Below are 121,896 nucleotides of genomic sequence, written 5' to 3'. Positions count from 1 at the left end.
GGTGCATTCATTCCCTAGGGCTGCTGTAATAAATTACCACACGCTGGGTGGTTAGAACAGTAGAAATTTGCTCTCACGCAGTTCTGAAGGCTGGACGTCCACAATCCAGGTGTTGGTAGGGCTGGCTCCTTCTGGAGACTCTGAGGGAAGATCTGCTCCAGGCCTCTCTACCGGCTCCTGGTGGCGGCTGACAACCCTTGGCTTGTGGACGAATCGCTCCAATCTCTGCCTCTGTCGTCACACATTGTTCGTCCTGTGTGTGTCTGTGTGTCTGGGTCCAAATTTCCCTTTTCGTATAAGGACACCAGTCATTGGATTTAGGGCCCATGCTAATCCAAAATGACCTCATCTTAATTGCATCTGCAAAGACCCTATTTCCAAGTAAGGTCGCATTCACAGGTTCCAGGGGTCAGGACTTCAACGTGTCTTCTGGGGGACGTAATCCAACCTCTCAAATCCCCAGATATCCCATCAAGTAACTCTTCATGAAGACGCATCGAGAACTTGATATTTGTGTCGCCTCTTCCCAAAGTCTTGAGGAAATGAAGGAATGCATTGTGGGTTTGGAAGGAGATGAGCTCAAAACACCTGGGATGACTTAGAGCGGCGATCAACATGTGCGTGTGACATCATAGAAATAAGCTGTGACCGTGTCTTTACAAATCGGCTTTGATGTGTTTGTAGCTAACACCTGCTGAGTAATACTGGTATTTTTTTGGCTGCGCTGTGTGGCATGAAGGATCTTAGTTCCCCGACCAGGGATCAAACCCATGCCCCCTGCATTGGAAGCGCAGAGTCTTAACCGCTGGACTGCCAGAGAAGTCCCACTTTTTTTTTTTTTTTAACTTCTGTTCTTTTAGAATCAGCCTGTAATTCACCTGAAGGGAACAGAATTACTCTGTTTATTTCCTCAGGCCTCAAAGATTCCCTCCTCACCCACAGTGAGCAAAGACGCGGTTCCAGCCACTGTCCCACTCTAAGGTTCAGTGTTAACCAGAGCAAGCCCTGGACCTCATTGAATCACATTCTAGGTGGGGACTCAGACCCTAAGCAAGAAGCACAAATATGTGTCATGCAGGGAAACATGCTCTGGAGGAAAATGAAGCAATAAACAAAGGGGTAAGCAGTGGTGGTGTTATTTTGAAGGCCCCTCTGAAGGGTCACGCTTGAGCAGGGGTCTGGCGCAGAGAAGGAGCAAGCTCCTTAGGACCCTGGAGGGAGAGCATTCTTTTTATTTATTTATTTATTTTTTTAATTTTTATTGGACTTCCCCGGTGGCGCACTGGTTGGGAGTCTGCCTGCCGATGCAGGGGACACAGGTTCGTGCCCCGGTCCGGGAAGATCCCACGTGCCGCGGAGCGGCTGGGCCCGTGAGCCATGGCCGCTGAGCCTGCGCGTCCGGAGCCTGTGCTCCCAACAGGAGAGGCCACAGCGGTGAGAGGCCCGCGTACCGCAAAAAAAAAAAAAAAAAAAAAAAAAAAATTATTGAAATATAGCTGATTTACAGTGTTGTGTTAGTTTCAGGTGTACAGCAAAGTGATTCATATATTTTTTTTCAGATTCTTCTCCATTATAGGTTATTACAAGATATTGAATATAGTTTCTCGTGTTATACAGTAAGACCTTGTTGTTTATCTATTTTATATAAAGTAACGTGTATCGGTTAATCCCAAACTCCTATCTTATCCCTCCCCCCACCCCCCTTTCCCTACTGGTAACCGTAAGTTTGTTTTCTATGTCTGTGAGTCTTTCTGTTAGGAAGAGCATTTTAGAAAGAGGGGAAGACCCTTAGGCTGGGACTGGCAGTGCAGGTGGAGAAGAGATGCCCGATTTGGGAGGCGTCCGGGGAGAGCGGCAGGGTTTGCTGCTGGACCAGACGGAGATGTGAGGGGCTGGGAGTTTTTTCAGAGACACCAAGGAACACCCTGAGCACCTGGCTGAGGCAGGCAGTGTTTCCTGAGATGGGGAGCTCTGGGGGTGTCGGGGAGGGGAATCAAGGGTTCACTTCTGGGCAAAGAACAGGTGGGACAAATAGAAAACAAATAGCAAGATGGTGACTTCACCCAGCCATATCTCTAACCCCACACCACCCCGCAAATAAAGGGCAGAGATTGTCAGATAGGATTTTTTTTAAAGCAAGAGCCAACTATAAGAAACCCACTTTAAATATTGGGTTGGCCAAAAAGTGCCTTCGGTTTTTAAGTAAAAATAGAAGACACGTCTTTCATTTTCACCAAGAACTTTATTGAACAAAGTAGTCACACTTTTGTTCCACTGCCTTCTGCCATTTTTCAGGCAACTTCATAATTCCATCTTCCCCAAACTTTTTATCTTCTTGATAAAAGGTACTGTTCCGAGTACCTTTTACAGTCTTCCAGGGAATTGAAATTTTTTTCCATTAAGAGAATTTTGTAAAGACCGAAATAAATGGAAATCTGAAGGTGCAATGTCCGGTGAATACAGCGGATGAATCAGAACTTCTCAGCCAAGCTGTAACAGTTTTTGCCTGGTCATCAAAGAAACATGCGGTCTTGTGTTATCCTGATGGAAGATTATGCGTTCTCTGTTGACTAATTCTGGACGTTTCTCGTCAAGTGCCGCTTTCAGTTGGTCTAACTGGGAGCAGTGCTTGTTGGAATTAATCGTTTGGTTTTCTGGAAGAAGCTCACAATACAGGACTCCCTTCCCATCCCACCATGTACACAACATCACCTTCTTTGGATGAAGACCGGCCTTTGGTGTGGTTGGTGGTGGTTCATTTCGCTTGCCCCACGATCTCTTCTGTTCCACATTATTGTACCATATCCATTTTTCACCGCCCGTCACAATTTGTTTTAAAAACGGAACATTTTCCTTACGTTTCAGTAGAGAATCGCATGGGGAAATATGGTCAAGAAGGTTTTTTTCGCTTATGTGGAACCCAAACGTCAAAGCGATGAACATAACCAAGCTGGTGCAAATGATTTTCATAGCTTGACTTGGATATTTTGAGTATGTCAGCCATGTATAACGTTGGTTGTTCTCAATTAATGTCTTCATTTGATCACTATCAACTTCAACTGGTCTACCTGACCGTGGAGCATCGTCCAGCGAGAAATTTCCAGCACAAACCTTCGAAAACCACTTTTGACACGTTGGATCAGTCATAGCACCTTCTCCATACACTGCACAAACCTTTTTTTTGCATTTCAGTTGCATTTTTACCTTTCCTGAAATAATAAAGCATAATATGCTGAAAATGTTGCTTTTTTTTCCTTCCATATTAAAATGGCTGCACAGAAATTCACCAATTTTGATACTTTTTTTTAAATGCACGCTGATGTGACAGCTGTCACGTACAATCTAACAAAATTGTTTCGAATGAAGTTAAAGACAACTAAGTGCTACTAGAGCCAGCTTACGGAAAAAACCGAACGCACATTTTGGGCAACCCAGTATAAAGGCACAGATGGGGTAAAAGCGAAGGATGGAAAAGACATCACACTAACACTGATCCAGAGAAAGCCAGAGAGACCGTGCTCATATCAGATGAAGTAAATTTCAGAGCAAATAATGCTACCAGGAATAAAGTGGGGCGTTTCACTGTGATCCAGGGGTCGATTCATGAAGAGGACACGACAATGCTTTATGTATCTAATAATAGAGCTTCAAAATATAGGAAGCAAAAACAGACTGAACTGCGTGGAGAGAGACAATTGCACAGTTATAAGCCAAAAGTTCAACACCTCTTTCAATAGGTAGAACAAGTAGCACGGATATAGGTCTTAACACTTTCAGCCAAGTTGGCCTGATTGGCATTTTCTAGAACACTCCACCCAACAACAGCAGATGTGACTTCTAAGGTTGGGACTCATCGGTGTGCAGACGTACTGAGTGTCACAGGGCTGGGAGGGAGTGTTGACAGCACACACAAGCCGCGCAGTGTCAATGGCGTCCAAGGGTCGAGCAAGAGAAGGGCCCAGAACTGGTCACTGGATTTGCCCACGTGGAGGCCATTGGTGACCTTGACAACAGCACTTGCGGGGGGGGGGGGGGTTGGGCTGGGTGAGAGGCAGTCCCCACCTATGCTCATTTTCAAGGAGTTTTCCTGAAGAAGTCAGCAAAGCATGAGAAGTGCTGGCAGGAAGGTGTGGCAAGGGTTTCTCGAAAGAAGGGATGCATTGGAGCAGCTTGGACATGGCCGGGAAGAACCCAGGAGGGAGAGAGGGAACGTTTGAGGGCGAGGGCAGGATTTCAGAGACGATGTCCATGAGAGGTGGTGGGGCCCAGCGTCCCCAGGGAGCGGCGGCCGTGGCCGGGGACACAGACAGTTCTCAGGTAAGAGAAGAGGCTGGGTACCTCCAGAGGAGCGGCCAGGGCAGCGGCAGGCGTCCCGGGGGACTTGCGCGCAGGAGAGAGACTGAACTGTCTGCATTAGAGGCAATCTCCTCTAACTTTATCATTGGGCGGTGGGATGCAGGCTGGACCACGGGCTGGCATTTCCCTCTGGTCACCGCCATTGCTCGCTTTGCGACCCTGGACGAGTCACCCGGGTGACCTTGGGAAGGTGAGCCTGGAGGCGTCCCCGGGACGGATGGGGCAGCAGGCTGGGAGGAGGCCTAGGAGCGACAGGAATAGATTCCGGGGTGCGCGTCCTCCGCGGCGCCACTAGAGGGCGCCAAGCGACCGCTCTGTTCCTTAGCGGCGCTTCCCACCCCCACCCGCCCGCCCCCCAGCCGCGTCCAGCCTGCCTCAAAGTCGCCAGGAGCCCGGGGTGATTCCAGACTCACCTAGAGGCTCATCAGACAAGGAACCGAGACAGAAAAGGGGGGGATGCCAGGACGACCTTCATCAGAAAGTGTCCTGTAGTCCGGTGAGCGATAGGTGGGTGGGGTCCCGCGCTGGCGACGGAATGACGCTGCCTGGTTTCGAGCAGCTGGGGAGGTCAAAATCCAAAATATGCTCTGTGGACCGGCCGCCGCTGCCACCCGGCACCGCGTTCCCGAGACGTGAGGCGTTGCTTTCACAGCCATTAACCAAGCACCCACGTTGCGCCAGGCCCTGCTGGTGCTGGGAATGAGCCCATGGAATGAATGAATGAATGAATGAGTGAGTGAATGGGCGAACCCAATGTGGAATTTCGAGGGGGGAGAGGGGAATGCCAGACGCAGAGCCTGAACGTGCTGGGCCAGCCGGACTTCCGCTGAGGGCTCAGTGTGGCCCAGGGCTGGGAGAGGGAGAGGGAGAGGGAAGATGGGGATGAGAAGGAGCCCTCAGCTTGGATTTGAGGGGCCATCCAGTGCAGTACTTGAAGGAGAAGGGCGGGGAATGGACATGTGGACAGTTCATCACCAACTTCTGATGAAATACATGTGGCCCAGCAGCCACTACCATCCCCCATCAACTTAGAAAGAATTCTCTCTCGCCAGCACCCACTGCCTACTGCCAACTGAAAGCAGCCTCTACTATGAACAAGAGAAAGCGGAGATGCCAAACAGAGTTTGCGGTGGGAGAGGCCAGGTTTGGGTGGAGGGTTCCCCCCCAACACACACAGAGTCAGCTCGGGGCAGAGTCCTGCCCCAGGAGGCCAAGGGAGCATCTCACAAAAATATCCCCTTCCCTGTCAGCTGGGGGCAGTCTAGCCAGCCCCCAGGATAAGGAATTTAGAGTGCTGGGCACCCTCTGTAAGCCGTCAGTCAACATAGACCATTCTTCTTACGATGTATTTATTCAACACAGCAAACATCTTTAGAAAACAGAAATGCAGGCGCATTTGATCAATGTATGGATCCTTGTAGACTGATGGTTCAGGTTCCTCTGATTTCCATTCTCTTAGAAACAACAAACACTTTTGATTTTGAGCCTGTCGCACATATAGGGCTGCACCTCCGGAGCCTGCTGCTCTGTTGCCCTGGCTCGGAGACAGATTGCAGATGTTTGAGTCCCTTGGATGCCCAAATGGCTGCATCTCCTGGGTGGTGCTGACTCATGGTGCAGGCTGCAAGCAGCCTCTCTCCATCTGCCAGTTTGCTGCTGGGTTTCTGGGGCTCCAATGGTGCGTGGTCAATTCAGAGTTCACTAACCTGCACCTAACAGATTTTCTTCCATCCCTGTTCCTACCCCAAAGGACATGGGGCAGGGGGCAGCCCTTAGCAGAGTGCCTGGTATTGAGTGAGCTCTCAGTGTTAGTTGTTGGTGGAGTTACTATTATTCATTACCATTATGATCATAGCACAAACTCATTGCAGTGCTTTGTATTTTTCCAGGAAGTTTATTTAGATCTGCTCGGGCATATGATATAAGACTGGACTAGTGTGAAATAAGTCAGACAGAGAAAGACAAATATCATATGATATCACTTATATGTGGAATCTTCAAAAATGATACAAATGAACTTATTTACAAAACAGAAATAGACTCACGGACAGAAAACAAACTAATGGTAAGCAACAAGGACCTATTGTATAGCACAGGGAACTACACTCAATATCTTATAATAGGGATTTCCCTGGTGGTGCAGTGGTTAAGAATCCGCCTGCCAATGCAGGGGACACAGGTTCGAGCCCTGGTCAGGCAAGATCCTACATGCCGCGGAGCAACTAAGCCCGTGCGCCACAACTGCTGAGCCTGCACTCTAGAGCCTGCAAACCACAACTACTGAGCCCATGTGCCACAACTACTGAGCCTACGCTCCTAGAGCCCGTGCTCTGCAGCAAGAGAAGCCACTGCAATGAGAAGCCTGCGCACCGTAACGAAGACCCAACGCAACCAAAAATAAATAATTAATTTTAAAAAATCTTAACCTATAACGGAAAAGAATCTGAAACAGATATATATATATATATCATTTTGCTGTACACTTGAAACTAACACAACATTGTACATTAACTATACTTCAATTTTAAAAATTCCACAGAAAAAGAAGAGTGGACTGATGGAAGGCAGGAGGAGGATGGGATATTAATCTGTCCCCTCTGCCATGAGCTTCTTAAAGACAAGAATCGTCTCATTAGTCTTCATGTTCCAGCAGTTCCTGGGGCTTGGCACTGGGTAACTGAACAAGAATAGGCATACTGCGTGTTTTGCAGTTTTCCAAAGATGATTTGGGGAAATCAAATCATCCCATCATCATTCTACCAATCAGGATTCAGCTCTCTGACTGTGCACTTTGATATAAAAATAGCACCTTTGGCTTCCCTTCCTCCACCCAACTTAAGAAGCGAGTGATGAGTTTGAACTTTCAAAAGCCAATTACTGCTCCTTATAATAACTGTCATTTCTAAACCAAGAATGTGGGCAGCCTCCATTCTGGCCCTTATGCCATCTCGGTGTACTGGAGGAGGTCCAGGCAAATGGGAGCTGGGGGGAAACTTATTGGGCAGGCACGGCAGTCCCTGCCTTGTGTGGACCCAGATGCTGAGGCCATCGGAATGACAGCGTCAGCCCCGGCTGCTGTTCTAGGTGGATGCTTGTAGGTCTCCCCCGTGGTCCTCACGGCATTCCGGGGGGAATTATTTTGCCATTAGCAAGCAGAACCTACAACAGCCAGGCTTCACCCCACCGTTCAAGTGTCACCTCCTGCCTTTCCCGTACATCGCTCCTACAGTCAGGCCTCTCTGCTTTTGCAGAAGCTGCTTCCTGCTCTGGGAACGTCCCCTCCCAACCTCCCTCTTTCCAGCCTAGCAATGTGACACTTCCCTCATCTCCTCTCCCTCTGAAAAAGATCCTCAGTCTCCTTATGTATATTTAATAACACAGATGACTATATTCTAGCTCAACACATCGTAGTCATTCATTCGTTCAAAGAAACTACACAGGTTAAGTGCTTAGAACAATGTCAGGCACAGGCTAAATGCTCAAAACACGTTAGCTCGTTAACACCATTCATTCATTCAGTATTAGTGCAGTGTCTCAGGCTCTGTGCTGTTCGCTGAGTCCACAGCAGTGAACAGGACAGACGTAGTCCCTGACCACCTCTCACCGCCCCCCGCAAGTTCCCACCGTTAGAGCTTGAGGTGTCGGTACTGCGGAGCCCCGCCCAACACTGTAACTACGAGTCCCAGAAGGCTGCGCGGCGGAGTCACCCGGGCCGCCTGAGCGCGACGTCGTGACGTCGGTACCGTGAGGGGGCCCAGTGGCTGCGGCGGGCGCCGGTCGCGGGCGGCGGGAGGCGGGCGGCGGCGGCGGCGGCGGCGGGGCGGGGCCGGCGGGCGGCGGCCTTTAGGGAGGAGCCGGCGCTCCCTCTCCTCAGTCGGCAGTGGGCTAGCGGGCGGTCGGCTTGTGCTGCTCGTTTCTCTCGTGCGTCCGCCCGCTCGCTCTCGCGCCGAGTCGCGGCCGCCTTCTCAGCGCTGCCTGCGGGTCCCGAGCGCGGCGCCATGTCGGAGCCCGGGGGCGGTGGCGAGGACGGCTCGGCCGGCCTGGAGGTGTCGGCAGTGCAGAACGTGGCCGACGTGTCGGTGCTGCAGAAGCACCTGCGCAAACTGGTGCCGCTGCTACTGGAGGATGGCGGCGAGGCCCCGGCCGCGCTCGAGGCGGCGCTGGAGGAGAAGAGCGCCCTGGAGCAGATGCGCAAGTTCCTCTCGGACCCGCAGGTGCACACGGTCCTGGTGGAGCGCTCCACGCTCAAAGGTGCGGGGCCGGGGCTGCGGTGGGTCCCCCGGCGCCCCGCCTCGCTCCCGCCACACCCCTTGCTGCCGGGGCCCCAGGGTGCCCCCTTCCGGGTCGCGGGGACGGAGGAGGTCGCCCAGCCTCGCCGTCACCCGCAACAATGGGATCGCTTTGTCAGCTCGGCCTCAAGATGGCCGAGTTGGGTGGAGACAGCGTCTCCCGGGCTGAGCGCGGGCGGAGGCCGCATTCCGGCCTCCAATGTCACATGGGCTTTTCGGTTTCGATTTGCGTCCAGGCCAAGGCCGGCCTCGGGAGGGATGTGTCAGTGGCGCCGGGGGCAGCCTGGATTGTGGTCCTTCGGTCGTCCGGGTGTAGGGGGAGATACTGGCGAGCCGGAGCTGGGGGAGCCCTGACCGGCGGGCATCCCGGCCTCTGCCTTGTGCGGACCCAGATGCCGAGACCCGAGGAGTGACAGTGACAGCCCCGGCTGCGAGCGGGGCATCACTGTTCTAGGTGGATAGCGCACGCAGGTCGCCCTCTTGGACTTAATGCTGTCCCTGTTGAGTGGGTGCATCTGCCTACTTCAGACGCGAGAAAACTGAGGCTCAGTCGAAGTGACTGCCCCAAGGTCACACCAGCTAATCCTACTCCCTAGGCTAGACTCAGCATCTCAGTGTCCAGCCCACTGCTTGTTTTCCTTCATCATGCCTTGTATTTGTGTGATGCTTAGATGATCCTAATGATGGCCCCATGGTCTTTGAATCTATTTTACAGATCTTAAAAGGAGAGAGACTTAGGTTAGGCACCTAGTGGAGGGACGGGACAAAAGGTTTGCATATTCCAGCAGTCTCCTCAAATAGTGACCTCCCAAAAGTAAGCCTAGGTTCCTCTTGAGAGTGGAGCTTGCCTTCAGGGAGGGTTTCCCCTTGATGCTTTCAGACCATTTTGTAGCCAATGGCGAGCTTATTTGACAGCACATGTCTGGGTGTGGCACCGTCCATCCGGGAAGCCAAGGATGATGTCCAGGTAAATGCTAGCTTAGCACCAAGGATTGGGCATTGTCTGAAAGTGTTCGGAGACAAGCTTCTTATAATCTCAAAAGCTGTATGGTTCTGTCAGTAAGAGAATGTCAACTCTCTGCCTCACCGCTCCCCTCCACACACTTAGTTTCTTGCAGATAGTTTGTTTCTTTCAAAGGTTTTTCCTACTCAGGAGATGCTTCATTGTAGCACTGGCCTCTGCAGGAGGGTCAGCGAGTGTGACCCAGCGAGTGTTTGGGGTTGTTTTCCTGCATGGAAACTGCTACTGTTTAAAAAAAATTTTTTTGACTCATCTGTTTTCTTTCAAAAAATGTATATAGTCACAATAGAAAATTAAAGTATACAGATAAAATTAAAGTCACCTGAAATCCTTCGACCTGGATATGACCACTGTCAGCATCTTGATATCTGTCTTTCTGGTCATTTTGTAATGAATATACATTATTTTATTAAAATACATTTTAATCTGCATTGTTATTGTATTTTGAGTAGCTTTACCTTGGCTGATTCTTGATCGTATTTTCATTGCACAGTTTTTGTTTTGAAATCAGTGATTTCTACCTTAGGTCTCAGTTTCTTTTTTACAGAAAAAAATGGTAGGTTTTGTTCTTTGCTTCTAGAGTGCTCCTCAGTGATTCACTGTTCTCAAACAACTTAGAATTGAACTTTGCTAAAATTATTGGAGGGGGACCCTATTTCTGTTGAATGCTTTCTGGTGCAAATCACCTCTGTTTTCTTGATGGATCCATTTTCTCCTTTCATCAGGGCGAGCATCCACGGATCCAAATCTTGGCTCCATAATGACTTGCACTTTTGAATGTTGACTAGGTAATGAGACTGTCTGCAATTGAAATCCTGTCTCATTCCTGGATTTATAAAAGTTCTGGAAGTATTTCTAGTAATTCAACCTGTCTTAACTTATTTTTCACTTACAAAAATCTGAGGAAAAACTATGTCGTCCCATCAGTCTTATTAGCATCCTGGCTACACTAGCATAATTTAGACATAAGTGTTAGCCCAGGTCACTTAGAAGGAGGGCTGGTTTTTATGAGGTAGCATTGCCATTTGCACATTTAATCAAATACAAACATCCAGTAGTTATTTACGGTGAAAAGGCAGGCTTGCATTATGACGTGGAGAATAAATCTGAATGGTTTGAACTCAATAAAGACCGCCACCAACAATGAAGTCATATAACTTATTTAATGAACGGGAGAAGTTACTTTTACTTTATCTTCCCCCCACTTCCCCCCGTTTTTATGGAAAGAATTTTCCAAACACATGTAATTGTATATAGAAGCTTTTTTTTATATGAAGGTATATCTCTATATGTTTTTTTAAGTACTCCAGCTAGCTTTAAACTTTTTTTGTTAAAGTAAAGCCGCCTTTAAAGTGTAGAATAAAGGTTGTGACTGTAACACTTGATCATTTTTTTTTTTTTGGCCACACCGCGAGGCATGCGAGCTCGTAGTCCCCCATCCAGTGATCGAATCTAACCCGTGCCCCCTGCAGGGGAAGCGCTGAGTCTTAACCACTGAACCACCGGGGAAGGCCCCCTAACAGTTAATTTTGATAGTGAAGAGTTGGTGAAAGGGAATGTCAAATTGTAGCTCCCCGTTTTAAAAAGAGAAATCTCCTTCCTGTAATTCCTGGCCTATAGAAAATTGTTTTCCTCATAGCGTACTTCTAAAAGTATGACCAGGTGGGTGATCCCTACGTGATAGGCATATTACGATGTTAATGACACTTTTGTAGCGCTTTTTACCTGAAGTGCATTTTGGGGTGTGTTCTGCCCCGTGAAAGGTTGGGTGGTGAAGGTAGGGACTGGTAAGGATGCTGCGGTTTGCAGCTGCTGGAGTGGTGGTTCCAGGGCTTGTCTGGGACCAGGCTGGGAACGGGTGCTGTGGGGTTTTGGTTCGGTTTTGTTCCACTCAGACGTGTTACCCTTGGAGCTTTGTCTGTAAGACCGGAAGTAGTGGCTGCCTTTAGTCGGTGCCTACCCGAAGCTTGGGATTCTAGTTGTTCCTGACGTACATGGTTCAGGGGTTTTACCCTCTTCATTAGTGCAGAGGTGACTGGAGTCTGGAAGAAAGCCATTGCTCCTTGCAGGACTCAGCTTCCTAGAGGCGCGGTGGCGTACGGAGAGGTATGTTTTTGTGGAGTTTTAAACATTATTTTTCTGAGGATTTAATTTCCCTAAAAAGAGAAGAAATGTCGTAGATGGATGAGTAAAAAGTATTCATTTCTGGCTTAGACCCCAAAATGGTTAATAAAATGATTAATAAATTAATAGGAAATATTTGCTGTGACATGGCACTGTCTTGGAGCACTGGGCCAGGAGTCCATCAGCCTGAGTTCTTGCTGTCCTGTGCTGTCACGCCATAGGTGGGCCCCCCACCCTCTGTAGGACAAAGCAGTCTGCAGCAAGATGCTTTTTAAAGTGAGGTGTTTCGTAGTGAGTGGAATTCATGTACAGGAAAGGGAAAGCAGTCATTACTTCTTTTTAAAAAGTAAAGACAGATGGAAATTTCGACTCTCAGCATCATGGAGTATCAGGCTGGGAACGGCGGGAGAGATTTAGTCCAGCGCCTCTGTCATGAGTGAGGAAACCAAAACCGCAGGATTTTAAGACCCAGTTAGGAAAAAGATGTTTTAAGAAGGATTCTGAAACCTAAGAACTAATTTCTCTGTTGAATTCCTTGGTATCCATTAAATAGGAGTGTTTGTTTTCATTTACTTCATAGCAATTACTTCTTTTGAATTAGTGTTAGCCTTAAAAAGCATGAAGTCTTAAATCCTTTAGGCATTACTGACTTAGTTTTTTTCACTTCCTTCTCTTTTTTTCTGGAAATGTCAAGAGGAGCCCCAGTTTTACCTTGTGTACAAGGATTACATGGGGTTCAACCCTCCTTTCAAATTCCCAACAATGTTATGATGGAGGAGAAGACTCAAGACGCTCACCACGCTCTTAGCCTTGTGCAGGGCAGGGAGTGGATGCGAAGAAGTCACGGCCTCAGAAGGAGGACAGAAGGGCGGGTGGACGTCAAGGTGGCTGGAGGAAGTACCGGGGATGGGAAAGCGGAGAGCTACCAGGAGGGCGTGTACCGGGAGGGAGTGTACGACAGCGAATCGCCCAAAGTAATGAGGTATTAGGAGTCTGTTTGGATTTTAAAGGGAAAAGAAAAGGAAAGATAAAGAGAGCCAGGAACACGTAACACGTCATCTGGCCAAAGAAAATGACTGGCTTCGTTTGCTAGCTTGAGAGGAGGCTTGCCCTGTGGCTGGAGAACGTTGGGAGGGGAGAGGGAGGGAGGGGATGACCAAGGGCAGGGGAGCCGGCAGCCTCCCCTCACCCCTTTCCAGTTGCCTGTTCACCAGTCTGCGGACACATACCCATCTACCTAGGAGAGGTGATATGAGTCTTAAGGTAATTGAATGTGCATCTGTTTGTATTTCATTAAATGAGGCACATTGCTTACCTAATTCACAAGGTAATGATACAAATCACTTATACTTTGAAATACATTCATCTTTCAATAGAAGCATATGCAGAATAGTGCTAAATGACATTTTGAACATCTCTAGGAATTTGATGAACTCTCAGAAGTTAACCAAAGAAATGTCCACAGGGCGCTGTAAGATGTATCAGTATGTCTTGCAGCACAGGAACTCGAGAGTCAGGTGCAGCCTGTCTGCGCTGGTATTTTAGTTCCCTGAATGTGTTAGTAGGCAGCACAGTATCAGTCTGTTGTGTATTAACCAGTAACTTTAGCATCATTAGGAAACTGGTTCAGACTTTACCGAAAGTGGTATTACCTGATAAACGTGCAGATGGTGTTCGTATATAGCAGGATTAGTACCCTCTTTGTTGGGAATCAACTAATAAGTGTCTTTCTCTCCTCCTTTAAACAATTTTTTTTTAAAGTTTCTGCAGAAATAGAATTATTGTTATTTGGAAAATACAATAATTTATAAAGAGGCAGGAAAGTTTAAATTGTTGGGCAGTTTATAAAACCATGTCATGTGTTCTTTATAACGGGAATCAGACATCCTCAGACTTCATATGATCTTCGTATTTATGGGGAATAGCGTTAAAAAACTAATCCAAAATGTAGTCTGTGGCTGATATTAATAATGACTTGCATAAATTACTGTCATCAAAGGAAGTTAGACTTTTACAGAGCAGTAGAGGACACGTATTTCACATACCCGTGTCTGAGGATTACGTCATCGTGTGTGCGTTCCTGAGCCCCAGCCGTCTCCTGCTGCATTGCAGTGTTATTCCTAGCGCAAGCTGGGCTGGGCTGGGCTGGGCTGGGTGTTCACAGTGGTCCCGAGACAGCCGTGACTCATCCCCTGGCCTGCTGCCAGTTCCTTTAACCCTGTTTGCATTAGGATGTGCTGGGGATGTGGTTAGATGTTGTGTCCAGTTGGCATGTTTTCTATATGATTTTATTTGTATAGAGGATGCCGCTCTGTCCGGGAGGAAGATATGATTCAAGGTTACACCATATTTTTTACTTAGTAATTTCCTTTGGTGATTATAGAATGTTACTTTTATTGTCTATTTATTGTTTGGGTGTTATCTTAATGACATATTTTATATAAGTCATAGAACAGCATTATTGAAAGTTCCAAAAATCAAGGGAAAAAATATTTCATAATCCCACCACCCTGACAACTATTTTAGTTTGCGGGTATTTCCTTATACTCTTTGTCTTTGTGTTTTACAGATTGCAATTATATGTTTGATTGGTTTCAGGCAGTATGATTTATCTTATCTTGTGGTATGTCCACATTTCAGTAGTTAGAAAACTCAGTTGGTTGGTTTGGGGTTTTTTTCAGGTAGTTAGTAATTTTAAAAAACAGCTAGGGGGCTTCCCTGGTGGCGCAGCGGTTGAGAGTCCGCCTGCCGACGCAGGGGACACGGGTTCGTGCCCCGGTCCGGGGGGATCCCACATGCCGCGGAGCGGCTGGGCCCGTGAGCCATGGCCGCTGAGCCTGCGCGTCCGGAGCCTGTGCTCTGCAATGGGAGAGGCCACAACAGTGAGAGGCCCGCATACGGCAAAAAATACGAAAATGTTCCTCCACTCACTCCTCCTCTCCTTCCTAAAATTATACAAAAAACAACATTTTGGAAGAGTAATTGTCTTGATGAATATATATTTATATATATATATAAATAAATATACTAATACTTTATATTCTTTTAGTGTCAATTTTGTATTTGTCTCATCTTAAAACGAAAGAAGCAAATAGCTTTTGTGCATAGTTTTTAGCATTTATAGAAACCTTTTAGACCACCTAATTTAATATCCCACCCCCCTCCTCTGTTGCCCCTTTTACGTTTTACGAATTTGAAGCTGACAGGAAGAAAAATGACTTTCCCGAGATCACTTAGTTAAGTCTACTGCCTTTGTTATTACACCATGACGTAGAAGTGAAGGTGAATCGTACATATCAAGTTAGATTAATCCTTCGATATTAATTTTTGCTAATGCAGTTATTCCATACAGTATGTCGTCCCAAAGATAATTCAGCTAGAGGGTGTACCCATCTAGCTGATCAGTACTAGATCCAGAGGTTTGTATTACTTCCCATTTTTATGATTTTTATATTAATTTTTCAATTTTCATTTTTAACTATCTAGAAATTGTATTCGCATGCATCTTGAGTTATCTTAGTATTAAATTCCAGTAAGCTTTTTCAAATCACTGCTGTATTCGTAAGTTGACCCCAGAGCAGGCTGTGAAAGCGCCGTAAGAGCAGAGGGGACAGCCAGGTGAAAGCCCCCTTGGTGACCTGGGGATGCTTCTTGCTGGGGGCTTCCCTGTAGGGCCTTAAAGAGGGAAGAGGGCAGCCTGTTGAGGAGCCCGGGTTTGGAATCAGACTTCTGAATTTTCACTCTGTCCCTTTCCAGTCACATGTCTGAGGGCAATTTACTTACATTCCTTGCTTGGAAAATAATAATAATAATAATAGTCATGCCAAGCCCCATAGTGTCGTCGTGAGGGGTAGATGTGTGATGCGCCTAAAGTAATGCCTGTCGCATAGCAAGTGCTGAGTAGACACCTGAGCAGAATACCCTGGGGCTGGGGGTGGGAAGCGACCTCTGTGACTGGAGCACAGGGGATGAGACTGCTGGGATGCGGTGGGGAGAACTTGGCCTTATCGGACACCACCTAGCACCGCCCTGGGGCCGGGGCCCACTCTAGGCAGTGGCTCAGTCAGTCATTCAACGACCCAGGCATGCCAGTGCGTCCCCAGTTTACAAACAAGGAAACGGAGATGCCAAGAAGTTAAGAACCTTGCCCAAGATCCCACAGCAAATAAGTGCCTGGGTCAGCAGTCAGAAAAAATGGGTAGAAGGGAGAATTCGGGAGAGCCGAGTCACGTAGGGGTTTAAACGTCAGGCTGGGGTTGGGGTGAGGCTAGTCGTGCTCTGAACAGTTGATAAGTTAAACATTGGAATACTGACATGAATTTGATAGAATATTTATTATGATTTGTAGAGGATGTTGGTGATGAAGGAGAAGAAGAAAAAGAATTTATTTCCTATAACATCAACATAGACATTCATTATGGAGTTAAGTCCAATAGGTGAGTAGTATGAATATACCATTATTTTGGACTGTAAACTTGTGAGGATTAAATGTAAATCCTAATCGACTGAGACAAAGATGCTAAGAAAACACTCAAAAGATTTCTGCTCTTTAATTCAGTTTCTTATCTTTGATTTTATTTATTCAAATTAAGAGGATTTCCAAGTCAGTATAAAATCTAAAATATTTTTATTTTAATTGCCATATCATGGCATCATCCATTCTAGGTTTGAGCCGTAATGTGCTTGGCCTATCTAATAATGCTCTCAGAGTACACCTGAGTTTCCATTATTACAAGTAAGTAGTAAACATTCGTAGGTACACCGGTCTGGTTCTTTTTAGGATAAATCCCTAAAGATAGAGTTACGGGTTCAGGTTCAGATGCGATGCATCACTGAAGTCTTGAACGTGTGTTACCAGATCTCCCACCTTTTAAAAGGTTGTGCCAATTTGTACCCAAATGCAAGCGCAATGTTGGTCTTGCCTTGGCTTCTTAAAACTTCTTACTTTGAATAATTTCAAGCTTACAAGAGGTGCATGGATAGCATGTAGAACTCCCAGATGTCAGTTAGCATTTGCCATGTTTGCATCATCATTTTGTTTCCTGAACCATTTGAGAGTTATAGACAACCTGCCCCTTTATCCCTAAATACTTCGCAGCATTTCCCAAGAACAAAAACATTCTTGTTCACAGCCTCAGTACAATTTTCAAATTCCAGAAATTTTGGTACCGTATTACTCTAGGTATAGTACATATTCATATTTTCTCAATAATGTCCCCTACAGTATTTCTCCCATGATCCAGAATCCAATTCTGTGTCTTTCTTTCTGTGTCTTTGATGACATTGCCATTGTTGATAAGTGCAGGCCAGTAGTTTGACGGACTGCCCCTCCATTGGATCTGTCTGATGTTTCTCCATGGTTACAGTCAAGTTGCATATTTTCAGCAGGAATACTACTGTGACTGTGTTCCTTCTCAGCGTGTCACATCAGGAAGCTTCACTGACTTTTTAGAATAATGTGAAGTATTATGTATAAAGTACATATACGTAATATGAGAACTGGAAAATTCAAATATTGCTTCTGTTGAAGCTGTTAACTCAACCACCTTTGAGCACCTGTTATGTGTAAGATACAGCAGTAGGTGTGCAAAGGAATAAAACATAGCTCCTTTTCCCAAGAAGTTTATGGTCTTTTGGGAGAAAGGATGGCAGATACACAACTAGCTGTAATACTTGGCCAAGTCTTAGAGGTGTAGAATACCATGAAACATGAAGGCTGGGGAGTTGCTTCTGCTTAGGGATGGCCCCACGGGAGAGGTGATGCTGGAGTTGGGTTTTGGGGGTTACTTGGAATTTCAGCAGATGAATATAGGTTTCTTAAGCAACTACACAAAAGCACATGAAGTTTAGAGAATGGGCCATGTAGTTTAAAGGGTGTCTCAGGTGGGGTGGGGGTGCATAGCAGGAGATGAAACTGGAAGGGTTGGTTTAGGCCAGGCTGCAGGGGCCTGGAATGTCCTCTCGTCACTTCAACCTGCAGGTGACTTTTGTTTAGTCAAGTTGACATGTGATTCAGTGCCGTAAATGAATGGGACAAATTATTATGAGATCGGATTTAAGTTAATTGGGGCTTGTAACTTGCAATTGCTAGGGAGGTTAGTTTTCCTGAGGGCAAAGTTATGAACTCAACCCCCATATGAGATAAACTAACTTGGTCTGCTTTCATGGTCACATGTTACAACCTTAACCTTGATTCGCTAGTTCTCACATAGGTGAGTAAAGAAAGAGAAGCAATGTATTTCACTATTAGAAAAGCAACAATTTAGTCTATTCCTAATATGATTTTAAAATTAAAACATTCAAATGAATTTTTAGTTTGCATGCAACACAAAGAAGGCTGCAGTTACTGAAACTGATGAAGAATGAGACTCTTTGTTCTAATTTCTTCTTTTCCGTTCTTTCAGCCTGGCATTCATTAAACGGACTCCAGTGATTGACGCAGACAAGCCAGTATCGTCCCAGCTCCGCGTCCTCACACTCAGTGAAGACTCGCCGTATGAAACCTTGCACTCTTTCATTAGCAATGCGGTGGCTCCTTTTTTTAAGTCCTATATCAGAGAGTCTGGCAAGGCAGACAGGTAAAAACCATTTTTCCTTTGTTAGTTTGAATGCCGTGTTTTACTTAATGTTCACAACACGCTGTGGAAGATGATGTAAAATTCAGAAATCGGGAGGGAAAAGCTAGTAAACCAAGAGGGTGTAAATCTGTTGCATTAAGAAAATGTGTATTATTAATATTGACAGACCTGAAATAATAGAATCTCTTTGGAGACCAATAGCACACTAAAGTTTGAGGTATTTCCTGTCTTTTTAGGGATGGTGATAAAATGGCTCCTTCAGTTGAAAAAAAGATTGCAGAACTTGAAATGGGACTCCTTCACCTGCAGCAGAATATTGAAATTCCAGAGATCAGCCTGCCCATTCATCCAATTATTACAAATGTTGCAAAACAGTGTTATGAGCGTGGAGAAAAGCCGAAAGTTACAGACTTTGGAGATAAGGTTGAAGACCCAACTTTTCTCAATCAGTTGCAATCTGGAGTTAACCGCTGGATCCGAGAAATTCAAAAAGTAAGAACACAGTATTGAAAATGTCATGTAAAACGCTGTACTCTTTAATATCTGTGAGAAAACTGGTCCGAGTTCTTGTCAACGAGGTGAATTCTGTGATGACTGTTAGCAGTACCTCCCACTGGTCCTGGGAATGCTCAGTGGAGGATTAATGTCGGCCCAGGGGTGGAGTGGAGTGGTCAAGGGTACCGTGTGACATGGTTTAAATACCATCCCTGAGAGAGCACTAATCTCAGCTGTCTCAGACCTTTGATTTCTTTTTTTTTTTTTTTTTTGGTTGTGCTTTGTGGCATGTAGCATTTTAGTTCCCCAACCAGGGATCGAACCCGCACCCCCTGCAGTGGGAACGTGGAGTCTTAACCACTGGACCTCCGGGGAAGTCCAGACCTTTGATTTCAAACTAAACCGCTTATAATACAAGGAAGGAAATCTGCTTGAAATGTAAAAACTAAATTATAATGCATGTTCTTAGTTAACGGTACGTTTTTTACCTTTGTTTAAATGCTGAATACTCTTGAATGTTATTTTATATTTAAGGTGACCAAACTTGATCGAGATCCTGCCTCAGGAACTGCCTTACAGGAAATCAGTTTTTGGCTAAACTTGGAACGTGCGTTATACCGCATCCAGGAGAAACGAGAGAGCCCAGAAGTTCTCCTGACGCTGGATATCTTGAAACACGGCAAGCGTTTCCATGCCACCGTCAGCTTCGACACTGACACAGGTAAGAACTAGAGCTGATAGTCTGATCAATAAGCTGTTGACCTGGGTTTTGTGATGAAAATGAATAGATGCACCATCTTTTCTGACTGTTTACTTGGCAACTTATCTCATCTTTCCCCCAGCTCTAGGTAATGAAAATGATTCTCTCACATACCTCCCTTTCCCTTCCAGGGTTTTAAGAACATAAGCCAGTTTCTAGGCATGAGTACAGGGGACGCTGGGAGCTTCCCTCCTGTTTTCTCAGTTACTTGGTTCCTTGAGTAGGCTGTATTTTTTTAGTGTAAAGTCAAGTGTGCTTTTGACAATCCAAGCAGAAACACGGTTTATGTTAAGCAGAAGTTCTTTGCCCACAGGGCTGTGGAAGGAGAGCTGGTCAGTACTTTCTCTTCCGCTATTTACCTGCCCCTTTCCTCTGTTCTCTGCCCTCCTCCCTGTTCTGAAAAGTAGTCAAGATAAAGTTATTTTCTGAACAGGCAGCAGGGGGAGTGATGTTGAATGAGCATGTACCAGGCACACAAATGTGGAATGACTGGCCATGGGTGGACATTGCTCTACCACTCTGTGCCCACCAGAGACGTGTTAGAACAAGTCATCAGGACTGCAGCAGTTGTCATGTTCTTTTCTTCGCCTCCAAAAAAGGTTGTGGTGCCCACATGTTACATGTTAGAGGGAATTCCGGGTGGAAACCTTCCAGTTATTTTGGTCATACTGCATACGTTCACTGGGATATGGGCACTCACTAGTACTGAAGTGTATACCTTGAATTTTTTAATACCTCTGAAACCTTTATTTCTTTCCTAATACATTTCTTTTGTAAATCTTATGCCAGAGGAAGTAAAAAAAAACAGACCAGGAGCCAGGTTTTCTGTGATTCCATGTCCATAATACATTCCCCTAACTTGAGCCATGGGTATAAAATTTAAATTTTACTGTTCTTAAGGATGATAAAATTCTAGTTTTTTAAAATTAAGTAGGGCTTCCCTGGTGGCGCAGTGGTTGAGAGTCCGCCTGCCGATGCAGGGGACATGGGTTCGTGCCCCGGTCCAGGAAGATTCCCACATACCGTGGAGTGGCTGGGCCCGTGAGCCATGGCTGCTGGGCCTGCGCATCCGGAGCCTATGCTCCACAACGGGAGAGGCCACAACAGTGAGAGGCCCACGTACCGCAAAAAAACAAAACAAAACAACTAAAGTAGTGGGAGATGCAAGAGGGAAGAGATATGAGCATATATGTATATGTATAGCTGATTCACTTTGTTATAAAGCAGAAACTGACACACCATTGTAAAGCAATTATACTTCAATAAGGATGTTAAAAAAAATACTAAGGTGGTATTACTAGGATGTTTAGATAATATAGAAAGCAAAAAAAAGATGAAATCTTTGGGGCTACCACTCATAGGCTTTGGAGTGCATGAGTTGTCTGAGTTGACTGATATTCTTAAAAAAGCAATAATGAGACCACACTGGGATTATCTTGTTAATAACACTCTTTTCTTTCAAATAGCACAATTTCTGTGTCACTAAATCTTTTGCAACATCAAAATGCTCTGTTGTGAGGATATACTTTCGTTTACTTAACCAGTATTTAAACCTAAAAGAAATATCTTTTTGCTTTTTTTTTTCATTGTGGTATAACTGACATATAACAACATTATAGTTGTCTCACTTCATGTGAAAACCATTAACTGTTTCTATGTTAATCTAGGTCTGAAACAGGCTTTGGAAACTGTGAATGACTACAATCCTCTGATGAAAGATTTTCCTCTGAATGACTTGCTGTCTGCCACTGAGCTGGACAAGATAAGGCAGGCACTTGTTGCAATTTTCACCCATCTGAGAAAGATCCGAAACACAAAATACCCCATTCAGAGGGCACTGCGTTTGGTGGAGGCGATCTCAAGAGACTTAAGTTCTCAGTTACTCAAAGTGCTGGGCACTAGAAAACTGATGCATGTTGCTTATGAAGAATTTGAAAAAGTGAGTTGTAATATATCAGAAAACCAACCTGGGGGCACTGAGATGAAAATCCGCTTTAATAATAAACTTCCTTTGTTAAATTATATACCAGGTTATGGTCGCGTGCTTTGAAGTCTTTCAGACTTGGGATGATGAATATGAGAAACTCCAGGTGTTGTTGAGAGACATTGTCAAAAGGAAAAGGGAAGAAAACCTGAAGATGGTGTGGCGCATCAACCCTGCCCACAGGAAGCTTCAGGCTCGCCTGGACCAGATGAGGAAGTTTAGACGCCAGCACGAGCAGCTGAGAGCTGTCATTGTCAGGGTCCTGAGGCCACAGGTGTGATTCACATTCTAGAAATTCGTATGTGCATTGTTTGAATGACCCTCTCTCTTTTTTTGTTTAGATTTAACTACTTGTTTCTGTTTTATACTGTGAAGTACTTCCTTAGCTCCGTTTTTACCCGTCACTGTAATCTTTTAAGATCTAGTGATTCTGAATCCTGGTGTTTCAGTTCAAATCTTTCACATTCTCCATTGATTCATCCCCATCTCCAAATTGCATGGACCCCAGAGCCAGACTTCGTGGGTTTAAATCCTAATCCCACCGTTGAACTAGCCATGTGCCTGGGGCATGTTATTTAACCTTTTCCCCAGACCCCTTATCTCTAAAATGTGGATAATAATTGCATTTGCCTCAGATTTATTAAAAGAATTAAATGACTCCTTTTCTTTGTTCGTGCTTTTTTATCTCTTCTCAGTCCACCACTCTTCTTCACCAATGCCTTTCTCCCTTTAAAAAACCCAGTCCAGAAATACTTATAGGTAGAAGCGTTGGTAAGTGGATAGATACAGGATAAAACCAGTACAGAACCAATGTTAATTACAGGCTCTAGGTGGCGGTATATGGGTATTCAGTCTAGAATTCTTTCTACCCTCCTGTATTTTGAAAATTTTGTAATAAGCTGTTAGTTGGGTTGGGGGGGATCCAGTCTAGAAATTATGCCATCTAGAAGGGTTCATTCTCCGATAGGAGTGCCTGCTATTCAGGGTGGAGCAGATTGTTAGTAACGCATCCTCGGCATCTTTTTACTTAGTGCGGTACTAATTTGTATGTACACGTGTGCGTGTGTTGGTTTAAATGTTAACCCTTCATTGTGTCCGTGAGAGACTTGAGACTGGGGCTGATTTGTTCTGGCCTAGGGTGTCTGGACCCTTTTTTGCCACGTCCCTCTTCACAGATATCATTGTTTCAAAAGATCATTGTCTGCTTTCTTTTTGTTTGTAAACCATATGGAATATGTACGTCCTTTACATTTGTAAGATGTATAATAAACTCAGGTGTGCAGACGTACATTCTCAGAACAGTCTTTTGGACTACTTAGTCTGTTCACACGTAAGATAATTATTGATATGGTTGGATTTAGACCTGCCATTTGCTATTTGTTTTCCATTTGTCTCATTTTTGTTGTTTCTCTGTTCTTGTACTGCCTTCTTTTGTGTTATTTTTAGTATATCATTTTAATTCCTCTATAGACTTGTAGCTGTATTTCTTTGAATTTTCTTTTTTAGGGATTACTCTAGATCTTTAATTTATCGTGATGTGCTCAGTACTGACTGAACCTCATAACCGGTGTAGCCCTGTCTCTTCCTGCTTGTCGTACTTATAACAGTGGAAATAACACTGTTCTTTCCATACATGTATATTACATACCTATTACATGTATTGTAAACCCAGCAATACAGTGTTACAAGTTTTGTTTTAAACAGTCATATATATCTTAGAAAAATCAGGAGAAGAAAAGAAAAATACTAATACAGTCTTTTACGTTTGTCCCCGATTTATAGTTTCCAGTTCTCTTCATTCCTTCCTATGGCCTCAGTTACTCTCTGCTGTCTTATCTCTTTAGCCTAAAGGACTTGCTTTAGTATTTCTTGTTCCATAGGTTTGCTGGCAACAGTTTCCCTCATTTCTCGTTTATTGGGAAAAATATTTCACTCTCATATTTGAAGGATAGTTTGACCAGTTATAGAATTCTTGGTTGACAGCAAGTTGTAAATCTGCCCAGACTTTTCATTCTTGCAGGACTCCCCAGGGTCTCCTGTGTGTCCGTGTAATTTAGTACCTCGGCCCTCGTCAGGCTGTCTTTTCCAGAATCTCCCCTTTATGCTTATTGCTGTTGTCCTCCCACCTGCAAAGCTGCGGGTTTTCCTGCCTGAGCTGGCGGATGGGAGCCCCTCCAGGCAGGACGGCCGTCAGCTCACTGCTCTTACCTGATACAAACACAGCTCAAGGTGCTGGCCGCCATTGCTTGTTTTCCGCTGTCTTGAAATGGCTGCTTAATCACCGTGCCCAGTTTTTGCTCCTACACTGTCATCACCCAGAGTCCTCAGAATGTTTTTAAATACATAAACTAAAACGCACAGGTTTACAAATAAACAGTTGTCAGCAGTTTTGAAATTGTGATCTAGTCATCTGTATGCTTCTCCATGAACACGTAAAAGAGCAAGACCTAGTGCCAGGCCTAATACCATAAGTTTGAAGTAGTGAGCATAAACATGATCGTAGGATGTGTACAGCTGTGATGTGATGAGGAAGGAGTTATTGATGACAGAGTCAGAACTGTGAACAGCGGTGGCTGTAGCCCACATTCGTAATTGAAGGAAATGCTAAATTTAATTAGGGAGTTAGTGAAAATAATGATTTTCCCCAAACAAATTCACAGACTGTCTGAGTTTCATTCGAGGCATCTGTGGACCCCAGATCAAGACCCCTGCCTAGTGTTATAATTCTGTGAGAGTGTGGGCCTGAGATATGCCTGGAAGTCTTAACATTTCCTGAGGCAAAGATCCTGTGTGTACTCTGCTGTCTCTCCAGTAGCATGAAGGGAACTGAATGGACTCTTCTCAGTTACCGTAGCACTTTATCTGTCCCTCTACTGTGGTATGGACCGATGGATTATAATTTAAAGTTTAAAAAAAAGAAAAGAAAAAGGAAAAGCATGTTGGATACTAAGTTTGTACGTAGCACTCCTGTGAATTCCTGAGCTTTCCAATGCAATTTTAATCATAGTCTAAACACTGAAGAGGGAAGAACCCCAAACCCAGGTTTTAAGACATGTTCTTTTAGCTTAAGCAACAAAACTACATTGTCAGAAGATCTTTCCAGCACAGAGTTAAAACATACCATATAATGTCTTACATGGTCTCGTTGAGTTGTAGTTATAAAACGTTTGGCTACACGTTGAACCTGCGTGGTGGACGGGTCGTCTTGTGTGGCGTGTGCTGCTTGTGCGCGACGGGATGAGTCTTCATTTGGCAGACGTTTTCGTTACGAATCCTCTCCTTCCAGGTCACAGCAGTGGCACAGCAGAACCAAGGAGAGGTGCCCGAACCCCAAGACATGAAAGTAGCCGAGGTTCTCTTCGATGCTGCCGACGCAAACGCCATAGAGGAGGTCAACCTCGCTTACGAGAATGTCAAGGAGGTGGACGGGCTCGACGTCTCCAAAGAGGGCACGGAGGCCTGGGAGGCTGCGATGAAGAGATACGACGAGAGGATCGACAGGGTGGAGACCCGGATCACCGCTCGCCTTCGAGATCAGCTCGGCACGGCCAAGAACGCCAATGAGATGTTCAGGATTTTCTCCAGGTTCAACGCGCTGTTTGTCAGGCCTCACATCCGCGGGGCCATCCGCGAGTACCAGACCCAGCTGATCCAGCGCGTGAAGGACGACATCGAGTCTCTGCACGACAAGTTCAAGGTCCAGTACCCGCAGAGCCAGGCGTGTAAGATGAGCCACGTGCGCGACCTGCCACCGGTGTCGGGGTCCATCATTTGGGCGAAGCAGATCGACCGACAGCTGACGGCCTACATGAAGCGTGTGGAGGATGTGCTGGGCAAGGGCTGGGAGAACCACGTGGAGGGGCAGAAGCTGAAGCAGGACGGAGACAGCTTCCGCATGAAGCTCAACACGCAGGAGATCTTTGACGACTGGGCCCGCAAGGTGCAGCAGCGCAACCTGGGCGTCTCAGGCCGCATCTTCACCATCGAGAGCACGCGCGTCCGGGGCCGGTCCGGAAACGTCCTCAAGCTGAAGGTTAACTTTCTCCCCGAGATTATCACGCTCTCCAAAGAAGTTCGAAACCTCAAGTGGCTCGGCTTCCGAGTCCCACTGGCGATTGTAAACAAGGCTCACCAAGCAAACCAGCTCTACCCGTTTGCCATCTCGCTGATCGAGAGCGTTCGGACTTACGAACGCACGTGTGAGAAGGTGGAGGAGCGCAACACCATCTCCCTGCTGGTCGCGGGCTTGAAAAAGGAGGTGCAGGCTCTGATTGCGGAGGGCATCGCCTTGGTGTGGGAGTCCTACAAGCTCGACCCCTACGTGCAGCGCTTAGCGGAGACTGTCTTCAACTTCCAAGAAAAGGTGTGTTCTGCTTTCATCCTCCACGTCCGGGGAATGAGCTAAACCCAGCGATGGCTAATCCGTTAATACATTAGCTCCCCCGCAGAGGGCACGCGTGATCCCTACAGCTTGGGGCCGAGTCCGCTGAGAGGGAGAAAGCAGCCTTTCACTCACCGGGCTGCTGGATGGTGCTGCGGCTTTAGGGAAGCCGTTAAGTGACAGCCCGAGTTCAGGTCGGAAACCAGTAGAGAGGTGAAGGGCACGAGAGCTTTATTACTGGTAAAGCTGCGTGGAGAATGGGCTCTCGATCCGCAGTCGTGGTGCTTGCGGTCAGTCTGCCCCAGACCTGGACTTCCACCCCAGACCCTCGCCCAGCTGCCCAGCTGCCACCGCGGGCAGGACAGAGTCCACTGGTCTGGTGCGCGGCCGGCTCCCAGTGAGGGAAAGTGCTGAGCGGAGCGCGTTGGTGTCCTCCTCCCAAACTGACAGTCAGAGGTCGCCCTTCCCGGGAGCAGGGGCGGGCAAGGGGGGAAGCTGCTCGTTTCCGTACATTTCCCTTCCTCCACAGAGACACACGTGTGTTCTCACGCCAACACGTAGGGTTAGCTATTTGTGGAAGAACTTCTCTGCCTCGGACATTTATTAATTGAGAAGAATATACGTAAGATAAAGAAATAGAGTGAGTGGCTGTTTTAAATACTAAGTATACCTTCCTTTAGGTGGATGATCTGCTGATTATTGAGGAAAAAATAGACCTGGAAGTCCGGTCCCTGGAGACTTGCATGTATGATCATAAGACTTTCTCCGAGATCCTGAACAGAGTGCAGAAGGCTGTGGACGACCTCAACCTGCACTCCTACTCCAACCTGCCCATCTGGGTCAACAAGCTGGACATGGAGGTGGGTATGGGGCCTGTCACACACGGTGCTGCCCACTTGTCTGCTGTCTGCGTAGCGGTGGGCCCTGTTCCATAGCTGATTAGTTTGTCACTGAGAAGCACGTTTCCATAGAAGTTACCAGTGACAGTCCAGTTCTCTCCGGAAATCCCGTGTAGCTAATGATAGAGCTGAGCTGTGGTATTGGCCGTAGTAACCTTCTTTGTGAGTTGGAAGCAGGGAGCTGTGGGGGAGGAGAAAGAGCTCTCTCTGTTTTCTGGATATTTGACAACCTCCTACTTGCCCTTCCCTGCTCTGCTGATAATTTAGGTGGTTCTTCCTGGCCCTCTTCTCCTGGCACCCTTCTCTGACCACCTTGTCCCCCTCCACCATCCCACCCAGCATCCAAGAACCTCTTATTCCTGGTGGAGAGGATCTTGGCTCACGCGTGTAGGGGTGTGTGTGTGTGTGTGTGTGTGTGTGTGTGTGTGTTGAAGCATACTTGCCACCCCATGTCGCTTTCTCGTCGGTGTATGTCAGAGAGTGCAGCTGTGAAGTCTCTAGAAGGAGGATGTTTTATGGCAGAGGTCACTCAGTGGACAGATGGTAGTTGGTCAGTTCTGAAGTTGTTGTGTGTGGGTCACAGGTTTTCTCCTTTAAAATGGATACAGAAGTTGCAGTGTATCCACCAGTGGGACCCAAACAGTGAAAGTTCACAGGCCCCCCTCTTCTGAATCGACTGCAAGTCCCAGTTTATCTCAAGCCGCCCTCGCAGCATTCCCAGGATGGTTGTGTGGCCAGACGCTAAACAAGACATACAGACATCCTAGTCATAGGAAATGTATTTGTCAATCTGTTTGTCTCGTTACAGATCAGAAGAGAATTCTGGCTTTCTTCTTTACTTGTTGAAAGAAAATGGTCACTGTTTGGTGGCGGCTGTTAACTAGACTTACCGTGGTGATCCTTTTGCAGTATATACCAATATTGAATCATTATGTCGTATGTCCAGAACTAATAATGATGTTACATGTCACTTATGCCTCCGTTTTGAAAAGAAAAAGAAAATTGTTTAATCTCCAAATTATAGTTTTCTAGTTTTATCTCTGAGGCTACCAGGAAAATGCTTTTGTTCTGTAAATTGTCTATCATACCAAACAAATATCAAGACCTTCGCTACATCTGCTGCGTTTGTGTTGGTATCTTTATCCCTTATAAGTGGGGATCCTGCAAGTGGAAAGCACAGTCAGCCTAGCAGACGGTGATCTGAGGCTGGAAGGTGAGGAAATGAGGCTGAGAAGCAGGGGCGAAGGCTTGCAGTCAGAAGCAGTCCCTCCTGGACCTAAAGCATCAGCTTTCTGTTAACGTGCTCTGAGCTAACGTTTGGAAGAAACACTGTTCTTGGACGTGTTTTCTCTGCAGATTGAAAGAATACTGGGCGTCCGCCTGCAAGCTGGCCTGAGAGCTTGGACCCAGGTGCTTCTTGGACAAGCTGAGGATAAAGCAGAGGTTGACATGGATACGGACGCACCTCAAGTTAGTCACAAACCTGGAGGAGAGCCAAAGATCAAGGTCAGTATTTCCCAGGGCAGCCGATTCGATAGTAAATTAAACAAGGTTCTCCCCTTAAAAACTACCAGGGAAAAGGTCACTTTACAGTGGAGAAACCTGACAGGTGCCACCACGCTCAGCTGACCCAAGTCAGCATCCCAGGGGAGATGTATGCTGTCACCTGTGGTGAGATGAGAAGGGCTCTTCACCCCTATGGTCTTCCCCCCAGTAACCATAAGGAAAACGTCAGGCGAACCCAGGTGGAGGGCCATCCCACAGGACACCAGAATGCCACGGTCATGAGAGAGAGACGGGAAAAGCTGAGAAAATGTCACAGACTGGAAGGGAGTGAGGAGCTGTGACAACTAACTGTGATGTGCGTCCTTGTTAGATCCTGGGAATCTGACTGAAGTCAGTGTTTCAGTTCATAGTATTATATCAGTGCTGACGTCTTTGTTTTTGGTAATTACACCACATTAGAGGAAGCTGGTGAGGGTGTATGGAAACTCTTCATACTTGCCTTAGAACTCTCCTGTAAGTCTAAAATAGTTTCAAAAACAGAAGTTTTTTTTAATAGAAAATAATATTTAGAAATAAATTTACACTGGGAAAAAAAAAAATCTCTGCTTTCTAAGCATGTATGATGTGTAAGAAATCATTTCCAGAACTGAACATGATAATCTGCTACAAGCAGGTGTTCAGACTATGACCCTAAAATGTCACTGTTTTCACAAAAATCTGCATCGAATTCTTGTGAGAGAATGCAGTAGCACACTGGGCAGCAGTCTGCCTCCAAGCCAGCTGTTTCCCATTCGTGTGAAAGAGTGGTCAACTGGGGCCTAGCAAGCTTTCCAGAAAGTTCTGTTCAGACTCTGCAAGTAGGTCCCTGTCTCCTGTCGTGGGTGGTGGCTATAAAGCTGTCCACCTCACACTGATTCATTAGGCCACGTGTTAGTTTTATGTAGTTTACAGTATGTGTGTTATATTTACCAATAAAAAGGTCTCACAAAACAGAAGCCTGGAAGAGCTGGGCGAGTAAAAACTTTGATCTGGGAGAAACAATTGGCGTTTCTTTTTCTACGCAGACTTTATACCTTTTCTTTTTTTTTCCGCTTTTATGCTTGAAAAATGTTTTCACTTTGGAATATTACAGATATTCATCCCCAGAGCGTACTTTTTAAAATACTGAGATGCAGAAAAGCCAGTGAGTGTGTCTGAGTGGATACAGTATCTAGTGGAGACTGAGCTGGAATTCTCCATTAGCTTAAAGCACTGGCAGGTGGCACAGACCGACCCCGACTTGTAAACATACATCAGTAAAATCCGCCTCGTGTCACTGGTTTCTCAGGTCGAAAGGTCCTCGTGTCCAGATATCATCACACACGTCATATCCGATGGTGCTTCACGGAGCACCTGTTGTGTGTGTGACACCCAGGCACTGGGGGACCCAGGAAGGACCCAAGCGGGGCCTGCCCTCTGACCTCCTCTTCCTTGGCGGGGGCACAGACCACAAACATGAAGTCAGGGAAGACCGAGTCTGTTGATAAAGTAACAGACTTTGTGGTTCAGACGGAAGTAGTTTAATAATTAGAGAGAGAAAGTGTTCTTTATCAAAGCCATTTTACTGAAATAGATTGCTGAGTAAAAATGAAATCTTTGCTTCATAGAATGTCGTCCATGAGCTGAGAATAACCAACCAGGTCATCTATTTGAACCCGCCAATCGAGGAGTGCAGGTACAAGCTGTACCAGGAGATGTTCGCCTGGAAGATGGTGGTGCTGTCTCTCCCCAGGATCCAGAGTCAGAGGTACCAGGTGAGCTCCGCGTCTCCCTCTCGCTCTGGGACTCCACCTCCACATGCCTCTTTAAAGAGCTCCTGACTCGTCTTTTCAAACTCCAGACCTCAGCTCGGCACTCTGAGGGAAAGCTGGAGGAAGCTTTGTATGACCTGACGTTCTTCCCAGTAGTTACTTTTCCACACAGTCGGGTTCGGAGGTCTGGTGTCAGTGGTCTCTTAGAAATTCCCTCCGTGAACTTCTGTGGGAATTTTAATTCCTGCTTTTCCCTGCCCATCCTCCCACTTGCATTTTTATTATGGGAATTTGCAAACATACACAAAAGCAGAGGGAATCATGTGAGCTCATAAATAAAGCTCCGCTTTATTTATCAACATGTGGCCAATTTTGTTTCATTATATTCCCTTCCCCACCCCCCAGCAGCAGATTATTTTAAAGCAAATCCCAGATATAGTATGCTCTTAGTAGGACACTCCTAGAGCAAAAGGAAAACCCAAGAGACCGTTGCATTCAGTCCCTGGTCTCTAGGCAATAGTACTTCTAAATAGGACCGGTGGTTTTCAAATAAACATATTCCACGATCTCTGCTGTAACCGACTTTTCTGGAAAACAGTGATCCTATCCGGAAGCGTGTCTCTTTCCTTAACTGTGAACGTAAGCTCAGTTCTCTTTTTCCTGCCCCCTCCTTGCCACACTCTTTTTGCCGGCTCTCCTGGCTTTCCTCCACCTTGCTGGCCTGTCTGCTTCACTGGCTCTACGTGTTCAGCACCGTCTCCACCCCACTCTCTCTGTGTCTCATCCAGCCTGTTGGCTTTAAATACCAGTGCCACAACTCCATGTTCCTGTCTCCAGCCAGGCCTTTTCCTGAACTCCAGACTGCCTGTCCCTTTGCCTCCTTGGCGTCTCCATGTGACCACCTGATGGACGTGTCAAACTGGACTTGTCTCTCAGACCCCTCCCTCAGATTTGCTCCTCCCCCAGTCTTTTCTTTCCCATCCTCCAACCTGCTCCTGGACACCCACTGTCATTATCTTCAAAATTAACCCTAATCGGGACTTGCCTGGTGGTGCAGTGGTTAAGAATCTGCCTGCCAATGCAGGGCACATGGGTTCGATCCCTGGTCGGGGAAGATCCTACATGCCACGGAGCAACTAAGCCCATGCCACACAACTACTGAGCCTGCGCTCTAGAGCCCGCGAGCCACAACTACTGAGCCCACACACTACAACTACTGAAGCCTGCCTGCGCCTAGAGCCCGTGCTCCACAGCAAGAGAAGCCACCACAATGAGAAGCCCGCGCACCGCAACAAAGAGTAGCCCCTGCTTGCCGCAACTAGAGAAAGCCCGCGGGCAGCAACAAAGACCTGACGCAGCCAAAAATAAATAAGTTAATTAATTAATTTAAAAATTAAAAAGAAAATTAACCCTAATCTGTTTCTTACCACATCCAGCGCTACCACCGTCCAAGGTACCATAATCCCTCAGTTGGATTATTTAAGCCCCCTCCTGACTGGTCTCTCTGTGTCTGCTTTTGCCCCCTACAATCTGTCGTCAACACAGCAGCCAGAGTGCGTCTTAAAACTGTGTGTTTGCCCTGACGTTTCTCTTTTCGGAGCCCGTTAACGGCTTCCTGTCTCACCCACCACGGCGCCTTGCTGGGCCCCACGTGACACGCCGCCTCCCTGATCTGCTTCTCCCCTCACGGCTCTGCTGCAGCCAGCGCTGGGCTCTTGCTCATCCTCACATGTGCCAGGTGCACTCTTGCCCCTGAGCCTTTGCACTTGCTCGGAAGCCCTGGGAGCAAGTACTCACCAGGCTCCCTCCCTCCACCTCCTGGTCCCTGCCCATGCGTTACCTCCTCAGTGAGGCCTTCCCTGGCTCCCCTGCTCAAAATACATCCTCCCTGCTCGCACGTCCCCTCGCCCCCTCTTCCCTCCTTCCTCCATGGCACTGCTCACCCTGTGACATACTGCGTATTTTGCTTTTCCCTTAGTTGTCTCTCTCCTCCCACAGAATGTAAATCTACGTGAGCAGAGGTTTTTGTCTGTTTGTTGTACCTACAATAGTGCCTGGCACATGACAGCCCACAAGTGGTTGAAACAAACGAATGACTGTGTCGCGGGTTCCAGCATCCACGTTGGTGTTAACACTTGGTCGTGGTCACCTCACGCTCTCGTAGGCGCCACCTTCGGTCCTGCCTCCTTGGATGAGAGGCTCAGGTCTTGCAGGCCCTGCTCTGGGGCGCCGGCTCTCTGCTCCTAGGGCTCGCCGGCTCTCTGCTCCTAGGGCTCGCCGGCTCTCTGCTCCTAGGGCTCGCCTGCTCCCTGCTCCTAGGGCTCGCCTGCTCTCTGCTCCTAGGGCTCGCCGGCTCTCTGCTCCTAGGGCTCGCCGGCTCTCTGCTCCTAGGGCTCGCCGGCTCCCTGCTCCTAGGGCTCGCCGGCTCCCTGCTCCTAGGGCTCGCCTGCTCCCTGCTCCTAGGGCTCGCCGGCTCTCTGCTCCTAGGGCTCGCCGGCTCCCTGCTCCTAGGGCTCGCCGGCTCCCTGCTCCTAGGGCTCGCCTGCTCCCTGCTCCTAGGGCTCGCCGGCTCTCTGCTCCTAGGGCTCGCCGGCTCTCTGCTCCTAGGGCTCGCCGGCTCCCTGCTCCTAGGGCTCGCCGGCTCCCTGCTCCTAGGGCTCGCCGGCTCTCTGCTCCTAGGGCTCGCCGGCTCCCTGCTCCTAGGGCTCGCCGGCTCCCTGCTCCTAGGGCTCGCCGGCTCCCTGCTCCTAGGGCTCGCCGGCTCCCTGCTCCTAGGGCTCGCCTGCTCCCTGCTCCTAGGGCTCGCCGGCTCCCTGCTCCTAGGGCTCGCCGGCTCCCTGCTCCTAGGGCTCGCCGGCTCCCTGCTCCTAGGGCTCGCCGGCTCCCTGCTCCTAGGGCTCGCCGGCTCCCTGCTCCTAGGGCTCGCCGGCTCCCTGCTCCTAGGGCTCGCCGGCTCCCTGCTCCTAGGGCTCGCCGGCTCCCTGCTCCTAGGGCTCGCCGGCTCCCTGCTCCTAGGGCTCGCCGGCTCCCTGCTCCTAGGGCTCGCCGGCTCCCTGCTCCTAGGGCTCGCCGGCTCCCTGCTCCTAGGGCTCGCCGGCTCCCTGCTCCTAGGGCTCGCCGGCTCCCTGCTCCTAGGGCTCGCCGGCTCCCTGCTCCTAGGGCTCGCCGGCTCCCTGCTCCTAGGGCTCGCCGGCTCCCTGCTCCTAGGGCTCGCCGGCTCCCTGCTCCTAGGGCTCGCCGGCTCCCTGCTCCTAGGGCTCGCCGGCTCCCTGCTCCTAGGGCTCGCCGGCTCTCTAACCGTTTTTGCCTTGTGCCAGTAGTGACGCCACATCTTTTGGCTTGTGGTTGATGTTCCTTTCGTTGGTTTGAGGAGTTATATTATAAGTAGGCTTCTGGTTACCTGTGACTGGGATAAGTGAATGTTATCCCTTAAATACAGTTTCTTTCGGTTTATTTTAATTAAGTGAAAGTGACTCTGAGATTCACATTTTTGTGCGCACTGCCTGCGTTCATTTCTGGCTTTGTTTGGTTAGGTGGGTGTCCACTATGAACTGACCGAAGAAGAGAAATTCTACCGGAATGCTCTAACACGGATGCCAGATGGCCCCGTTGCCCTGGAGGAATCCTATTCTGCAGTCATGGGCATCGTAACTGAAGTCGAGCAGTATGTCAAGGTGAGAAGCTAATTACATTCAAGTATGTTGTCTTACACACTTAGGAGTATGAGATTTAATGAATATGGAGCTAAAAGGCCTTGACTATGTGTAATGTAAACGATGAGGTGATATTTGCTGTCTTAAAACAAGGAGTGAACAATAGGGCAAACCTTGTGGGATATTAATCATTTTGGAGAACAGGAAACTATTCTCTTTTGATAGGAAAATTCTGAGGATTGGAAGTGAGAGTTTTCCTAACGGCGATGAAAGAACATGAGACTTTTAACAGAATATGAAAATATATGTTAATATTTTACAAAATGAAAAGTCAAACTGTAGTGTTTAACTCTGTTCTTCTTCACTTGCAGGTCTGGCTTCAGTATCAGTGTTTGTGGGACATGCAAGCTGAGAACATCTATAACAGACTCGGGGAGGATCTCAACAAGTGGCAGGCGCTCTTGGTGCAGATAAGGAAGGCCCGAGGAACCTTTGACAATGCAGAGACCAAGAAGGAGTTCGGACCAGTAGTCATAGATTACGGCAAGGTGAGCTCTGCTGTCTCACTGAAAGGTGTCCAGGGAGCTGGGACGGCAACATCTGACTAAAATGAAGTTGAGGCATAAACACTCCAGCGTGAAAGACTTGCTCATCCGCTGTCGTGTGCTCCTTCACCTGCAGGTCCAGTCTAAGGTGAACCTGAAGTACGACTCTTGGCACAAGGAGGTCCTCAGCAAATTTGGGCAGATGCTTGGCTCAAACATGACAGAGTTCCACTCCCAGATCTCCAAGGTGAGGAGGCAGGGTCCTGCCGGTGTGATGAACCCCCTGGTGCCCCTCGGCTCTCCGTTAAACGCTCTGCTCTCTCCGGACAGTCTCGCCAGGAGCTGGAGCAGCACTCCGTGGACACGGCCAGCACCTCCGACGCTGTGACCTTCATCACCTACGTGCAGTCTCTGAAACGGAAGATCAAGCAGTTTGAAAAGCAAGTGGAGGTGAGCTCTGTCCCTCACTGTGTCTCAGGTGGGGTCTACGGCACGTCTCTGTCGTGCCCCTGCCGTGCTTGTAAGGGTGGGCAGGTGATTCTTAGGCACTTCAGGGTTTGAGAACCACAGGCTCCTGTCTTTTAAAATCTTTTGCTGTAGTTGTGGACCTTCAAGTCCTCAAACGTGAATTACCTTCTCATAGTTTGGAAGGAGGGTGTGACGCCCAGCTCTAGCACGCTTAGACCCTGCTCGGGGCCGCCCGGTGCAGCCAGGAGCAGTCGCGGGACTGGCCACGGCGCCGTCGGGAGGGAAGCACGTGTGCTCCGTAGCCGCGGGGTGCCTTCCCGTCCGTGGGAACCTGACGGCAGTCTCCGCTGCCCTTGTGAAGGAAAGTGCTAAGTTTATCCTGTAACCCTCAAAGCTCTACCGCAACGGCCAGCGCTTGCTGGAAAAGCAAAGGTTCCAGTTCCCGCCTTCCTGGCTTTACATTGACAACATCGAGGGAGAGTGGGGGGCCTTCAACGACATCATGCGGCGGAAGGACTCTGCCATCCAGCAGCAGGTGGCGAACCTGCAGATGAAGATCGTCCAGGAGGACCGGGCTGTGGAGAGCCGCACCTCCGACCTGCTGACCGACTGGGAGAAGACCAAGCCTGTCACGGTGAGTCTCGCCCCCGGCGCCGCAGCTTCTCCCGAGCCGGCAGCAGGTGACCTGGCGTCTCTGCTTTCGGAGACTTAAAAGGCCCTGCCATGGCTTAGCTTTCCAGAATGAAGACTTTTCCCTGTAATTAAAAGGAGCAGTACTTGCAGGTAGTGGATTTGGAAACACGAAAGCCGACTTAGACCTCCTCGTGACAGTCACTTAAGTCAGGGGATTGTTTTAAAGACTAACGTTTTTCTGTTTGTAAGTTATCTTCTTACTTAGGCATAGTCAGAAGTTAGAATTTCCTCTCTCGTGGACACAGGCCAAGCATCCCGCTGCCGCCACTGCTAGGTCTGTGCAGTGGGGGGCAGCCCTGAACTCTGACGTCATTGTCGCGGTCATTAGGCTTTCTGTACCGGGACCTGCCACACCCTGGTCTCTGGGTTCACTCAAGTATTTATTGAGCACAGACTATATTCTGGGCAGCAGAGATACAGCGGTGACCAGAAAGGAGCCCTGCCTGCATGGAGTTAGCGCTCCACTGGGGCACGGAGGGTAGAGTGAACGAGAAGAACAGGTGTTTTAAGTCAGATGGTGATACGTGCCGCGGGAAAGGGGTGTTGGTGCGTTCTGCTCTGCAGGGGGTTGATGTGTGGAGGCTGAGGGAGGGGCTGGCAAGCGTGCCGTGGCCGAGGGGGCGTCCAGGCAGGGGGACGGCCAGTGTGGGGCTCAGGCACGTAGGTCACGGCCTGCCGGGCTCACTGGGTGGAATTCAAACTTAGACATACACGTACGCATAGAAGGGGAAGGGTTTTGAAATGCTCTGAACGTCAGTCTGGCTTTGTAGTGTGGATGGAGGTTCTCCGCACCAGTCCTGGGGGCTGATTTGGCCGCCGCACGTCTACTGGGTTGGCCTCTGTGCTGCTGGGCCCAAGGTCCTGCCTTGTGTTTCATTTTGGCCGAGGGGCCCCGCTGTTAAGCAGGCTTGTGCTTTTGCTAACGCCAGAGCTTCCAGGCTCTGCAGGGGAGTGAGTACTGATCACTAGACAAGACTGTGATCACCTGAATTTGAATATCTTTTGTTGCCTCACCTTGCTAGTAATGTGTTAGAGTGAAAACTTCGATATTTTGTGTAGTCATTCTCAAAGGTTATCAGAATGGAAAGGAAGAGTGTAAACAGTGTTAAGGCTGAAGCAGAGTCTCCTCCAGTGAGAACAGTGCTTTCCTTTTCATCTTCTCTCGGTAACTGATACGACGACTCCGCACCTCAGGGAGGGCGTGGCTGGCAGCCCCAAGCACCCTGTCCCCTCGGTCAGGAGCGTCCTGCTCCAGGCCCAGGTCTGTCCTGACTCTTCTCTTCCGTCTCCCTCGGCACTTAGTGAGGGGATGGCTGAGTCGAGAGGTGCTCCACCTTCCCCGTGTCAACCCTGGAGGTAAAAGTTCATCCAGTAATGGACGTGCATCATCAGTGTACAGCTTTTGGATGTTTACGCACGTAGACGTGTTCAAGGAGTCACATATTCTAGAAGCCCAGCAGGCCCCCTCCACCGTTTCGGAGCCAGAGCTCGTGTGTCCTGAGCCCCGGCTCTGATCCTCTGGCCTTGACTCTGCTTCAGGGCAACCTTCGCCCAGAGGAGGCGCTTCAGGCTCTCACCATATATGAAGGAAAGTTCGGCAGGCTGAAGGACGACAGGGAGAAGTGTGCGAAGGCCAAGGAGGCGCTGGAACTGACAGATACGGGACTTCTCGGTGGCAGCGAAGAGCGCGTCCAGGTACGAACCGCTCCAGCGGGCAGCTGGGGCCGGGCCCCTCGTGCTCACGCTGCCTCTGGCCCACAGTGTCTCGAGAGCCGTGGGGTGGTTCTGCTTCCAAGTTCAGCTGCTTTACTCTGCTTCATCGCAGGTGGCCTTAGAGGAGCTACAGGACCTCAAAGGCGTTTGGTCAGAACTCTCTAAGGTCTGGGAGCAGATCGATCAGATGAAGGAGCAGCCGTGGGTTTCAGTGCAGCCTCGGAAGGTACGTGGAGCTACCGGTAGCTGTTATGTACGCGCCTTCACGCACTGAAAGTTGTAGGCGTCACCTAGAAGCTCGGCAAGCAAGGAGCCGTTAGAGTTCACAAAACGTCACTTGATGGTCGTTTACATTACTCATCCAGATTAATGTAAAATTTCTCCTGACACCATTTTAAAAATATTTCATCGTTTAAAGGAATGTTGGTAAACTAAATACCATCTTGTGTTTCTCTTGACAGCTTCGGCAAAATTTAGATGGCCTTTTGAACCAGCTGAAAAACTTCCCCGCACGATTACGGCAGTACGCGTCCTACGAGTTTGTCCAGAGGCTTCTGAAAGGTTACCTCAAGGTCGGTGACTCAGAGCTGCGGTCACAGATGTCTGCTAGAAACACGCCACACAGGTAACACGGCTCCCTCTCTCCACAGATAAACATGCTGGTGATTGAACTGAAATCTGAAGCACTTAAAGATCGCCACTGGAAACAGCTGATGAAACGGCTTCATGTAAACTGGGTTGTTTCTGAGCTGACCCTCGGCCAGATCTGGGACGTTGACTTGCAGAAAAACGAAGCGGTTGTCAAGGATGTGCTGCTTGTAGCACAGGGGGAGATGGCTTTGGAGGAATTTTTGAAGCAGGTAGGTAATAGGCTGATGCGCATTCCAGATCTTGTTTCAGGCTGTGACATAGACTGACGTAGACTGAGCCTCACATGTGGTCCCTTTTGTCTCCATTACACTCGGTCACTTGTGTGGCTGGCGAACGCCCACATACTGATGACGTGCCTCTTTCGGTTTCAATTCAGATAAGAGAAGTGTGGAATACTTACGAGTTAGACTTAGTTAACTATCAGAACAAGTGTCGCCTGATCCGAGGCTGGGACGACCTCTTCAACAAGGTCAAAGAGCACATCAACAGCGTGTCCGCCATGAAGCTCTCTCCGTATTATAAGGTACCGCTTTGGGGAGGTGTCCTTCCCACACATCCACCATTGTACCTTCAGACTTACAGTCAGGGCCTTCCCAGGCGGTCCAGCGATTAAGACTCCGCGCTTCCACTGCAGGGGGCACGGGTTCGATCCCTGTAGGGGAACTAAGATCCAGCATGCTGTGTGGCCAAGATAGATTCTTTTTAAATAATTAAAAAATAAAAATGGCCAGACTCACAGTTCCCAGGTGCCTCTGGTAGAAAATGTGAGTCACGTAAGTTGACAGGATCTTTATCTGCATATTGGCATGAGTCCTGGTGTATCTGAGAGTGGAGAGTTCAGCAGTTGAGCTCTGCCTTCCATCCACCCGCTAGGTGTTTGAAGAGGATGCCCTGAGCTGGGAAGACAAACTGAACCGGATCATGGCTCTCTTCGACGTGTGGATCGACGTGCAGAGGCGCTGGGTCTACCTGGAGGGCATCTTCACGGGCAGCGCAGACATCAAACACCTGCTGCCAGTGGAAACCCAGCGGTTCCAGAGGTACAGCCTCGAGCCGGGACGGAGGGCTGAGGGTAGGCTTGGCTGGTGACCACCCTTTGCACGAAGGCTGACGTTAACCTCGCTTTTCATTTGATTTGTAGTATCAGCACGGAATTCTTGGCTCTCATGAAAAAAGTATCCAAGTCTCCCCTGGTCATGGATGTTCTGAACATCCAGGGGGTACAGAGGTCGCTGGAGAGATTAGCAGACCTGCTAGGAAAGATCCAGAAAGCCCTGGGAGAGTACCTGGAAAGAGAGCGCTCATCTTTCCCCAGGTGAGAGGGTGGTTTTTACGGGAACTGAAGGGAAGGTCAGCTCCGGCGCCTCCTTCCCACCCCTCCCTCCCTCCTGGCCTGTGTGTTGGTCACTCTGACGTCAAGGGTTTTGTTACCAGTAACCGATTTAGTGAATACCATTTCTCCTACATCCATTGCTTCCTAATTATAACAAATAATCCTTAATTTTCTACCGTGGGTTCATTTACTAAGCTTCATTTAAACTATTATTCACCCTCCCAGGCAGCTAGCATCTCTAAAAAATTTAGCTGTGATTCTTTTTTTTTTTTTTGGCCACACTGTGTGGCATGCGGAACTTCCCTGACCAGGGATCGAACCCGTGCCCCCTGTGGTGGAAGCACGGAGTCTTAACCACTGGACCACCAGGGAAGTTGTATTTTATTTTCTAAGTGGCATTCTTTTCTTTCTGAATAGTTTGCTTAATATAAATAGAGCAGGTTTTTAAAACATTCCTAAGGTGCGGTGAATTACATGAAACCCACTGAATTTCTCTTCAGGATCTGTTAGGTGAGTGTATATCTTTTGCTGAGGGCTGGAAGAAATTTGGATGTGATCTGAATTCAGACTGGAGGTGGTCCGTCACAATCCATATCCACCTTCCCTTCCTATACAGTTTGAAGTGTTGCCTTGTTTCCCCTTATTTGTGTATATGTAATGTTTTAGCAACTTACATGCTATTTTAATTTTAGGTTTTATTTTGTGGGTGATGAAGATTTGCTTGAAATCATTGGAAACAGTAAGAATGTAGCTAAGTTACAGAAACATTTCAAGAAAATGTTTGCTGGTGTTTCGAGCATCATCCTAAATGAAGACAACTCTGTCGTCCTGGGCATCTCATCCCGTGAAGGAGAGGAGGTAGTTACATTCATTGATTGTAACTTAGAAAACTTCACTCCCATCTTTGCGCACTTTAATTCTTAGAGTTTCTTTATTTCAGGTTATGTTTAAAACTCCCGTGTCAATTACTGAACATCCCAAAATCAACGAGTGGCTCACCCTAGTAGAGAAGGAGATGAGAGTCACGCTGGCCAAACTCCTTGCTGAGTCTGTTACAGAAGTTGAGATTTTTGGTAAAGCAACTTCAATTGACCCAAATACCTACATCACGTGGATTGACAAATACCAGGTACTGTCCAGTAGAAGGGGGACAGTCTGAAGGTGAGGGCACTGGCTGATCTTTAAAACCGTCCTTTTGGGTCTTGTGTGCCGTGTCTCGCAGGCCCAGCTCGTGGTCCTGTCAGCCCAGATTGCCTGGTCTGAGAACGTGGAGACAGCGCTGAGCAGTGTCGGCGGGAGCGGCGACACGGCCCCCCTGCACTCCGTGCTCAGCAACGTGGAGGTCACCCTCAACGTGCTGGCCGACTCGGTCCTCATGGAGCAGCCACCGCTCCGGAGACGCAAGCTGGAGCACTTGGTTAGTCCCATTCCTCCCAGCCAGGCTCCTGGGGCTTCGCCTCGGACAGTTGAAAGAACTCACGCTTGAAAAATATCCTAATTGGTGTCAGGGAGAAAAACAAGTGGATGGCCTGGGGTGTGTACTTGACTCTCTGGTACTGTTGAAAGGCAATCTTGGGGGACAGGAGTTAACACACACGACCTCCCGACACAAAGGGGTGACACTCGTGCCTCTGGGTCTTTCACACTCTCGTCCTGTCCTTCGCAAAGAACACGCCCCGTGGCGGACCAGCCCAGCGTGTCTCTGAGCCCGAGTTGCTTGCTGCTGGCCTTTGCACCGCCGTGTGCAGCAGATGGACTGTTAGGATAGAGACAGCTCTTCTCCCATCACGTTTTATGCTAGTTGCAACTAGCAGAGTTTTTGTTTGTTGTTTCTTTGTTTTTGCTGCAGTTCTTGATCCTGTGTAATTCCATTGTGTGAATAACAGTTTTATTGTTTTTAAAAGTGAACAATAGTTCTGTTCTTTTTAAAAGTGAATGTTTACACTGTAACTGGATCTAGAATCTCAATTTAAAAGTCTACTAAATAACCCCCGCACCCCGAGGATACGCTTATGTACTTTACATGCTTCAGCTCATGAAATGTACTTTCTGATAAGCTCTTTAAAGTGACTCTTTCTTCAGATCACAGAGTTGGTTCACCAGAGAGACGTCACCAGGTCCCTGATGAAGAGCAAGATTGACAACGCCAAGTCTTTCGAGTGGCTCAGCCAGATGCGGTTTTACTTTGACCCTAAGCAAACCGATGTGTTGCAGCAGTTGTCGATTCAAATGGCAAATGCCAAGTTTAACTATGGCTTTGAGTACCTGGGTGTCCAGGACAAGCTGGTCCAGACCCCCCTCACCGACCGCTGCTACCTGACGATGACACAGGCCTTGGAGGCCAGGTTGGGCGGGTCCCCCTTCGGTGAGTCCCTCCCCACACCTGGACAGGTGGAGTCAGATAGGAAACGTACTTTTCCAAGATTAAGCAAATGATCTAAATGTATTTCTTAACTGCGTGGCTGGTACCTTCTAAAACTTTAAATCCGTTGGCGGCTATCACATTTATACTTGACCCTTGAACGACGTTGATTTGAACTGCGTGAGTCCACTTAGACACAGAGTTGTTTTAATAGATAGGTAGTCGGCCCTTCCTGCTCACCGGTTTCACAGCCTCAGACTGACCCAACCATGGATTAAAGTTTCCATCCGAGGTTGGTTGAATCCATGGACGCAGAACCTGTGGATACGGAGGGCCAACTATTGGACCCGAGGGTCCATGGATTTGGGTAGACGCAGGGGTCCTGGACCAGTCCACATGGAGACCGAGGGATGATTGTACTTCGGTTTTTTAAAATGAATTGCTTTCTACAGTTCTTAAAACTAAAGGTGTGTTCTCACTTGAGTTCTCAATTCCTTTTCTTCAAACAATAGGGCCTGCTGGGACTGGGAAGACCGAGTCTGTCAAAGCTCTCGGCCATCAGCTTGGACGCTTTGTTTTAGTTTTCAACTGTGATGAAACCTTTGACTTCCAGGTGAGAAGCTCTGTGGGAGCCACCTAGAGTTAAGGGCCTGAGAGGGCTGGGTGGGGAGTAGCAGGCGGCACCTTCGAGCTGTGTTGGCCTTACAGCACAGCATGGTCCTCTGGGGACAGGGTTACTTGAGCTGTTGGAGGTTCCCAGCACGTGCTTGACACCGACTTGAGCTTCACGTCTTCAAATTCTTCAAACTCGTCAGTGTAACATGTCTTCCTGGCGTCTATGCCTGGGAATAAACAAATATCATGGGAAAGGGTTTTAAACAACACGTTAACCTTGTCATTGGGCTTTTATTGGCACAGGAGGAAAATGGTACGTTACATCTGTACCACTGTTTATGAGGCACTTGACCTGTGGGGTTGGGCTCCTTGCCTCCTGTGTGAAGCTGATGCCACCTTCACAGCCCCTCCCACCACCCCCCCACCCTGGGAGGAAGACGATATTGTTCCCATTTCAAAGATGAGCAGACAAGGGTTTCAAGATGTGATTTGCCCAGGGTGGGACCAGTCATCCAAGCCAGAATCGGAGCCCCGTACAGCCAGCACCACGGCCGTGGTTTCAGCTCCCTTCCCTTCTTCTCGTTTCAGGCGATGGGACGGATCTTTGTGGGGCTTTGCCAGGTGGGCGCGTGGGGCTGCTTTGACGAGTTCAACCGCCTGGAGGAGCGGATGCTGTCGGCCGTGTCCCAGCAGGTGCAGTGCATCCAGGAGGCGCTGCGCGAGCACTCCAGCCCCAGCTACGATAAGAGTGAGACCGGCTTCTCCTTACAGTTGCCTGGAGGGCGCAGAGGGGGTCGCCTCTTTGATCAGAAATAAGCGAGACTTTAACGTAGCTCCAGGACTCGCTGCTGCAGGCGGGGCAGTGCATCCTGAGTGAAGGCAGGCGGTAGGGCCCAGGGTAACGCTGCACCCCTCGTCCCAGAGCAGCCCCGCGGAGCCATCAGTCCTTCCCCTGTAGCAGAGTCCCTGTGCTCCCTCCCCCGGCATCTGCACACAACACAGGTTTGAGCCGCTCTGGGCCCCCCGCATTCCCCTCCTCCTCCCTGCATCCCACAGAGCCAGGCCTCCTGGCCAGAGTGTTGGGAACGAGCCCTCATCACGGTGAGAGTGCCTGCTCGGAGGGCCCTGGGAGCTTGCGCACACAGCCTGGGCTCGTGAGCTGGAGGACGTAAATAAATACATCCACGTTGGAGAGGTTACCTTTTAAAGTTCCCTTTTTTCCCATAATAACGGTAACTCATCTTACCAGACCTCCTAAATAAAACAAAAGGAGTGTCAAATCAGTACCTGTGCACTCCATGTTCCGTGTTCTCCTATGGAGGAAGTCTGATCCCTAAGTAGTCCAGGGATGGGGGGCGGGGGGCTGTTTATTTTGTGTTTTCCTTTGATGACCCTACAAGAGGGTCATTCTCGTGACTTCAGCCGGTCAGTTTTGTCACAACATGGATTGGTTTTTATTTCTGCAACTATTGTTGGGCTGTGTTTCTATTCTTGCATTGACCTTGTGACGCTCAGTAATGCACAAATAGTGGGCTTCCTGCCTCTGGGACTTGATCCGTTACACGTTCGGACGGCTTTCGTGTGGGTGAAGTGGGTGAAGATGGGCCTGCCTGGGCCGGTGGGCATCGTGTCTGGTGAGAGCCTCCAGCTCCCCTGGAGTCCTGGGCCGGCAGGGAGATGCGTGCTTGCTCTGCAGTTTTAGAGAGATTTTGGAGTGGATTTTTGACTATCACGAGTCTTAACACCATCCTCCGATTTTCAGCCTCTGCCCCCATTACTTGTGAGCTGCTGAACAAACAAGTCAAGGTGAGCCCAGACATGGCCATCTTCATCACCATGAACCCCGGCTACGCGGGCCGGTCGAACCTTCCAGACAACTTGAAGAAGCTGTTCCGGAGCTTGGCCATGACCAAGCCCGACCGGCAGCTCATCGCCCAGGTCATGCTGTACTCACAGGGCTTCCGCACCGCCGAGGTCCTTGCCAACAAGATCGTCCCGTTCTTCAAGTGAGTCACTTGAGTTATTCCGGGTCGTGTTTCTGGCATGTGTCAAGTGTGCCATTTAAAGTTTACCTGTGTAGTTGCGACGCTACCTTCCACGTATCCGTCTCTGATTTCTTGACGTTCGATGCTCTTGGTGCTCAAAGTGTACTGTTTTTTAAGAAAACGCTTTCTCTTTTAGACTATGCGACGAGCAGCTCTCTTCTCAAAGCCACTACGACTTCGGTCTCCGAGCCTTGAAGAGCGTGCTGGTGAGCGCCGGAAACGTGAAGCGGGAGCGGATCCAGAAGATCAAGAGGGAGAAGGCGGAGCGCGGGGAGGCGGTGGACGAGGGAGAAATCGCCGAGAATCTTCCCGAGCAAGAGGTGGGCGGGGCGCCCCCAACCGCTCGGGCCCAGGCTCTGCTCCTATTACCCTTTGCCACCCTGAAGTCGTGCCTGGAGGGCTCTCGCTGTGGCTCACGTGCCCCGGGGCGAACGGAGGGGACCCGCATTTGCCGGGAGGCCTGGGGGTGGGGGCGGGGCGCTGGGCCTCACTGCTTGCTCACGGGACAGCTGTGCTGTGGGTCCTCCGGGGACAGGGCAGTAGACGTGGAGCCGCCCCCCCTGCAGAGCTCATCCCCTTCACCCCACGCAGATCCTGATCCAGAGCGTCTGTGAGACGATGGTGCCAAAGCTGGTGGCAGAAGACATCCCGCTGCTTTTCAGCCTCTTGTCGGACGTGTTCCCTGGGGTCCAGTATCACCGGGGCGAGATGACAGCGCTGAGGGAGGAGCTCAAGAAAGTGTGCCAGGAGATGTACCTGACATACGGAGACGGAGAAGAAGTCGGCGGGATGTGGGTTGAAAAGGTAGCTGGGATCGTGGTGTTGGCTGGCGCCTCACAGACCCCGCAGGTGGCCACGAGCGGTAACGACGGCCGTGGACTTGGTGGAGAAGCCGCGTCTTACCGGGCTTTGTCCACCAGGGGCGTCGTCTGGTTTGTGGAGATTTGCCCCAAGTCCTGTTAGGATTTTTTCTTAACTTGAGAGTAGTGATAGGGAAACTTACCTGAAATTTTCAATTATGTGGTACAGTCTGTTCTCTGAAAATGCTGGCTAAAAGGGGATCATGATGAAAACCGTCTATGGCGGTAAATGATCTGCTTACAAGACTTCCCAGTACCACGATTAACAACATAAACGTGTAATCAATAGGGTTTACATTCTGTATCGACTTCTTTCCTGTATCTCCTCTGTGAGATTCACTTAAGAAAAAGCGTGTCACGTGCACAAGCTGTGCGTGCTGACCCTCCGCTGCGGTCCTGGGTTAGACAAGGCGGCTCGTTCATCCGGTCTCTGTCCTCCCGGCAGGGCACCTCAGGGGTCTCTCCTGAGGCAGCTCGGTGAGCGTCTCCTGACTCAGTCAGACAGCTCCACAGTTCAGTAAAAACCCTCTGTGTTTGCTGTGCTGTGGCCAGTTGAAGGTCTCTCTGGTTAGAAAGTCCCAGTACTTGGCTTGGAAGAGTCACAGCACACGTCTCTTGCTTGGCGGCGGGAGAAGTGGTGAGGAACCTTCCACCTTCTTTCTCTGGAGTGCTTATGGTGCTGGTCGGTCTGGCCCTCAGGTTCTCCAGCTCTATCAGATCACCCAGATCAACCACGGCCTGATGATGGTGGGGCCCTCGGGCAGCGGGAAGAGCATGGCCTGGCGCGTTCTTCTGAAGGCTCTGGAGAGGCTCGAGGGTGTGGAGGGCGTGGCCCATATCATCGACCCTAAAGCCATCAGCAAAGACCACCTGTACGGAACCCTGGACCCCAACACCAGGGAATGGACAGATGGGCTGTTCACACATGTTCTGAGAAAGTAAGTGCACGTGGGTGGGTGTCCGCACTCCGGAGAACTGGGACCTAGGCACTCTGTCCTCGTGGTAACAGCGTACGTTATTCTTCTTACCACGCTCTGGACAAATCAAAGTCACTTTAGAAACCGTGACAGGCTGAGCGTTTTCAACCTCAGTCACCCGCTGCTGTAAACTCCTCCCACCAGGATCATAGACAACGTGAGGGGCGAGCTGCAGAAGCGCCAGTGGATCGTCTTCGATGGCGACGTGGATCCCGAGTGGGTGGAGAACTTGAACTCGGTGCTGGATGACAACAAGCTGCTGACCCTGCCCAACGGAGAGCGCCTCAGCCTTCCGCCCAACGTACGAGGCTAAGTATCCCGCCCTGACTGCCTGGCGCGCGGCCGGGGGAGCGGCTCCAGCTCTGTGGCAGCAGTCAGTGTCGGGGCCTCTCTCTGCTACATTCTTTCCATTCCTGTGGCTGGTGAGAAATGTTTTCAGAGCGTTCGTTCATGACTTTCCACTACTTGCTGAGTATTAAGCCTACGCAGTAATTCCCGGGTAGCCTTTCCTACAGCTCCGTGAGGTGGGGTTGTAGTTAGGATTTCTGGGAAATGGCAGAACAAGGGATTTACATATGGACACTTTCAGGGTCATCCCTTGGAAATGAGCCCTTGATCCAGGTCCTGACCACGCCCCCTGACAGCGGTCAACATGGGCAGGCCTGGCCTGGGCGTGCGTTCATACTTTGACCCCACTTTTCTGTAGTTCTGTCGTGTGCCGGGCCTTGTTCTAGATGCTGAAAACGTAGCTGTAAACAACACAGACAAAACCCCTGCTCTCCCAGGGCTCACAGTCTGAGGTGGGAGACAGACAGGATAAGTGGTGATGGGGCTACGGAGAAAGTAAACTGGAGGAGAGCAGCCGCCGGTGCCAAGGGGTGGAGCTTGCACTGGCAGAAGGGGCGGCGCCGAGGCTCCCCGGGGAAGCTGAGGGCACGAAGGGGCGGCTCCTGTGGCTTCCGGGCGTTACAGGTGGAGGGGTGGATGGCGGGGGAGGAGCGTCTGGCCGTGCCCGGCGTGTGCGAGGAGAGCGGGGCAGTTGGCTGATGCGGAGAGAAGTTGGGGCGGGACCCAAGGGGGAACAGGCGAGATGAGGTCAGGCCCGGGGTCACTGAGGACTGGAGCTTGCGCGCTAGGTGAGCTGGGAGGCCACGGCACCCCAGGCACAGCCGTGGAGGTGCTGAGAAGTAGCTGAGCTGTGGGTGTGAGTTCAAGCTTGTGCCAGTGGGGTCGGCTGATGGGCTGGAGGTGGGTGGAAGGGAAGGGAGGAGTCCGGCCGCACTCCTGAGCCGCTGGGGAGCAGGAGCCTTTCCTGCGACGCAGGGTCAGCATCGGTGGTTATCGCCGCTTCAGAAACCAAGCCGCGGGTCTGGGAACATGCACGTATGCAGACTCGTGTCTTGATTTTACTTGTCGGGTTCTTTTCTTACAGCTCACTACCCAGTAGATTCTAACTGTTGTCAGAAAGATTGATCTCCTTGTGAGGCGTGTTAGCAGTGATGTTAAGGCTCTGGGATCAGATGGTCCAGTTTGAATCTCAGCCCCACTGGCGACTAGCAGTGGGACCCGGCGAGGCTGCCAACCCCACGTGCGAAAGGGGACTCTGCTGGCCAGCCTGCCGGCGGGTTCGATGCCAGGAACCTGGCCACAGCACCTCACTGCTGACCCTGCCACCCAGGGAGCTGTTGGCTCCGTCCCACCAGAGCTCCTCTCCTCTCCTCTCCTCCCCACCACACACAGGTTTTTTCCCGCCCAGATTCTCAGGGAGAGAGTGTTGGTGGATGTTGTGATGAGGCAAACCGTAGACATTTTTACTTCTAAACCAAGTGCAGTGAGATTGGATTTAAATTGCTCTTTCAGTGGGCATATAGGTAAAGTAATCTTAGCACCCGGGTCTGTACCAAACCCATGTCATTAACCGTGCTCGGTGTTCTCTTCTCTCAAGGTGCGCATAATGTTTGAAGTGCAGGACCTGAAGTACGCCACCCTGGCCACGGTGTCGCGCTGCGGCATGGTCTGGTTCAGCGAGGACGTGCTCAGCACGGACATGATATTCAACAACTTCCTGGCCAGGCTGCGCAGCATCCCCCTGGACGAGGGGGAGGACGAGGCCCAGCGCCGGCGCAAGGGCAAGGAGGACGAGGGCGAGGAGGCCGCCTCCCCGATGCTGCAGGTACGCGGGCCAGCGCCGCTCCGCCGAGTGCAGCCTGCTGGCACCTGAGGGCGCTGGGCCACGGCGCAGGGCGAGCCGGGTGTCCCACCCTGAGCATCTGGAAGGCGGCGTGCTTTTCACGATGGTCACTGCTCCGCTGCTGAAGCCGGCCACTCGCTGGAGGTTTATAATCAGTGCGGTCGCTGCTGCAAAAGCGTGGCCGTGCACGGAAAATTTAAAGAATTCTTTCAGTTTTCTTTGCAAATTGATGAAAGGTGGACCTTTTGCATTTCGATGGTGAAGACCAATGTTCCTAGGAAGCGTGATTTTTTTTTTTTGAGAACCACCAAGATGAAGGAATAAAGGGTTGGTCGTTGAAGTTTCATTCCTCATTTTTTCAACCCATAACACTACTTTTCACAGTTGCGTGATCCTCTCCTGGGCCTAGGTTAGAGGAGATGAAAACCTCCCCGCTTTTTGAGATGGTAGCTAAGCATCATTCACTCCCTCCTGTAGATCCAGAGGGACGCAGCGACGATCATGCAGCCGTACTTCACGTCCAACGGCCTGGTCACCAAGGCCCTGGAGCACGCCTTCAAGCTGGAGCACATCATGGACCTGACTCGCCTGCGCTGCCTGGGCTCGCTCTTCTCCATGCTGCACCAGGCCTGCCGCAACGTGGCCCAGTACAACGCCAACCACCCCGACTTCCCCATGCAGATCGAGCAGCTGGAGCGCTACATCCAGGTCAGGAGGGGTCCAGCTGTGGCCAGGTGCTGGGGGAGGTGCCGGCAGCATCTCTGGGCACCACTGCTTCAGGGTAACATCGTTGTAAATGTCCTTCCTTTATTGTTGAAATTCCATTCAAAACGGGACCCACTTCCTATTCCAATAGCGGTATCTGGTTTACGCCATCCTTTGGTCCTTGTCTGGAGACAGTCGGCTGAAAATGAGAGCAGAGCTGGGTGAATACATCAGAAGGATCACGACGGTGCCACTGCCCGCTGCTCCCAACATCCCCATCATCGACTACGAAGTGAGTGCGCGCCTCGACTGGATGTCGTCTTTTTTTTCGTAGGAGGGTTTTGTCCTTTTAGTTTTCTGTGGCACAAGGGATGCAGGTTGACTTGGAGGTTCTGACTTGCATGAAAGTGAGCAAGTCTTGTAGGTGAGCAGGTACGTGGGTCCCAGGGTGACCGGCGCCCGCCCGTGTGTGCAGGTGTCCATCAGCGGAGAATGGTCGCCGTGGCAGGCCAAGGTACCTCAGATTGAAGTGGAGACGCACAAGGTGGCCGCCCCTGACGTCGTCGTGCCAACGCTGGACACCGTCCGCCACGAGGCCCTCTTGTACACCTGGCTGGCCGAGCACAAGCCGCTGGTCTTGTGCGGCCCTCCTGGGTCTGGCAAGACCATGACGCTCTTCAGCGCCCTCCGGGCCCTGCCCGACATGGAGGTAAAGAGGCTAGAGTGGGCAACGGACCTGGGGCTCCAGCACGGGGTCAGCCTTCCAGCACCTCCCTTGTTTCTTCCCTTCTCCAGGTCGTGGGTCTTAACTTCTCCAGCGCTACTACTCCAGAGCTCCTGCTGAAGACGTTTGACCACTACTGCGAGTACAGACGCACGCCAAACGGGGTCGTCCTGGCCCCTGTTCAGCTTGGGAAGTGGCTGGTGTTGTTCTGTGATGAAATCAACCTGCCAGACATGGATAAATACGGGACGCAGAGGGTCATATCCTTCATCAGACAGGTGTGTTTATGTCCACGAGGTGCTCTCTCCACGACGTGTCCTGTTCACATGCGCCCCTAACGTGTCTCACTCCCCCTTGCCCTCAGATGGTGGAGCACGGAGGCTTTTACCGAACCTCAGATCAAACTTGGGTGAAGCTGGAGAGGATCCAGTTTGTCGGGGCTTGTAACCCGCCCACTGATCCTGGAAGGAAGCCCCTCTCTCACAGGTAACACACAGCCCCGTAGACTTCCCTGATCTCACACACACCAGTTCCGGGTTTGCTTTAAATGTAGCATGACGAAACTGTAGTTGTCATTATAAAAGGTAACAAAATACTGCTCGTCGTGGGGTTCCTCTGGGGTTATGTCACTGTGCTGGGAACACACTCAAAATGAAAGCGACGACTTGCTGGGCAGTAGTGAGCTGCCCCAGACCTGCCTGTAGGGCCAGGATGAGGCTGAAATAAGCCTGAATCGTTTTCCCACCTTTGCTTGGTTCTTTTCCTGTTTTTTGCATCTGCAGTTACGTGTCAGACCCAGGCCCGAGTAGTTTGAGTGAGACCTCAGTCAGCTGTGACGCGAAGCCGTGGGGGCGGGTCAGGAAGCCCCCAGTCGGCCTGGGACAGGGAGGCAGCCCTCCCAGGCATGCTGCCCCTCACCCCATACGAGGCTGAGCCGGGCTGTCTTTGTGTAGGTTCCTGCGTCACGTGCCTGTGGTGTATGTGGATTACCCGGGACCCGCCTCCCTGACGCAGATCTACGGCACCTTCAACCGGGCCATGCTGCGCCTCATCCCGTCCCTGCGCACATACGCAGAGCCTCTTACCGCGGCGATGGTGGAATTCTACACCATGTCCCAGGTGTGCGGCGTCTTTGCCCCGTCGTGACCAAAAGGCTCTGTTGAGAGACTGAGCTTCACCTGGAGCTCCGGCTGAGCCAGGAGACTTGCTCCAGGGTCTCAACAGATGATGCTTCCAGCCGGTTCTGCAACCGCGAATATCCTCTTGTTCTTGCCGCCCTCATCTGGCACATGTACCTGTGTTCATTCCCCTTACGAAACCGAGACTGCTGTGCCGTTTCTAAAAGGACGCGGCCACTTCTGTTTTAACAGCACCAACATGTGCCTGTTCGTACTTGTTCTTCTGCAGTGTTTGTGGTGACTGCATGTGGCCAAACCTGTCGGGGCTGGACCGGTTACAGTTCCACCACAATGCCTCCTTCAGCCTTGAAAGAATATTTATTGAAAAGGTCTTTGCCCACTGGGACTTCCCAGGCAGTCCGGTGGTTAAGACTCCATCCCTCCAATGCAGGGGGCGCGGGTTCGATCCCTGGTTGGGGAGCTAAGATCCCACGTGCTGCGGGGCACTGCCAAAAAAAAAAAAAAAAAAGATCTTTGCCCACCAGATGAGCAGAAGTGGCTCTCACGGTTTTGGCTTGCGTTTCTTTGTCAGCCTCTGACAAGGGCCCTTGCAAGAGAACTGCCGACTTTCCACTGAGACAGCCATCTTTTTTTTTTCTTTTTTTTTTTGCGGTACGTGGGCCTCTCACTGTTGCGGCCTCTCCCGTTGTGGAACACAGGCTCTGGACGCGCAGGCCCAGCAGCCATGGCCCACGGGCCCAGCCGCTCCGCGGCACATGGGACCCTCCCGGACCGGGGCACGAACCCAAGTCCCCTGCATCAGCAGGCGGACTCTCAACCACTGCGCCACCAGGGAAGCCCTATTTTTTTTTTACGTATAAATCTTTAAATATAATTAATTGCAACATAAAGTGAGCAACTTGGATCTACTGAACAGTAGTCCCAACATTATTTACCAATTCATTCTCAAATATTCCAGGGTCTAGAGTCTTTATTCTTAATATAAAAATGTTATACTGCATTTGACTTTTTAACTACTTTCCGTGTCTTAGGACATTTACATGTAACTTGCTTCTTTTCGATTCCTGCAGGAGAGGTTCACTCAGGACACACAGCCCCACTATATCTACTCACCCCGTGAAATGACCCGGTGGGTGCGAGGTATCTTCGAGGCACTGAGACCCCTGGAGACTCTGCCTGTGGAAGGCCTCATTCGGATTTGGGCACATGAAGCCCTCCGTCTCTTCCAGGACAGGTAAAACCAAGGATGTTGACCCTTCCGACCCCCCGAGTTAGGGTCTGCATGAGGCAGGCTGAGCTGGTGATGGACAGGAGTGAGGTGGCGAGGGCAGCCTTGCATCTGGGAGTTGATCACGGCCACCCCTATGTACGAGACCCCGACGGCCCTGCTGGTTACCAGTAACCTCAGGCAAGGCACTTTAACTCACCTCTTTCACTGTCGGGTGGGCCCCACACAAGGTCAGGGCACAGAGGTCACAGGTGAATTTCAGTGCCTTCTAACAGCAGCCTGGGGTGCAGTTCCGTAACCACCACCCCTTCCTCACCCTCAGTCTTTGCTCTCATCAGAGGATTTGCAGCTGTATCTCTGGGACTTTAGTTTTCTCTTTTTACCTGTTGGCCATTTATTTCAAGTCTTGCAAGTTTTGACTTTTTCTAGTTAAGTGACCAGTACTGAAGGGGGAGACTTGCTAGTGGCTGTAGTGGTCAGCTTGGATTGTGGAAGGTTTTGTGGTTTGAACATCGTAAGTCTCAGTAAAAAGTTGAGTCGTTTTCTCTCTCAAGGCATCTTGAAAATTATTGATCTTTTTTTTTTATTATTCATTTATTTTTGGCTGCGTTGGGTCTTCGTTGCTGTGCGCAGGCTTTCTCTAGTCTGGGCGAGCAAGGGGCTGCTCTTCGTTGCGGTGAGCGGGCTTCTCACTGTGGTGGCTTCTCTTGTTGCGGAGCAAGGACTCTAGGCACGAGGGCTCAGTAGTTGTGGCGCACGGGCTTAGTTGCTCCGTGGCATGTGGGATCTTCCTGGACCAGGGCTTGAACCCACGTCCCCTACATTGGCAGGCGGATTCTTAACCACTGCGCCACCGGGAAAGTCCCTATTGACCTTTTTAAATCAGAATCTTTTTTTTGTATCCTTTGTTTATAGTTGTGTACGATCTTTGTCTTATAGTAGATTCTTAGTTTTCCTAGTTCCTGCTCTGTCATTTTTATTGATTTTTCTTATATTGTTAATTTTATGTATCTCAGCACTGCAGTCCTTCATAGCCTTTTAGGCTCATTTTTGATTAGTGAGAAAAAGTTAGACTTGTGTTGCTTTAACTCTAAACTTCTAACAAACAACAAATCTTAACTGATTTACTATTTAGTGCAGCACCACGATTTCCTGTTGCAAACTATTTGGGGAAATGTTTTGCCCGTGAACAGGTTACTCAGAACAGAGCAAGAGGGGCTGAGAGTAGGAGCAGGAGGGCAGGACCCCTCGGGCCCGGGCTACGTGTGAGGTCGCCCGAGGTGGCCCATCCGTAGAGGACACGGTCCCAGCAGGACAAGCTCCTCTGACCACTCATGGCCTCAGGTGTGGGTAGTCGTAGGAGTCGGTTAGTAGTTACTCCCCTGGCAGAACGCAAGGCAGATGGTTCCCTCCAGGCTAAGAAATACTTAAGCCTTTGGCGGCTACACGTCTGGACCAGTTATTCTTGCCTTCAGGCAGCTTTTCTCACCCATGCTGTCGAGGAGTCTTGGAATATTGCGTTGTTGTAGATGACTGGGCTCCACGCCAGCCTCCTTGGAGTTCTCATTTCCCACAGAGTTGCCCTGCAGAGAGCCAGGGAGAGAGATGAGCTAACCAAGGCAGAGCGGGGGCACACGAGCCCTGGCAGCCCAGCTTTTAGCTCTCGTATTGCGGCTCTGCCACTTTAAAAGGCGGTCCTTTTTATGTTACGTGAGCTACCTTCATTCTCCCTTCTTTAATTAAAAAAAATAATTGGGCTACAGTATCATTTTTATATTTCTTAACATACCAGAGATATAATTTTGTTTAGATTGAAATTTCGCAATAGCAGTTGTGCTTCTAAATTCTGGTTGGCTACGGTAAGTACGTGACATGCTCATTGGACCTTCATCTGGTAGCCTAAGTTATCATGTATTCAGCTGCTCAGAAGGTACCTCCCACACCTATAGGGACAGTTAGAGTCTCACCTGCTTGCTCTGTGGTTTCCTCCGTAAGCCTTGTGTTTCCAAAACTGTACACCTTGTAGTTCTCTATTTCTGTTCCCATAATGCCCCTTGATGCTTGAAACATTTATATTAAGCAAGCTTAGAAACTAAAATGAAGTTTTCATTTTGTAAATCAATGTAATTAAACATTTTTAGAGGAGTTTTTTTTTTAAGATTTTCGTATTTAATATCTATGTTTCGGACTACTTAAGTCCTCTCAAGTTCAGAGTCTTAGGTTCTTCCATTTGTAGAAAATGAAAATTTCTGGTAGAAGACTAATGCCAGCCCTTGGAGTAGCCCACAGCACCCACAAAACCAGGTGTTTTCTCATCATGGCCTCTGTCTTCTCTTCCGACAGACTTGTAGAAGATGAGGAGAGGCGTTGGACCGACGAAAATATTGATATGGTTGCTCTGAAGCATTTCCCCAACATAGACAAGGAGAAAGCGATGAGCCGGCCCATCCTGTACAGCAACTGGTTGTCAAAGGTAACGCGTCTACATCACGTTAGGAATACTTTTCTTTGCTCCTGTCCTTCTAGTTAGAATTACCTTCTCGTCAGAAACGTCTTTGCCTTGAAGGGCACTATAAAGGAAGCTGCAGCTATAGGCATGATGGGCCACGTATTTGCAGCCGTTGATAATTCAGGGCAGGAATCCCAGGACCGTTCCAAGAGCTGTGGATCCAACCAGCAGGAGACGGGACTTCAGTGAAATCAGGGCAGTTAGGGATAACTTGTGTGAAAATGTTTCGTATACTAGGATGCTAAACAGAGTGACATTTCCAGAATAGCTGTGAGCTGCCATTTTCTCTGAAAAAGAGAGCCGACATCCGACATCGTAGGAAAGGACAGTCTTGATGTGCATGTCCTTCGGTAGGCGATGCTGATTTAGGAATGAGGACAGCCTTCCTTTAGGAGCTCCGTCTCATAGGGTGGATGGCCCCACCTTGGGAGAGCTGACCCTGACATAGGGGCTTAGGCAAGTGTCCATAGGCCTTCATCTGAGTGTCGGCAAGGGCATGGCAGGCACAGGGCCTGATAGGAGCAAAGGCACAGAAGCAAGACGAACAAGAGAGATTTGCTCAGTGTTTCTAGAATTTCCTATTTATTTCTAGACTCTAGATACTAATCCTGTTTCATTTATGGGCACCATCTTCTCCCAGTGGCTTGTCTTTTCACTCTCTTTATAGCGTCTTTTGAAGAACAAACATTCGTAATGGAATATCGTTTAAACCCTTAATCCATCTGAATCGAGTTAGTGTATGGGGTGAGCTGTGGGTTCATTTTCAGTTTTTCTTTTGTGCATGTCCACGGTCCCAGCACTGGGACTCTGCAGTGTCGCACTGTCACGTGGGTTTCCCTGTGCGCCTGAGTCTGTTACAGAGCTCTGTCCTGTCCATTGGTCCATTTGCTGCTTCCTGTGCTAAAACCACGTGGTCCTGATCACAGTTCTAAGTCCACCGGATAGGACAGTCCCTGTCCAGAACACCTGGTTCTTAAAGGGGCGGGTCATCTTTCTAGTCTTGGGCTTTCCCCTTCCAAATGAAATTCAGAACTGGCTGGTCAAGTTGCACCACCCACCACTGAGATTCTGACTGGGTTACACTGAATCTGTGTGTCAGCTGGGTGGAACTGACATTTTTAGTTGTGTGTTTTTCTCTCAATGATCATGGTGTATCTCTTCATTTACTTAGATGTTCTGTGATGTCTTTCAGTGAAGTTCAGTTTTCTCTGTAAAAATTTTCCATGTCTTTCTGTGTCTCATCCTAGTTTACTTATATTTTTGTTCCTATGTTATAAATACCGGCTTTCGTCTCATTTTTTGACAGTGTCTTGGTACATGGAAATAGAATCCACTTTGCTATAAGAACTAAGATGATTTCTTCTTTGTAATTGGATCTACCTTTTTTCCTACAGGATTACATCCCAGTAGACCAAGAAGAGTTAAGAGATTATGTCAAAGCCAGGCTGAAAGTCTTCTATGAAGAAGAGCTCGATGTTCCTCTGGTCCTGTTTAATGAGGTGTTGGACCACGTGCTCAGGATTGACCGGTGGGCTTTTTGTTACTGCAGCCTCCCCACTCACCCGAGCTGCTCTCGATCTGACGGGGGCGGGGGTCAGGCCAGGCCTCGTGCTGTCCTCTTGACGGGCCTCCCACGCCCCTGCCTTCGTCTGCCAAGCGACTCCCGCTTCTTAGTCCAGCTCTGCTGAGCGGAGCTTACCACCGGCTGCGACTACAGCCCTTCACCCTCCTGCTAGAATCGGCCTGTCTCCCTCGAGTCATCAGGGTGTCCGGGGGCGGCGCCATGTCTTTTTGATCTTTGCCGCCTCACCGGACCTGGCAAATAACAATTGCTGTACGAATGTTTAGTGTACAAATTCAAGTTAAAACGCGTTCCAGGGCTTCCCTGGTGGCGCGGTGGTTGAGAGTCCACCTGCCGATGCAGGGGACACGGGTTCGTGCCCCTGTCCGGGAAGATCCCACATGCCGCGGAGCGGCTGGGCCCGTGAGCCATGGCCGCTGAGCCTGCGCGTCCGGAGCCTGTGCTCCGCGACGGGAGAGGCCACAACAGTGAGGGGCCCGCGTACCGCAAAAAAAAAAAAAAAAAAACGCGTTCCAAATGTTGTAGACTAATCCTGAGAAGGTTTAGGACTTGAGTGTCAAAAGGGGAATGGAGCATAAAAGCCTGACTCTTTCTTCTTTCTGATAATGTTTCAGAATATTCCGTCAGCCTCAAGGCCACCTGCTTCTGATCGGGGTCAGTGGAGCGGGCAAAACCACCTTGTCCCGTTTCGTGGCCTGGATGAACGGTTTGAGCGTGTACCAGATTAAGGTGGGTCTGGCCACAGCCTGTCAACCCCTATTCATGCACGCAGCTCCTTGAGCAAGAGAGGAGCTGACCTGCCCCGCCTCTGTAGGTCCACAGGAAGTACACGGGGGAGGACTTTGATGAGGATCTCCGCACGGTGTTGAGACGTTCTGGCTGTAAAAACGAAAAGATAGCTTTTATAATGGACGAGTCCAACGTGTTAGATTCTGGATTCCTGGAGCGGATGAATACCCTTCTGGCCAACGGAGAGGTAATCAGTGACACGCCGCATCGTGTTACGTGGCGCCGGCTTCCGAGGACCGGCCAGCCACGGTGCCATTTTATTTCCTAGGTTCCCGGCCTCTTCGAAGGAGATGAGTATGCCACCCTGATGACCCAGTGTAAGGAGGGGGCCCAGAAGGAGGGCTTGATGCTGGACTCGCACGAGGAGCTGTACAAGTGGTTCACCAGCCAGGTCATCCGCAACCTCCACGTCGTCTTCACCATGAACCCATCCTCAGAGGGGCTCAAGGACCGCGCGGCCACCTCCCCCGCTCTGTTCAACAGGTACGCCGATCCCACTCAGCTCTGCTTTCCGCGGGGCAGACCCTGCTCTCGGGAGCTGTTTTGCGATGTGGGCATCTCTTTCAGGTGTGTGTTGAACTGGTTTGGGGACTGGTCCACTGAAGCTCTGTATCAGGTCGGCAAAGAATTCACTAGTAAGATGGACCTGGAGAAGCCGAATTACATCGTGCCTGATTACATGCCCGTCGTGTATGACAAGCTGCCGCAGCCGCCGTCACACCGAGAAGCCATCGTGAACAGCTGTGTGTTCGTTCATCAGACTCTTCACCAGGTGGGTTCAGTTTTTTGGGGGGTTTGTTTTTTGTTTTTTTAACATCTTGATTGGAGTATAATTGCTTTACCATGGTGTGTTAGTTTCCGCCGTACAACAGAGTGAACCAGCTATACATATACATATGTCCCCATATCCCCTCCCTCTTGCGTCTCCCTCCCACCCTCCCTATCCCACCCCTCTAGGTGGTCACAAAGCACCGAGCTGATCTCCCTGTGCTGTGCGGCTGCTTCCCACTAGCTGTCTGTTTTACATTTGGTAGTGTATATATGTCCATGCCACTCTCTCACTTCATCCCAGCTTACCCTTCCCCCTCCCCCTTCCCGTGTCCTCAAGTCCATTCTCTACGTCTGTGTCTTTATTCCTGTCCAGCCCCTAGGTTCATCAGAACCATATTTTTTTAGATTCTGTATATATGTGTTAGGATATGGTATTTGTTTTTCTCTTTCTGACTTAACCTCACTCTGTATGACAGTCTCTAGGTCCATCCACCTCACTACAAATAACTCAGTTTCGTTTCTTTTTATGGCTGAGTGTGGGTTCAGTTTTGAGATCATGGGAAAAGCAAAACTAACTGCTGTACTAACGTAAAGCTAAACCGATGTAAAAGCAGACCCCCAGGTGCTTTGGGTTTGACGCTGAACCATCACCCGCAAAAGAGATGCCCGTTTCTCACCTGTTTTCCTAGCTCTGTCAATGACGCCTCACCCCGCCTGTCGCCCAGCTGTGTGTTCCGGAGCCGTCTGGCCCCTTCCCTGCCCACACTGATTCCATTTGCTTCTCTCGCTGCCTCTCTGGCCAGGCCTGTGTTCTTCCCCCAGAGCAGGGGTCACGCACTCTCTCTGCAAAGGGCCAGGTGCCAGCTGGGCTCCTGCACGGCCGCCCGGCTCTGCCGCTGTGGCGTGAGAACAGCGTTGCCATGAGCAAGCGTGGCCGTGGGGCTGACACTCCGCATGCAGAGTCTGCGCTGCAGGGTTTGACGGGCTGGCTGTGGTTTGCTGCCCCTCCTTTAGACTCTTTTTGTTAGAAGAGTCCAGTCTGCTCCCCTCTGGAAGGCTCTGTGAAGACCACTCTGAGCCTGTGGGTGTCCTTTTGGCCCTTCCCTACCCCTAGAAGTCGGAGGAGAAGCTCAGAGGTGTGAGGGCTCCTTGCGGTCCCGTGGGCGCCTGAGCTAGACTCCGTCTCGAGCGATGCAATTCCCGTGGGCTGGGGCCGTGCCGTCGCGCCACACCAGCGCAACAGTTATCTTCTGAGGTTAAGCCGCAGAGGACGAACGTCCTGAAGAGTGAAGAGATTTGACTTTTTTCCAAAAGGCTAATGCTCGGCTAGCAAAGCGGGGAGGCAGAACCATGGCCATCACGCCTCGCCACTACCTCGACTTCATCAATCACTACGCCGACCTGTTCCACGAGAAGCGGAGCGAGCTGGAGGAGCAGCAGATGCACCTGAACGTCGGGCTGAGGAAGATCAAAGAGACAGTCGACCAGGTATGTCGCGGCCTGAGCAGCGTTTTCTGGGGCTGCGCTATGGGAGGGCCTCTTAATTTGAAGGCAGTTGCCGCGTGTTTTCCATTTCCCTGACGTCGTTTTGTTCCTCAGGTGGAAGAGCTGCGTCGGGACCTCAGGATAAAGAGCCAAGAGCTGGAGGTGAAGAACGCGGCGGCCAACGACAAGCTGAAGAAGATGGTGAAGGACCAGCAGGAGGCGGAGAAGAAAAAGGTGCTTCTGTGTTTTGGGAACCGTGGCCTGTGTGGGCCGGGCGATCTCTGCATCTCATGAGGGAGTAGGGAGTTTAGTCTGAGATGGGTTTTAGGGTTGAACGGGTCTGTGGTGGGGGCAGGGGTGTGTGTCTCTGTGTGTGTGTGTGTCTCTGTGTCTGTGTGTCTGTGTGTGTCTGTCCCGGGCAGCATGAGGAGTGCCACTTTAGGACTCAGCGAATTAACCACTGCTTACCCCAGAGCCGAGCCGTCCTTCCTTTCTAGGTCATGAGCCAAGAAATTCAGGAACAGCTGCACAAGCAGCAGGAGGTCATCGCAGACAAACAGATGAGCGTCAAGGAAGATCTTGACAAGGTGGAGCCGGCCGTCATCGAGGCCCAGAATGGTGTGTGCACACTGTCAGAGGTCTGGCTCTCTGGGGAGGGTGGACAGATTAGGGGGCAGCATGGCCTTCCCCCAGAGGTCCCGATTATGTACGTTTCCACAGCATCATTGATAAGTCTCAAGTCTCTGAAGCCTTTTCTAAATACTTAAAGACCGTCTTCACCTCTTAAAGCAAAGTTTCCGTAAAGCTAGTCTGTTTCACCCTAGTGAAGCCCTTTTCATAAGAGAAAATGGACAAAATCAGCTTTTTGTCGGTACGTTTTTTAAAATCTGGTGATAATTTCATAAATATGCTATTTGCAAATCTCTGGCTTGAATTTCATCCAGAAATATCGTAAAGTAGGCAGTGTTGCTATCTTATTTATAATTATTAGAGTGTCCTGGTCGTGGCCAGCGATGACTAATTTAATTATTGGTAGCAGTCCCCCATCCTTCCTTTTCCACCCCATGTACCTGGGAAATGCTGCAGGAGGGAGCGCAGTGACCCGGCGTCCCGTCTTAGTCTGCAGTCTGCCCGGTACCTAGGCGTGGCCTTAACCCTGGGCCCCTTCCTGCCCATCAGCCTTTAACTTACTTCAAATAACCCAATTGCTTGTAGTTTTCACATTACACCACAAGAGGAATTAAAATGCACCATAGATTTTCACTGAGAGTTGTACTTTGATGAGGATTTAATTTAGCTCTCACCTGCCAAAGAATTACTTTAAAAAAGTGCTTTAATAAAAGTTCAGGTTAGGAAAATGTGCATTTCAGTTTATGGAAAGTGTTGGCCATTTTTTTTTAGAACTGTTAATTCCACATCTTCACCCCAGCCGGTAAAGACAACTTCTAAATTGTGGCAGACTGAAAAGGTCTTTGTTAATTGGTGTAAAATAAATGAACAATTCTGCTTTTTTTTTAATACTTAAATCTTCACAGAGGTAAAGGAATTGATGAGGATTTGTGAGACACTTTTAAAGATGCTGTCCTTCTTACAGAACTTTGCGATTTACGCTTAGTGCAGCAAGATCTCTGTCATTATTTTGGCCACTTCAGCTATTCCAGAGGGTGTTAAGACAGAACATCCCACGTTCACTTGGATCTTCTGCACGCTTGTCCCTTTTCTGGTGAGAGTCAAAGCGTCTGGCTGTGCTCTGGTCCCCTTCTCACCGCGTCCTTTCCACCCCACCCTCTTGTGCTCCCGCCACGCCCAGCTGTGAAGTCCATAAAGAAGCAGCACCTGGTGGAGGTGCGGTCCATGGCCAACCCCCCTGCCGCCGTGAAGCTGGCGCTCGAGTCCATCTGCCTGTTGCTCGGGGAGAGCACGACGGACTGGAAGCAGATTCGCTCCATCATCATGAGGGAGAACTTCATCCCCACCATCGTGAACTTCTCTGCCGAGGAGATCAGGTGGGTGGCACCCGGTGGGGGAAGCTGTTCTGGTGGCCTGAGGTTCTCGCGTTTGCTTGTGGCCTCGTGTCTCTGGCTTAGCATACACAGAAGGTAATGTCAGCTCAGCAGTTGCACAAACACCTTTCCAGGCCATTTCCACTCAAACTAGTCAGATTTCCTCTCCGCATTCCTGACAGTAGTTCCCTGACCCCTTTACCTCTGTGAGCCGAATGCTGTTCCGTCCCCACGAGTGGCTACGAGCACAGCGCTGGCCCTGAGCTTGTCTCCTGTCGGGGAACAGGGAAGGGGCGGGAAGGTGAGAGTCCTCAGCAGCAGTGGCCTTGTCACCTGAGAACTAGGGTCAGGCTGGCTCATCCTTGGTGGTCACTGGAGCAACAGATGGGAGCTGGCTCTAGTCTTTACATTTTGATTCCCTGAAAATTCTTTACTTTTTGCCCTGCACGTGCTTAGAAATACAATTCCTCTTTTGCAGTGATGCCATAAGGGAGAAGATGAAGAAGAACTACATGTCCAATCCTAGTTACAATTACGAAATCGTCAATCGGGCCTCCCTGGCCTGCGGGCCTATGGTTAAGTGGGCCATCGCACAGGTAATCAGCCTGGCTGGGAACCCCTGTGCGAGGGGGCCTAGTGTCCCGTCCCTTTTGCAAACAGTCAATCTGCCCTCCGCAGCTTAACTACGCCGACATGTTAAAGCGAGTGGAGCCCCTGCGCAACGAGCTGCAGAAGCTGGAGGACGACGCCAAGGACAACCAGCAGAAAGCCAACGAGGTGGAGCGGATGATCCGCGAGCTGGAGGCCAGCATCGCCCGCTACAAGGAGGAGTACGCGGTCCTCATCTCGGAGGCCCAGGCCATCAAAGCGGACCTGGCTGCCGTCGAAGCCAAAGTAAGATGGTCGTCACGAGCGCACTCTTTCTGCCGCTCCCCTGAAACGCTGCCTTTCGGTGTCCTTCACCGTGCCGTGCTCGCTGGCCTCGCGGGGGGAAGCGCTGAGAGTAACAGACGACAACACAGGCTGCACGGACCGCGGTCATCCCGGGGGATTAGCTCTTTCACGTCCACGGGGGTCCTGGTGACTGTTTCCTGTGCGTTTACTGAGTGGTGTTGGGTGGATGCCAGCCGGGCACTCTGAAGCCGGGGAATCCCTCTCCCCCGCGGCCAGCTCCAAACCCATTTGTTCTCCCGCCTTGGGCTTCAGAAGTGGCATCACCGAGGGCCTCCTTGTCAGGGTCTCCCGTCCCTCTGCTTGTCCCTTCTGCTGTGGTCCCCGTCGCTCTTGCCCCCATTCCTCTGTGTCCTCAAAATGGGCGCTTCAGCCTCCCGCCTCTGGCGCCTCTTCCCTCCAGGTCAGCCTTCCCCTGGAGGCTCCTTCCACCTGCTTCCTGCCCGCATACCTGCTCACACACAAGTCTCAAGGCTGACACTTAATTCTCTACACTCATCTTATGCCTGCAGATTCTGAGGCTTGTGTCGTCCTCAGTTGTGGGTGATGTGGGTCCCAACCTCTTTCGGGATCTGAACCATGAGTGTGCTTGTCTCTCCAGCCCTCCCAGACCCTGCCCACCGTGGGCAGGAACAGACGTGCACTTTTCAGCATAAAGCCTGTTTGGTTTTCTTTTTAGGTAAACCGGAGCACCGCTCTTCTGAAGAGCTTGTCTGCTGAACGGGAACGATGGGAAAAAACAAGTGAAACTTTCAAGAACCAGATGTCCACCATCGCCGGGGACTGTCTCCTGTCAGCTGCGTTTATTGCTTATGCGGGTTACTTTGACCAGCAGATGCGCCAGAACTTGTTTACCACCTGGTCCCATCACTTACAGCAAGCCAACATCCAGGTAACCGTCCGCAGGGAATTTCAAAAAGGTGGGAGGCAAAATGAGGGTCAGTAAGCTGTCACCATCTCCACTGGGAAGCCGTGCCTGTCTGCGTCCTGAAGAAAAGGATCCGTAACTGCTGTCCCTCTCAGTTCCGCACAGATATCGCGAGGACGGAGTATCTGTCCAACGCTGACGAGCGTCTCCGCTGGCAGGCCAGCTCCCTGCCTGCAGACGACCTGTGCACGGAGAACGCCATCATGCTGAAACGCTTCAATAGGTAAGTGCTTGTGCGCAGCAAGGGCACGGGTTAGAAGTCTTCGTGTGCAGTGCTCCTCTTTTCATTTTTTTTCAAAACACACCTTTAGAAGCGGGGAATAGGACACTGGGAGGGTCCGCGTGCTCACCTCTGATGGTGGGCTGTGCACGGTTCCCTTTTTCTTTCGTTGTGACTGTCCAAACTGTCCTACAATGAGTGGTTCTCATGTAACCTTTTTTTTAAAAAAAAAATATTATTTATTATTTAAAAATATATATATTTATTTACTTATTTATTTTTGGCTGCTGGGGTCTTCGTTGCTGCACACGGGCTTCCTCTAGCTGCGGCGAGCGGGGGCTACTCTTGGTTGCAGCACGTGGGCTTCTCATTGCAGGGCCTTCTCTTGCTGCGGAGCACGGGCTCTAGGCGCACGGGCCTCAGTAGTTGTGGCATGCTGGCTCAGTAGTTGTGGCACACGGGCTTTAGAGTGCAGGCTCAGTAGTTGTGGCGCACGGGCTTAGTTGCTCCGTGGCATGTGGGATCTTCCCGGACCAGGGCTCGAACCTGTGTCCCCTGCATTGGCAGGTGGATTCTTAACCACTGCGCCACCAGGGAAGCCTCCTGTAACCTTTTGAAATTGATGGGCATGGCTGTGTATTGGGCGAAAATCAAAACAGACCCTCTCGGGAATTCCCCGGCGGTCCAGTGGTTGGGACTCGGTGCTTTCACTGCCAGGGGTGTGGGTTCGATCCCTGGTTGGGGAACTAAGATCCCCCAAGCCATGCAGTGCGGCCAAAAAACAAAAACAAAAAACAGACTGTCTCTTAAAATATTACAAGAATTGGAAGTGTTTAGCTAGAGAGAGAGGTAAGGGAAGCGGCTCCCTGATTTTGGTTTAAGGAGGGGGCCAGAGTAAGAGGAGGAGCGGGCCTGCAGCCGAGGGGGGCTCACAGAGCAGTTCAAGGACTGACCCCCTCCTCTGTGGCAGCTCCCAAACCCAGCCACCCTGGGTTTTCTTTCTCTTTCAAAAAACTGATTCCCAGAGTCCTGTTTAACCATATCTGCACATCTTGGAACCTTTGAGCCCTTGCTGTATGCCACTGTCCCCAGGGCACAAAGAGGAGCCAACCCTCAGGTCTCACAAGTGGCGCGGGGTCTCGCCAGGGGCCGCTGGCGGGAATGTCCATCCATTGTGGCGTCTATGAGGGGTCTGTGTGGGGGGCTGCATTTGTCTTACATGGAAATGCATGCTTCCGGGTCTCCCAAAGCCCGGCACTCGTGAAGAATGATGCATCTCAGAACATTCACAGGACAGAGTGTGTCCTACCAGAGGCCCAGAAATGCCTCTGACGCCCCTCGTTGGGGCCAGTGAACAGGTCACCGTGCGTCCCCCCGGTGGGAGGCCGGGGGCCCTTGCAGACCTGGCCCTTCGTCCAGAGCCCGCGTGTGAGGGTGCTTCCGGCAGGCCACAGTGTGGGGTGGTGTGCTCCCCCGGGGACACACGTGTGTCTAAACACATAAACCTCCTTTGTGTACATGGACCAGAAACCGGTGACCAGGGAGGAGGGGGAGGGGCGGTTCTCACCACTTGCCCTTTCGTAGCTCCTGAATTTTATACAATCACGTGTGTGTATTATGTTTTGAACATTTTTTTGTTAAGCAGCTGTGTGACCCTGGACAAATGATGTTCGCCTTTCTGTGCCCCTTTTTCCTCCTTTGTGAAATGGACGTGAGGATAACACCTGTCTTGTAGGGTTATTGTGAGCATTGAGCGAAGAGGGTCCTGGGCAGCGTAAACTCTTCCCAGCCGTCAGCTCGCGGGGCTGCAGCAGCAGTGGTGTTGATACCTGCCCTGCAGGAGCTGGCCCTGAGAGGGGCAGCAGTAAATTCTACAGAGAACGGTCATCCTAGTGCAGTATGCTCGGACTTCTTAGAAGAGCACTGTGTGTCCCAGAAAGAAAAGAAGCTTTAACTACAGCCCTTCTTAGCAGAGTCTGTGGTTTAGTTACCTCCCCATCATAGAAGTCCTTCAAAAAGATGATTTTAGTATTAAGCCTTAGGTCACGTTGGTCTCTGCTGATAAACCTGGAACCCACAGCTGAGTGTGGGACAGCCTTCCCGTCATCTTGTCGGGCTCTGCCTGCCACGTCCTTGTGCTTCCTGTGGACCTCTAACCTCCTTCTCTGGGGCCCGTCCTCAGGTATCCACTGATCATCGACCCCTCAGGACAGGCCACAGAGTTCATCATGAATGAGTATAAGGACCGCAAGATCACACGGACCAGCTTCCTGGACGACGCCTTCAGGAAGAACCTGGAGAGTGCGCTGAGGTTCGGCAACCCCCTTCTGGTCCAGGTTCGTGTGCATCTCAGCTCTGCAGACTCTGCTTCCCACAGGGAAGGCCTTTAGGGCTGCATTTAGGTTTTTGCAAATGCAGTTGATGTGAATCACATAATACGTGCTACTTTTTGAACTTTGCAAGACGTCATCTGGTATGAAAGCAAGGTTAGGGGATTACCCGATGGTCCAGTGGTTAGGACTCCGCACTTTCACTGCTGAGGGTCCGGGTTCAACATCTGGTCGGGGAACTAAGATCTCACAAGCCGAGCGGCGTGGCCAAAAAAATTTTTAAAAGGCAAAGCTAAAGTTCTGAGATAGATCTATAAAAAATCCAACAGAAGCAGTGTTTGCACTTAAAATTCTAGTTGGTCTAGATCGTCACCATCCACCGGGACAGTGACGGAAACGTTCTTTAGCTTGTGCGGAACTGCATGGCGGCCCCACTGTTGAGCACTTCACGGGCCAGCGCGACAAGGAACTGAACTTTCAATTTTGTCTAAGTAGCCACGTGTGCCTAATGGCCACGTATTGGGCAGCGCAGGTCTAAATAGCTGGGTGGCTTCTGGGGAGATGTGTTTATCTGGAGTAGGAGGTCAGTTATATGGGTGGAAATAAACACTGTAAAACTCTCCCTGTCAATGACACCTACATATACACACATAGGACGTGGAGAGCTATGATCCAGTTCTGAATCCAGTTTTGAACCGTGAAGTCCGGCGAACAGGGGGGAGAGTGCTGATCACCCTCGGTGACCAGGACATAGACCTGTCGCCATCCTTTGTCATCTTCCTGTCCACCCGGGATCCCACGGTAAGGGACGGGGCCCTCCTCCGTGAAGACGGGGCGGCGTTAGGTGAGGCCACGGATGTGTAGCAAAGCTGCCTGGTCTGTCGCCCCTTTTGGCAGGTCGAGTTCCCACCTGATCTCTGTTCCCGGGTTACTTTCGTCAACTTCACCGTCACCCGTAGCAGTTTGCAGAGCCAGTGTCTCAATGAAGTTCTCAAGGCAGAAAGACCTGACGTGGATGAAAAACGTTCCGATCTTCTTAAACTCCAAGGTATGTCTCTGGATCCACAGTTCTCGGTGCAGGTCGGGGCCCTGAACTTTCACAGGACGAGGGTGCGCCGGGCTTGTGTCGGACGCATCACAGAGCACTCCTTGGAAGGAACGTAGGTCCTGTAGTGAGCGCTGGGTGTTCTCCTCATTTAAGGGGAATTCCAGCTGCGCTTACGGCAGCTGGAAAAGTCTCTGCTACAAGCTCTGAATGAGGTGAAAGGGCGCATTTTGGATGATGACACGATCATAACGACCCTGGAGAACCTCAAGAAAGAGGCCGCCGAGGTGACGAGGAAAGTCGAGGAGACGGACATTGTGATGCAGGAGGTGGAGACTGTGTCCCAGCAGTACCTGCCGCTGTCCACCGCCTGCAGCAGCATCTATTTCACCATGGAGTCCCTGAAGCAGGTGAGCGGGGCCGCGCCCAGCCGGGGACTCCCGCCCCGCCTGCACAGGCGCTAACAGCCGCCTTCGCCACTTCCAGATACACTTCCTGTACCAGTACTCCCTGCAGTTCTTCCTGGACATCTACCACAACGTCCTGTACGAGAACCCGAACCTGAAGGGCGTCACCGACCACACGCAGCGCCTCTCCATCATCACCAAGGACCTCTTCCAGGTACGGCGCACGCCCGGCTGTCCCGGGGTGCGTGCGTGCGTGCGCGCGTGTGTGCAGTGGGGGGCTCGGGAGTAGTGCTTCAGGGTCGGCAGTGCTTCCTGCATTTGGCTGCAGGTGGCGTTTAACCGGGTAGCTCGAGGCATGCTGCACCAGGACCACATCACCTTCGCCATGCTGCTGGCGAGAATCAAACTGAAGGGCACCATTGGGTAAGTCGGCTGCCCCGCCCCACTTTCCACCAGAGAACGTCGTCATTTTGCAGCCTGCCTGCCAGCATTTTCTGATGGGATGAGCTTTTTTTTCTTCTTAAAGCCATTATTGCTCTTTTAGTGACAGTAGAAGTGAATCTGAGAGACCCCAGCTGACTGTTGCCCCCTTCCCAGGGAGCCCACCTACGATGCCGAGTTCCAGCACTTCCTGAGGGGGAAGGAGATCGTCCTGAACGCTGGCTCGACGCCCAAGATCCAGGGTCTGACGGTGGAGCAGGCCGAGGCGGCGGTGCGGCTGAGCTGCCTGCCCGCGTTTAGGGATCTGATTGCGAAGGTTCAAGCAGACGAGGTAAGTGTCTTGTGAACGCTCCCGGGGGGAAGCTGGCCTTACTCCCAGGGAGTCGCGCGTGTCGTGTAACACCCAGGTCGTTGTGCGGTGTTTTCTCACGTCAAACATCGACACGTTGGTCCCAACCTCACTTCCGCTGTTGCCCCCACAGCAATTTGGCATCTGGCTGGACAGCAGCTCCCCAGAGCAGACGGTGCCGTACCTCTGGAGCGAGGAAAGCCCTGCAAGTAAGCCCCACGAGGCCCCCCCCGTTGTTTTCGTTCTGGACCAGAGTGTACAGTTGGGCTTTGCTGCTTGAATGCAGGGACGCTCCCCAAAGATAAAAAGCCATTGATTCCTGAGATAAGTATTTCGGTGTTAAAACTTAGGAGACAGCTTAGGCGTAAGAAAGCGAAAAACTCCCAATTCCTGTTGCAACTCATGCTTAAAGACCAAAAGAGAAATAGATCAGAAGGTCCTTGCCCAACATCGGGGGGAAACCAGCTGGTTTCGAGCGTGTTACGCGAGGCTCTGGACCAGACAGGCCCCACGATGGGGAGGAAGAAAAGGTGATGTCCAGCGTGGCTGCAGCTCAGTCGTGGGCTGGAGGGCGTCTGCGATCTTAGACGTTCCTGAGAACCTGCAGCGTTCTCCACAAGGGGGTACGATGTAGTCAGCCATTTAGGATCAGTCACCGCTCATCACCCACAGACCCAGGCGTAGGTCTTGTCACAGCTCTTCCCAGAGGGCTCAGTGACAGCGTGGAGGTGGTGGCAGTTCTCAGGCAGAGAGGACAGAGCGGACGTCGTGGTGTCTGGGGTGTTTGAGCTGAGTCTCGGACAATGAGTGTTTGCAGAGCGAGAGCTGGTGGCAAGAGCAGTCCAGGCGGGAGAACATCTCAAAGTCTGTGCTGTCACCAACCCCCAGCCCTTCTCACGGCCTCGTTTCAGCTCCCATCGGGCAAGCCATCCACCGGCTGCTCTTGATTCAGGCCTTCCGCCCCGACCGCCTGCTGGCCATGGCTCACATGTTTGTCTCCACAAACCTCGGGGATTCCTTCATGTCCATCATGGAGCAGCCGCTCGACCTGACCCACATCGTGGACACAGAGGTACGCTCTGGCCCCGCGGACTCTGAACCCAGCCCGTTTTCACGAGCCCCTCCGCAGGGCTCTCCTCCCTCGACAGGTGCGCTGTCGGGTGGGATGCTCTCTCACCCAATTCCGACTTCCTGATCTGCAGGTAAAGCCAAACACCCCTGTCCTAATGTGCTCTGTGCCTGGTTACGATGCCAGCGGGCACGTGGAGGACCTCGCAGCTGAGCAGAACACACAGATCACGTCCATTGCCATCGGTAAGGGTGCTTGGTCAGTTCCACGGGGGGCACCCCAGACTTCAATGTGGGTGGGCGTTGAAGTCCAAGTCCATGTGCTGACACTAAGCTTTCTGGTACCAGGCTCGGCAGAAGGCTTTAACCAAGCAGATAAGGCAATAAATACAGCCGTGAAGTCGGGCAGGTAGGCTTGTTTGGTTTTGCTTTACAAGGCCCGAGTGCCCAAGAACTCAGGCCGGAAGGTGAGGTGTGGCTGCGGCCTTGTCCCTGCGCTGCAGGTGGGTGATGCTGAAGAACGTGCACCTGGCCCCGGGCTGGCTGATGCAGCTGGAGAAGAAGCTGCACTCGCTGCAGCCGCACGCCTGCTTCAGGCTCTTCCTCACCATGGAGATCAACCCCAAGGTGGGCGGCACGGAGGGCGCGAGGCGGTGCGCCAGGCGCTGGGCTGGCACCTGTGTGTCCGTGTGCATGTGTGTGTGAGCTGAAACGCACGGGGAAACCGCGGTCACGGGTGCTGTGTCTTGCTCAGGTGCCCGTGAACCTGCTCCGAGCGGGCCGCATCTTCGTGTTCGAGCCGCCGCCGGGCGTGAAGGCCAACATGCTGAGGACCTTCAGCAGCATCCCCGTGTCTCGGATATGCAAGGTGAGCACGGGGCTCGGAGTCGAGCTGGGTGCAGCGGCCACGCGGACGTCCGGGCGCCGAGAGGAGACCGGGGCCCGGCTCGCGGGCAGGGGAGCGTTGTGGCAGGAGAGGTGCATCGGTTCTGTGTTTCTTAAGCGCTGTTTCCTCTTGTGCCTTAATCCACCTTTTCTACCATTTTTAGAAACTTGTTCTCTTCTATGTAATTTTCTGGTTACATAGCATAGTTGGGAGTACACCTTTATTAATATAAAAATTGGCGTAGTTTTCTCCTAACAACAATTTTTGTATTCATTACTAAGATCACAGTGGTTCCAACGTTAGTACGTGGAAAGTTAGGACGTGGAAAGCTCTTTTTAAGACTTTGATTCCGACAGGCTCTGCACTATTTTCTTAGCTAGAAAGGGGGCTGCGTTCTGGTGATTCTCTCCTTGCTAACTTCCCCACCTAGTCTCCCAACGAGCGTGCTCGCTTGTACTTCCTGCTGGCCTGGTTCCACGCCATCATCCAAGAACGCTTACGATATGCACCCCTGGGGTGGTCGAAGAAGTATGAATTCGGGGAGTCTGACCTGCGGTCGGCCTGCGACACAGTGGACACGTGGCTGGACGACACGGCCAAGGCAAGCGTGGGCTGTGCCGTGGTGGGGGGGGGGACTCGCGTACAGGTGGCCGCCTGCCGTGGGCGTGACCAGCCTCCCCCACCCCCCAGGGAAGGCAGAACATCTCTCCAGACAAGATCCCCTGGGCGGCGCTCAAGACCTTGATGGCCCAGTCCATCTACGGCGGCCGGGTGGACAATGAGTTCGACCAGCGCCTGCTCAACACTTTCCTGGAGCGTCTCTTCACCACCAGGAGTTTCGACAGTGAATTTAAGCTGGCCTGCAAGGTCGACGGGCACAAAGACATCCAAATGCCAGACGGCATCAGGTATGCGTCCGCCCCCGGGACCCACAGGGGAGGCACCGCGCGCTTCCGGCCCGCGTGTAACGGCACTAACAGCGTGCCGCCTTTCCAGGCGAGAGGAGTTCGTGCAGTGGGTGGAGCTGCTCCCGGACACGCAGACCCCCTCCTGGCTGGGCTTGCCCAACAACGCTGAGAAGGTCCTGCTCACCACGCAGGGTGGGTACCCAGCTGTCCTCCCCCAGACCGCACCTCCCTCCCTCCACTCCGGGGGGCAGGGAAAACCATCTGCTCCCGCTGGTGTCTTTCCTGCGGTACAGGCTCCGTCCTGGGGAAAAGGCTCGATAGCTGCTTACATGGAGTCGGGAAATTGCATTTAGGTTTTTTGTCTTAGGTTCAGAAGAAATTTCATTTTTTCTCCTGTTCAGTGTTTTTAAACTCTTGGCATTAAGTGACGTTTTAAATCTTTTAGTCTCTCTTTGGAATACGCTTTTTTGGAACTTCAGGACTATTCAAGAAATCATCTAACCCAGTGGTTCTCGAAGTGTGGTCCCCAGACCCACAGCTTCAGCCTCCCCTGCAAATTTAGACAGGCAGGTCCTCGGGCCCCACGCCGGGGAATCAGAACTGGACTTGCTGGGGCCTGGCGTCTGTTTTGATAAGCCCCCCGGTCGCTGAGACACTCGGGTTTGAGAACTGCTCATCTGAGCCAGGCTTCTCTTTATGGGAAACAGGCCCAGAAGATGGGTGATTTGCCCAAACTCACACCCTGGTTGATAGGACAGACCCCAACAGTTCACCTCAGGCCCGCGGTTCAGCTCTGTAATGAGAAGAACCCCTAGCCATGGGGCCTGCTTTCTGACTGACGACGACCTTGAATGTGTGCCTCTCGCTGGGGGAGGTGGGGGGTGGCAGGCCCCACAGGTGACCAAATGGGAGGCCGGGCTGGCCAGCAGGGAAGCAGAGGAGGGCTTGAGGCCTGGGTGCTGGGCAGGTCTCGGCCGGGGGTGGGGGTGGGGGGGCGCTGGGCCTTGTCTCATACAGCAGCGTGTACTGAGATCACTTAGCGAGTTAATACCCGTGCTGCCTGCTGGGACCGGCGCTGGGTCCCGCTCAGCACTGTAGTGACTGTCATCTGAGCCCCATGTCACGCCAGAGCTGATGGTGCCCCAGGTGGTGTGGCCCACGTGGAGGCCGTGAGGTGTGAGCCACAGGGGCCTGGCTTGGGGAAGCTGAGTGCTGTCCTCCAGCCCAGCCTCCAGGTGAGAGTGCCGCTCAGGAACTGGACTTGGAGCGCCCCACTCGGGTCAGGGACCCGCAGGCAGAGGCAGAGTCCAGAGCCCGCGGGAGGCCGCCACACGGCGCCGTGCAGTCTCAGCCGGAAGTGGTCACGCGTTAGCAGCCCAGGTGGCCTCCCCGCCTGGCACTGGCACGGCCCAGAGCCCACCCCCTGGTGACAGTGGATGCACGAGCCTAGCAGAGGCCTCTGGGGTTTGCACTCGGCCCCTGGAGCAGCCCCAGCAGTCAGGACTTGACCTGGTGGTGCTGCTGCTTCTGTCGTTGCCGCCTTACCTTTCTGGTCAGGCCGTCCTCCGTGCTTTAGGACAGGTACCCGCGTGGTACCTTGCAGGGCACACAGTTACACCTGTGAAACAAACGCATCGTGCGGCCTTTACCTTCAAGTCCCTTTCTCTCTGCTCTCCTGCTGTGCACTCTCTCCCTGCGGCCCAGGCGTGGACATGATCAGTAAAATGCTGAAGATGCAGATGCTGGAGGACGAGGACGACCTGGCCTACGCAGAGACGGAGAAGAAGACGAGGCCGGATGCCACGTCCGACGGGCGCCCCGCCTGGATGCGGACGCTGCACACCACCGCGTCCAACTGGCTGCATCTCATTCCTCAGACGCTGAGCCACCTCAAACGCACGGTGGAGAACATCAAGGTGGCTGGCCCTTCCCCCGCCGAGTCCTGCGGCTTGGGGGGGTCCTAGCAAGTGGGACCGGGCGGGTCGAGCCGACCTCCGTGTTGTCTCGGAGCGCGCGCGCGCCTGGGCCGGGCTGGAGGGAACTCCCTAGGATGAAGGTGGTGCGTCTTCCACGAGGAGGTGAATGACTCCCAAGGAAGCGGCGGCAGCCGTTCTCCTTTACAGAATTGCCCAGAGCTGCCATCGGTCAGGCAGGCCCGCAGCTTCATGCGAGGTTTAGTGCAGGGTCGAGCTGGGGTGACACTGTGAATAATACGGGGAGGGCTATGAAACCGGGGCTCCCTGAGGCTGAGTTACTTCTGGTTGTCTTTTCTGCTGGAGAAAAGACCTCTTCCCAGACTCCCTCCCCTCCTTCACTCTGGCCTTCTTTCCCAACACCTGTAGGATCCTCTGTTCAGATTCTTTGAGAGAGAGGTGAAGATGGGCGCCAAGTTACTCCAGGACGTCCGCCAGGATCTTGCTGACGTTGTGCAGGTGTGCGAGGGCAAGAAGAAGCAGACCAACTACCTGCGCACACTAATCAACGAGCTGGTGAAAGGTGCGCCCGCGGTGCCGCTGGGGTGCAGGGGTTCTCCCAGGAGCCCCTCAGAGTGGCGGCAGGTCCCGGCCGGGCCTCGCCCAGACTTCCCTCAGGGCAGCTCGATGCCCGCACCTGGGAGCAGACTTAGAAACGCCCGAGAATTTGTATCCGTTTTATGCTGGTTCACTGAGCACTGAACAGAATCTTTACTCACTTCTGCAGTCTTTAGGGAGGACTAGGGCAGGGTGCTGGAGTCCAAAGGCACAGGGACCCCCGGGGTTTCCATCGGCTCTGAGAGCCTCCATTGGCAGTACCGCCGAGCTGCCCGTGGCGGGGGTTTGTAGCTGTGGTTCCTCGGGGCGGTTGTGCTCCTCCAGACGCGTCCCGTGGGTCACCTGGACTGGGCGCGGAGCACGTGCGGTGGGGATGGTGGCCCATGCAGGGCGTGAGGGGCACCAGGGAGGGGAAGCAGCAGAGCCTGCACGCGGGGGCAGACCTGCCAGCGCTCAGCTGTGTGCCCACCTGCGCCGGGGGAACTGTCGGCACTGATGCCAGGCCGGGGCTCCTCGCTTGCAGGAATTCTGCCCCGGAGCTGGTCCCACTACACGGTGCCCGCCGGCATGACTGTCATCCAGTGGGTCTCCGACTTCAGTGAGAGGATCAAACAGCTGCAGAACATCTCACTGGCGGCTGCCTCTGGTGGCGCCAAGGAGCTAAAGGTGGTGGCCACTCCTGAGGAGCTGGGGGAGGGTCCCCGGGAGGGTCCCCGGGGAGGGTCGGCAGCTGGCCCGGGTGCTGGCTCTCAGGCCCGGTGGGGCCGGCTCTCAGCTGGGGCTGCTTCTTCCCACAGAACATCCACGTGTGCCTGGGCGGCCTGTTCGTGCCCGAGGCGTACATCACTGCCACCAGGCAGTACGTGGCCCAGGCCAACAGCTGGTCCCTGGAGGAGCTCTGCCTGGAGGTGAACGTCACCACCTCGCAGAGCACCACGCTGGACGCCTGCAGCTTTGGGGTCACGGGTGAGTGGGGGCCACTCCGGCCGGCCGGGCTTCTCTTCTCTCTCAGGTTCCCCTCCCCTGTCCCCGGGCCTGCAGCTCAGCCCCCTCGCGGGCCGCCTGCTGGTGGTTCCCACGCGAACGCGTTAAGTTAGAGCCCAGGCCCGTGGCCGCACAGCTCGTGCTCCCCTCGGGGGGTCCTGACCGCCCGCCCCCCCACAGGGTTGAAGCTCCAGGGGGCCACGTGCAACAACAACAAGCTCTCGCTCTCCAACGCCATCTCCACCGTCCTCCCCCTGACGCAGCTGCGCTGGGTCAAGCAGACAAGCGCAGAGAAAAAGGCTAACGTGGTGAGTGGCTCCTTCCCGTCCTCTGTGGTCAGGGAGGCTCTGAGGATGCCCACCGGGCGCCAGGGCGACGTCCCCGCCCTCTCCCGGCCGCGAGTCCCTACGTCACAGGAGGAACCGTCCGTTCCCTCTTGCGTGAAGCCCCTGCCCCAGAGCCCCCTTTCCTCGCAGGTGACCCTTCCCGTCTACCTGAACTTCACCCGAGCAGACCTCATCTTCACCGTGGACTTTGAAATCGCGACCAAGGAGGACCCACGCAGCTTCTACGAGCGCGGCGTTGCCGTTCTCTGCACCGAGTGAGACTCGCCTTTTCTAGCGCCCCTTTCTGTAACAGTAAAATTAATATTTAACGTTTATTCGTTATTAGGATGTGTGGAAGGTACGGACTTGTCAAAGGAAAGTTGTTGGTGTGAGGCTAGAAGAAGCCGAAAGAAGCCAGACGGCTGGGAGGTGGAAACGGGAGGGATACAGGGACGTGGTTTTGAGGGCCGAAGCATGGCTTGTTTTATGAAATAAAACACTAAGCATGAGCCGGCTCCGGCCTCTTGTCTCAGCTCCGGTTCCTGTGGACACCCTGGACCCTTCACAACACAGAGGCAGCCCCGTTCCTAGGAGAGCGCTGGCGCTCCCGGGGCGTGGGGCTGGCGCCGTGTCCGTCACCAGGAACCCGTGGCCCAGGTGGACGCCCTCGTCCCGCCTCCTCTCTGGCGCCTTCGTTCCCACGACCCTAGGGTGGTGGCTGGAAGTGACGGGCATGCTGTCCTGCGAAGCAGGTTTCTGGCCTATGCGGGGCCTCGCGAGAGCTCCTGGGGCGCCGGGGCGCCGGCCCAGGCATCAGCGCAGGCCCCGCCGTGACCCCGGCCGTCCTGCCGCGGGCTGCCTGTGAGCCAAGCTCGGCCCCAGCGCGGTGACGGCCTGAGGCCCGACTGGACGCCCTGGCCCTGCCCACACCCTCCCAGCCCCAGTGGCCTCCGCGGAGCGGCCAGGGGCCTCAGAGCCGGAGCCGCCTCCCACCCAGCTCCGGACGGGCCCTCTGGGGTCCCTGGGGGGCCTGAGGAAGTCCAGAGCGGTATCGGACTGAAGGTTGGGGCCCATTTTACATGGTTTTTTCTGAACCAATGAGGCCTTTTAGCTTTTCTTCAGTCACCGGGAGTATTTAACGGTGCCGCAGGCTCTCGCCCAAGCGCTGCTAATGCCCGGGAGAGCCCCGGGAGGCCCACCGTGAGTGCCTGGCCCCGCCTGAGCCTTCTTCGCCCCCCCCCACCCCATTTATGGGGAAGGGTCTTGAGCACAGGTGCTGGGTGGTGCCGGTCAGGGATTCCAGGGCACAGGGGAAGGAATGCCATCCTAGAAGCCCTGAAGGCCTGGCAGGGGTGGGGACGCAGGGCAGGAGCCACTCCCACTGCCAGACCCTCGTCCCCATGTGTCCTGGGGGTGGGGGCAGGGCACTGCAGGCCCAGGACTGAGGCTCCCCATCAGGGTTCCCCGTGGACCCCACAAGGAGTACCCTGAGCCACTACTTCCTGCCCCCCAGCCTCACCCCCGTGGAAGTTCTGTCCATGGGGCCCGAGGAGGGACCCCACATCAGACTACCCCTCACCTGCCATCAGGGGTTCAGGCTAGACTGTGGGCAGAGCCGGCAGAAAGGGGGACCAGGGGCTTCCCTGGTGACACATTGGTTAAGAATCCACCTGCCAATGCAGGGGACACAGAGTCCTCGCTGCTCCGGGAAGATCCCACATGCCACGGAGCAACTAAGCCCATGTTCCACAACTACTGAGCCTGCGCTCTAGAGCCCGCGAGCCACAACTACTGAGCCCACGTGTCACAACTACTGAATCCCGCGTGCCTAGAGCCTGTGCTCTGCAACAAGAGAAGCCACCACAATGAGAAGGCCGCGCACGGCAACGAAGAGTAGCCCCCACTTGCCGCAACTAGAGAAAGCCCACGCACAGCAACAAAGACCCGACGCAGCCAAAGAAATAATAAACAAACCAAAAAAAAAGAGGCTCAGTGAGAAAAAGGAATGAGCCTCCGCCACCTGTTCTTTCAGATGTTACCCCATCAGGACACCCTGCTCGGGAGAGGAGACGGGACAGCGAAAGGACGGGACGGGGCAGAGGGAGTCTTCTCAGGCCAGGGGCAGGGGCCCATCTGCTTTCACTATCCTGATGAAACTCTGTCATCAATCCCAATATCCCGAGAGCCCGAGCTCCCCGAGGGCGGCTGCGTGTGAAGAGCTCTGGGGGCATAAGGGCCCAACGGGAGACACGTCAGCCAGAGAGCAGTGGGCCCCTACCGCCCCGAGTCAAGGTTTAAAAAATACATAAATGTTTAGCAAAAGTAAGGAAATTCTCCGGGATTCAAGGGAGGCGGGGCCTTTCCTGAACTGGAAACCTATCTGTAGGCGAAGTAGTGGGGCCCAGAGACATTATTTTGGACGTAAACTACTAACAAACACCTTCGTCTCGGACTCTTAGATCCCGAAACTGTGACAATACATTTCTATTGTTTAAATCTTAAAAAAAGACATAAAGGGGCTTCCCTGGTGGCGCAGTGGAATGCAGGGGACACGGGTTCGTGCCCCGGTCCGAGAAGATCCCACATGCCGCGGAGCGGCTGGGCCCGTGAGCCATGGCCGAACGGCAGAGGCCACAACAGTGAGAGGCCCGCATACGGCCAAAAAAAAAAAAAAAATCCCTTATCATGCAGATTTACTGGAGAATTCTCTGAAACCAAGCTCGAAGCCACCAGGTTACACAAACACAGTAATTCTTCCTGGCCTCTCCTTCTGGACACTTCCTAGCCAAGGTCAAAGTGGGCCTTTGGGAGGCCCCCAGCCCCTTCCTCACCCTACCCCACGCGCTCCCCTCCACCCCCGGAAGGTGGCTCTCGGCCCCAGGATCTCCCAGCCCGTCTCAGCCGGGTGACCTTGTACCTTCTCTCCTCTGGCTCTTCGCAGCGCCCCGCCCCCGCTCATTTACCCCACGGTGCTGCGCTGCTCTCTCCCCGTCCACCACCCTCCGCAGTTTCCACCACCCTCCGCAGTTCAGGACCCTCTGCCGAGGCTACAGCCTAACCCAGGTGACAACTCCAGGTGGGCCGCACGTGTGACTACAAAGGCTTCTGCTCAGAAGCTGGAGATGTTAGAAGACGTATTGTTTGCACATTTCCTGTGGAAGAGTTTAGAAGTCACCACTCTGTCCCGAGAGCCACCAAATTGCTACCTGCCAGTCGTGTCCGTTAAGCTCTACCCCTGAGTGCCCCCTGCCCGCCCAGCGTCTGGCCGGTACACACACCAGAGTGTGCGTGAGGCCATCCTAGAGGCCCTGTGTCTCCCGTGTGCTAACCTTCCCCGCCCTCAGCTGCCATTCTCTCTCTCTCACACACACAGGCTGCGCTTTTCTCCCTGGCGCTCATCTCTCTCTAACATCCTCTGTATCCTCCTCCTCTGTCTCCGGGATCTGCAGCCCCTTCAACCTGCTCGCGCTCCATCACCTGGGCTTTTTGCTGCTGTGTCCACAGCTGTGTCCCCCAAGCCTGGCCCGGCAAGGAGCACGCAGCGGCACTCAGTGAATTTTCCCGGATGAGTCACGCACGTGGGCTCCAGAGACCTCTCGCTCTGTACGTCCCAAACCAAATGCTCTCCCCGCATGACACGCCCCTCCTTTCACTGTGGCTAGAGCAAGACCTCCAAGACAGAAACCACAAAGATTCTCCTGGAGGCTGAATAACTGATGGCCCTGGGACCAGACTTCCCGGGTCCAAAATCCACGTCTGCTACTAACCCAGCTGCACGACTTCGGATGTCTAAAGTAGCTTTTCCAGAAAATTCCCTGGCTGTCCAGTGGTTGGGACTCAGCACTCTCACTGCCGGGGCCCGGGTTCAATCCCTGGTCTGGGAACTAAGATCTCACAAGCCGCACAGCGAGGCCAATAAATAAATAAAGTAGCTTCTCCTGACTTACATACAAAACAGAAACAGACGCACAGACACAGAAAACGAACTTACGGTTACCAGAGGGAAAGCAGGGAGGGATAAATTAGGAGTTTAGAATATAACAGATGCACCCTACTATATATAAAATAGATAAACAAGGACCTACTGTATAACACAGGGAACTAGACTCAATATAATGACCTACAAGGGAAAAGAATCTGATATATATGTATGTATAACTGAATCACTTGGCTGTACACCTGAAACTAACAGAACACTGTAAATCAGCTATACTTCAAAATCAACTATACTTCAATATAAATAAATAAATAAATAATTGAAAAGATAAAGTCGCTTCTCCAGCCTCAGTCTCCCCATCAGTAAAATGGGTGAGCCGCTGAGGAGCCCATCACGGATGTGAGAGGGATTAGCACGCTGCTCTCTGTGCTGGTTTATTATTTCACTGGCTGCTCCGAGATGAACATGTCACTGAAACGTCCAACTCCATGCAAATCACCACCCAAGGGAATCAGGCTCAAAGGGCACCCAGCCGCTGGAAAAGTACAATTTTATTTTATTTTATTTATTTTTTAAAGTCTTTCTTGAATTTGTTACAACACTGCTTCTGTTTTATGTTTTGGTTTTTTGGCCACAAGACGTGGGATCTTAGCTCCCCGACTAGGGATTGAACCCTAGTCGCACCTTAACCCCTGGACCACCAAGGAAGTCCCAAAGTACATTTTAAATCAGTGTCACCCATCCACCGGGTGGTGGAAGTCTGCATGCCATATAGTGTTTCTTCTTTGATGGGAGGGTGCTGTCCAAAATTCTCTCAGGAGGCCCCGTAAAATGAGTGGAATGAATGGTACCCCCTCCCTCAAATATATGTCCACACCCTAAACCCCAGAACTTGTGACCTTATTTGGAAAAAGGGTCTTTGAGACATAATTAAGAATCTCAAGATGAGATCATCCTAAATTTAGGGTGGGCCCTAAATCCAGTGACAGGTATCCTTCTAAGAGAGAGATTTCACACACACACACATGCGCACACACACAGAGCAGAAGGCGATGTAGAGATTGGAGTGATGTGAGATTGGAGTGATGCAGAGATTGGAGTGATGTGACCACAAACCCAGGGTTTCTGGCAGCCACCAGAAGCTGGAGAGAGGCCTAGGACAGGGTATCCCTCAGTCTCCAGAGGAACCAACCATCACCTGGATCTCAGATTTCTGGCCTCCAGGCCTGCGAGAGAATAAATCTCTTGTTTCGTCAAGCTACCTGGTTGGTGGTAATTTGTTATGGCAGCCACAGGAAGCTAACAAGTCCTGTTAGTACAAGTGTTGTACTCAGAGAAAAATCATATGATCTTAAAGAATTCTGTTCTTTTCACTTGAACTTCAAAAGAACAAGAGCAGATCACGGCACTGTTCGGTTTGTGAGGGATGGGACAGCCCCCAACCTGGGCTGGAGGCATCTGTAGTCAAACATGAAAGCACCAAGGATGGCAAAAAGACCAGGTTAGACATGAAATCATCCTGAATTCAACTTTTGTCGCCAGAATTTCAATCATTTAAAGTGATATTCCCAACACGTGGGGAGAAATACCCGGCATGTGGGTTCAAGTCCCAGTCCCGCAAGCCATGCAGCATGGCCACACACACACAAAAAGCCAGAAACAATCCCAGGGGCCACCTGGGAAAAGGTCTTTTTCATAGACTTCACAGGTGTCAAGAAGTCATAACCTGGTAACCTGGGTTTTTGTTTTTTTCTTTTTTGGCCACAGACCACACAGCTTGCAGGATCTTAGTTCCCTGACCAGGAATCGAACCTGCACCCCCTGCAGTGGAAGCACAAAGTCTTAACCACTGGACCACCAGGGAAGTCCCTAACCTGGGGTTTTAAAATGGAAAAATGAGGGACCAGCAAACCAACTGCTGGCCAGTCCTGGGTCTGCCCCTGACCTGTCCTAGTCCCATCCCCTTGCCCATCGGGGCCTCAACTTTGCACAATTGTGGTTATTAAACCAGAGGAGTAAAAGCCCAACAGGAAGACAGAAATGGAAGATGAGATGGTGCGTTTGTCTCTCAGCCTCTTCTGGCATCTTTTGCTGGTTTCATGTACTAACTGGCAAAGGGTCAATGTGGTAAGTAGACATTTGTTGCAGGTTGAACACTTGCCAAATTTTCCTACTGAAGCTTTAAAAAATTCACTTTGTAAATAGAATGCTTTAATGCATTAGTAAAATACTGGATAATAGCAAAAAAAATTAATAATAAAAATTAAATGCCTGCTGGGAGCTCCCTGGCGGTCCAGTGGTGAGGACTCTGTGTTTTCACTGCAGAGGGCATGGATTCAATCCCTACTCAGGGAACTAAGATCCCGCAAGCTGCAAGACACGGCCAAAAAAAAGAAATTAAATGCCTGCTAACATATACGATGGAATATTCCTCATCCATAAAAAAGAATGAAATAATGCCATTTGCAGCAACATGGATGGACCTAGAGATTATCATACTAAGTGAAGTAAGAAAAAGACAAATATCACATGATACCACTTATACATGGAATCTAAAAAATGATACAAATGAACTCATTTACAAAACAGAAATAGGGCTTCCCTGGTGGTGCAGTGGTTAAGAATCTGCCTGCCTATGCAGGGGACACAGTTTCGATCCCTGGTCTGGGAAGCTCCCACATGCTGTGGAGCAACTAAGCCCGTGCGCCACAACTACTGAGCCTGCGCTCTGGAGCCCGCAAGCCACAACTACTGAAGGCCGCGAGCCACAGCCTGCACGCCTAGAGCCTGTGCTCCGCAACAGGAGAAGCCACCACAATGAGAAGCCTGTGCACTGCAATGAACAGTAGACCCCACTTGCTGCAATTAGAGAAAGCCCACACACAGCAACGAAAACCCAATGCAGCCAAAAATAAATTAATTAAATAAGTTAATTTAAAAAAAAAACAGAAATAGACTCACAAACATAGAAAACAAACTTATGGTTAGCAAAGGGGAAAGGAGGGGGGAGGAATAAATTAGGAATTTGGGATTAACAGATATAACTACTAAATATAAAATAAACAAGGGCCTACCGTACAGCACAGGGAACTATATTCCATACCTTATAATAACCTATAATGGAAAAAAATCTGAAAAAGAATATATATGGATATATACATAAAACTGAATCACTTTGCTGTACACCTGAAACTATCACAACATTGTTTGTAAATCAACTATACTCCAATTTAAAAAAAAAAAAAAGCCTGCTAACAAGGCAGAAAGAGGGAAAAGATAACGGGCCTTCCCAAAACAAGCCCAAAACCTCAGAGGCTCTGCAGCCCAGGTCGCCCCACCCCTGGAGCCGCACCCAGGAGGAACACCCCTGAGGGACACGCCAGCTCCCGAACTGGAGCAACTTCTGAAGGTTCCTACCTGGAGTCCAGGAGCAACGGCCGCAAATAGAAGGTGGAGGTGAAGTCCAGAGAGCCAGCTTCTGAGAGCAGGGGAGTTGGGGGAGAGAGACGCTGGTCTGGAGAAAAGAACAGAGCAGATGCAAAATGGTCTTTCGACAAAGAGGAGCTTAGCAAATCTACTCTCAAGATCTGCAAAGGAGAAAATATATCGTGAGCCTCCTGGCCCCCACCCTCCATATGACCACATGGAAGAGGCATGCTGGGGACGAAGGGATTCAGCGCATGCCAAACGGGGCACCTCGGTGGGCCCCAGTGCTTAACTCAATTTTGCATGCCCGCTTCAAAGGAAAAACACACTCAAAAAGTTCTCACTTAACAATATTCAAAAACTAACCAACAGCTCAAAATGGGCATCCTTTCCTTGCAATAAAATTTGTCCTGAAAGATTTCTCAAACTCTTCTTCCCCCAAAGTGGTTTCTAAGACGATTAGCTTTATCCGAGTGCAGACAGGCAGCCTGGAAACAGCCTGTCATCTCACAGGAGGCTAGGGCTTTAGTTTTCTACCCACGTGAAACTAAGATCTGCGCCAAGCTTCAAATATCTGAGCACCTTTCCTGGACCAGGAACCTGAGAGAGCAAGAAGTCTTTGAAGGTCGAATTTCTCAAGATAAACCCCTGTGCACACTCACACACACACACACACACGCATACACACATATACACACACACACACACACACACACACACACACTCTCTCTCTCTCTCTCTCTCTCTCTCTCTCTCTCTCTCTCTCTCTCTCTCTCTAACAAGAAACAATCCTGGATGTGAACATCTTCCAAGGACACCTTCATCGGCTCAACTCCCAGCCCCTGGGCCAGCCAGGGTAGGTTCTCAGCAAATATTGTTCAAGTGTCATAGTCTAAAGGGAAGTCAGGAGACTGAACAGTATCCCCCTTTCCTAAGTGCACAAAGAACAAGAAGGAACGCTCCAGGACATCCCTGGTGGTCCAGTGGTTAGGACTCCACGCGTTCCCTGCAGGGGGCACGGGGTGCGAGCCCTGGCCAAAAAAAAAAAAAGAACGGACGCTCCAAATAAATACGTTCTGGAGACAGTTTTTGAAGGGCATGAGCCTGTTGTGTCCCCCTTTGCCTGGCAACGCAGTAAAGCTGTTCTTTTCTACTTCACCCAAAACTCTGTCTTCGTGATTCAATTCATCCCCAGTGCAAAGAGATCGAGTTTTCAGCATCGATATGGGCAAGTAAATTCTAAATGCTCCAACTTTTTCCTTGTAAAATGGGGATAAATATAACTGTCCTATGGGAGTATTGTTTGAATTAAGTGAACTAATGCATGAAAATGATTTAATTTTGTGTCTGATTTGTGGACAATAGTATTAGCTATTTTACTCATTTCTACAGATATGTGGTGTCTAACTACTGAGAGAAAATCTAGCAGAGAAGTCAAGAGCACAGCTCTGAAGCCAGATTGCCTAAGTTCCAATCCCAGCTCAACCAAATTTTAGCTGGATTTTCTCCATTTATATGTGACAGTGTATTTGAATGTGTTTCTTTATATAGTTTTTGTATTGGTTGCTCTGGGTGTAACAGTATACATATGTGACTTATAATAATCTACTGGTATCAACGTCTTACCACTTCAGATGAAGTGTAGAAATTTTGCTTCCACTCACTTCTTTTTACCTTTCTTACTTTTAAATATCATTGTCTTGAGTATCACGCACTTATAATTTTTATTTGAACCCCTGTTCAATTAGGGAAATGAATGAGCCAACTTGAGCTGCCTTCTGTTGCTGGATGGGGGTTGGGAAACTTCTGGGTCCGCTTGCAGCGTATGTGTGTGTGTCAGGGGCAGCCGTAAACCTTCATCTCGTTAAGTTGCTCCACCAGTCCTGGGGTACCAAAGTATCTGGCTTTCCTCTCACCACCTTTCAGCATTCTCCTTTGGTAGCTTCTTACATTATCTCTCGGGTTTATAGTTGTATTTATTAGGGAGGAGCAGAGAAGAATGCGTGCATTCAATCCTGTCCAACAAGAAGCTGTGGACTGTTTTTGAATATTAAGATTGCTTAAAAATAATATATAGTCAATGACCAATTTCAAATTTTGTCCCAAATCTCCTTGCAATTTAGTGGAAATATTATGTATAGTTTAAAATAAATACTGGATCCAATAAATTTTAGCTGGGGTTACTGTTCAAAATATTAGCTATGCTCTGTCCTTCGTAAGCATTTACAGTTCATTTATTCCCTCACCAATTTATTCACTTGTTCTAATTTGTAATGCACCAAGCAAGTGTAATAGCTTGTCATATTTTAATAGGAAGAGAACACAAAACTCTCCTTTATTTTTGGTTTCTCCCATTCAATCATATAATAATAAAAATTTATATTGTAATTAATAATGTGAAATGCTGATAAACAGTGGTATACAAAGTCAATTAAGATATATACCCCATCTTTTTTAAATATTTAAAAATAAAGAGTAGGCAGAATAGTAAAATACAATCCCATTAGAAAGAATGCATGATTTATTTTGAGTATATACCAGTTTTTTAAAGTACAAAAAGAAAAAAATAATAAATAAATACGTTCTGCCGGTATGTGGTCAGGTTCTTGGGAAGGGCGGGGGACATTAAAGTCTGTATTTTCGTGCACAAGTCACAGGGGGTATTTCTTTCTTCTTTTTTTTTCTCCAGTGTTAATTTTTAAGACGGACACCTTCATACATACTTGCTATTATTTTGACCAGACACTTTTGGGTACAATTATTCTGAGACATAAATTAAAAAGGAATGACAGGTACTTCCCTGGTGGTCCAGTGGTAAAGAATCCGCCTTCCAGTGCAGGAGATGCGGGTTTGATCCCTGGTCAGGGAACTAAGATCCCACATGCCGCAGGGCAACTAAGCCCGCGCGCCACAACTACTGAGCCCGTACACCTCAACAAGAGAGCCCACGTGCCACAAACTACAGAGCCCATGTGCCCTGGAGCCTGCACGCCACAACTAGAGAGAAGCCCACACGCCGCAATGAAGAGCCTGCAGGCCATAACTAAAGATCCTGCATGCCTCAACGAAGACCCCATGTGCCACAACTAAGACCCGACGCAGCCAAAAAAATAAGGAAAATAAATATTTTTCAAAAAAAGGAATGACAGTGGATTTTTTTTTTCCATTTTGCAATCTCCTGTCCCTTAATGCCATGTGAAAATCAGGTCAAAAGTTAAAACTCCTGGGGACTTCCCTGGTGGTCCAGTGGGTAAGACTCTGCACTCCCAATGCAGGGGGCCTGGGTTCAATCCCTGGTCGGGGAACTAGATCCTGCATGCATGCCACAACTAAGAAGTCCACATGACACAACTAAAGATCCCGTATGCTGCAGCTTACACCCGGGGCACCCAAGATAAATAAATAAATAATTTTTTTAAAAAACCTTACAACTCCAGTTTAAGACAATGTTGACCAAGCTTTAAAGGGAAAAGTCGTTTCAGAGGTGGCCACGTCTCATTTTACCTTGTGTGGTAGGTCAGCCTCTCCAAAGCTCCTGGGCTCCCCTCAGAATCCATCAGATCACAAAATTCTGCAACCAAATCAGAGGAATCCCCGTTCAGGCTGAAGGAATCCATAGAAAACCTAGAGAACAAAACCATCCGGGATTTTATTTCTTATTTTACGTCAGTTTGTCTAGAGGAAACCACAGATTAAAATAATATTTTAGTTTGGAAAAACGCTGCGCAGCTTTGCGTGCAGACGTTAATTAACCCCAGGTAAATTCCTAGGCGTCCTAGAATTCTCCTGTGGGCTTGGGGGCGGGGAGCTTCCAGGCTTCCCAAGAACAGGCTGCCAGCCATCCCAGGAGGGGGCGGGGTCAGCCGGAGGGCCGCCCTCCCGCCCTCAGCCTGGCCAGAGCCGGCCCGGGGCGCCCCCCGGAGGGGAGCTGCGGTGCCCCGTCTCAATCCCTCACTCCCCCGCCAGCCCTCACCTCGTGCCGGGGACTCTCCACCCTGCAGGCCCGACTCCTGGAGCGGGGCAGGGGCGGGGGGGGGGAAGGGGACAACAGATGTTCCTCCTTAAGGGGGAAAGAACCGCGGCCTCTCCGAGGCAGGGAGCCCAGCCCCAGGGAGTGGGGCCCCATCCTCACTCCTCACGTCAGAGGGGCCCCTAGGGTGCTTCGCTCCCGCAGGGCCCACCCGCACGGTGGAGGCTCTTCCCTCCCACGAGTGACCCCCCCCCCGGGGCTGGGGGCCAGGTCCTCAGTCCCACAGGGCAGCGACACGCACCACGAGGGGCACGCGGTCTTCACTCCTGCAAGGCCACCACGGGGCTGGGCGGTCCTCCTCCCACGGGGCAGGGACCCCCTCAGGGTCTGGGCTCGGCCGCCTCGGGCCCCTCCTGGACGCTGGGGCCACTCCTCGCTGGAGGAGGCCCACCCGCGTCCTGATCCGCCCGCGCCCGGCAGCAGCTGCGGGGAAAGGCGCCCCGGGGGGCAGCACCTCGTGCGGGGCGGGCGCACCTGCGCCCACCTGCCCGAGACCAGCAGCGTCCCCTGCCGCCTCCAGACGTAGCAAGGAACTGGCTCCTGAGGGCGACTCCGGGGGGCCGTGTTGTTACTCAAGTCGGGGCCGGCGGGACCCCTGGGCAGGTGAAGTTGGCGCCGCGGCTGATGCTAACTCAGAGCAGCTGGGGTCGGAATGCGACCGTCGGGTGCGCAGGGCACAGGACGGTCACTGCAGACTTACCTTCTGAATGGCATGTCCATTTTGTTCCCACAGTCACCATCACCGAGTCGAGAAGGAGGGTCTTGCGGTCCGGACCTGTGTGACGTCACAGGCATCTCCATGGCAACGAATCTTGAGGCTCCCTGCCCGCCGCGCCCCAACGTTCAGGCGGTAGACTCCTGCTGCCCCTTCGCGAAACTCCTCTGATCCTTTCCGCCGCGCTAGGCCCCCCATCCGTGCTCCACTCGCGGCCAGAGAGGCCTTTTTAAGGACACAATTTTGCCACAAAATCTTGAGTGACTCCCCTGTGCCCTGGGATGACCTTCAAACTCTTTAACCCAGCGCTCCTCCCCGGCGGCATCCTGACCGGAGCACTGCGCCTGCCCCAGGGCTGCAGCCCCTCCCACGTCTCCTTCCCGATTTGGGAAGGTACCAAGCCCCCTCCCTCCCAACCATCCACAGATCTGACTTCAGCTGGAAAGGCTTCCCTCACCCCGCCCCCATCCCGACTTTCTTAACCTCCGCGGCTTAGTTTGGCACCTCCTCCAGGAAGCCTTCCTTGACCTCGAAGTCTTGGTTAAGAGCCGCTCCTCTGCACTCCCACAGCAGGCCAGACCAACCTATGTAGAAGCTGCCTACTGATTTCTTTCTTAAAAATTTTTATTTATTTATTTGGCTGCACCAGGTCTTAGTTGCGGCATGCAAGATCTTTAGTTGTGGCATTAGAAACCTCTTAGTTGAGGCATGCGGGATCTAGTTCCCCAACCAGGGATCGAACCCACCCGGGCCCCCTACATTGGGAGCGCAATCTTAACCACTGGAACCACCAGGGAAGCCCCTGCCTGTTGATTTCTATGTGGCTCAGTAGACTGTCACCCTGTGAGCCAAGGAACTTTCACTCCTAAACTCCGTCATGTGCACAGCACAATAACTGCTCAAAAATATTTTTTTTCAATGAATGGTGAAAGGAATTACCAAATGAATATGCCACAAATCATATTAGCTGCACAGTCACTAATTTTTTTTAATTGAAGTATAGTGATTTACAATATTGTGTTAGTTTCAGGTGTATAGTGATTCAGCATTTTTGCAGGTTATATTCCATTGGAAATTATTACAAGATAATGGGTATAGTTACCTGTGCTATACAGGAAATCCTCGCTGCTTAATTTTATACATAGTTGTTTGTTAATCCTATACCCCTAATTTGTCTTTCCCCGCTTCCCTCCCTTTGGTAACTGCTAGTCTGTTTTCTATGCCTGTGAGTCTGTTTCTGTTTTGTATATACGTTCATTTGTATTATTTTTTAGATTCCACGTGTGATATCATATAGTATTTGTCTTTGTCTGTACTTCATTAAGCATAATATTCCACATTGTTGCAAATGGCAGTATTTCACTCTTTTTTATTGTTGAGTAATATTCCATTGTGTGTGTGTGTGTGTGTGTGTGTGTGTGTGTGTGTATACACCACATCTTCTTAACCCAGTTGTCTGTTGATGGGCTCTTAGGGCTCTTAGGTTGCTTCCATATCTTGGCTATTGTCAGTAGCGCTGCTGTGAGCATTGAGGTGCATGTATCTTTTCAAATTAGTGTTTTTGTTTTTTCCAGATACATGCACAGGAGTGGGATTGCTGGATCATATGGTAACCCTATTTTTATTTTTTTAAGGAAACTCCATACTGTTTTCCATGGTGGCGGCACTGATTTACATTCCCACCAACAGTGTAGGAGGGTTCCCTTTTCTCTACACCCTCTCCAGCATTTATTTGTAGACTTTTTGATGATAGCCATTTAGACAGGTGTGAGGTGATACCTCATTGTGGTTTTGATTTGCACTAATTTTCTTAGTAATTTTTGAAGTCAGGAAGTGTGGACCCCCAACTTTGTCCTTCTTTTTCAAAATTGTTTGACTCTTCTGGGTCCCTTGTATTTCCATATGAATTTTAGGATAGGCTTGTCAATTTCTGCAAAAACGCCAGCTGGGATTTTGATAGGGATTGTGTTGAGTCTGTAGATCAGTTTGGATAATACTGCCATCTTAACAGTACTACATCTTCCAATATGTGAGCATGGGATGTCTTTTCATTTCTTAGGTCTCCTCTAGGTTTTTTCAACAATGTTTTGTAGTTTTTTTCAGTATGCAAGTCTTGTATTTTTTTGTTGTTAAAATTTCTAAGTATTTTATTCTTTTTGCTGCTATTGTAAATAGAACTGTTTTCTTAATTTTATTTTTAGATTGTTCATTGTTAGTGTATAAAAATACAACTGATTTTTGTATATTGATCTTGTATCCTGAAACCTTGATGAACTTGTTCTAATATGTGTGTGTGTGTGTGTGTGTGTGTGTGTATTCCTTACAGTTTGTTTTTTGGTTTTGTTTTGGCCACGCCGTGTGGCATGCGGGAACTTAGTTCCCCAACCAGGGATCAAACCTGTGCCCCCTGCACTGAGAGCTCGGAGTCTTAACCACTGGACCGCCAGGGAAGTCCCTTCCTAACAGTTTTCTATATACAAGATCATGCCATCTACAAGTAGAGATAATTTTTACTCCTTCCTGTCCCATCAGGGTGCCTTTTATTTATCAGGACTAACTGCCCTAGCTGGAACCTCCAGTATGGTGTTGAATTCAAGCGGTGAAAATGAACATCCTGTCTTGTTTTTAATCGTGCATTTATTTGTATTGCCAAGTACCTTCAGTCTGTTTGAGTTACAAAGATATGTTAAGGAAAAGATGAAATACTTGCAGATGAATTGATACAATGAAATTCAGAAATTGCTTCAGAAAGCTGAGGGGATGGAGGGAGGTTGCGTGGGGTGTGGATTGGCCTGACTGGCCACGACCAGCTGGCTGAATTGAAACAACAGCACATACAATGAACAGAGTTCAAATGTTAAATATTTTATTGGCTTCATCCATTCAACTTTTTGAAAAGTGGGTAGCTGATTTATCAATTTTTTTCACTTTGGTTTTTTTTTTTTAATTTGGAATTAAAAAAATACACAGTGCTTTTTGGACCACATTTAAAGCTCTAGAACTTTCATTGGTCTAGTGTTGAGGACTTAACAGTACTTTCATGAGAAGATGATGTATGTTAGGGACTTTCCTGGTGGTCCAGTGGTTAAGAATCCGCCTTCCAATGCAGGGGGTGCAGGTTTGATCCCTGGTCAGGGAACTAAGATCCCACATGCCGCAGGGCTACTGAGCCCGCGCACCGCAGCTAAGACCTTACACAGCCCAAAATAAATAAACATTATATAAAAAAAAAAAAGATGATGTATGTTCTGAGCAGAGATACACTTGGCAGATACTATGCTCAGCTCCTCGGAGCTGCAACAGCATCACAGGATCTTTGTTCAGATTTTGATGGTGCTGTTAATACACCATGACTCACAAAGAGCCCTGCTTCCTGGAATGTCCCTCCTCGGAGGAAAAGTGATGTTCCTTCCTACAGAAGCGTAATCTCTTATCACACTTTCAAAGGTCTGAGCAGATCTTGAAGTCTTAGAAAAAGGAAGGACATCTTCCCAAATTATACAAAATTGTTTAAACAACTTGCCATCCCCACAGGAAGGGGGGAAATATCAGTTGTGTGTACCAGGTATTCATTCAATCCACAAATATATATCAGGTGCACCGGGCTGGCAGTGAACAAACTATATACGTGCTTACCTTCGTGGCTGACAGACAGCAAGACGGACTGTAGACTAATTGCAGGACAATTGTGAGAAATGCCACCAAGAAAGGGAGAGGATGCAGGGAGTGTAGCCACAGGTAAACTGAGGCCAGGCAGTGGGAGGATTTAGCCTGGGACAGAGGGGCACGAAGACCATCCCAGGTAAGATGTTGCTTCATGGGTACAGAGTTTCTGTTTGCGGTATGAAAAAGTTTGGGAAATACTGTTGATGGTTGCACAACATTTTGAATATAGTTCATGCCATTGAACCGTACACTTACAATGGTAAATGTTAGGTTATGTATACTTTACCGTCCCAGGTGGAGGAGCTGTGATGTGGTGTGTGAAGGCCTTGAGAGACCAGGCATCTAGGACACAGCCCAGGACAGGCTCCATCAATCACACGCTTTGGATGGGTCTTTGAATGGAAGAGCTGGTGTGGAAAAGAGCCGAGGTCTGTGGACAACCCACTGGGGAAGTGAGTAGTGGGAAACACAGTCCATTCATGGCCTCACCTCTTACCCGTGACCATTTGGAGCTGCGGTTTCCTCATCTATCAAAAGGAATCAGTCGTGATACTTAGAAGGTTCCAAACTCAAGTGAGAACCCAGAATGATAATTGTTGAAGCTGGCGGATGGGTATGTAGGGGCTCATAAAACAGCTCCCTTTACTTTGTGTGTGTGTAAACATACATAAAATTTACCATTTTAACCTTTTTTAAGTGTAGAGGTCAGTGGAATCAAATACAATTACATTGTGCAACCATCACTACCGTCCATCTCCAGAACTTTTTCATCATCTCCAGCTGGAACTCTGCCCCCATTAAATACCAACTCCCCCTCCCCCAGCCCCTGGCGACCACTATTCCACTGTGTCTCTATGAATTTGACGGCTCCAGGGACCTCATATTAAGTGGAATCATACAGGGGACTTCCCTGGCAGTCCAATGGTTAAGACTCCGAGCTTCCACTGCAGGGGGCACAGGTTTGATCCCTGGTCAGGGAACTAAGATCCTGCATGCACCAGAGCCAAAAAAAAAAAAAAAAAAGAAAGAAAATTAAATTTAATTAATAAAAAGAAGTAAGTGGAATCATACATACAGTATTTGTCCTTCCGTGTCTGGCTTAGTTCATGTAGCTTACTGTCCTCAAGATTTATCCATGTCACAGCATGTACCAGAAGATCTTTCCTCTTTAAGGCTGGATAATATTTCATTGTGTGTATGTCCCACATTTTGTTTATCCATTAATTCACTGATGAGCGTGTTTGGATTGTTTCTACCTTTTGGCTAATATGAATGACACTGCTATGAACACTGGTGTACAAATACATTTTTGAGTCACTGCTTTCTGAGTATATACCCAGAAGTGAATTGCTGGATCATATGGTAATTGTTCATTTTTTGAGGGACCACCAAACTCTTTTACATTTTTTCAATAACAGTTTGAGATATTCATATACTATATAATTCATTCACTTTTAAAGTGTACAGTTCAGTGACTTTTACTATATTCACAGTATTGCATAGCCATCACAATCGATTTTTCAACACTATGATCACCCCAGAAAGAAACTCTGTACTCATTAAGTGGTCCCTCTCCATGGCTCTTCCCCGAAGTCCCGGCCAGCCAGGCAGCTGCTACGTTCTGTCTCTACGGATTTGCCTATTCTGGACATTTCATGAGTTAAGATCATACAGTAGATTCGTGGCCTTTTGTGACTGGCTTCTTTCACTTGGCATGGTTTTCAAGGTTCATTCTTTCTACGGCAACACTATTCCAAATAATATTCCATTGCACCGTTATACCACATTTATTTATCCATTCATCCATCCATTGATGGACATTTGGTTTCCACCTTTTGGCTTTTATGAATAACGCTGCTATGGAAACGTGTGTACACATACCCTGAGGATACGGAGGGCTGACGACGTCATTTATATAAGGACGTCAGCATCCTCAGATTTTGATATTCTTGGGGGTCCCGGAACCAAGCCCCTGAGGGACAGATACCCAGGGAGGACTGTTGTGTGTTTTCGTGGACATGTTTTGCATTTCTCCTGGGTAGATACCTAAGAGTGGAATTGCTGGATCATATGGTGATTCCATGCTTCACTTTTCCAGGCAGTGCCAGGCTGTTTTCCAGAAGGGCACCATTTTCCACTCCCATCAGCAGCGTGTGGAGGGTCCAATCTCTCCACGTCCTTGTCAACATCTACTTGTCCCTCTCTGCTTTTTGCATGTGTTTTGGAAATCTCCAAAATGAAACAATTAGAAACTGTAAGTTAAAGTGTTTGTAAACTGTGAAGTGCTTACACTAATTTGTTAACAAATATTTGAGTGCCTGCCATGTGCCAAACACTAAGTACCTGGGATACATAAGAGAACAAAACAAACATCTCTATTCTTGGAAGTCAGGACTGGTCCTATTGGCTCTTCCTAAACCTCAATCTTTGGAGGCAAGGTCGTCAGACCCTAGCTCGGGGGCTGCGGGATAGAGAACCAGTGGGAGCTGGCGTGCTTGCGCCCTGGTACCATCAGTAGGATTCTTCCCACCCGTAAGATAAAATGGAATAAGGGGCACCTCACGAAGATGAAACAACTTCAGACTTGGTGGAGCTGACCTACCAAATCCCCTCAGTATTCCTGGTATTGAGGACGTTTCTCAAGGGGTGGGCATGGGCCCCCACCCCCACCCCCCGTCCTAAAAAAGCAGCCCCATGGCAGACCATAGCAACTGCCTTCCCATTGGCTAAGTTGCTGGACAGTCTCCAATCCAGGCCCGAGGCTAATGGTTCCCGTTCAAGGCACACACAGTTAATCAGTTTCACCTTCCAGCTTTCTCTCCTCAGACGCCCACGTGTTCCCCAAATCTCAACACATCCAGGCTCTCAAGCCTGGCTCACTATGCTGGGAAGCCCCCCACTTCTGTTGAAGTGGGGTCAGCTTTGTATCAGCTGCCACCCCCTTCCTGGAGCACCCCCCTCCCCGGCCCTGCCCCACCAGCTGACCCCTCCTAGCTCTGTGCTTCCACCTCAGTTGGGGCTCCTTGGCCTTCACCGTGGCCACCTTCCCCAGTGACACACCTCTCATCTGTGTGCAGGGCCAGTCCTCCAGCGGCATTCAATCAAAACATGTGACAAATCCGTGCTTGGTAGGAACTACTGGAAGTTGAGGCCCGAGAGACAGCAAGGGCACAGTTAGCTAGAGGGGACTGGCACTTGCGGACCTGAGCCCGAGTAAGGAAGGCAACCTCACAGGACTCGCACAACAGGAGGAAAGGTCCTACCTGCCCAGGCACCTGCTAAGCCCACTACCTAGTAAGCGCCACAACAGGCTTTTAAGGTACCTCGGCTCCAATTTACAAGTAATGAGGTGCAGGACATGGCCGGCTCAGTCACTTTTGAACCCCAATAGACTGCTTTCTATACCTTTGCATTGCTTTTTTCATTTGCTAATCATGTACACTCACGTACCACACCCCGTTAAAATTCACCCATTTTGTGTACTTTAAATTTTAATAAACATATACAGCTGTGCAGCCATCGCCTCAAGTTTTGGGGCACGGAATCTTGTCCCTCTGCAGTTACGTCCCTACTAGGACTCCTGGCGCCAGGCAACCCACTGAGCTGCTTTTTGTTGTCGTGGTTGTGCCCCTTCTGGAGTTTTACGAAAATGCAATCACAGTAGGTGGCTGTTTCTGGCTGGCTTCTTCCACTTTGTTTACCTAGGTCTCTTTGTTTTCTCAGTTCTCAGCATACAGGTCTTGCAAAACTCCTTGTAAAATTTATTCCTATATGGTATTATGCATTTTAAAATATTAATGACTTTCTTGTTGCTAACAAAATTTCAATTTGATCTCATATCTTAGGATTTTGCTATACTTATTCTTATACCAATTTTGTAGATTCCTTTCCTATTGTGCTCACAGCCACATAATCTGTGAATAAGGCATGTTTTTCCACCTCGCACCACACCTTTGTCTCTGCTTTTCAGCACTCGCTACTCTCCTAGGCAGGGTGGGATCTAACCCCGGACTTGGCAGCAGCTGGCTCGAGACCCTGCCAGCCTGAGGAGCATCGCCTCCAGGTCGTGTTCGTGTGTCCTTCAGCTCAACGCCTCACCCCCGCCACCCCCGCCGGGGCTGGGCATCACGGTCTCCATGGTCCAATCACTGGCACACGAGTTCTGGGGGTAGTACAGTTCCAAAGTACACGTATCTGCCATAAATGCTTTCCAGTAACTCAGAAAACATGCTCAGTGGGAGATCTTTTTTTAAGTGGGAGACTATAGAGGCTCTCAGTTTGTTTCTCTGAAATGTTCCTTTTGATTTAAGTGGAATCCTCTATATTCCTACTAGGCAGGGGAAACATGGAAGAAAACCACCCCTTTGCCCTGGCCTTTCAATTCCTAATTCCTGAGCAGCGTGGACACCTGAATTCTCTCCTTAGACGAATGGGAGGTAAGAACTTCCGCTGCATTAGATTACAAGGATTAAAGGCGATTACTTTACCAGGCACTTGGTACCCACTGAACGCTAGGTGACATCTTCCGCAGTATAAAGACACTCAAGTCCTCTCCCTGCCCCCTATTAATCACGGTCACTCTTCACGTGGTCTTAGGCTCAGGATCCAGATCCTGTACAGAGCTGCTACACCAACTTTCCCACAGCTTACGCCTCTCCAACCGCTGCTCACAGCTATCGGCACCTTCTCTACAGCCACCTCGCCCGACGCTCAATAAGGAACCAGAGGCCCAGGAGCAGAGGTGGTTTCAGGTGGAACGGCACTCAATAAGTACGCGTGGTACAGAACTTCCAGACATTCCTAAGGCCAAGGTAGTTCAGAGACGATATTTAGAGCATCAGATACGTTTCACAAATACCGTCAAAGTACAGTTTGGACATGAAAATCCTACGGGACAATGGCTGTTATTAGGAAATTTAACACATAGTGTCAGATTCACCTGTTCTCATCTGTGTCTTTTAAGGATATATGCTCTGGGAATTCCCTGGTCGTCCAGTAGTCAAGACTCCAAGCTTCCATTGCAGGGGGTGTGGGTTCAATCCCTGGTCAGGGAACTAAGATACCACCTAAGATCCTGCACGCTGCACAGCCAAAAAAAAAAACCAAAACCAAAAATCCCCAAAAACCACATCACGAGAACGTATGCTCATCCCCCACCTGCCCTGAGAGTGCACCCTGGGAAGATCGCGGTAGTAAGACTCCGGCAGTCAACACCAATCATCTACTTCCTTGGCTCCTCGTAGGCAAGATGTACACACCTAACATTTTACATTCTGGGACCATCCCGTCATCTATACTCTCCCCCCCTCCAAAATAAGACATTTTCACATAAGTTCTTTTTAATTTATCTGTATTTGTTACAACTTTTAAAGCAGAATGTGACTTGAGCGCTACGTCTCCATTCACAAAACTTGCTCCGAGTCACTTTTCAAACAGCTTTACAACATGCCTAGATAGGCTTATAATTCTGCTACTCTCAACACTACTTTTCTGTGGAAAACAAGCCCTATGTATGGACAGCGACTCCCATCAAGTTGGTTCAGCTGAACATACTAATTCCTAGGGGTCTGCACATGCAGTCAATACAGGCGATGGAAGGGTTAAAAAGTAAATCCCAGAAGATGAAAGTTGCTTTCAGAAGTATTTTCTTTTAAACATCAAGGTATATACTTCAGAACACTTCAGCGACAGAAGATCTGGTCTACTAAAGAATCCGCCTGATAGCTAAACACTTCAGACCATGAAGTTAACGTAGGTTACATACACCTTACAACAAACGCTACTTCCGTCTGTTAAAATAAGCCAACATGAAACTAGAAAAAAACTAGCTCTGCTTTTAGTGCCTAAAGTATCACAGTATCTCACTTAGTAGAAAGAAATCTTATCTTCCCCTTAAGTAGTTGTCATGCCATACAGGTTTTTAAATGTTAACAAAAATAAAGAAATACTTGAAAACATATTATCAGAAGAAATGAAGACAAGAGTGTTGAACACGCAGCCACGTAATCCTCAGGCAGAGCTCAGTCTACTTCTTCCATGCGGGACGTGTCATCGTCTCCTTCGAGGGGCGGCATCTCCTCAGTTACAGCAGCACTGCTGTCGTCAGCAGTGGGGTCATCTTCATCAATACCTTTTTGGAAATAAACACCATGGATTAGATTTCCTAAAGCCACCTAACTATCCCAACACTGCCAGTTCATACCCACTTTCCAAGGCTGAGCAATTACTACTTTACAGGGTGTATGACCCTGTTTCATTCTTTATCCTGTACAATCAAAAGGCCTATTTTACACCCGTTTAACTCATGTGACTTAGGGTTTCCCAAACTGAATGGGACAGCCCAACTTTGTTCAAATTGCTGATAGTTATGTTACCCTTTTCAACAGTCATGTGTTTAAGCTTTTCCAATAGTATTGACACGTGGTATTTGCACAAGGCTTACCAAGACCAAGTTTGATCATCCTATAGATCCTGTTAGCATGTGTCTGGGGATCCTCCAGACTGAAGCCAGAAGACAGGAGCGCCGTTTCGTACAGCAGGATGACCAGATCCTTCACAGACTTGTCATTCTTGTCAGCCTCTGCCTTTTGCCTCAAGGTCTCAATGATGGAATGGTCAGGGTTTATCTCCAGGTGCTTCTTCGCTGCCATGTAACCCATTGTTGAGTTGTCTCTCAGCGCCTGAGCCTTCATGATCCTTTCCATGTTTGCTGTCCAGCCGTATGTGCTTGTGACAATGCAGCACGGGGATGTCACCAATCGGTTAGACACGACCACCTACAATCAAAACACAGTGATAACGAGGCCTCAGAAAATTTCATATTCTAACTTGTAAGTACTTGTTACCAGCTTTATTATGAACATTTAAGGAACTTCAGTATTGACGAATCAGAAATACCATCTGCAAACTCAGATACCTGACGCTTTCTTCCTGTGAGTTCTCTTACACTTCCAGTCTTTAAGAATCTTGAGATCTATATTATATCCATCACTAAATGGAAATGCTAAAGTTTTCTATTAGTAAGTTAAGAAAACTTCAGTTTGAAAAACACCTGACACTCCTTTTAAATGTATGTGAGAAGACTGTATTCACACACCTTTTCAACTTTCTTCTCCAAGATGTCCTTCATGATTTTGCAGAGGTTTTCAAACTTCGTCTTTTTTTCTTCCTGTTTCTTTTTCTCTTCTTCGTCCTCTGGAAGTTCCAGGCCCTCTTTGGTGACTGACACTAAGGTCTTCCCCTCAAACTCCTTCAGCTGTTGCACACAATACTCATCAATAGGCTCGATCATGTAGATCACTTCCAAGCCATGCTTCCGAAGACGTTCCACAAAGGCAGAGTTAGCTACCTGGTCCTTAGTCTCACCTGATATATGAAAAAGTTTTAGATCCTTAACAGGAAGCAGTTTCATTTCCTTTTCTTTTTTCCTATGTAGTTTGATCTAACCACAAACAAGAGCTAGCTCGCACTATGTTGCCTATAGTAACCCCTACTAATTTATATGTAACACCACATGGGTAGAAAACACACCCAACTGTTCCTATGGGATCACAAGCACAAAGATACAACTAACATTTACTGCCCATTACCTGTGATGTAATAGATGTGTTTCTGGTTTTCCTTCATCCTTGTGCAGTAGTCCTTGAGGGAAACCATCTCATCACCAGAAGCAGAAGTGTAATACCTCAACAGCTCTGAAAGTTTCTTTCGATTTTGAGAATCTTCATGTATTCCAAGCTGAAAAACAGGTGAACTTAGGAAGACTTTCTCTGCATTAAAAAATCATTTAAAACGAGAAGCCAGTTTGACTACCAGTCCTAATGGTCAAGTGTGTTTACAACTAACCTTAATGTTTTTAGAGAACTGCTCATAAAACTTCTTGTAGTTCTCTTTATCTTCTGCCAGTTCAGTGAAGAGTTCTAAGCATTTTTTGACCAAATTCTTCCTAATAACTTTCAAAATTTTGCTTTGTTGCAACATCTCACGGGAAATGTTTAAAGGGAGATCCTCCGAGTCCACCACGCCTCTGATGAAGTCTGAAAAAACAGACCAAATGCGCTCAAGGTCACTCCAAGGACAAAATCGACAAAAAATGTAAACCCGAAAAACCACAGACGAACGATCTTTTCCCCTTTAAAAATCGGGAGTTGATAGGCTGAACTCTGACCTGTGACGGCGACCGCTCTTTATGCCCAACCGCACTTACTCAGATACTCAGGGATCAGCTCCTCGCAGTTGTCCATGATGAAAACTCTGCGAACATACAACTTAATGTTGTTCTTTTTCTTTCTGTTTTCGAACAGGTCAAAGGGAGCACGTCTTGGGACAAAAAGAAGAGCTCTGAATTCCAACTGTCCTTCAACTGAAAAATGCTGTAATAAAACACAGCCAAGATCAAGACAATGCCATCAGCTTTCACCAACAGGTACCACTTAAACCCCAGAGCCAAACACTTGCAGTTACATAACTTCAAGACTTCGGGAGAAGGATGGGGCAGTGGGCAAGAGAAAGCTGCCAGAAACCATCCTCAAATTTAACAGTTTGAGGCAGACCACCTGCAGACACTAGCTTTGAAGCTCTCAGCACTCACCTTCACTGCCAAGTGATCTTCCCAGTCGTTGGTCAAGCTCTTGTAGAACTCTCCATACTCTTCATTACTAATGTCATCAGGATTTCTGGTCCAAATCGGCTTTGTCTTGTTCAGTTCTTCTTGATCAATGTATTTCTCCTTGATCTTCTTTTTCTTCTTCTTGTCACCATCCTTCTTTTCTTCCTCCTCTTCATCAGAGCCAACATCTTCTATCTCAGGTTTGTCCTCAGACTCCTTTTCTTCTTTTTCCTTTTCTTCTTCTTTGTCTTCCTTTTCTTCTGCCTCATCATCACTGACTTCTTTATCACGTTCCTTCTCCACCTTCAAAAGACGTAAGCAAATCACATCATCTCTCCATCCCAGAACTAAAAAAAATAAGCTAAACAGCACTGAGGCACTTACACCCAAAACCAACTGAAAGCAGTAAGTAGCCAGAAAGCTACTCATCAGTTTCTGATATATCTCAATAGGCCTGGGTGCCTGGACAGAGTAAGACAGCTCCACCCACCTGCCCAATAAATACTGCAAATTCAGAACTCTTCTTTTACCAAGGACTCTAAAGACTGAAGATTTCAACTCAGTCGCTTTGGTTTCCTATGTAAAAATATACAGAAACTCACAAAGAGAGTGATGGGATAGCCAATAAACTGAGAGTGCTTCTTCACAATCTCTTTTATTCTCCGTTCCTCTAAGTACTCAGTTTGGTCTTCTTTAAGATGCAGAATAACTTTTGTTCCACGACCCATAGGTTCTCCTGTAAAGGAAATGGAGAAACGAGCTCAATTTCAATCTCAATGGCCTAAGCAAGGTTAACGAACATATAGCATCAATCTAGCTCTCCTAGCACTCATTTCAACATCTATGAAGCGGGGGTTTACCCTTACTGCTAACGGAAAGACTCCCAGAGCAGTTAACGGCCAAGATAAACAACCGCAAGAACAGGCTATCCCACTTAAGGAAAACACGAATTTGTTTTGTTTTTTTTTAAACACAAACTTCACAGCACCTTCAGGGGTCCACTGCCTACAGCACCCCACCCTCCACAAACGACTGACCCAGTAAGATGTCTACCGGATGCCCACCTGTATCAGTCCTCACTGTGAAGGATCCTCCTGCGGAAGACTCCCAGGCATACTGCTCATCATCGTTATGTTTGGTGATAACGGTCACTTTCTCGGCCACCAAATAGGCCGAATAAAACCCGACACCAAACTGGCCAATCATAGAAATATCTGCACCAGCCTGCAAAGCCTCCATGAACGCCTTGGTCCCAGACTTGGCAATGGTACCAAGATTGTTGATCAAATCGGCCTTGGTCATTCCAATCCCGGTGTCCACAATAGTGAGCGTCCGATCTTGCTTGTTCGGAATGAGGTTAATATGCAGCTCTTTCCCAGAATCTAGTTTACTGGGATCTGTCAAGCTCTCATACCTGATCTTGTCCAGAGCCTATTTAAAAAACACAGAATATTACGCACAAGGCCTCTAAAGGGTGAATTTTATACCGAAGCTAAATCCAAATTCTACATTGAAAGACTTACGTCGGACGAATTTGAAATAAGCTCCCTCAAAAAGATCTCTTTATTCGAGTAGAATGTGTTGATGATTAGCGACATCAACTGGGCAATTTCCGCCTGGAAGGCGAACGTCTCCACCTCCTCCTCCTCCATCGGCTGGTCTTGGGTCTGGGTTTCCTCGGGCATCTGGAAAGGACACGGAGCCAGTGAGGCCGCCGGACGGGGTCCCGCCACGTCCCGCGCCCGCTTCGGAAGCCGGTGCGCGCACGAGGCACCGGCTGACAAAGGGATGACCTCATTCCGGGGCCCCAGAGCCGCCGCAGCCCACGCCGGCCGCACGGGCGCCGCTCCCGCGCGACTCCGCCATGACACCCCCCCCCTCCGCCGGCTGGGAACCGGGCCCGGGGACTCCTCCCAAGGCGCAGAACCCAGGCCCCCGCGGCCCCCGCCCCCGCTCCCCCAGAGCCCCAAGGCCCGCCCGCTCCCGCAGCGGGGAGGGGAGGAAAGGCCGCAGCAGGCCCGAGGCCTGCGAGACGCCACGGCCGCCCCGGCACCGCCTGCCGAGGGGCCCCGACGGAGGGGGTTGCACCCGCCGCCGTCTCCCGCCCGGCCCCGGATCCCCGTGGAGCCCCCCCACCGTGGAGTCCACCCCCTCCGGAGCCCCCCCGCGCGAAGAGCCCCCGCCCGCCGCCCCCTCACCTCGGCTGAAGGACCGCAAAGGCTCCGCAGCGACGCAGCACCAGGACGTACAAGCAACTGGCGCGCCGTCCCCGCGCCTCCCTTATATAGAGGCGAGCCCGCCCAGCGCGCGGCGCCTTTTCCAGAAGCCTCCCGAACCTTCCGGAAGAGCCCTCCCCAACCGCCGCCGCGGCCGCGCGCCTGCGCCTGCGCCCTGGACGCCGCCCGCCCCTACCCTGGGCCCGCGCGGCCCCACGCCCTCGCGCCCCGCCCCCCACGGCCGCGCCGCGCGCGCCCGCGCGGACCGCAGGACGCCTGCGCGGCCCGGAGCTCTCGGGAAGGTCTCGCGCCTTCCGGGGCCATCACCCCTAGCCCTGCCCCCGCGCCCACTGCGTTCTGCGCGCCGTCGGCCCCGCCCCCACGACCCCTGCTCGGCGCGTGTCGGCCCAACGGCCGCCCTGGTGAACCGCCACCCCTGTCCAGGCCGCGGGGAGTGCGACCGGGGGCTGAGTGCCCGGGGACTGAGTACCCGGGGACTGAGTGCCCGTGCTCGCGGCTCTGTGAAGTGCAGAAAAGTAAACTCTCGGTGGTTAAAACGTGTCCCCAGGTTGTGGAAGCTTCGGGTCCTCCACCGTCAGGGCCCGAGACTGGGGGCCCGGGGCCAGGTTGGGGGCCTTGAGGCCGCATGTAGGAAATCGAAGCAGGGGTGAGGGGTCTGGTCCTGTGTCACATGTATACGCCCGGCGCACTGATCAGAGGCTCAGAGCCACGGTTAGGGGTTTGGGGGCCCGGGGCAGCGATTGGGCATCCAGGGCTGTTTCGGGAGGTACGGGGCGCACTTTTTTGCCGGGGTCAGCGATTATGGGTTCAGGGTACAGGAATTCTGGCAACAGGTGCCTGCCAGAGCCTCGTTATGCAGAGGCCCGGGGCTCCGGCCTGGGTGTGGGGTGCAGAGGTGTGTGAGCGAGGGGTGACCCGCGTATGTGCATGGGGAGCAAAGGGGACCCCTGGGCCTCGTGGGGCTCCCGTGCAGCTGTTTCTGAAGCTGAGGTGGGATGGGGAACGAGGGCTTCCCCACACATCGCTATAGACCCCACCTCAAGGCAGGCCACCGCTCGTATTTGGGGACTGGTCCTGTCCTTAGGCCCCGCTGCGACCAGGAAGAAATGTTGAAACGGACACAAAATACGGAATTCTCCCAGCTCTTGCTCAGTCCCTTGGGGACTTGTACCTACTTTGGGTTTGTTGTAAAATCGTATCCTTCAACGCGTTGCGGGCCCTAGTCTGGAATTCTGGGACGTGGTGACCATGCAAACTGACCCAGCTACGCGCATCATGCTTTTGTAAAGCTCATCTCTTATTCTTTTGTGTAGTTTGAGGTTTCCACACGAAGTATGTAATTCATGGTTGGGGTGATTAACTTGCTTTAAAAGCCAATTTCTTAATGCGAATTCCAAACGTGTTTAGAATAGTGCCAGATCACGGAAGAATTTTGGAGGCGGGGTGGCGTCTTTGGGCTTCACCCAGGTCAGTAAGCGGGGGCGGGGGCTGTTCACCGTTGAGGAAACCAACGCCCGGCAGTGCACCCCTGCCCCGCCCAGGCCTCTCCCGGTAAACCCTCCCCCTCCTCCCGGCTCCTTTGTCTCTAACTCCTCCCACCATTGCCCCCCCTCCCCCCGGAACAATCTGGAAGCTCCTTAGGTTGTAAACAAACTTGACTGACGACTCCCTCCACTTCCTAGTCTCCAGAGAAACTCAGCTTTTCCAGCAACAGGGTTCTCCGCTGGGGCTGGAGACCCTTCAGGAGGCAGTGAAATCAACGCAGGGCGTCCTGACTAGCGTTAAAACAGGCAAAATAGACTGGAAACTACCAGCCACGTGGTGAGGGTAGATGGGGGTTGTTATCGTTCGCTGGGGTGCGTTGTAAAATGTGTTTCTGGCCCCAGCTGGGTGTGGAAGCTCCCGGCGGCCCGGGTTTTCCCTGCGGCCTGGGCTGGGGGCGGGCAGGGGGGAGGAAGAGGAGAGGGAGCGGGGGAGGGGAGATGGGGTGGTAGCGCTGAAGTTTCGTTGTCGCCACTGCCACTGTCAGCCGCGCAAGGGCTCCCCTCTTGTAGCCCGGCAGCCGCCCTCCTGTTCTCCTGACTCGGAGGCCCGGCCCGCATCTTTCCACTCCACTCGGGCCACTGCCCGGGAGATGTAAGATTTCTTGTAGATGAGCCGTTCAAGGCCCCGGCTGTGAAATTCTCGGTTTCTGGAGCTTTCTCCCCTCTCCTCCAGAGGCCGCTTGGGGAGCCAGGGCTTCCCAGCAAGCTCCGGCCTTAACACCCTTCTTCCAAATCCTCTTGCGCTCCGGCTCTCGCCTGCCTGCCTGCCTACCTCAGTCGCTGAGTACAAGGATCGTTTTGGTCTCGTCCCTCCAGACGCCTGGGACCGGTTCCACACCAACCGCCGGTGCCCTCCCGACCCCTCCGCTTGGTTATACCAGCAGCACGCTGGGGTTTCCCTCGTCCCCGCTGCTCCTTCGCTGCCCCCTCTTCAGACTCGTTCTCTCCCCCTGGCCTTTCGCTGGCCCTCTTCCAACTCCAGACTCGGGTGCTGACCTCACTTCCCCCACCTACCTGGCTTTCTTCCAGGGCTCACTAGCCAGATGACTATCCCACCACCTTCTAGAACCCCAGGCACCCCCGCAGGGGACCTGGCGTGGTCCCTGCCACTTCTATCTCCTAGATACCTCTTGAGTCTGTCCACTTTCCTCCATCCTCGTCCCCCACCCCTCCCCCAGTGCTTGGAAGCCGCTCACCTGGAAAGCCCTCCGTAGCCGCCAGACTGCTTCCTGCCTCTGCTCTGGTGTGTCTCCGCTCTGTAGCTGGGGCGAGCTGTGAGAGCCCAGATCTGGCCCCGTCAGTCCCCTCCTGCACACACTCCCCAGACACTGGCTGACCCCGTCACTCCAGAGAGAAAGACAGCTCCTTACCCAGGCCTGCCAGGCCTTGTGGGTGCCCCTGCCGCCCACCGGTGCTCAGTTCCCGCTGTGCTCCGCATCGCTCTCCTTTTAAACCTGACTCCGCAAGCTGCCCCCACAGCGCCGTGCATACACCCTTCCTTCCACCTGAAACACCATCCCCTCTCAGTGTTCTAGTGGACCTTCTGCAAGAATTTCCTTAGGGACCCCTGCGCACGCCCATCTTACCTTTCTACCAGGCCCCGCCCATCCCCTGATGGAAACAGGTCCTCAGGATGTGGGGCCCCTTCCCTCCTGGCATGGGCACTGCTGAGCCCTCCAGCCCTGCCGTCCACTCTCACTTCTTCCTTTTGCACCCAGCCATCTCCTGCTCTCTCAACACTAACACATCTCCAAGTCCTGCAGATTTAGCTCCTAAATATTTGTTGAACTCATCCCAAAGTGATCTTGCTGTCAGGAATCTGACCATTTTTCTCTACCATTTGAAACCTTTCAGTGTCCCTCCATTGATAAAGTGGGACACAAGGCACGGACCCTGGATGCAGGTGTCCCAGATTCAAATCCCAGCTCTTTCACTGCCTATCTGCGTGACCCAGGCAAGTCACCTACTCCCTCTGTGCCTTGGGTTCAGCGTCCGAAAAATGGGTGTGCAAGTGTCTTCCTCATAGGGTTGTTATGAGGCCTAAATGAGCACATTCTGTTTTTGGAAATGGCCCAAGACAGGGCCTGGCACACAGTAACTGCTGTATACATGTTTATTAAAGTAAATAAATAATTTTCTGATTTTCCTTTTGGTTTCTTCTTTGACCCATGGGTAATTTATAAATGTGTTAGTTTCCAAATACTTGGAGGTTTTCCAGATGTCTTTTTTGTTACTGATTTTTTTTTTTTTTTTTTGGTTGTGTTAGGTCTTTGTTTCTGCACACAGGCTTTCTCTAATTGCGGCAAGTGGGGGCTACTTTTCGTTGTGCTGCGAGGGCTGCTCATTGCGGTGGCTTCCCTTGTTGCGGAGCATGGGCTCTAGGGCTTCAGCAGTTGCGGCACGTGGGCTCTAGAGCGCAGGCTCACTAGTTGTGGCGCGCAGGCTCACTAGTTGTGGCGCACGGGCTTAGTTGCTCCACGGCATGTGGGATCTTCCCAGACCAGGGCTCGAACTCGTGTCCTCTGCATTGGCAGGTGGATTCCTAACCACTGTGCCACCAGGGAAGCCCTTGTTATTGATTTCTAATATTTAATTCCACTGTGGTCAGAGAACATAGTTTGCATGATTTGAATCCTTTTATTTAATTTATTGGTTTATGGCCCAGATTATGGTCTATCTTGGTAAATGTTCTCTATGCAAAATAATTATGCTGAGGGAAAGATGCCAGTCGTTTACATAAAATTTTAGGAAACGCAAACTGCAGTGACAGCGGATCAGTGGTTGCCTGGCTGAGTGTGGCCGACAGGAGCAGGAGGGAGGGATTCGGCATGAGGAAACTTTCAGTTGCAGCATGTGGGATCTAGTTCCCTGGCCAGGGATTGAACCCAGGTGCCCTGAATCTGGAGCGCGGAATCTTAGCCACTGGACTACCGGGAAGTCCCTTGGTATGAGGAAACTTTAGGTGATGAATCTGATCACTATCTCGATTGCAGGAGTGATTTCACGGGTGTTTGCCTATCTCAAAGCATATCAAATTGTACTTTAAACATGTGCATTTTATTCCATGTCAATTATATCTCATAAAGCTGTTTTTAAAAAAATTGATGTGTAGCAATGAACTTGGAGAAGTGTTTACAATCAAATTATAACTATATTGGAAAATCCATACTTTGGAAAGAGGTACAGTTGACTTGGAGCAGGATGTCTGTTACAGCACAGTCTGCAGTTGGCTGTGTGACTTTGAGCAAGCTACGCAACCTCTCTGTGCTTAGGTCATCTCATCTCTACAACAGGGATGTGGGAGGATGCCCCGAGCTAATCCGCAGGAAACCTTAGTGCCTAGCACGCAGTGAGTGCTCAGGGGATGGGGGCACTGTTGTTCCCTTGACGGAGAGCAGGGAGACAGGGTGACCGTACTGGCAGCCACAGAAGCACCAGGATGCTGTCCTGCGCTAGTGACCATCTGCTGGGTTTAGGCTCAAGCTTGAGAGGGAAGGGAGGGCTGAGAGTAGAGCCCCAAAGGCGGTGATGAATGCTGCGAGCAAGGGAAGGGGGCCAGCCCTCTGTTTCTGGCCATATGTGTTTTAGAATCAGCTCTAAGGTAGATTTCCGCAGAGCAAACTGGTTTTCCTGTTGACTATAAAATTTTCCTGTTGACCAAAATTTTATTTCTTCTGGCAAATTTTAACCCATCCTTCAAAGCGCACGTTGGGCAACCTCTCCTGGAAGTCTGGGAGGGGGCAGGTTGCTTCCTGACATGCTGTCACCAGAAGAGGGGACGGCGAACACTCCCTCCCCCTGCTGTCCCACCGTTGTCAGCACTGAGTGTGGCCGGAAAAAACTTGTTTGCCAGTTTCGATAGAGGAAATGGTGTCTTGTTTAATGAGCACCATTCATTTAAGCCTATCTACTGAAAGCCCGTGTCCAGGCCCTGGGACACACCGGGCGGCAATCAGGTCGCTGCCCTCGTGGTGGAGGCACACGTGCAGCCAGCACCACATTGACCCGTGGATTTATGAGATGCCGTGTGCTGGCAGGGTGTGGGCCCCACCAGAGGCTTCCCTGAGAGCTGAGGAGGGTGGGCATTAGCCTCTGCGCTGGTGGGGGGGCACCCAGGAGAAGGAGAAGGAACAGTGCTTGCAAAAGCGAAATCTAGAAGGATTACTAGGAGTCCGTGGGGAAGAGGGAGAGGGCAAGGCGGAAAAGCAAGTGGCAGTGGGAAGAGCCCTTCCGTGTGATGGGGGGAGGGGGACACAGAGCAGCCTGAGGCAGGGGGTGGCACGTCGTGCAGTGCCCTGAACCAGGGGACTCAAAATGTGGCCCGAGGACCATGGCAGGTATCAGAGGCCTTCCCCGGGGCCCGGTCAGACCTGTGTCCACTGCGACCACGGTGCACATGAAGGTCTGGACCAGTGAGTCCCAAGGAGGGCCTGCACCTGCAGACCTGGTGGGTGGAGAAGGGGCAGGCGTGGGAGAGACCAGGAGCGCGAGGTGACAGCCTGGGTGATGTGAAGGAGCCCCGTGGCGTCCTGTGTGCGGGGGCGGGGGGGGGGCTGCAGTCAGCATGGGGTGGCAGGTGACCGGCTCGGTGTCACCATGCTAGGCGCAAACATCTATGAGGCATCCAAGAGGATGGGCGTCCAGTAAACGGGGTGATGGGGATGTGACCAAGAACATGGTGGAAGGGCCGGCCAGGCGGGAGGGAACTGGACGTGTGTGGACAGGAGCACGACTTCCTGAAGACCACAGTCTCAGTGCAGCCGTGGAGCTGGGAGGGGGTGAGAGAAGGGGCTGGGGTCAGGGGCTGCACCTGCGGGGGCCTGTGGGCGCGCGTGCGCGGTGTGGGGTGTGGCCGAGGAGAGGGGTGGGGGCCTCTCCCTCCCTGTCCCACGCCCAGCCCTCCTGGCCTCCCTCCCGAGCCTGCCCCGAGTCAGGCAGAGGACGGGTGTGTGCTGCGCCCCCGGGCAAGGCACACTGAGCTGGAGGATCCCGGCCCTGGGTGCACCTAAAGGAGCTTACATTCTAGTGGGGGGCGGGGAGATGGACCATAAACACGCTTACGAGTGCAGGCCTGTCCTCGGGTCCTAAAGGAACCCGTGGTCCTGGGCAGGAACGCAGACTGCTTCCCGGAAGCACCGCCACCTTCCCTTGAACTCATCTTCCAGCCTCTGAGTCATCGCTGGCTTCTCCCTCAGCCCCACACTCTGACAGCTGCCGAGTCTGCGGGAGCTCCTGCCCACGTCCTCGTCACCTGGCCGCCTTCAGCTGCCTCTCCCTGGGCTTATCTGGTCTGCATTCATGTTTCACCTGCCCACCTCCCGGTGCAGAAATGTCACTGGGCTCCCTAGACACTGAGCCAGAGTCCCGTCTAGGTGTTCAAACCCCCAGGCCCGGCTACCAGAGCATCCTGCTCCTGGGCCCCTCACTCCTCCAGCCACTCACTGTGACGTCAGCCCACATCCTGACCTCGGGGCTCTCAGCTCTGAGGCCCGGAACGCTGGCTGCAGACACCCACCTGTCACCCAGAGCCCGCCACCGCCAACCCTGATCAGGTGAGCTGGAAGTTAAGAAGAATATGGCAGAGAGTCAGGTACAGAGGGAGGAAGGACAGAACGTAAAAGCGTGGTGGTGGTGGTTTCTGGTTTTGTTCCAGCCGCCCTCCTCCCTTCTTGGGCCCCTCCCAGCCTCCTGGGCAGCAGAATGACCCCAGGGCAGGGGATCCAACACACCCTGGTGGGGATGATGGTGGAGGCAGGGCCCGTCACCCTTTCGTTCATTCGCTGGACAGAAACCATCACAGACTTTAAGGCCTGGCGCTGATCTACTGTCCCCGACCCTGCTGTCCACTGCCAGCTGTTTCCCAGACACACCTGGAACCTCAGGGCAGTTCCTCCTCCCGGACACCCTTCTCTCTTCCAGGCAACACTTGTAGGAGCTCAGCTCAGCTAAGTAGGCACCTCCTCCAGCCCTCCTTCTGTCTGGGTGCCTCTTCCACAGCTCTAGCCCAGGGGGACGAACTGAAATTAGACTCTGTCTTTCTCATCTCTTTACCCCCCAAACCCAGCTCACAACCGGGCACAGAGCAGGTGGCCATCTACCATCTTTGTGCAGAAGCGGTAAGTGAGTGTTGGAAGGAACCGGGTAGGAACCCTCCGTCCATAGGCAGATTAGCCTTTGGCGCCATCTACCGGCCAGGTGATTGGTTGTGTTTGGGGCCTCCAACTGGAGATGGATTTGATGTTTAGGAATTTCATTTTTCTTTATTTCTCATGAACTGGAAAGTTAGGAAAGAGAGAATTATGTGAGTTGCAGTCTAGATCACTATCATTTCTTTTTTTTTTTTTTTTGGCCACGCCGTGCGTCTTGAGGGATCTTAGCTCCCCGACCAGGGATTGAACCTGGGCCCTCAGCAGTGAGAGCACCGAGTCCTAACCACTGGACCACCAGGGAATTCCCTAGATCACCATCATTAATGTCTCACCCTGGAGAGTTCGTGGCAAAGCTTCCAGCCTTCCACTGAGTAGGAATGAAACTAACTCTGAGAAAACAGGAGGCAACTTTTTAAAATTTATATATATATATATATATATATATATACACACACACACACATATATATTGTATTGAATTATATATAATTTGTATATATATGTATTTCACCACTAAAACCCCACATACATGAAAAAAGACCGGAGGATAGAAAAATGCCAACTTCAAATCGAATCTTCTGAGTCTTAAGATGGAGTTAGGGGTGTGCTCAGCCCTGCCTGGGCCTCTCAGCCTCCCTGACATCTCCTGGGATCCTCGGGTGGTGGCCCTAAAGCAGGGCCGGCGGGGGCAGCTATGCCCTCCCTGTTCCCTTCTCCCTCTCGGCCAACGCAAGGGCAGAGGCCTTTAGGCTGAGACGCACCCAAGGGCAACCTCTTGTTCAGCTAGTGGGAGAGCAGACCCAGCTGCCCTGACAGGTGCCCAGAGGGTGGGCAGGTGCCCAGGGTGGGGTGAAGTGGGTCCGAAGCTGAAACGGGGCGGGGGGACGAGCAGGTGTGATGTCCCTGGCTGGCCTAAGAGCTGACAGTTCCTTTCCAGCTGCACTGAACCAGGGGTCACCTGGCTGTCAGTTAGGACTCTGCCCATGTGGCCCAGGTGGTGGGCAGCTTGGTCGGGCAACGAATGGGGTCGTCGTTTTTGGCACTGACTCCCCATGAGGGGGTCCCTACCAGGCCCTCCACAGCGAGGTGATCCTGTTGCTTCTCCCCCTGCTCCCCACTCACCTCGAAACCCTGCAATAAAGGGTTCCCCTCCGTGGCCCAGACTCCTGCCACTTCACACCTCTGCACCTGTGCCATTGCCCCTGCCTCTCTCTTCTAGTCCTGCCTGGAAAACGCCCACTCCTTTAAGAGCCAGATCATCGTTGCCTCTTCCCTGCCCAGTGAGAGGTGGTGTCTGCCTCTTTGTCCCTCTTTTTTTTCCTCCTCTGCTGACTTTGGGGCAAGTCTCTTTAAGTCTCAGTTTCTTCATCTGGAAAAGGGGGGCAGGGATGGGACAGTTAGAGCAGGTTCCATCTGTCTTCATATGGTTCTAAATTTTTTCACTCAAGGCAGATCAACTGGGGCACAAGTGTGTTACTACATAAAACTGAGCAGTGAATGAGCTACTGGAAAATTCCACACTTTGCAGATACCCTCTACCTTCTCTGAAGTTAGGGCAGACAAGCGTGTGTAAATGTGTTACTTAACAAGTGTGTCCCAATGAATATGTTATGACAAATACTGTGCTGAGTTCACTGTTCAAGTTGCTACTGGATGTATAATAAGAACCTTTTAATTTCTAAACTACGTCACGATGCAGTATTCTGAGCAGCACGCCGACAGCATGCTGCCTGTAAATTCCGAGCCCTTCCAACAACTTGGCATTTCACTTAAAAATACAGGATAAGTAAGTCCATCCAACACGACATTTCAGTCAACGTTCAATCTCATTATCCAAATTAAAATAACGAGGGAATTAAACCTTACAAGTGTATGAAGGGGCTGGTGAAGAATTTCGTGCTCTAGAAACCCCAGGGTGTTCTTAGGGGTGGGAAGCTGGCCGGTCGTGATCGCTGCTGTGCCCACCACCCCGCTGTGGATTAGCAACCTGCCCCTGTGTTCTCAGAGGCCTTGGTGTTCCTGTCATTAATGCTATCTCGTCTAATCTCTTTTTTTAAAAAATCTATAAATAAAATTATTATTTTAAAATTCCCCCTTTAAAACAGAAGGGTTGGCAAGCCTCCCAACATTTTTCCTTTTTTAGGGAGGATGGCAGCAGTGAGGGGAATTAAACTCAGTAAATTCTCTCAGGATGCTGATCTATCGTAAATATATATATATATATATATATATATATATCAGCTAGAGAGAGTATAGTATTAGCAGCCATGTAGGGCCACCCTGCTGAATGTTATTCGACATCACTGATCATGTTTTTAATTTTGAGCTTTATTTATTTTTAAACAATGAGCTTTATTTAAAAAATTTTTTTTGGCTGTGCCACGCAGCTTGTGGGATCTTAGTTCCCTGACCAGGGATTGAACACACACCCTCGGCAGTGAGAGTGCCAAGTCCTAACCGCTGGACCGCCAGGGAATTCCCCACCAATCATGTTGAAGTGCTCTGTTTACCATGTGTGCGTGTGTGTGTGTGTGTCCATCCTTAAAAGATGGATGTGTCTGAACATAAATAAATGGTTATCACATGTATTCTGTGACTTTTGCTCAACACTGTTTGTTCATATTGGCTCGAATAACTGTAGTTATTCGTTTTTCCTGTTGTATAGTATTCCACCGCACGACTGTACTACCGTTTGTGAATCTGTTCTGTTGGTAAACATTTGGGCTATTTCCAGATTTTTGCTATTACAAGCAGTGCTGCTGTGGATATTCCAGTAACATTTCCATGTTTCCTTGGGTACTGAACTCGTCAATTTCAGCCAATATAGCCAAATTGTTTTCAAAACAATGTTATCAATCGACACTCCCAGCAGAGTCCCCGTTGCTCTTCATCACCAGTAACACTTGCTGTGACATAGTAAAAATTGTTTTCCAACCTGGTGGGTGTGCAGTGGCCTCTCACTGATCTTAGTTTGCATTTCCCAGATTAGTAATCATATATTTTCATGTCTTTACTGGCCACGGATTTTTATTTATTTATTTATTTAATATATTTATTTTTGGCTGCATTGGGACTTCGTTGCTGCGCGCGGTCTTTCTCTAGTTGCGGCGAGCGGGGGCTACACTTCGTTGCTGTGCATGGGCTCCTCACTGCGGTGGCTTCTCGTTGCAGAGCACGGGCTCTAGGCGCACAGGCTCAGTAGTTGTGGCACGTGGGCTCAGTAGCTGTGGCTCATGGGCTCTAGAGCGCAGGCTCAGTAGTTGTGGTGCACGGGCTTAGTTGCTCCGCGGCATGTGGGAGCTTCCCGGACCAGGGTTTGAACCCGTGTCTCCTGCATTGGCAGGCGGACTCTTAACCACTGCACCCCCAGGGAAGCCCCTGGCCACGGATTTGAATCCCTGCTCCATGGCTCATTTTGACCTCGGGGTCAAGTCCAAACTCCTTGGCACAGTCTGCCGGGCCCTGCCTTCATTCCGCCACCCACCTCCGGCCAGCAGCACTCTCGTCTCTGGACCCGTCGCTCCAACCCCCTCCCCCCCCCCCCCCCCCCGCAGCACCCCCGGCCCAGCGCTTTCCCCCGTGGGCAGGTGCCCTAGAGCCTCCTCTTCTGGGAGCCCAGGGAACTGGATGCCTTTCTGCTCCTTCCCGGTACTTTTCTCGCACGCACTCTAGCCCTGTACTGCGTGTCAGGTGCACTCAGGCAGGGACCTGGCACCCTCTTGGATCCTGCTTGGATCCTAGCAGGCCGTGAGGTGACGCTAGTGCAACGAAGGAAGAATGGGCAGACAAGGGAATGAACAGCGACGATAGCGCCAACGTTTGCCATTCTGTGGCCCTCACCCCTCTCCAAGGGTGGCATGGAAGGCTGGTGAGCTACTTGGGAGCGTTTAGGGCAGGAATTTTAAACCTTAGTCCCCTTACCCTGAACACTACAAGCAACACACGTGGCTGGCTCCCTTGAGGTCGGGCTGTCTCCCGTGGGAGCCTGGTGACCCAGAGGGTGGGACGGGTGTGTGCTCCCAGAGACAGACAGACTGGGCGGCGGATCCAGACACACTTCCGACACCCAGGGGGCACTTCGGCCTCTTTTGGGTCCAAGTGAACAAGCACCCCACGGGCGGCACAAACACCGTCTTCCGGACTTCCAAACCAAACACAGCAGAGACGAGCAGTCACCTCCTGGTAAAGGCAGAGCCCAGTGGGGGCGGGGCCAGGGTTTCACCAGGTGTCAGGAGAAGTGTTCAAGCCCACACGACAGCAGCAGCCGCAACGTTAACACCTGGAAGCAGAGCCGGGGATCGGCCAGCAAGTCACCCCGACACGGGTGGGGGGGGAATGAAGCCGGTGAGAGAGGCTCTGCAGGAGGGAACCCCCGAATGAGGACAGATACCTCGAACACACACGTGCCGAGCACCTGCTACCTGCCAGGACCTGAGGGGGGCACGGGATGAACTTGGACCTGCCCCAGTAGGACATGCCCGGCTTCCTTAGAATTGTCCTGTCACTGTCAAGGGGATTGACATATGTGGCATGTTCTCATCCTGCTTCGAAAGCCAACTTGGGGACCAGAAAGGTGGACAGAGTCAGAGGAAAGGGAGCTGGGTGACCTCGAGGACGTTCAGCTCATCCTCCCCAGCTCCCGTTCCCGAGGAAGGCGGCACGTCTACCCTTGGTGCCGGACAGGCTAGAGGGCCTGCAGCAAAGCCGGAACCTGGTGCTTGTTTTCCCAGGCTCCACCGGGCAGCACTGTTCTGACGATGCAGGCGAGCTGAACTGGAGCGTCTGAAGCTCTGGTTGGGTTGCACAGTGGGTGGCTCGGGGGGCAGTCCCCCTGGAAACCCCCCTAGGAGGGCGTCTGTTTGTAGATGTGTGCAGTGGGTTTTCCTCCCGCCTGGAACTGGTGTGGGTTCTTCCTTGAGCACCACATGGGGTGGTTAATTTGATTTTAGGGGCCAAGTGGTATGAAAAACCAGGCTGTTTGCTCCCTGGAACCATGTGAGGGCACAGGCAATGGTGACCAGGGCATATGGACACAGCGGTGGGCACGATTCCTGCACTGGTTACATGGCTGTGTGTGTGTGTGTGTAAGCTAAATGCATGAATGACATGACTTCTGTAAATCACAAACTTCTGTCCTCTGTATCGACAGGCCCTGGAACCAAACACCTGGGCTCACATTCAGGCTCTGTCACCCTTGCCTTGTGATGATTTCCCCTCATCAGCCAAATGGGGACGATAATACCTACTTCCTGTGATTATTTTGTATAATTTTTTTTAAATATATTTATTTTTGGCTGTGTTGGGTCTTTGCTGCTGTGCGCGGGCATTCTCCAGTTGCAGTGAGTGGGGGCTACTCTTCGTTGCAGTGCGTGGGCTTCTCATTGCAGTGGCTTCTCTTGTGGCAGAGCACGGGCTCTTGGCATGTGGGCTCAGGAGTTGTGGCTCGCCGGCTCTAGAGCACAGCCTCAGTAGTTGTGGCACACGGACTTAGTTGCTCAGTGGCATGTGGGATCTTCCCGGACAAGGGCTTGAACCCCTGTCCCCTGCATTGGCAGGCGGATTCTTAACCATGGGAAACGCCTGGTACATAGTAAGTGCTCAGGAAGTGGGAGTTGATTTTGACTTGTCATCGTGTCTCAGCAGCAGCGCTAGAACTAGAGACCAGCGGCACAGCAGCCTGGAAGATGGTCACGCACCAGCGTGGTGGACGCTATTTCTGTTCCCCTGGGTGTTTTTTCCATCACCTTCCTCTGGTGTCAGTCAGTACCTTTGCTCCTTTGGGGCATGCTCCTATCTCATCCTAACCTATGACTCTGGACACATGGATTGGTTCAGGACAGGATCCAATTGAAATCGGACCAATCAGACCTTTCTAACTAGAATTGCTGGGAAGAAGCTTATTTTCCATTCAGATTCAAGGTTATACAGATGGATGTGAGTCTGGGATGTTGAGGCCTAAGTCTGGTATCATGGGGAGTGAACGTCACCAGGATGGTGAGATTTCAAGATGCATGCGTGGATCAAGCTCCCCATCCCCCGCACCTCCCATGGTTTGGCTTTTTCGTTTAGGTGCTGAGGCTCGGGATCCTGTTAGTTGCACCCAAAGCGTTTGACTGGTACGTCATGTAAGCATCTTCCAGCATTCTCAGGAAGGAAGACCTCAGAAGAAGAGTGCATTTCCTTTCTTAGGTAGAGCCCAGAGTGTCTTCCAAATTGAAGAGATGGAAACATATTTGCCCATGAGCAGGACTCTTGGGTCACATCAGAACCTAAATTAACGACTGTTAAATGCTACTTACATTCACTGGCAGACACTCTTCGTTGTCTAATCAGTTATTTCCAACCGCCTCTCCCTTGACAGCTCTCACTATGAAGGCTGGAAAGCTGTACTTGCTTTCCCTGCCCCTGAGCAGTCAGAGGGGTCATGTGACCCGGTCCCAGCCAATAAGATGTAAGCAGAAGTCTGTTCCTGGTGAGAGTGGTGGTGGAGGGCTGTGGTTTAATGGTTTGATATCTTCCCTTTCATTATAAGTTGCCTCAAATAATTTTTGGCAGTTGGCAGTAGTATAAAAATAATGAAAAAGCTAAATGGATTTTCTATTATAAAATTTTCTAGTTTCTTTTCTTTCTGGATAAGAATAAATATAAGAAAGTATTTCAAACATTTTAAAATAATTTATTTATAAGGTAGATGAAGAGAGAATAGGCATTGCTAAATGCCTGATGTTCCTTCCAAGAGACAAGAGATTTCATTCAACCTTCATTCAACACACACTGATCTAGGTCTGGAGAGTCCAGGGTCCACAAGGCTCATTTCCTGGTCTTGGGAACGCACTGTTTGGGAGACAGACATGAGAACAGGTAATTGTACTCCCCGACGTAAGTGTAATGATAAAACCAGGCTCAGGGTGTGATGGGAGCACAGTGAGGGCCAGAGGAGGCTTCCCGATGGCTAATGACACCTGAGCTGAGTCACAAGGAAGAGAGGGATTAGGGCGGAGGAAGGGCACGCCAGGTGGAGGGGACCACGTGTGCAAAGGCGTGAGGGGAGAAGCAGTGCGGCAAGAGCAGCTGGGAGGCAGGGAGCCATGTGGGGAGGAGGGCCCGTGGAAGAGGCAGGCCCGGATCTGGAAGGCCCGGGGCTGAACGGAGGGAGGTGGTCTCCAGCCTGCAGGAGACAGCAGGCCACTTGGAGATTTGTGTTCTTGGCGGTTAGTGGGATTGGGACTCAAGGGTCTCAAGCCTGGGCGCACGGAGACAATGAGAAAGCTGTAACAAGGGTCCAAGCAGAGAAGGGAGCGTCCCGTGAACTAGGCACCTGGCATGCGAGCCATTTACATCACATCCGTGTACAGGCGGAGTGGAGTCTGCCTTCTCCAGTTCCTTGCTCAGAAGCAGCCCTCGGAGCAATGATTCCTGACCTCTGAAAGCATCCACCCAAACCACTGTTCAACCCCTCCTGGAAGACTTTTGCTATTTTTATAGCAAAGAATAGCAAAATTCCTTTCAATCAAAGTATTTCATTAGCTTTTGACCTTCAGGGAGCAGAAAAGAGCCACCATTTCATCAAGAACCTTTTATTCTGTCACCTACTATCAAGCAGGGAGCTTCTTTAAAAAGACATCCTGATTACAAATCATGAATAATCATGATGAAGGCGAGGAGAGGGAAGCGGTAGTGGAGATCTGCGCGCCAGCCCCAGCTCCCCGCTGAGCTCATCTTTCGAGGGGAGGACAAAATACAAATGAAGGAGTGCATCATCAGAGTGGATCCTGGGAAATGACACAATCCCCAGAAACACTCAGGAAGTGCTGCGGTTTGCCAGAAACCCTGAGGAAAACAAAAAGGTCTTTAAGGTTATTCTTAGAGCAAGAGGAACACAGAAGGGATAGATCCACTGATGAGCGGACGATACCAAGTAGAGGGATGCTGAGAGAAGGCAGAAATAGCTTCAGGGACAGAAAAGCTGCTGCCTTAGCAGTGATTTCGGCAGAGTATAGGCCGTTTCCCCCGATGAGCTCAGCCCTTTCAGAGGGCCTGGGGATGAGGACTCTGGCAGCTCCAGTGCTGCGGGGTGGGGTGCGGACAGTAGTTCAGGCACTCTCATGGTTCCATGGGGAAGGGCTTCAGCTTCGAGAACTATAAGGAATTCCTAACCTTTGGGAGGTGTTTGTGGCTGCTGTCACAAATGATCACATCTGGGTGGCATAAACAGCAATTTATGGAGGCCAGGAGTCCAATATCAGGGTGTTGGCAGGAGCTCACTCCCTCCTAAAGCTCTAGGGGAGGGACTTCCCTGGTGGCGCAGTGGTTAAGAATCCTCCTGCCAATGCAGGGGACGCGGGTTCGAGCTCTGGTCCGGGAAGATCCCACATGCCACGGAGCAACAAAGCCCATGAGCCACAGCTGCTGAGCCCGCGTGCCCCAACTACTGAAGCCTACGCGCCCGGAGCCCGTGCTCCGCAGCAAGAGAAACCACCGCAATGAGAAGCCCGCGCACCGCAACGAAGAGTAGCCCCCGCTCGCCGCAACTACAGAAAACCTGTGCGCAGCAACAAAGACCAAATGCAGCCAAAAAATAATAATAATAGTAAATTAAAAAAAAAAAAAGCTCTAGGGGAGGATCCCCCTGCCTCTTCCAGCCTTTGGTGGCTCCAGGTGTCCTTGGCTTGTGCCCGCATCACTCCAATCTCTGCCTCCAACTGCAAATGGCTTCTCCTCTGCGTCAGAGTGGCTCTCCTCTGTGCGTCTCCTTAAGGACACTTGTCATTGGATTTAGGATAATCCCAGATGATCTCATCTTAAAATCCTTACCTTAATTAATCTACAGAGACCTTTTTTCCAAATGAGGTGACACTCACAGGTTTCAGGGATTAGGATGTGGACACTTATCTTTTGGGGGTCACTATACAACCCACTTTGGCATCATAAGCCACTGTCAGAATCTGATGAGAGCTAATGAGCCCTGAACTGGGTCAGGTTCCTGGAAGCAGAGCCTGAGTCAGGGGTTCTTGCACAAGTGAGTTTTGGAGGGAGTGCTCCAAGGAGAAAGAGAGTGAGGGACGCAGGCTAGGGCAGGGGAGAAGGGCTAAGCCAGAAGGTGGTCCCAGTGGGAGATGAGCTCAACCTGACCTCAGGAGACGCCCTGGAGCATGAGCTGCGCTACACAGTTGTTCCCACCTTGAGGCCAGGGGGTGGCCTTTGACCCCCCCCAAGGCAGCCAGTTTCCCCTGGTGGGGGCAGGTATAGCCCCTCTGGCTTGGGGTTCCCTTTTGGTCAAGGAACATTCGTCAAAGGAGGGGGAAGCTGTGACTAACAGCCAATACTTATAGCAGCCCCAGCTCATGGGTTAAAGGGATCTGGTCAGAGTACCCACAACACCTACTATAGACTCTCTAGAAAAATATCACACACACACACACACACACCCTGTTCCATTTCAGTGACTTCACAGACCCTCAGAAGCCATGGACTGCAGGCTTAGGACCCCTGACTACTCACCTAACACTTCTGGTCTCTCATCCCACCCCGCACCTTTTCCTCCTCTCTTAGAGGACGTGATTGGTGATATTTGGGAGGAGAACTGAACACTCTCAAATCAATCCTCTTCTGATCACCTATCTGCAATCGCATGTATCCTGGCCGGCTCTATGCCCCGGAGTGGGGGGGGTCTGTCATGGTCCCAACAGACTGAGGCAGGGTGGGTAAAATGAATTCAAAAGCAATTTGAACTCAAAGGGAAGTGTCTTTGGCCACAGATGTACAACCCTTCTTTCTAATCAGCTTTTCAGTAATAAAGCTAATAGCTTAATCGCCACCTGTCCAACTCTTGTGTGTCTCAAGCAGTTCTGAGCTCAGGCAGGGAAGTGAGGTTATTCACAAAGCCCCTGAGACTGTAAGTCATCCCCTAAAAGACAGAGCTACTCAAAGTGTGATGTGTGGACTGGCTGCCAGTCCACAGATGCTCACCTGACTGCCTGCCCCAGGATAGACTCAACACGCCATTTCCTTGATAAAGCTTGCGGCAAAAGAAAGTCAGCTGAACTCAACCCTGTGTGCAGGAACGAAGATGGTGTGCATTCTGGTGCAAGCTCTTCTCGTAGACCAGCACCTTGACCAGCACCGATGTAACCAACCACTGACAAAGCCGGGATGGCTGAACCCAGACTGCCTGATGGGACAGGTGGGAACTACCTGAAGGGCTCTCATCTGAAGCTGGAGGACAGGACAACAAGCAGAAGTTAAAGAGAAGCAACATTTGATTCAAAATAATGTAATGGTGACAAAAATTATGAAAGGATAAGTGTTCAGAGCCTTTGCTGCTGCTGCTGCACGGCCAGCTGGGATCCTGGAGGCCCAGTCACGGCAATGCAGGGGCTCCATTCTGGGGAAGCAAGGGCTGCCTGGGGAGGAACCTGGTGGTACCCGTGGGAAAGAAGAAGGAACAGAGAGGAAAGAAGGGGAGGCAGTCGAAAGAGAAGTCCCGGGCTTCCCTGGTGGCGCCGTGGTTAAGAATCCGCCTGCCAATGCAGGGGACACGGGTTCGAGCCCTGGTCCGGGAAGATCCCACATGCCGCGGAGCAACTAAGCCCGCGAGCCACAACTACTGAGCCCACACGCCACAACTACTGAGGCTGTGCTCCACAACAGGAGAGGCCACCACAATGAAAAGCCCCACGTACCACAGCCAGGAGTAGCCCCCGCTTGCTGCAACTAGAGAGAGCCCCCACGCAGCAACGAAGTCCCAAGGCAGCCAAAACTAAAAATAAATAAAACAAAATAAATTAGAAAAAAATAAAAAGAGAAGTCCCCTGGTCTAGATGTGGGAGTGTGTTCTTGATTGGGAGTCGAATGGGGGGTGTGGAGTGTTTTGGGGAACATTTACCATTAACAGGGGAGGTGGACCTAGCACGAAGGGTCCCTCACTTGCACGGGCCCCCTTGGACGGGCCTAGCAATGTGTTCACATTTTTGTAAGTCTTGAAAAATTAAGCTACTTCACCGCCAATGGTTCAGACCACTCTCCCTGCTCCATTTCCACTGACACCCTCCTCCTCCTGTTGGAGAGCTACACTTGGTTTGGGTTCCTGGGCGGGGCGGATGTGACTGGGTCTCTTCTCTGTGCAGTCAGCTGTCACTAGCTTGTCCAGTGAGTCAAGGGTGCAGGACCAGCAGTTTCAAGGAGATGGGAAGGTATCCTATGGTGCCTGGCAACGGAAGTGCGTGCGAAGTGGGAGAGAAGCAAAGTTTGAAATACACGAAGCCAGGAGTTAGCTGGTGAAAATTCTTACAGTTACCAGAGGTGTGAGATGTTAAAGGAGGATTCAGTGCCTGGTCAGAACAGAGGTCTCTTCTGTTAGGGATATACCCTGGAATGCAGTGGACACGATTATAAACACATCACACATTTTTTTTTCTGTTTTGATAAGAAATACGTGAAATAGACTTGATCCAAAATCCTGTGTCCTCTCCAAGAACCAGTAGCAATACCTCAAATAGGCAAGTACACCCATGTGTGACGTCATGTGTTTTCTACATCCCAGTCAATTGGAATGCAAATTGGCATATCTGATGCATCGTATCCTAGTGAAGTTTGGCATGTGAAACTGTCCCAGAAGCAGCAACACAGCGCAGAAACAAGTGTTCCTGTGACAAGGCTCCCATACATTTTCATCAATAAGTCAACATATGAAGTATAAGAACCTTTGATTACGACAATGGGGGGGCCATACAACACGGAAGTGGAAGCCCATTTGAACTTTTATTCGTATGCGTTAATGTCAGATGAATTTTGTATATTCTTTCTGAATTATTGATCACACCGAAGTTCAGATATGATGAGAAAGAGGTAACCTAGTGGAACACAAAATGAAAGAAGATGAACAGAAAGTTTGAAACATTAAAAAGTGTCATTATATCACAACAACTAAAAATTCTTATGGTCAAAATCATGAAGATAAGGAGAAGCATCATGACAGCCAAGAAAAATAGATAATGAACCTTAAAGCAGTAGAGATGAGGAAGATTATGAGAATCCGGACATTCCCAGGTAGGAAATAAAAAAGCAGAAGGAAGATGGACTAGTAAAGAAAACATTTGCACGTTCATCTAAAGAAAGCAGCTTTCTTTAGATGAATCTGTTGACGTCAATAAATACCATAATCTTTCATTATGTTCTATTACAATGAGCAACCATACTTGTTAATTTGGCAATTATACTTCTTAATTTTCAAAAGCTCTTTTTTTACACCTAGTGTGTTTTTTTGTTTGTTTTTTTGTGTGTTTTTTTTGCGGTACATGGGCCTCTCACTGTTGTGGCCTCTCCCGTTGCGGAGCACAGGCTCCGGACGCGCAGGCTCAGCGGCCATGGCTCACGGGCCCAGCCGCTCTGCGGCATGTGGGATCTTCCCGGACCGGGGCACGAACCCGTGTACCCTGCATCGGCAGGCGGACTCCCAACCACTGCGCCACCAGGGAAGCTCTACACCTAGTGTTTTATTTTTAAATTTTATTTTATTATTATTTTTTATACAGCAGGTTCTTACTAGTTACTTATTTTATACATATTAGTGTATATATGTCAATCCCAATCTCCAATTCATCCCACCATCACCCCTGCCCTGCTTTCCCCGCTTGGTGTCCATACGTTTGTGCTCTACATCTGTATCTCTATTCCTGCCTTGCAAACGGGTTCATCTGTACCATTTTTCTAGATTCCACATATATGCATTAATATATGATATTTGTTTTTCTCTTTCTGACTTACTTCACTCTGTACGACAGTCTCTAGGTCCATCCATGTCTCTACAAATGACCCAATTTCATTCCTTTTTATAGCTGAGTAATATTCCATTGTATATACGTACCACATTTTTTTAGTACATTTTTAAAAACATCTTTATTGGAGTATAATTGCTTTACAATGGTGTGTTAGTTTCTGCTGTATAACAAAGTGAATCAGTTATATGTATACATATATCCCCATATT

At 50.5% G+C, this 121,896-nt stretch overlaps 2 protein-coding genes and 1 non-coding gene across 4 annotated transcripts; 1 reads left to right on the top strand and 2 right to left on the bottom strand.

Annotated features, from left to right (window-relative positions):
- The first annotated feature begins 8,200 nt into the window (after positions 1-8,200).
- On the top strand, positions 8,201-75,107 carry DYNC1H1 (dynein cytoplasmic 1 heavy chain 1). 2 transcript variants are annotated; one of them, XM_060158693.1, is made up of 78 exons: positions 8,216-8,607; positions 16,139-16,226; positions 18,195-18,368; positions 18,605-18,860; positions 19,398-19,584; positions 21,291-21,562; positions 21,654-21,881; positions 24,894-25,970; positions 26,669-26,848; positions 28,244-28,393; positions 30,040-30,186; positions 33,717-33,857; positions 34,208-34,384; positions 34,518-34,628; positions 34,712-34,831; positions 35,244-35,483; positions 37,082-37,237; positions 37,368-37,481; positions 37,717-37,827; positions 37,906-38,115; positions 38,283-38,429; positions 38,780-38,946; positions 39,048-39,221; positions 39,932-40,097; positions 40,180-40,368; positions 40,462-40,656; positions 41,322-41,604; positions 42,114-42,214; positions 42,805-42,964; positions 43,979-44,222; positions 44,398-44,581; positions 44,853-45,065; positions 45,821-46,059; positions 46,243-46,399; positions 48,044-48,271; positions 48,767-48,997; positions 49,146-49,286; positions 49,470-49,703; positions 49,790-49,996; positions 50,083-50,204; positions 50,672-50,837; positions 51,928-52,091; positions 54,429-54,558; positions 55,989-56,122; positions 56,791-56,905; positions 56,991-57,152; positions 57,234-57,448; positions 57,533-57,737; positions 59,051-59,224; positions 59,336-59,455; positions 59,719-59,839; positions 61,032-61,227; positions 61,703-61,820; positions 61,903-62,118; positions 62,855-63,067; positions 63,199-63,326; positions 65,506-65,659; positions 66,308-66,454; positions 66,551-66,701; positions 66,855-67,108; positions 67,185-67,319; positions 67,434-67,528; positions 67,703-67,877; positions 68,029-68,104; positions 68,807-68,967; positions 69,098-69,209; positions 69,312-69,372; positions 69,467-69,590; positions 69,718-69,831; positions 70,280-70,450; positions 70,540-70,757; positions 70,846-70,949; positions 72,462-72,673; positions 73,100-73,253; positions 73,812-73,954; positions 74,086-74,254; positions 74,453-74,580; positions 74,749-75,107. In XM_060158693.1, exons 1-78 carry the CDS (start codon positions 8,355-8,357, stop codon positions 74,875-74,877), a joined length of 13,938 nt encoding a protein of 4,645 aa, XP_060014676.1. In that variant the 5' UTR covers positions 8,216-8,354; the 3' UTR covers positions 74,878-75,107. The 2 variants fall into 2 exon arrangements, 1 of the variants encoding a protein (XP_060014676.1); XR_009542335.1 differs by lacking the exons at positions 67,434-67,528; positions 69,098-69,209; positions 69,312-69,372; ... (9 more) ...; positions 74,453-74,580; positions 74,749-75,107 and having other exon boundaries at positions 8,201-8,607; positions 68,807-68,870.
- Positions 75,108-95,705: 20,598 nt separating this feature from the next.
- On the bottom strand, positions 95,706-101,334 carry HSP90AA1 (heat shock protein 90 alpha family class A member 1). Its single transcript, XM_060158557.1, has 11 exons — positions 101,179-101,334; positions 100,504-100,665; positions 100,045-100,411; positions 99,583-99,716; positions 98,963-99,283; positions 98,579-98,744; positions 98,218-98,408; positions 97,962-98,109; positions 97,469-97,737; positions 96,815-97,148; positions 95,706-96,502 (listed from the first exon to the last, which is right to left on the bottom strand). Exons 2-11 carry the CDS (start codon positions 100,663-100,665, stop codon positions 96,393-96,395), a joined length of 2,202 nt encoding a protein of 733 aa, XP_060014540.1. The 5' UTR covers positions 101,179-101,334; the 3' UTR covers positions 95,706-96,392.
- A 7,804-nt stretch (positions 101,335-109,138) lies between these two features.
- TRNAE-CUC (transfer RNA glutamic acid (anticodon CUC)) lies at positions 109,139-109,211 on the bottom strand. Its single transcript has one exon. It is a non-coding gene; the product is annotated as a tRNA-Glu (tRNA).
- Between the last annotated feature and the right edge of the window lie 12,685 nt (positions 109,212-121,896).

This window comes from Lagenorhynchus albirostris, chromosome 1 (genome assembly GCF_949774975.1).
Source record: "Lagenorhynchus albirostris chromosome 1, mLagAlb1.1, whole genome shotgun sequence".
Taxonomy (NCBI): Eukaryota; Metazoa; Chordata; class Mammalia; order Artiodactyla; family Delphinidae; genus Lagenorhynchus; species Lagenorhynchus albirostris.
The sequence above is the reverse complement of the archived record's forward strand: the minus strand, read 5'-3'. Positions and strand labels throughout refer to the sequence as shown.

What these genes read in the sequence shown, in the direction of transcription:
- DYNC1H1 (XM_060158693.1), top strand. Translation starts at nt 8,355, where the DNA reads ATGTCGGAGCCCGGGGGCGGTGGCGAGGACGGCTCGGCCGGCCTGGAG. An exon ending in GAGGAGAGCCAAAGATCAAG is followed by an intron (nt 28,394 to 30,039) that starts GTCAGTATTTCC and finishes TTTGCTTCATAG; the next exon opens with AATGTCGTCCATGAGCTGAG. An exon ending in GCAACCCCCTTCTGGTCCAG is followed by an intron (nt 65,660 to 66,307) that starts GTTCGTGTGCAT and finishes ATACACACATAG; the next exon opens with GACGTGGAGAGCTATGATCC.
- HSP90AA1 (XM_060158557.1), bottom strand. Translation starts at nt 100,665, where the DNA reads ATGCCCGAGGAAACCCAGACCCAAGACCAGCCGATGGAGGAGGAGGAG. An exon ending in TTATTTCAAATTCGTCCGAC is followed by an intron (nt 100,412 to 100,503) that starts GTAAGTCTTTCA and finishes TTTTTTAAATAG; the next exon opens with GCTCTGGACAAGATCAGGTA. An exon ending in AGTTCTCTAAAAACATTAAG is followed by an intron (nt 98,110 to 98,217) that starts GTTAGTTGTAAA and finishes CCTGTTTTTCAG; the next exon opens with CTTGGAATACATGAAGATTC.